Below are 101,606 nucleotides of genomic sequence, written 5' to 3' on the forward strand. Positions count from 1 at the left end.
AGTAATAGCAAATACATCCTTAGCGCTTATTTTCTGCCAGTCTCTGTTCAAAGCACATTTGGTGTGTTAATTCATCTTATTCTTACAATAACCCTAAGAGGGTGGTACTTGTCTCCTCGGTTTACAAAGGAGAAAATGAAGCCCAGGGAGATTAAGCAAATTGCCCCAGTCACAGAGGCAATGGGTTTTAGGACATTTACAGAGTGCGTCTATCAACATGGTTGATCTTGGCGCCTGGGTGGCTCAGTTGGTTAAGCGACTGCCTTTGGCTCAGGTCATGATCGTGGAGTCCCTGAATCGAGTCCCACATCGGGGGTCCCTGCTCAGCAGGGAGTCTGCTACTCCCTCTGACCCTCCCCCCCTCATGTGCTTTCTCTCTCTTTCTCTCTCTCAAATAAATAAATAAAATCTTAAAAAAAAAAAAACATGGTTGATCTTAGAATATTTTTATCACCCCAAAAAGAAGCCCCCATACCTATGGGCAGTGGCTTCCCACTCCTCTCTCCCTACCATCTTTGGCAACCATTAATCCACTTTCTCTATCATTTTGCTAGTCTGAACTTTTCATACAAGTGGAATAATACAATATATGGTCTTCTGTAACTGATTTCTTTGATGAACATTTGTGTTGTTTATACTTTTTGGCTATTATGAATAATGCTGCTATGAACATTCCTGTACAAGTTTTTGTATAGACATAGATTTTCAATTATTTTGGCTATACAGCTAGGAGTGGAATTGCTGGATCATTTGTTAACTCTACATTTAGCTTTTTGAGGAACTGCCAGATTATTTTCCCACACAACTGTACCATTTTATATTCCCACCACAGTATAGGAAGTTTCCAATTTCTCTAGATCTTCACCAACATTTATTATGTCTACCTTTTTGACTCAAGCCATCCTAAGCCTGAGCCTAGCCATACTGTGAAGTGGCTTCTCATTGTGGTTTTGATTTGCATTTGCTTTGTGGCTAATGATATGGACCATCTTTTTTTTTTTAAGATTTTATTTATTTATTTGAAAGAGAGAGACACAGTGAGAGAGGGAACACAAGCAGGGCAAGTGGGTGAGGGGGAAGCAGACTTCCCGCTGAGCAGGGAGCCCGATGTGGGGCTCCATCCCAGCACCCTGGGATCATGACCTGAGCCGAAGGCAGACGCTTAACAACTGAGCCACCCAGGCGCCCCGATATGGACCATATTTTTGTGTGTTTATTGGTCATGTGTATGTCTTCTTTGGAGAAATGTCTATTCATATCTTTTGCTCATTTTTAATTGATTTGTCTTTTATTATTGAGTTGTAAGAGTTCTTTATATATTCCAGATATAAGTTCCTTGTGAGATATATGACTTGCAGATATTTTCTCCCATTCTGTGGGTTGTCTTTTTACTTCTTGATGCTATCCTTTGAAGTCACATCTTTCTTGATACTTTATTTCTTTCTTCAACTTTATTTCTGTTAGAAAGATGCTGTTAACAATGAGTTGAATAGTGCATCGCCCCCAACCAAAATTCACATGTTGAAGTCATAACCCTCATTACCTCAGAATGTTACTTCACTGGAAATAAGGTCATTGCAGATGTAACTAGTTAAGATGAGATCATACTGGAGAAGGGTGGGCCCCTGATCCAACATGACTAGTTCCCTTATTAAAAGAGAAAATAGGGACATAAGTGTGCACACAGGGACAATGCCATCTGAAGACTGGAGTTATACTGCCACCAGCCAAGGAAGCTAGGATAGAGGCCTGGAACATACCTTTCCCTGTTGCGTCAGAGAGAACATGGCCCTGCTGACTCCTTGATCTTGGGCTTCTAGCCTCCAGAACTATGAGGCAATAAATTCCTGTTGTTTAAGCTACCTAGATTGTGGCAATTTTCATAGCAGCCTTTGCAAACTAATATAAATGCCTAATTCATTTTTCCATTTTAGTAGTTACTTCCAGATCAGAATTTGAAGTTTAATAATATACCCCATTTCTTGGTTTGGAATCCTGATTCCATTGATCAATTACATGAAAAATTACATTGAACTGGGCTCTATCTTTACTTTTCTTGTGACAAGTACCTTAGGGTTTAAAGAAATCATTATCAAAATATTATTAAAATATATCAGTGTTGGGACACCTGGGTGGCTCAGTCAGTTGATTGAGCATCTGCCTTCGGCTCAGATCATGATCCCAGGGGCCTGGGATGAATCCCACATTGGGCTCCCTGCTCAGCGGGGAGCCCGCTCCTCCCTCTGCCTGCCGCTCCCCCTGCTTGTACTTTCTCTCTCTCTGTCTCTCTCTATCATGCATGCAAATGAATAAATAAAATCTTTATATATATATTATATATTATTTATCTATCAGTGTTTATAACCTTCAGTGGACATTTAGGTTGCCTATTTGACATTTTGGTTGCTTAACCCTCTCATTTTCCCTTCTGAATAATAAAAATGATTTTACCCAAGTTCCTCCCATCTCCCCCTATGAAACAGGGAAGTGATACTGAACTCAGCATTCCTAAACTCTGCTTTAAGAAACCACTCATAGTAACCCTGTTTTTATTTCCAGTGATTGGTTTAGAAATGTACAAAATTCAGGTTTGGCAATTGAAACCAAAGAAGAATTCTAATGGGGGAATTTTTGAGAAAAGTTTCCTTGCTCTTGAGAAAGAGACACCAAAGAAAAAGTTTCTTCTTCTGTGATGCAGCCTCCTTTCTGTCCACAGGATGCTCAGTCTTTTGGAAAATTGCTCACAGAGCGGACAGAGTAAGAAGCAGGGTTCTTGGTAAGGGTGGGAGCTGTGACTAGAGACTGTCTTATCTTTGCACTTACATGAGATGATAAATTTCCTTAATATTTATACTAATTTGATTCAGCGTTTTGGTTTCTGTAGGCCAAAGCATCTGAACTACTATATAACATTTCCTTTCTAATAACCTTTCAGTTTATTTAGCTGAATCTTTTTGCTAATGTCTAAGCTCTGCAGGAATGCTGTTGGATAATTATATTGCTTTCCTTAGTGCTCTAAATGTTTCTTGATTTGTGATGGCTTCAAACATCACTAATTGATGCAGAGCATGTGTGCTGCAAATAGGTTACAGGTGTAATGAGATAGTGACTCTGGTCCTTAGGGTGACTGGGTAGAGTCTGGAGTAGCTGGAAACCTCATGGTGGTCATCTTTGTCCTGGAAGCAAGCAGCATCCTCCATTTATTCAAGAGCGCTGAATACATATCATTTTCCGATGTGTACACTGAATTAATGTATTGTTTAGCTTATTTCAAAAAAATTAGAAAAGATATTTAATAACGCTAAACTTAAAGTTCACATGGAATATCAGTAAATTAAATTGGAACATCAATTAAATAATTAATGGAACAGTCTTCTAGTAGCCTGAAGTTAGTTCTACTTCTTTTTACTCCATATCCCTTTTGTGTATTATTGCCATTGACCCTTAAATTCTCTAGGGGAATAGGGAAGCAATAACAAACTCAAGAGCACTGGTTTAGAACACAGACCACCTGAGGTCCAGTCTCTGTCTGCCACAGGACTGTGAGTGACTCTAACCTTTCCAGAATTCATCTGATCTATTGAGACTGGGATTAGTTGATCCATGGCAGACCAAGTGCTTTACTTTGATGAAAAAAAAAAGTTTCTATATTCATTGGTTGGCAAATTTGCTGCTTCTTTATAAATAAATGCTGTTTGTTACTCAGGGAGCTTATATTTTTTCTTTATTTTTTATTATTTATTTATTATTTTATTATTTATTTTTTTTAAGATTTTATGTATTTATTTGAGAGAGAGAGAATGAGAGATAGAGAGCACGAGAGGGAAGAGGGTCAGAGGGAGAAGCAAACTCCCTGCTGAGCAAGGAGCCCGATGTGGGACTCGATCCCAGGACTCCAGGATCATGACCTGAGCCAAGGCCGTCGCTTAACCAACTGAGCCACCCAGGCGCCCTAACTTCATATTACTTTAAAGTATTATATCCTTAAACTAAAGAAGAAGCTCTGCCTAGGAGGATAAGAAGAAGTTAAGGACTGAAACGTAATCAGTAGCAAATTTATGAAATTGTGTTCCCTCAAAAAGTCTTCATGAAGTCAAATGTAAAATGGTATCCAAACAAACAAAAACAAAATACCATGAAGAAATCCCCAGAATAAAGCAAAACAAAATTTATTATTATTCTTTTGAGGGTAGTTAGGATTCTAAAACATTTTGCTTGCTTACTCTTTTTACCTCCGTTACAAAACCACAAGTCCTTAAATGTCCTTAGTGTGTGTGTGTGTGTGTGTGTTTGTAGGAATGGGGGTGGGATGGGAGACAAGAGGTTGGCAGAGAGGATAAAGAAGTTATTTATCTCTTTCTCATATCTCAGAAAGACATGATGACCCACCTATATTTGCTACTGCAGCAGTGAAGCATTTTTACCACAAGTCTGCAGAATTGAAGTATTTAAGACAAAACACAAGATAACGTGTTTCACGCTTAAAAGCATGATAGACTCTAGCTTACAGGTAAGGTGAGGTGAGGAGACTTAACACTCTGGAGTTTTAAATATCTCTGAAACAGTGTTTTGGCTGCAAAAATAACTCCAAAGGAACATGACCTGACCTAAAGTATAGGGACGAGTCTCTTATCTGAGCAATATAAGGTATGGAGTCCTTTTAATAAAATCCAGCCCCGCATATACTATATAACCTCTGAACACCATGGCACCAACCCTGCGGTTCACTTCCTGTTTGGGATTCTTAAATGCCCCGGGGAAGGAGGGGGAGCCTAAGGGCTCCCACTATGCTTAACACAGTGGGGAAGGAGCAGCTTTGAGGTGTCATAGGATACAGACATCTTCTCTGGAATGATTACAAACACACTACTGTTTCTGGCAGAATTTTCAACATTGCAAATGAACTAGAATTCTACCACTGCATCTGTTCACATATGCATTCATAAATTATTTATTACATACTTACCTTGGGTTAGGATACAGCCCTTAAAAAGGTAATAACCCTGCCTTCATGGAGCTTTCATTCTTGAGAGGGAGATTGATAATACTGAAACAACAAACAGAAGCATTGTTTCAGAGAGTGATGAGTGCTGTGAAGAAAATCAAGGTCCAGTCTTTACAGAGGAGATTGTGGCTATTTTCCGTTGTGTGGTCAGGGAAAGGCTCTCTGCAGAGGTGACATTTGAGTTGAGACCTAGAGGACAAGAAGATACCAGCAGGCAAATTACCAGGCAGAAGGAATCATTCTTGCGCAAGGAACATGCAAGAGGGATGGTTAACAATGCTGGATAGAACTTGCGGACTTCCAGGAACCGCAAGAAGGCCTCTGTGGCCAAAGCTTCGTTAGCACGTGTAGAGGAGGATCCAGAATTAGACCAGGAGTTTCGCTTTTATTTTAACTGCGATTGGTATCCATTGCAGGTTTTAAAGATGGAATGGAAATGGGGTGATTTAATACAGTTGACATTTAAAAATATAATATCGCACTTCGATTTCACTTCTTTAAAACCTAATTTCTCATTCCGTACGGGTCAAACGACACCCCAGCCGTCCCTCTTTGCCCAGGCTGTATGCGGTCGCCGCCGGCTTGTTTGCACCCGACGTCCTGCTTTTGACAGTCCCAGAGGAGTGTGTGACAGTTGGCAGGCGCAGTGAGGCACAGCCAGAGCCAAGTCGCTGCAGGGGCCAGGGCTGCGGGAGGGGAGGAAGGGAAGGAGGCTGTGGCGGCACGCTGGGAGGGCCGAGGCTTTCACTGCGAGCGTAGCGGCGGCGCCCACTTCGAACAAGAATAAGGAAGCGGGCCCCTACGAACCCGGGGTCCCTGGGGCCCTGGTTGTTCCATCCCGAAGGTTCGCGGGGTAATGCCTGGATTTGACATTGAAAACAATGCTGGCTCGCGGTTGGAGGCAACGGCGCGAGTAGAGGAGGCAGGAGCAACTTAGAGACTTTCCACTTCAACTCGGTAGCTTCGCCTGGCCTGGCCACGGGCCCCTGCGGCTGCACCCACTGGAGCCGCAGGTGTTGATTTAAAGCTCGGCTCCAGCAGGCCTTCTGCTCATGTATCGCGACGCCCGCACCCCCGGCGAATCCAGCTCCAGGTTTTGTGATCCGCTTGCATGTAGAGGCCGCACCCTGAACTGCCCTCAGTAGGATTGGAACCTGGGCATCTGGGGCCCTGCGGGGGTCCCCGCCCTCCCATCAGTCTCCTGGCCTCCGACTGGTAGGGACCACCCTGGTGTGGGCGGGCAGCCCTTCCGGGATGACCCACAGCACCTGCTCCCTCTGGCCTTGGTGAAGTGAGCAATCCGGAGCCAGTCTCCGCAGGGAAACCGAAGCTTCGAATTCTGGGGAGCGACCTTCGCCCGGGGCGCCAGCTCTGCCTCCAGATCGCGGCCTCAGTGGCACCTCTCAGTGAGGCCTCCCTTCACTAAGCCGTCCGAATTAGCTATCCACTCACTCTCCATCACATCACCCTGATTTAATGCTCAGCGGGACATTTCTTTCAGTCTTGTGTGCCTTCTATGTTTGTTTATTGTCCTGTCTCTGGAATGTCCACTACACCGGGCAATGGTCATTGTTTTGGGGTGCAGTATCGGGTTCCCGGCGCCTAGGACCCGGCCGGGCCGGGACGCAGTAGGCCGTCATATTTGCTGAATGACTGAATATTGTCCCCTGGTATTGAAGAGCCTGAGCGGCAGTTCTTCCTGGAGGGGCGTGGCTCTTCCAGGCCCCGCCCACTAGCCCCCCCCTCCCCCGCTCCTCCCCTTCTTCGCCCCGGAGTCGGCCTCCGGCTGCGCGGTGTTTTTCCCTCTGGCCTCCCTCGTTCTTTCTGCAGCTGTTGCAAAAACCTGGAGCAGCGGAACCTCAGAGCGGCGGAGCGGCACCGCCCCTCTCGGCACCTCCCCGACAGCCCCTGGTGGCCGCGCTGGGCATGCTCAGTCGACAGGGCCGCTTCAGTTCTTGGAGTAGGAAGCTTGGGCGCTTCGGCTGTAAGGAACCGCGGCTGGGGGAAAATGGATCCCTTTACTAACGGTGAGTAGACAGGCAGAGGCGTCAGGTTTGGGACTCTCTGGGGCGCAGAGGGACGTTGGCCGTCGGGACACGCGGGGTCGAGCTGCAGTCGCCCCCACCGTGGGTTTCCCACGAGGGTTTGAGGGCGGTGGAAGCGGACTGGGGGAGGCAGCTGGAGCCTGGGGGCGGGGGCGGGTCGAGGCCGGCTCAGGACAGGGGGCTGGTGTGAAGGTCAGTGCCACTGTCTCCGAGGGCCTGGGGGCGTCGGGTGCCTCCAGACCCGAAGCTGCGCTGCGTGGCCAGGTGGGCGAACAGCAAAGTTTGGGCTGCTTTGCGCAGAGGAGGGGAAAGTTGGCCTTCTGGGTTTTCCTCTGGAGAAGGTGGTGTCCGCCAAGGCTCTTCTGGCAGGAAGGGTTAAGCCTCGGCCACTGCCAAACCAAACTTGTGTGGTGCGCAGGGAGCTGTCCCCCCTTGTCCTTCCTCGAGTTGCCTGCGTGACTTTTCCTAATGGGGCGGGGGGGGGGTGCTTGGCAGGTTAATTTAGTGGAAGGAAGGGAAACTTGCAGAAAGGCTTGCTTGGTCCTGCTCTGCCGAGGAGGTGCCTGCCCGCATTGTCACCCTCCTGTCTGTTGGTGAGGCACTCTGCAGGGCGTTCAAGCTTCCTTTCACGGGCCCCCGATAATACCAGTTTTTTAGTCTAAGACTCATTAACTATCAGGGGTCCGTCATGGTGATATCAAAATGTGACATGAGGCGAGAGTCAAAAGCAGGAGCCTGCAGGATGCCCTGCAAACAGCCACAGCTCTTTACAGAATGGACAGAATAAATCCCACCGTAGTTAAAACCGATGGCTTTTGTTTGGACCAGAAGTGCCAGAGTCACAATACAGGGGTGAGATGTCTTACCATTTTGTGGCATTGAGTATATGGATTTCCTTTTGGGACAGAAAGTAGGAAGAATGCCAGTAAGGGAGAATTCACACTAAAATTAGACGATTCACTCTGTAGTTGACATATGTGTTTTCTTGCGGGTGGTTGGTTACTTCAGGTAGACAGTTTGTCGCATTAATAGAAGCCAGCATCTACTCCCGTTTAGGTGGGTCACTTGCCTCAAGAGATCGAGACATTGCCCACTATATCCCAAATCCTAGCCAGACTTTGTTTTATACTGTTCATTCATAGGACTGCAAATTACTCATTATGTTCTCCCTACCCCTAATTCAGAATGCTTTATTTTACTGCTGTCTCCCTGTCTGTACTGTCTAATTAGGCTTAATGATGGCAACTTTAATTCTGAATTTTCTTTCTCATTCAGGTTCTATTTGTAATTTCTAAGGCTCTAAGAATAGTGGGGTAAAGTTACTAAGAGAATTAAGGAATACTGGAGCTGAAAGTAAACTTAGAGACCATCTAGTATTTTAAGTGTAAAATATGTTTAATACAAATCATTAAATCCTTTCAAATGAATATTCCAAGGCTTTGTCTTTGTCCTACTAGAGCTTCCATGTTTGTAGGATTTTAAATGTGAACTTTAACTTAAAAAAAATTCCTCACAAGGCTGAGTCACCGATTTGGTCAAGACTAGTGCTAGTTGATTTGGCAGACCTGTGCCTACAGAATTAAAATACATTCTCAGATCCTCCAACTGGGGTCTTTCCTCCCTTCTTAAAATATGTTCCTCTAGATGTTAATATTAATATTTGTAGATTGTCACATTTGAGAGGATGATGGACAAGTCCCAGAGAGGTAACAAAGAGGGAGGAATGCTTCAACTTCTATGCAGGAAATTGGATTTTTAATCCTTTTCCTGTCTTCCAGATTTTCAGAATCTGCTGGAAACAGTTTGACAGTGCATCATTTTAGTTAATGTGTTAATCACTTGTTGAAGGCTTATCGAAGTGTCCTTTAACAAGGAACTAGAAATACAACATCTAAAGTCAACCAAAAATTAGCTCCTAGCATCTTGAGGTGCTTTTTAGGTTTAAGGCTATTTATTTCAGACCTTTTGAAGGATAGCTGTAGAATTTTTCTAGTGTCTTTAAACGGGACTTGTTTAAGTATGTTTATCTTTGTACTTAATCCTATTGAGTACAAAGGATACGTACAGCTAATTCTTCTCCCCTAGGTCTGAGTGTTTTGATGCAGAGTATTTCATTATCCCTAGAATTTATAATTACAGGATTTATCAAGCTTGATCTCGGCTTTTGTTGCACATTCGGCCTCTTCTAGTAGAATCTTCACCACGTACACTTTCTTATATATCCCTGCTTATAGAGAGGTGTGAGAGCTTAGCAAAACCAGTTTCAGCAATTCAGAACCACTTGTCTTTCAATTAAAATGTTGTCAGTGGTTTCACGCTCTGATCTAGAAATTTGTAGAGGAGGCAAATTTAGTTTCTGTTTTGTCATTTTTGACTTTCAGTACTCATCTTTTCCAGGAGGGCTTTCTGTGCTTTCCCTGTTTTCCATCAAAACTTGCGGCTCCTATGGCTCATTTGTCTTGGGCCCTCCCTGCTCTCTGCCTGCTGATAATGGGTTCATTTGTTGAATATCCTATGTTAATCTGTCCAGGTAACATACTGCTTCAACCTATTTAATATGTGTATCTCCAGAAAGGGTTTTAAGAAGGGACCTTAGTGCCAGCAATTCACATTTGGCTCAGGAGGTATTTTTTGATCTTGCCCTTGGGAGGAGACTGCTGACTGTTACACAGCGGACTATATCCAGTCTGGCTTTGGATTCTTGGTGACTTTTTTATGGGGAGAAAGATGTGCTCACTAGTACTCAAGATTGGTTTGCCAGTAACTGTTATGTCCTGTTAGGCAGTTAGAGGTGAAACTCTTAGAAAATAGTCATTTATATATTACAAAAAAAACCCAAAAAATAAAAACCCAAAACAACCAAAACCAAAAAATTGATGGCAACTCCCTAGATGTTTTGATAGATGTACTAGTTTAGGGCAAGTAGTTATCTGATGACTTTATTTCTCTTTATTTCTTTATTTCTTCTCCTTTACATGCAGGATTAGGGTATTTGAGAATAATTTAAATTCACATTAAGGACTGTAAATGCCAAGGAAATTGGCATACACTTACAAATCTAAGACTGAGGTCTTAGAATCTGATCAAGGAGTTCTGAGGTTAGGGCTAGAAAAATGTGGGACTTCATTTTGAGGATACCAGAAGTATTCACCAGAAGGGAGCTTTTGAGAACTTTATTAGGTCAGCAAATTCAGGATTTGGAAGCATATTGATGGAGAAGGACTTTTTTTCCTGATACATACATATATTCACATATATTCATCATTTTTTTCTTATGAACAAAGTTCCCAGGAATCACTTTAGTACTACTGCCTGGTATATAACCAAACAAGGGGGATTTACCTGTCTTACAAACTATCTTTGTTTTTGTTTTCAGATTGACATCCAATTGGAAGTATTACCCAGCTTCCAAAATGGGAAGTCTGGAGAACAAATTTGATATTCATGGGTTGTAAGGCAGTATCAAGTTGTGATTTCATCTTTTGATCTTACAAATAACAGTTGTCCTATAGCTATGCATTTCTCTTTTTAAAAAAAATAGCATCATCAGTCAAAAATAATGAGCTTACCCCAGTTTGTTTATTTATATATATATATTAACATTTCTTTTGTTCTATGATAAATGACCACATTGAAAGAAAATCCTTAAAATGGAAGATCATTGTTGCTCTGTGTAATGGAATATAAGTAAAAATATGTTTTTATCCTTCTGTCTTGAGTTTTCTATTTCAGTTAAGTGAAATAGGACTGTATAGAAATCAGATGTTAACGTCATTTAATTTTCCAAGGTTGAGGCTGTAATTAGAAACTATCCAGTTTTTAAGGAAAGCAGTGCGGGGGAAAGTCCTTTGCTTTGCATAACAATTTCCAAAAAAGTGTGTCTTGAGACAAACAGCGTATTTTAGGAACGATTAAAATCAGTGATTTTTTTTTTAAAGATTTTATTTATTTATTTGAAAGAGAGAGAGAAAGAGCACGAGCAGGGGGAGGGGCAGGCAGAGGGAGAAGCAGGCTCCCCACAGAGCAGGGAGCCTGACAGGGTGCTCCATCCCAGGACTCTGGGATCCTGACCTGAGCCGAAGGCAGACGCTTAACCAACTGAGCCATCCAGGCATGCCTAAAATCAGTAATTATCACTTATCTATAGATGATCCTTGAGAGACGTAAGATACATAACCAGAAAGATTGGTTATAAGGAAATTATCATACAGAAAATAAGCCAGGGGTGATTTCCTCTTCAGTAATTCATTCAAGCACTGTCTTTTGAATGCCCACTTACAACTAGACTTTCTGCTGGACACATTTGCAGGAAACCCACAAACCTGTCAGCAGATAATGCCGACCTAAATAAGAGAAATGAAATGGAAAAATCGAGTTTTGTTTTCATGCTAATATAAAACTAAGAAATATAGTAGAAACAAAAAAAGCAATAAAACTTTAAGATAGTTTTCTAATTGTGAAATAAATGTACAATTGTCTTTATAACCTGTCTTTATAACCTGTTCATGTAACATCTGTCACCAGTAAGTTCACATTTGTAATGATTCAGTGTAATACTTCTGTTAGGAAACAACAGCATTCTGAACCCTCTCTGTGAAAGTATTAGGAAATTGAGATATGAAGGAATTTAGCCAAGGTTACTCCTGAAGTTGTGATGGAGCTGGATTAGGCCCATGGCTCTTGGCAGTTGAGGTTAGGACAGTGTCACTGTGTTCTGTCAGTTAGTTACCTCATGTCTTAAAAACTGTAGGAGGTTGGAACTAGAGCTAATAATACTAGTAGATCTTTCCATAATATTATTGGAGCAACGAGAGAAAGTCTTTTTTTTTTTTAAATTTGAATCCCTAGATATGTACATTTTCTGAGTGTTCACAAGAAACCAGGATTGGGAATCAAGGCAAATTTTGGAGCTTTTGTAGTGGTTCAGCAATTTGTATATCTAGTGGCCTTTGTAAAGAAAGCTGCTCTTTGCTGTGGTGTTTCTGCTCAGCAAATAGGACAGAAACAAAATAGTTTTTGTTCCTTAGTCTATGGAAGGATGGTCAGGATTCCCTTGTAACCTGATTCGTTGTAATCCATATGTGATTGTCTTGGGAGTACCTGTAGGACTTTGAATCCAGAGATCTTTAGGAAAAACAAAAAACCCAAAGATCTTTAGGGAAAATTGGGACTTAAGAGAATTAGTGATGAAGATGAAAGAAATGTAGAGATTTAAGTTAAAGCGGGAAGCTGATAGGCAGAGATTTCCAAAATGGTCGTTATCTTCAGCCTTCCAAATCTTTGGCTGAGAAATGAGTTTAGTTTGGACAGTAGGACACTGATGTATGAGGTCGAAAGATGGAGGAATTGGGGTTGGAAGGGGCAAGTACATGGGACTGGTTAGATAAAAGCAGTTGAAGGATGAGGGGATGCGTGAGTTAAGACTGGCATTTGAAAGCCCTGGAAGGAGAAAACATTTGCCACAAGTTAAATTATACTGTGTACTTCTCTCTCTGATAGTCAGAAAACTCCTAGTCTCTTGTAAGTTAAGACTGTTCACTTTCCTCGGGGCATCTGGCTGGCTTAGTTGGTATAAGCATGCGACTCTTGATCTCAGGGTTGTGAGTTCAAGCCCCACACTGGGCGTGGAGCCTACTTAAAAAAAAAAAAAGACTGTTCACTTTCCTGAATGTTTTAGATTTCAAGAAAAACATTAGCAAGAGGAATATAGAGCCATTGACTTTGTAGGAGCATCGTGATCACAGTTTATATTTTTTAGTGCCTGGTTTGGCTTCACTTTTCTACTGATGCTTATGATTAAACAATGAACCAATTTAATTTTTAAAAATTTCAGCCTTATCATCTAAACTAGGAAGAAACCAGTTCATTTACCAAATAAAGAAAATTTAGGCTTCTAAGGGAGTTTGAAAAAACAATGGAGAAGCAAGTTCAATAGTAAAAGACCCTCTGAAGTTCTTTTCCTTTAGTGTGTATTGCTTAATGAGGGTCTCCTGAGCATTCCTTCCACATATTTCATGAAGATGGCCACCAAAATAAAACTTAAGCTAATTGTTTGGACTTTTTGTAAATTGAGGGATTGGGTGGTCCAGAGTTTTCTCTAGACTCCTGGTGCTGTCCAAGGAGGCCAAGCCAGTGATCTGGGATGAAGGGAGGTAAAGGCTTCCTGATTCTTCTATGGGGAGAACTTCATGAGCTGGGCTAACAGGAGAATGGCAAGTGCAGTGAGAGAATGGGTACCTCTGTGGGTTGGGCGTGCTCCTTTCCTTCCTGGACCTTGCAGCAAGTAATGACCAGGACCGCGTGGTAGTGTTTCTTAGAATAACTGCCTCAGGTGTCATTCACTGGGCAAGGAGGCTTTGGGCCATGGTATTTCTCACAGCTGAAACTGTTATTTCATAAGATTTAAAAAAGTTGTTAAAACAGTCATCATCTCAGCAGCATTACACCATTCCCAGGTTCTTTTTAGAGGAAAATTGCATGGTGATTAGTGGGAGTGATTGAGGACAGCTAAATGAGCTAAATGTTTTAAAGATCTTTCTTTAACTTGGTATTGGTAGTATGATTTGAAGACAGAAGTAGTGTAATCCTTGTCTAGTTTTGTCTCATTCCGTAATTGTCAAAATGTCCTCAATGGTTAAGTAAGGGAGGCTGCTTGGAGCTTGGTGGAAGGAACTAGTATGTTCAAGATTTATCAAAATAATGTCCATGAGTTTGGGCTGATTCCCCTTTATACTTATTAGCAGTATTTTCTCTGCCCTTTAAACCAAATGCTAAGTACCTAAGCCCCTTGGGCCACTGACATTGTCCTTTTAGTATTTAGATTGGGTGGCTAGTTTAAAAAACAGCTCAGATGAGTGTAGGGTATTGAGTGTTAGTGGGACTAAGAAATGCTTTGCTCTTTAGAATAGCAGCCTCCCTTCCATCTGTATCAGTACAGGCTCCTGAGAGGCTTGATAAGTTTTTATCCGGAGGAAGTACACAGAAAAATAATTGAATGTAAAAGGAGGGTCCAGCCTGATTTGGGGATAAGATAATAGTGTTTTGAATTAGGTAGAAATAAGCAAATATTCACTAAAGTGTGGCTTATTTTGCTTCAGGGCAGTTTATTGCAGTTGGATACATAGCTCTATTTTAATTAATTGCCGATTCAGGAAACACTATTGAGATAAAGTCTTGAAGAATTCATGCATAGAAGCTTTTCTTGGCAGATAATGAAGTGATAATGACTATTGGTAGACAAAAATGTGGTTACAATCCCAGACTTTTGGATAATTATCATATATATTTAAATGAGTTAATGATAGTCAAACTGACCCTCAGCAAGTTGTAAATTGATGTCAACGTTTTTGCTATGAAGATTCAAGATTATCATCTCCCTTGTATTTTACCAGTCTGATGAGTCAGATGGAAAAGTATTTCAAAATTATCAACAAAATAGTTTTTTCAAATCTGACATCAGCTCTAGCAAATTTATTCACCGGTTGAAGTATTTTCTAACCCATAAGCTTTCTGCATATGTTGAAGAGTTCTCATACATTTTCTTTGCAGATCTCCATCAGTGTTAGACATTCTCTTTAAATCACTCACAGATATTCTTTAGACTTACATCCATTTTTCATTTTAAATAAATTATGATAGGTTAACATTCTTTTGGAAACTATATCCAAATAGTTGATGGAATTAAAATAAACCTTTAGCTTTTGCTCTTCAGAAAGTATTTGCAGTTATGTAGATTTACCCGAGAGATTAATGAGCACAAATATTTAGACATCATTAATAGTTTCAATTACTTTTTACAGCTAAGTCTTTCTCAGAGGTCCCCTGAGGATTGTCAAGGGCTGTGGGACCTATGTTATGAGGAAATTAAAAAAAAATACTATATCCGATAAAGAGTATAAATTTGATTGGAGGACGAGTTGATATAAATATAAACATTATAGTAAATGATTTAGCTTAGAAGAGGAAAATGAAATTGAAAATTAAGCTCAATAATTTTATTTTTACCCAAAGGATATTAGTTAACTTTTAAGGGAATGAAATGGCATATCTTTATGTGAATTCTGTTCATTATGACAGTATTCTGCACTGTTTGTATTCTTTAGTCTGGGATATCATGTTGCACTTGTTAACTTGATGTGTTTTAGATGTCCTCTAGCCAGAATTTTAACTCTAGAGTATTTCCTCTGTGGAATCGACAATGTTTTTGAATGGTGGTTGTTAAGTAGATTTAAATGATTATTATTAGGACTTTGTACATTATTGTAAATTTTATATTTTCTCTTGGTTCTTTATTAATTTCATTCTAACTAACAACCAGCGAAAATAGAGGAGTGTGTGCACGTGCGCACGCGCGCACACACACACACACACACACACACACACATATACAGAATTTATTGTACAAAATTTTTTTAGAAGATGAATGCTTTGGACTTACCTAAGACTATTTTATTGAAACCAAGTAATATTGGGATTCAAATGTACTTAATTGTTTTCTTTTTTGTTGTTATTTTCTTTTATTGTGAATTTCTTTTTACATCTTGCTAATAGCTTTTCTTCCTCTCTTATTTTCATCAAGACTAAAAATATTGCAAACCAAAATTGTTCCACATCTCCTTGCTCCATTCTTCTTTTGGGGAGTCAGCAGTTGGGGTCAGAGAAGAAGCATAGAGGGAATATTTTAATACAAATTCTTCTTGCATACCATTTTATACTGTGTCAATTAACAAGTATTTTTTTAAATTTGTTTTTGACAGGCCCCCACTTACCTCTTTTTAAAAAGATAATAGCTTTTATTTTTTTAAAGATTTTATTTATTTATTTGGCAGAGAGAGACACAGGGAGAGAGGGAACACAAGCAGGGGGAGTGGGAGAGGGAGAAGCAGGCTTCCTGCGGAGCAGGGAACCCCATGCGGGGCTCAATCCCAGGACCCTGGGATCATGACCTGAACTGAAGGCAGATGCTTAATGATTGAGCCACCCAGGCACCCCAAAAGATAGTAGCTTTTAAAAAGATACTCCTCTTAAATAAATATATTAAAATATACCTTCACTATATGCTAACTTGTTCCAAGCTTTGTTCTTAAAGCTGGAGTACAAGTAAGAATATGCAGTATGGTCTCTGCCTTTGGAAAACTTACAGTCCAGCAGAATAAATTTAAAAAAGATGTATATGAACACACAAATTGGTACACTCTCTTTCAAAAAACTTGGTGGACCACAGGTCCTATCCCACACTGCTTTCCTTAATTATATTTGGTTTTCATACTTTTATTTTATTTTTTTTTTCATTTTAGAGATCTACCCATGAATCTACCTCCTTTTTATAAGACTACTGCATAGTGTAGCATAATGGTGAAGAGTAATTCATATTGCCAGCATTCAAATCCTGGCTCCTCGCTCACTAACTCTGTGACTCTTACTTAAAGATATTACCAAGATGTTTTAGTAAGTTATGTAAAAAAACTAAAATGTGCATAGAAACTCAAAACCTTTTCTGATAACAGCTGAGATCTAGGACACATGGTGGTTTGGGCATATTCCTCCCACAATGAGATTTTGAAAATTGGGAAACAAATGGTATTTCATATATCTTGTTTAAAGGCTGGAGGCCAGTATAGAAGGATTCTTTCCATTTCATATTTATTAACAATTATGCAGGAAGTGTTGCCTAAGAGTAGAGGAACTGTTCATGTCTACATTCAGTTTAATTCTGGCTTACATGTGTTTTTCTGGTTCTGTCCAGCAAGTGTAAGATGCAACACCTTGCTATTTATACAAGTAGATCTTGTTTCAGTGTTAAATCAGGTATTAAATAGGTGGGGTTGAAATAGTTTGGAATTTAAGACCAAAAGGGGTAGTGTTAACATGAAGGAGTAGAATAAAGGTACTTCTTTCGTTTTTTTTTTTAAAGGTTTTTTTTATTTATTTTATTTGAGAGAGAGAGAGAGAATGAGAGAGAGAGAAAGCACATGAGATGGGGGAGGGTCAGAGGGAGAAGCAGACTCCCCGCCGAGCAGGGAGCCCGATGCAGGACTCGATCCAGGGACTCCAGGATCATGACCTGAGCCGAAGGCAGTCACTCAACCAACTGAGCCACCCAGGCGCCCTAAAGGTACTTCTTTAACTGGTAACATTGCCTATATTTCATGGGCATTGGGAATGCAAACAAACTTTAGCGTTCTCACAGAAGCTTAATAAGAAACTAGCTTTACTAGTGAATTTCAGTTTCTGCTAGTACCAGTGACACCCTTATTTTATTATTATTTTGGCTGAATGAATATAACTTGGCAGCTCCTTTTTGTCTCTGAGAATCTGTTGTGAATTTCGGCAATTTACCTTCCTACCTCCACCCTGCCAGAAGTCTCTGGGTCTGTTGTTTGTTTTTTCTCACAAAGATAATATCCTGAACTTCTGAATCATATAAGGTAGTGATTTTGACTAAAGAGCAAGGTGAGGGAGGTAAGGAATAATCCTTTAAGTGTTTGGTGGCTATATGGGTGGACTGCATGGGAATAGAGTAGAGGCATTCCTCTCCTAAGTCACAGTTGTTCCTGGGAAACCTCAGCGTTAAGAAAATCGTGTTTTCCCACAGGAGTAAGTTACTGGAGTTCACATTTCTGCCCAAGAATGTCCAAAGAGGCAGAAATGGTATATTATGAGAGCAGAAGTACCACTTGTTTAGGACTCCATTTTCTCAATGGTGAAAACCACATTTCCAGTTCTCCATATATGTACATGCTTCTTCAGCCAGGAACCATCAATTACATATGACAGAAAAAATATGGTTGTCTTATATTTGGTTCCTACTAGAGTTGGCACCCAGCATAGTACCCCATATGTTAGATGCTCATTAAATGTTACCTGAGACTAATGTTACTTCAGACAACTCCAAAACAAACTATAACAATTGTGTTTTTGTTTTTACTCTTTCAATTTTTTTTCCCCCAAGTAAAGTTGAATTTCAGGGCTCTTTTCCTTTTTCTTTATATTTCTCTCTAGCAAATAGAGTAATTCCCCCAAATCACTTTTTCTGAATATTCTTGTCAGTGTTCATTCAGCTTTCCTTGCCCCTAAAATGCCTTTTGAGTACTTGCTGTGTTTCAGACCCTGTGCTTTGTATAGGGAAGATAGTGCTAAATGAGAAATGTAGTGTTTGAGGGGAAGGAAGATGAAGGTTAGCGGGAGGGATTCTCTTACTTGGAAGCATTTTCAGAATCAAAATTAGAGAATGACCCAGTATTTTCCTTCTTCTTTCATCTTCTGTGCTTATTGCATTGCTAGAGAGCTGCTTTGCATTTGAGACCAGAGTGATGCAGTGAAATCAGTTTCTCTTCCTGCCGTGCTGTGGTCCTTCTGGCTGACCAGTTCTTGGGGTACTTAGTCTTTCATTAGAGAGCCACAAAAACAAATACCAAGCCAATTAGAAGGGACTCTTAAAAAGGAATTTCCTACTATCCCAGAATTGGTAAAAAGGCATGAATTGGCCTGCATAAGAATTCAAGTGGCCTCATGGATAAAGTAGGGGAAGCTCTGCCATTTGAAGGCAGGGTGCTCTGTTGGTTGACACAACAGAGGAACTAATGGTCTGAGTTAACTGTAGTACAGTATGAGCTGAGATATGAAAGCATGAATTTTAGACATGACACCAACCAGGAGGAAAAAATGGATGTTTCTTTCCTGATGTGAAAGGATAAAAGTTAAATGACATTTTGGGAAGAACAAAACCTTAACTCCTTAGTGGCCCAGTAACATAAATTATGATATGTAAACTGTGAAGACATTTATTCAGCATCTTTAAAATAAATCTGCATTCCCCCCCTTACTCAGTATATTTATGGAGTTATTATTTAGAAATGGTATAGGCAGTGTATTAACTCAGCCTGCCATAACAAAAAACTATACGACCAGGTAACTTAAACCAAAGGAAGTTTATTTTCTTACAGTTGTGTTTAGAAGTCCCAAGATCAAGGTGCCAGCATGGTTGGGTTCTGGTTCTTCTTGGCTCTCCTTCATGGGGAGAAGCCTTGGCCACCTTCTTGCTGCATCCTCACATGGCTTTTCCTTTGTGCACAGAGCTCCGTGTCTCTCTCTTCTTTAAGAACACCAGTCTTAGCAGCCCCACCCTGATGACCTCATTTAACCTAACTAAGGTTAAAAGCCCTGTCTCCAAGTATAGTCACATTGGGGGTTAACACTTCAGTGTGTGAATTTGGGGGGGGATAGGGAGTCATCCTTTTGGATAGTTTATCTCAAGGTAAAGAAGATTGTGTTTTTCTATAGGCACAAATTATTGGAGTCTACATTCCTTCTAACTGAGGATGCTGAAAGGAACAAACGGCTCAGTTTTTTTTCTGGACCCAGGAATCCAGGATGATTCCGAACCCCTTATCCCTTCCTACCCTCCTATAAAGTTATGCAGACCGCCTGTATATTTATTTTTCTTACTTAATGTATTTACTCTATATGCTTTTTCAAACAGTATAATGAAACTGCAGTGCTTGAATTATGATATCTGGAGAGTTGGAAATTTTTTTCTTTATCTTTGAAGGCAAGAGTTATGCTCAAATCTTTTGGTATCAGGACCCCTTTTATACTCTTAGAAATGATTGTGAACCCGTAAGTGATTTTGTTTATATGGGCTATATCTCTAAATATTTACTGCAGTGGAAATTAGCACTGAAATTTTTTAAAAAATAAAAATTTAATAGATTTCATACAATAAAAAACCTTTTATGTGTTAACATAAATGACATTTTTAAGTGAAAAAAAGCTATCCTCCGAAACAAATTAGTGAGAGCAATTATCTTATGTCGTTGCAAATCTCTGTCTGACTTAATAGAAGACAACTGGGTTTTCAGATTTGCTTCTGTGTTCAGTCTGTTGTATCATGTGTTGCGTAGCCCGTGGAAAACTCCACTGTATACTTTATGAGAGAATGGGAATGAAAATGGCAAATAACATCTCAATATGAAAACAGTTTTTGGCCTTGCGGGCCAGTAAAAGAGTATCAGGGATTCCCAGGGGTACCCATACTGCACCTTGAGAACTGTTACTTGAAACATTAAACCTGCTTTTACAGGGCCGGGAGAGGAATGCCTTCACAGTCTATAGTAGGTAGAAAGTGGAGCTGATGGCATTGGGCAGCAAGTGTCTTAAGATAGATCTAGGTCATGGGAGAAGGAAATGTTCTAGCCAGGCATATTTGATGAGCCACACCTCAGATGCCTCGGTTATTTGAGGACTCTAAGGTCATTTTATTTCAGCCCTGGATGGTTTTAAGGAGGACACGAATTTTTAAAAATGATTAAATTATCTTTTAAAAAATTGATTTTTATCTATTTTCTGTTTATACCTGCAGGATTTTTCAACAAGCTGCCCCTCTTTCTCAATACACCCTCCCTCCAACATACACTTAATATGGATACATTATTTAACTCCTCAGTCCTCGAGTGAGGTCTTAGACTTATCTTAATTATAATGAATTAAAGGCCTACAAAGTTCAATTATTTTTGTTTTCTGTTTGTCTTGAACTATGGAGTTCAGAATCAAACAAAACCCTTTGTACCATACTTGCCCCATCATAGAATCATCTAGACCTTTAAGAGAACTGAAGTCAACCCTCTTTTTTTCTCTGGGCTCTTTGGGGCCATGAGTAACTAGGACTGATCTACTTAAAATTGTCTTGCCCCCAAAATAAGACATATGGTAAACTGTGATCACATGGAAACATGGAAACCCTGGCATGTACACATAAGTTCAGCCAACTTGAGCTAGAGTTCTAGAAAAATAGGTAATAGACCGACCCATGCTAACACATCCATTCGAAGTACTTTGAAATAGTTATTAATATTAAAGAGAAAGCCTTTAACTCTGGGTGTTTATAGTAAGTGTCAGGAATACTTTTAAAAACAGGTCATGATCCCGGGGTCCCGGGATCAAGCCCCACGTCCGGCTCCCTGCTCAGCGGAGAGCCTGCTTCTCTCTCTCCCTCTGCCTGCCACTCTGCCTACTTGTGCTGTCTCTATCTCTCTGTCAAATAAATAAATCTTTAAAGTCTGGTGGGTGAATGTGTAGTTATTGTTCAAATAAACCTCTCAAATTGGCCTTTTTTATAATTAAAATCAGAGTACCAAAGTGTTGCATATTCCTGATTCATGGTGTTACATTTTTTCAACTTAAAGTCAAAGCAAAACAAAAAAGCTTTATATAATTTATGCCTCCCTCCAATCTTGTTCCTAGGCAGTTACTGACCTACTTTGTGTTACTACAGATTAGTTTATTTTCTACTTTTATAGACTTTTTAAAAAGATTTTATTTATTTGACAGACAGCGCACAAGCAGGGGGAGCAGCAGGGAGAGAGAGGCAGATGCTTAACCGACTGAGCTACCCGGATGCCCTTAACCTTTATAGAATTTTATGTAAATAGAATTATATAGATTTTGTATAGATGGAATCATGCACTATCTTTTTTGGCCTGTTTTTTTCACTCAGTATAATTTATTTTGAAACTCATCCATGTAATATCAGTAGTTCTTTTTTTCTTTTTTCTTTTTAAATTGCTGAATAGTATTCTATTGTATTGATATATCATCATTTGTCCATTCACCTCTCAATGGATGTTTGTTTCCAGTTTGAGTTATTATAAAGCTGTGTGAACACTCAAGAGTATGCAAGTTTTTGTGTAGACAATTTGTTTTTGTTTCTCTTAGTTAAGTACCTAAGAGATGATTGATAGGGTCGTTTGGTAGCTATATGTTTTAATTTTTAAAGAAACTGCCAACTGTTTTCCAAACTTGTTTTACCTGGGGTGCCTGGGTGGCTCAGTTGATTAAGCATCTGCCTTCAGCTCAGGTCATGATCTCAAGGTCCTGGGATTGAGTCCCGCGTTGGGCTCTCTAGCAGGGACGTTGCTTCTCTCTCTCTCCCTCTGCTGCTCCCCCTTTGTGCTCTTGCGCTCTCTCTGTCAAATAAAGAAATAAAATCTTTAAAAATACCCCAAGAACTGGTTTTACCATTTCACATTTCCATCAGCAGTGTATGAGAGTGCTTATTCTCCACATCCTTGCCAAAATTTGGTATGATTACTTTTTTTAATTTTAGCCAATCTAGTGTGTGCATAGTGGTATCTCAGTGTGGTTTTAATTTCATTTCCCTGATGACTACCGATGTTGAACGTATTTTCATATTTTTTTTTGGCATTAGTTCATCTGTTTTTTTGTGAAATGGCTGTTCAAATCTTTTTGCCCAGTTATTGAGTTACAAGGGCTGTTTATGTATTTTGGGTACATGTTTACACAAAGGTATTTTAAAAAAAGGTTACACAAATGTGTAGTATATATAACTCATGTATAACACATACCTTATATATATTACACAAACATATAATAATAGTTCCATATATATAAAAAAATAAAGATGTTACTCTTTCATTTTCTGGTTTCATAGTTTTCTGTTATGGTGGCGGGACGCCTAAGTGGCTCAGTTGTTAAGCATCTGCCTTTGGCTCAGGTCATGATCCCAGGGTCTTGGGATCGAGCCCTGTGTCGGGCTCCCTGCTCTGCGGGAAGCCTGCTTCTCCCTCTCCCCCTGCTTGTGTTTCCTCTCTAACTGTGTCTCTTTCTGTCAGATAAATGAATAAAATCTTTAAGAAAAAGAAAGAAACCCACGGTGGGATGGCTGGCTGGCTCAGTCCATAGAGCATGCGACTCTTGATCTCTGGGTCATGAGTTTGAGCCATGGGGCGTAGAATTTACTTTAAAACAAAAACAAAACCAAAAAAACTCATGATAATTTGAACTGGTATTACCTTATATGTAATATATCACTTTTTTTTTCTAGATGGTTTCAAGTTTTTCTTTACTTTTGGTTGTTAGCAGTTTGATTGTTTGGGTCTTGGTTTGGTTGTCTTTGGACTTTTTTTTCCTTTTTTTTTTCATTGAACTTCTTGAATTTATAAATATATGTCTTTCACCATATTTGCAAAGTTTTGGACCATTGTTTCTTTCCTTTTTTTTTTTTAAGATTTTATTTATTTATTTGACAGAGAGAGATACAGCGAGAGAGGGAACACAAGCAGGGGGAGTGGGAGAGGGAGACTTCCAGCAGAGCAGGGAGCCCCATGTGGGGCTCGGTCCCAGGACCCTGGGACCATGACCTGAGCCGAAGGCAGATGCTTAACGACTGTGTTACCCAGGCGCCCCTGGGCCATTGTTTCTTGATAATTTTTCTGTCTCAGTATTTTTTTCCTGTCATTCTGGGACTCCCAATTACATATATATTAGTCATTTTGTTACTTTCTTACAGGTTCTTGTGGCACTGTTCATTTTTTTCCCTCAATCTTCCTTTCCTTTTCTGTGGGTTCTTCGAATAGAATAATTTGATTAAAAGAAATATTTATTGTCTGATAATGTAAATCATAATCAAAATTGACTGTTAGTTGAGCTCGTAAACCCCCTGAAAAATAGCTGGAGTAGAGCTGCAGTGAAACTTGTTCAGTGAAGAAATCTAAAGTAAAACTTAAAAAAAAAATCCCACACAATATGATTTGCTGTAAACTTTTAAGTTGCTAATTGAAATGTATTTTTAAGCAAATTGGCCAGTTTGGTGTTTGGGGTATGGAGGTGTCATTTTCTATATTAGTAGTCTTTTATCAGTTAGGACAGTGAGTTCTGTGTCCCAACAAAGAGCAGTGCAGTCATTTTTTTCCCAATGATGACTGTGTTGAGACCAGTCTTTGTAAGAAGATGGGAAAGTAATAAAATATGTTAGAAATATTGCATTAAAAAACAAATTTTAAGAATTGGTGAAGTGTCCTCTCTTAGCCAGAAAACTCCCTGTGTTTATGATTATGCAGATTATACTGTTATCCCAAGTATCATGTTTTCTGCTACCAGGATTCAACTAGTACTGCAGCATGGAAGGAGACAGGAAATAGATTTTCTCAAAAAATCAGGTATAGTACAACATGAGAAATTTCCCTAAAAATATAACTTTTTCAATCATATCTAGACTCTGTTTTGTCTGAGATCAGGATGGAACCATGTTGCTCAGTCTTGAACTGTCAGCCTCTCTGTTCAATTTTAATATGTTCATTTTTCTTCTTCTGGTTTGGACTTAAAGTCTTGAGAATTCATTTTATTATGATATGTAAAAACTCATTTTTTAAAAAACATATTATAGTTCTTTGCTCTTTTTGAAGGAAAAAGAATAGAATAAAGTAATAGCTGTAGCATCTTGTAGACTTGCTCTTTAGGTTGATGAGCACTTGTACAATGTTCCAAAGTTCTATTATCTGAAAAGGACTCTTAAAAAAACAAAAAAACAAAAAAAAACTTGTCTACCATGGCACAAGAAGAAATGACTTCTCTGAGGTTGCTTAACCATTTCCTGTAAGTCTGAGAAAGTGGTTGTTTTCAAAATCATGAGCTGAATTTGGGTAGAACTAAACTTAGCTGAGCAGTTCTGTGCGTTAAATTTGCTCATTGTTTCACTTCCAATTTCCTTGTAGAAAAGTTGAAATTTAAAAATTAAAAAAAGGGGGGCACCTGGGTGGCTCAGTCATTAAGCGTCTGCCTTCGGCTAAGGTCATGATCCCAGGGTTCTGGGATCAAGCCCCGCATAGGGCTCCCTGCTCTGCGGGGAGCCTGCTTCTCCCTCTCCCACTGCCCCTGCTTGTGTTCCCTTTCTCACTGTGTCTCTCTGTCAAAAAATAAATAAATCTTTAAAAAAAATACATAAATAAAAAAAATTAAAGAAGTCTTATTTTCATTCATTTTTACTAACCAGCTGAGTAACTTTGAAGAAAAATTATCTATAAAATATAATAGGTTTAGAGGGTCTCATAAAAAACTTTTAGTTTTCTAAAGTAGTAAAGTTTAGTTTCAGTAAAGTAAAGTTTCAGTAAAATGGGTATTAGGATAATTTCATAATCCTTTTTTTTTTAAAGATTTTATTTATTTATTTAATTAACAGAGAGAGAGAGAGAGAGAGAGAGACAGAGAGAGAGACAGAGAGAGAGACAGTGAGAGTGAACACAAGCAGGGGGAGTGGGAGAGGGAGAAGCAGGCTTCCCGCCAAGCAGGGAGCCTGATGTGGGGCTCGATCCCAGGACCCCGGGATCATGACCTGAGCTGAAGGCAGTTGCTTAACCAACTGAGCCACCCAGGTGCCCCGATACTTTCATAATCCTTATGAGTGGGAGAAAGTTCAATTTACTGCCTATGATGAAGTCATAACGGGGAATGTAATTGGGCAAAATCAAATAGCACTTTTTGAATACCTACTAAATGCCTGGCAGACAGAGTTATGGAAACCATAGTGTCAGTGTCTGACACAGGGTGGTAGTTGTATCAATCTCTGGCACCATCCTAACGCTCTCTGTAGCTCTTCAGCTCTGACCTAGAGGTGGCTCTGTGACCACCCCAGATCCAGAGACTGCAAAGACATGGGACTTTTCTCTGGCACATGGGACCTGGTTTGACATTCCCCAGACTATTGCTAGTCATGGCACATGGCCTAGAAGGGATTAGCTACTACAGTCAGAAAAATGTAGGTTTGAAATTTGGCTATACCACTTACCAGCAAGTTATTTAACCTCTCTGATTCTCACTTCTTCATCTATAAAATGTTGTGGGGATTAAATTAAATGAGATGACATATGTAAAATGCTGACTAATAATACCAAAAGCTAATAATTATTTAGCACTTTACTATGTGCTAGGCTCTGTTCAAAATGCTTTACACATATCTCCTTTAATTCTCACAACTTAGTGAGATAGGTACCGTTATTATCTCCATTTTACAAATGAGCAAACTAAACTTGGGAAGATGAAATAACTTGTTCAAGATTATACAGGAAGTGACAGAACACTCCAGTTTCAGAGACATTCTTAACTACTCTGCTGTGCCCAAGCTCATTGTTAGCGCATGCTAAAGCCCTTAGTGAATGTTAGTTTTTATCATTGTCATTATTGGTGGTGGCATTAAGATGGTGGTTGTGATAATGAACTTGGTCTTACTTTTTTCATTGTCTGACATGGTCCTGTACTAAGACCCAAAGCAGAGCATCCTCACATCTATCAATGAGGGAGTAAGAAACTAGGCAGTCATATACTTCAAGGCCCTTGGGCTTTGGAGGAAAAGCCCACACAGTCGCACACAGTTTTTATATAAAGAATGCTGTGTGTTCTGCATACCAGGTGTTCTGTTCTGATGGGTCAGAGTTGAAGTCTGACCATGAGGCCCTGCTTGTGTTCCCATTTCCAAGATGCCATAGAATCATAGAACTTTTATGTACAGTGTAATCTCAGTTTTGTCTTAAGGGATAGATTAGTCTGTAAGAATTATACACCACAATATTAATAGTTTACTATGTGGGTGATGGATAAATCATTCATCTATTGCTGTGTAACAAATGACAAAACTTAATGGCTTAAAATAATAACCATTTTATTTGCTTACAATTTTGTAGGTCACCAATTTGTACTGGGCTCAGCTGGATGTTTCTTCCACTGGTCTTGCCTGAGATCACTTGTAGCAGCCGTCATTTAGCAGCTTAATTTGGAGCTGGAAGATTTAAAATAGCTTAACTGGCATATCTGGCAGTTGGTGCTGCCTGTTGGCTGGGCTTGTTTTTCCAATGTGGTTCCTCATCCACAGGGAGGCTAACTCAGATTTATGCTCATGGGCCTCTCAGGTCAGTAGAAGAGAAATAATGAAAGTGACGAGGCCTCCTAAAGCTAGGGTTGGAAATTTTATAGTGTCACTTCTGCATTCCATTGACAGAAGCAAGGTTTAAAGCCATTAGATTCAAGGGGTGGAGATAGAGACTCCACTTCTTAATTGGAAGTCTAATGGAAGGTCAGTAGCAAGTTCTGTCCTGGTATCCTGGTTACTTGATACCTTCCAGGGCCATCTCTAAAACACCCCAACAGTGTTGGTAATTTTTCATCGGTTCATTAACTTTAGATCTTGAGAAATTAAAGTATGATCTTTACATGTTTGAGGAGGTTTTCCTTTTTTTATACATATAAAAAGTAGAAGATATAGATAATAAAAACACCCAACATACCCAGAAATAACCTCCCAGAAATAACTAGTATTAACATTTTTATTTACAGTGTATCCAATGGATGAATATTTATTTACTTAAAATTCTGTAACCCGCCTCTTAATACTATACTTTGAACACCATTCCATGTTTAAAATAGAAATAAATAACTTTTATGATGTAAATAATTTTTATGTCTGCCTAGTATTTTATTAGGTATGAATATACCTATCCCCTATTGTTCCATACTTAGATTGTTTCCTTTTTCTTGCTGTGCAAACAAGACAGCTGTAAACATTCTTATACATACATCTTTCTGCAGTTACTCATGGGATGCATTTCTCTGTGGAGTTACTTGGTCAAAGAATATATTTTAAGTTTTAACATGTATTGATGAGACATGATTTTAAACATTCTGTGGTTTAATTTCATCAGTAAGTGTAACTGCAGAGCAAAGTTCTTAAGTGTTATAGTAAAATTATTCTTTAGACATTCACAAATAGATGTATATATTATGATTTGTGTTTGGGGGAACTTGGATGTGTGTGTGCTCCTGATTGTCAGGATGAACTATTAGGGTGAACCTTAGATTTAAATCACTTTTCCTTTGACATGATCTCATATATAATGAATATCTTTGAAAACCTAGTTAAGAATGGACACCATAAAGAAAAATACATTGCTTCAGCATTTCAAGTAAAAATGTGTGAACTTAGTTACCAATATTGTCTTATTGACTAAAGCCTTTATTTTGCATGTGGGTCCACTGATTAGAGTTCTTCATATTTCTTCTGTGCTACCCATGATGCATCTGTAATTTCCAGGTCTCTCTCTTTTTTTTTTTTTTTCTTCAAGTGGTTTGAGAACCTCGACACTTGGAAGCCTGGGGGCAAAAATTCTTCTGTAGGGCCCTCCTTCCCCAATCTTTTTGTTTTACTTGCTAATACTTAATTTGGCAGCGCTGTTATTTGGGGGACTCACTTTTGTCAGGTCTTTCTGCTGCATGCTCAGTTTTCACAGAAACCGTTTTCTTTCTTTTTTTCATTTAATGCAATAATTATTACATAACTACAATTATAATTTTAGCTAGCATATATTGATTGGAGAACAACCAATCCTTGGCAAGAATACAGCTGCTCTTGTGGGGACATAGTGCTTGGACCTTCTAGAGAGTAGCCCTTTTGGCACTCAGTGGGCACCTGGCATCAGAAAATGTTTTTCGAGGGGAATGGAGAACATTGGTTAATTTGGAGGTTTAAGTGGACATAAGTTAAAAGCACACCTACTTTGTCGAGGTAAAAATTTTCCTCCTTTACTGAAGGAAATTACTCTTCTCTCATTTTCTTGTTTTACAATTAAGGTTTGTATTAAACTACAGGTATTTATTTGTCCCTCTCCTTGATCCTTTACATTAAATTCTATATCCGAAGCATTTCGCGGCAGGCTTCCTTATGTACTGTAGCCCTTGTTTGTGTCTGATACTCTTTGGTCATTGGTATTTTCTAGTAGAATGCCTCCTTTTCATCTTAAATGTCCTCCTTGATATTTAAAATAATGTGCTTCATAGCTGCAACATAAAACTGGCCAGTTCATCTTTGCTGTTTTTGCCCCCTTCTTTGCTGTTCCCCTCATGCACTGCAGTGTTGACTTTTGCTTATAGGACTACAGAACTGCACAGAAAATAACAGCTGTGATTAGACTCGGGGAATATAATGTGGTGTAGAATTTGAAGATGGTGAAGAATTTGACTGAGTGTTTTAGTTTGGTAAAATAAAATTGTTGGCGACGTAATGCTGCCCTTTAGGTTATTTTAATCAGAAACTGTGAGCATTATATAAATTTAAATTGCCTTCTTACAAATTGTAGCTGTCATTGATTATCTGGGTTTTATTGTGTAAATGCAATTATAGTAAATGAACATGGCCTTTAGATACACTTAATCCCTAGAGATATTTTGGGAAGGGTTGTAGTATCTTTACAGTCAAGGCAGCCATTTGGCAAATATCTCAGAAGTCAGAGGACTTAAAATATAAAACCTGTGTATTAAAATCTCTGTGAAACAGATAGAATTATCTCAAGTTATTCTGTTCCACGCTGGCTGAAATCCTCTATGGACGTTGCTGTTGCTGATCTTAAAAGACATCAAGAGGCTGGAATTGTTGCTTATGTTATCATTTGGTATTTGTGGCACAGACGATAAAATGGGGTTTTGGGGCTTGACTTATTTTCTGAATTTATTTACTGATGTGTGCTGTGGGTGACATATAAGCATCATCTTCTATAGTAAAAGGTGTAAGGGGGAAATTGTACTGATGCATCTTAAAGAGAAATGCTAGCGTGCTTGGCTGAAAAGTAAAAGATAGGTTTATTTGTTTATGATTCTGAAGCTCCTACCATAATTATTTAATATATGAGCAATAAATTATTAATGTAGCACTTCATAGTTGGCAAAGTGTTATGACCCATTTATCTTATTTGACCCCTATGATAATCTAAGCAAACAGGGCAGTCATTATCTACATTTTACCTGTAAGAAAACTGAGATTCCCAACAACACACTAAGTGGTAGAGCCAACCAGAATCCACAGGTTCCTCAGCACTAAACTTTATGCCTCCTAAACCATAATTGATTTAAATTATACACTGGCTTTGAGGGAAGAGGAGGAAATGTAATAAGAAGTCCAAAGAGTCAGTGTCCAGAAGAAATGAAATGCAGTGACTCAAAGCCCATAATCACTGAAGTACTACTAAGCCCTGCTGATTTAGGACCCAGCACCACAGCAGGTGTTAGAAGGACCTTCTTAACCTCAAAGCTAGCGTATTAATTCTGTCTTACTCCAAGTTTCAGTAAACCTGGGTTTAGCCCTTGGAGAATCTATGAATGGACATGGAGGTAATTTTCATTAATTAATACTTACTTTTAATGTCTTGGGTGTTGCTACTTTCATTTCAGCATGTATTACAGCTATTTTCCCTGCAGGGCAGCAGGGATACCAAGATGAATGAGAGAAGAGCCCTTCCCTGGAGGAGCTGTTTAAATGTGAAGCAAAATCTATAATTACAATTTACCTATGCAGAACTTCCCTTCTTTATAGGTTAAACCAGGCCTTGAAATTTTTCTAAACCTTCTCGCCTTCAAATTATAATTCTGTAATAAACAAAAAGTTACAGAATTAAGATGAAGAAAAATTCTAGAAAAATGTATGTAGCAGGTTTTGGAACTTCATATTTCATCTTAAATGTGAAAGGCTGTACAAGCATTTTGTGTGCACAACTATCATTTTCCCCATTTGAGAGTCTGCCAGGGGTTTGTAGTGTGGAAAGAGTGAGGTGACTCATGATTTGGGAATGATTGTTTTGATCTCTCCCTGTAGGCTCTGTAGAACATTGGCAGGGCAGCCAGCATAATTAACACTGCACAGTCTAATTATAAACACAACTCTGCACAGTGGCTACCAAAGAAGAAAGCCTGTACTGGATAAACAATCAAGTTGGCAGGATTACTTGCGAATGATGACTAGATAATGCCAAGTTTACTATAAATTAAATTGCTTTCCCTAGATTGTCTCAGAAGTTACCATAGGGAAAAAAGGTATCATCTGTGAAAGTCTCACTGGGTTACTTTTTTGAGGGCCCATTTAAGCATTTCTTTATTGCAGGCCTTCTAACCTTTTCATCCTGAGACCAGTTAGGCATCTTAATTTTTATGGTGTGCTATTTTAGGGAGAGTAGGGGAATGGGTCACAGTAGGACATTTGTTCTAGTAATAGTTGAATTGATTTTAAAAAGGTGAAAGAAACTAGGGATTTGAAAAGACTGCATTGGACTACTGTAATAAAGAGCAAGAAAAGAGAGTCCTGTGGGCTGAGGAGAGTGAAGAATGTGGGCTAAGGGTAAAATGTGAAGTGGCCACAACAGCCATGCATGCTTGAAAGAAACCGAGACATATGTTACACATATATGGTCTCACATACCGGTCAGAGGCAGAGCGAACACTGTGCGTGGTTGTATGTGTTTAAGGATTTGTTGAAGCATGACTTAGAGCTGAGGAATGATCTAGTTTAAATATAGGTTTGGCCATTGACTCCCTGAGATTTAGAACAAAGGTGCTGGCTCTGGAGATTGGTTTCACAAAACTGTACCCTGAACTACTGCAGGATGGTTGTATTTCTGCAGAATGAACCTCAGAGTTGTGATTTACCCTAAATAAATTAAGCACTTTAAATCAAATGCTTAAAAATGAGGCCCTTCTTTTTTCTTTTTCTTTTTCTTATTGAGAAGTACTCAGTTAAAATTTTAAATGGACACTTAAAAAGATATTTTTCTTGTAGCCTTTGTGTTGTCCCTTCACTTTTGGAAACTAGCGAATGTGGTGTCAAAAAAGGCGGAACGCTTTGCAGCCTTTTCCTGTCCTTGAATTGGATATTGTTGGTGTAGGAGCTGCATAAGTAACAGTTTATGCTTTTACATTAATTTGTTTACACATGTGATCTTGAGTTTTCTGCTAAATGTATAGTTTCTCTTAAACCGTTTTAAAAAAGATTTCTTTTTTTAAGAAAACAATATACAAAAATCTAAATTCAGAAATAGATGAGTTAAGTACAGTTTTTTTGCATAAGAATACTTTTTTACTGTTGAAGAGATAAGAGGTTTCCTTTAAATAGCTCTCCAATTTCTTTTAAGTACTTGGATTTACAAAAAAAAAAAAATTCTAGTTTTTTATTTTAAGAGGAGGGGGAGAACATATGGATTTTCTAAATTTGGTTGTAGCCTAGCATTATCACTGGCTAAATGATTTTGTTTTTATCAGATATTCTTAGAAGAGGTACAGATGTGGGGCTTGTGAAAGAGAATCTCTGTCTCTAGCCCAGGACCCAGTTCTGATTTGTCTCTTACATGAACCTAACTAGACTTTTGAGAAGTGAAAAATTGGTCTTGGAGATCCACGAGGACCTGACATAATGTCGATTTGAAGGTCAATTTCTAGGAGAATATGATTAAGAGCCAATAATACTACTTTCCTGCCCTCCAGCACTTTTTGCTTTATTAATTTTGTTATTTCTGTTTTCTATTTCATTGATTTCTGCTTTGTTCTTTATTATTTCTTCTCTTAGGTTTAATATACTATTCTTTTTGCTTTCTTAGGGTGGAAACTTTTATCACTGATTTTAAACCTCAGCAAAGCAAGGTTAAACCTCTTTCTAATAAAGGCATTTAAGGCGGATTTCTCTCAATTTTTAAATTTTTTTTATTATTTATTTCAGATAGTTTCTAAATAATTCTTTGTGGTTTATTCTTTGACTTGTGAATTATTTAGTAGTTTGTTTTCTGTTTTCCAAATATCTAGAGACCATCTAGATAATTTATTACTATTGGTTTTTAAAATTATTTCTAGTGTGGTTAGAGATCATAGTCTCTAAAAAACACTTTCAGTCTTTTATTACTTTTTTAAAGATTTTATTTACTTGTCAGAGAGAGAATGAGAGAGAGCAAGTACAACAGGGGGAGTGTCAGGCAGAGGGAGAAGCAGACTCCCCACTGAGCAGGGAGCCCAATGTGGAACTCGATCCCAGGACCCTGGGATCATGACCTGAGCTGAAGGCAGATACTCAACAAACAGAGACACCCAGGCATCCCTCTTTCAGTCTTTTAAAGTTTATTGAGATTTATTTTATAGTCCAGTATATGGCCCATCTTGGTGACTGTTATATAAATATTCTGCAGTTGTTTGGTACAATGTTCTATAAATGTCTTTTAGGCCAAATTAGTTGATAGTATTGCTTAGATATTCCGTGGCTTGTTTGTTGTCTACTTGTTTGATTAATTATGAAGAGAAAGATGATAGAATCTCCAATTATGGTTGTGGATGTTTCTGTTTCTTGAGTTTTGCCATTTTCTGTTTTGAATTTTGAAGCTCTCTTATTAGGTACGTACATATTTAAGCTTGGTATCTTATCCTGATGAATTTCTTTTACCATTATAAAATTTTGTTCTAATTTGTTAATCTATTTGTGTCCTTAAATTTAAAAGGTATCTCTTAAAGACAGTGTGTAGTTGAGCCTTGCTTTTTTTAATCCAGTGTGATAATCTCTGTTCTTTAGTTGGAATGTTTAATCCATTTACAGTTAATGAAGTTATTTATGTGATTGTGTTTAAATCTACCATTTTGCCATTGTTTTTGTCCCTTTTGTTTTTGTTTCTGTTTCTTTTCTAATGCCCCCTTTTGGGTGAATTGGGTATTTTTTAATATTTCATTTTCTCTGTCCTTTTTTTTTAAAGATTTTATTTATTTGAGAGAGAGAGCATGGAGGGGGGGAGGATCAGAGGGAGAAGCAGACTCCCTCCTGAGCAGGGAGCTCAATGCGGAACTCAATCCTGGGACCCCAGGATCATGACCTGAGCCGAAAGAAGTCGCTTAACCAACTGAGCCATCCAGGCACCCTCATTTTGTTTTATTTACTGACTTTTTAGCTATCCATCTTTTAAGTGACATTTTTATTGATTGCTCTAGGGTTAATAATATCTATCCTTAACCTATTAAAGTCTTTTTATTGTGAATATTATGCCATTTAACATTTTACACCTGATGCTTCTCTCTTCTTACTTTATACCTCCTACTTCTCACTAGACACTTATCATTTCCCCTTCTCAATTCACAAATATAATTTAATTCTTCTTATCCACCCTCTCTAGTCTTTCTGCACTTGTTGTCATATTTTTATTTTTATATATGTTAAAAACTCACATATTATCTTGCTTTAAGCAGATAGCTTTAATATACAGTCTTTTAAGGAAATTTTAAGAAGAATAAAGAACATAAACTTTTATTTTTAACAACTTACTCATCATTTCTAGTATTCTTTTCTTCCTGCACATCTGAGTTTCTGTCTGATATCATTTCCCTCCAGTGTAAAGAACCTCCTTTATAGTATCTTAAAGTACACATCTGCCTGAGATTAGTTCTGTCCACTTTTATTTATTTGAAAAGATCTTTATCTCATTTTTGAGGGATATTTTCACCAGATATAGAATTCTGAGTTGACAGATTTTTTTCTTGCAGCCCCTTAAAAATGTTGTTCTGTCATCTTCTGGCCCCCATTGTCATGATAAAAAGTTAGTGTTCTTTGTATTATTTTTCTCCTGTATGTAACATATTGTTTTTAGGCTTTTTAAAAGACTTTGTCTTTGGTTTTCAGCAGTTTGACTGTGATATAGCTAGATATGGTTTTCTTGGTATTTGTTGTTTTTGGAGTTTGATGAGCTTTTTGGATCTGGTAAATAGTGTTTTCACCAAACTTACTAAAATTTTAACTTTTGTATCTTCAAATATTTTTTTCTACTTTATTTTCAGAGTCTTTTGGGGATCCTATTACATGTGTTAGACTGTCTTATACTGTTCGACAAATTTCTGATGCTGTATTCATTTTTCTTCAGTCCTTTTTTTCTTTGTTCCTCAAATTGGTAATTGCTAATGATCTGTCAAGTTCATGGACTCTTTGTTCTGCCATCTCTGATCTACTATTAAGTTCGTTCCGTGACTTTTTCATTTTAATTATTGAACCTTTCAGTCCTAGAATTTCCTTTTCTCCCCCCTCCCATTTGATTCTTTTTTGTAGTTTCAATTTCTCTGCTGAGAGTCTCATCTGTTCATATATTCTCCTTTGTTGTTATTGTTGTTTAAAAACATTTCCCTTTATTTAAGACATTTCAAATAGCAGCTCTGAAGTTTTTACTAAATGCAATATTTGGGCCAACTTAAAGTCAGTTTCTAATGACTTATTTTTTCTTATGGGTCACATTTCTTGTTTTGTTGAATGTCTAGTAATGTTTTTATTATGTATTCAACAGTGTTGATACATTGTAGAGAGGCTGATTTAAAAAAAAGTTTTCTTTGTAGAGTGGTGTTTGTTTTAGTAGCAGTTTATTTACTGGCTGATGGCCCTATATAGGTTTGCTGGGAAATATCTGTGGAAAGCTCAAAGTTTTTTTCAGGCTCCTCTAACTTAGCACATCTCTGCCCCCAGACTCTTTGCTGTGTGGGTTTTGTTAGGGCTTGGTTTTAAACTTTGTTAATGTGGTCTGGAGTTGGTCTTATTCTAGGGTGTGCTTTTTCCCTTAAAGTGAAGTCTTTCTAGCATTTCATAGTGATGTGCAGTGTTCATGAGTTGTCTTTATTCAGGTTGGGTTAGTCTGTCAATGTTTCCCTATGCTGCTTGACCTCTAGTATATCTACTCCATAGTAACCTTATTACAGCCATTCTTTTGTAAGCCTTATGTAGTTATGCCCAGCATTGAGTAAGGACTCTCAGGGAACCCTATACAAACTTGTGTGGTCCCCACTCTGCACAGTTCTGTCCTCTCCAGTCCTGTCTCTGCCACCAGCCCTGCTCAGCTAGGACTCTAGCTCCCCATACTACAATTAGAAAGTTGTCCCAAGACAGAGAAGCAAGCAAGTGTAAGCTCACGTTATTGCTCGTTTATCCAGTAGCTAGATATAGTTGCATCATTTTGTCCAGTTTAATAGTTGCTTACGAGAAGAAGAAGTCTGGTATCAGTTTCCATGTCACATATTGGAAGTAGAAGTCTTCCACAGCATTTTTGTATGTGTTGGAGTGAACTTTAGAGGTAACTTGAAAGGGAAAATTACATTTTAGTCTCTTCTACAACGAAATAAGGTGAGTTTATGGTGCTTATAAAATGACCACTTCTCTCTTATCTTCCTGCCTTCCACCCCTAGTCTTCCATTCACTGCTGTCTTAGAGCTCTACTCACAAGAGAGGTGGGAGAGGGGAAGAGAAGAAAGACCCTACTCAGGTCATGCATCCTAGGTTGTGACCTTGGACCTGTCAACTGGAAAATTAAATGTGGTTTTTGAAACAGCACTACGTAAAAGTAGGAATGCATACAGGACTTTCTGTATTAGTATTTTATGACACTGCTCATGCTTTGAGGTGTAAGCAAACAGTGTGTATCAGGGAAAGGGGCTGTTGAGAACATCTTTAAAACTTGTCGTCTGTTAGTGGAGGTGAGAAAATGCTGTATTCTATGTAACTTAACGGGAACACCGTGATTAATAGGAATAGGTTTTCTTTGGGTGTGTCTGTTGAGGAGGAGTGGGGTAATGTTTTGTCAGATCAGAACTGTACAGAAAAGTCACTGTTTTCTAAATTCTAGTTGTTTTCTTTCCTTTTTAAGTTTAAACTTTTAAGGGCGCCTGGGTGGCTCAGTTGGTTAAGCGACTGCCTTCGGCTCAGGTCATGATCCTGGAGTCCCGGGATCGAGTCCCACATCGGGCTCCCTGCTCAGCAGGGAGTCTGCTTCTCCCTCTGACCCTCTTCCCTCTCATGCTCTCTATCTCTCATTCTCTCTCTCTCTCAAATAAATAAATAAAATCTTAGGGAAAAAAAGATTAAACTTTTAAAAAAATAAAATCTCTTTTTGTTGGCAGAGGATTGCTTATTGGGGAAATAATTACTTTATTTGATAATTAGCCATCACTTCAGAAATTTTATGAAGTTTCTATTTGGCAGTGATCTAGAAGATATAAAAGCTGCTTCATGCTTGAAGCTTTTAGCTGTGTTTAAATATGTCTGGGAGGCCTCTGAAGAAGCCTAATTCTTTATTGTTAAGGCCCAATTTGAATATAGCAAGTTGCTATATTACCTAATTGAATATAGCAATCTTGCATCTGCCCAAAAAGCCTTGTTGAAATTAGGCCTATTTTTTTCAAGTTGTTTTGGCTTGTTGGTTTGAAAATAAACCCCATTTCATTTCATTTTCTCAGAAAAATGTAATGGTAGTTTCAAGGGATTAAAGTTGTGGGAAGTTTTCTTGTTTTAATTCGAGTTGCTAACCATGTTATTTGCCATAGCTTTACTTTTTGTTTTGTTTTCTAAATTGAATCCCTCTGTTAATCACTTTCTCTCTTGCTGGCACCTTATGCATTTTCCCCTTAGCTTTTCACCACATCCTTTCTACATATTTAACCCCGAATTAACCCAACTGCTTTCTCTACTCTTTAAAAACTCTTTGGTCTCTCTCTCTGTCAAATAAATAAATAAAATCTTTAAAAACTCTTTGGCATTTATTTTTTCATTTTTGTAATCGTGGTAAAATACACATAACCCGCTTTTTCTTCTTTTAGATTTGGGCTGGTAAACACTGCTAAAGGCATTTATGGAGACTGGTAGTATGGCCCATTCTGCTGGGTGTACTGAACTTCTCAGCCATATTCTGTCCTTGCGTCATCCTTCCCTGGTCCTCTGCCATAGCTTCTGTCCTTTATTTTTCTCCTTAAGCGCCCTATGCCTTTTCCACAAGTGCCTTTGAGCACATGGCCTTGATTCTTCCTGTCGCAGAGAACATGGAGGCTTCTCTGTGGTCACATCCTCAGCTTTTCATGGGCTTATACGTGTTTCTTCTCTGTCTTCACTTTCTGTCTCCCAGGATCAGAGAAGAAGTGCCTCCTTCCCGTCAAGGCTACTGGAGTTTTTGTGATGTCTTCCTACCCCAACATTTCCTCTCGTCTACTCCTTCACCTCCACGTTTTGGCATTCATTACTTTTCCTTCATGCTTAAGTTGTTCCCATCTTAAACACGGACAAACAAACAAAAAACAAAACAAAAGAACTTAACTCTTCTCTGTGCCATATTTTCTTTTAGTTTGACCCTGTGTTTTTTTCTTGACACATCACTATGTACCGTGAAGGAATAGTCTGCAGCTCTTGCCTTCCCATGTTAATTTTCCATTCTTTGGACTGTTGAAGTTAGGCTTTCATTCCTACTGTGCCCCTGAAGGTGCTTTATAAAAGTCCCTGGTTCTCTGGTTGCCAGATCTAGTGGCCTCTCTAGGCCGCATTTTCTGTGACCTTTCTAAGACGTTTAATGCTGACCACTTCCTTCATGAAAACTTTATTTTCTGGGATGTCGCTGTCCTAATTTTCCTACCTGTGGTACATTCCTTCTGAATTCTCCTTTTCTGTCCCTCTTCCTCTGCCCACCTTTTAAGTGCTGATGCTCTCTGACTTTTACCTCCCTTTCAGTAGCCTCACTCATCTGCATGGTTTTCATTTTGTATACCCAGGTGATTCTGAAATCTGAATCTTCCACGCAGATCCCTGTTTTGAATCCAGATCCACATGACCTAATCCTCTTAACAGTCCTATAAAATAGTTCTGTTTTCCACATTTATAGGTGAGGAAATTGAAGTGAAGGAATGTTTGGTAACCAGTTTGAGGTCAAGCAGTCAGTGGAAGAGGCATGATTTGAACTTCTTTGTAAAGTTAAGTCTTTAACTCTGTAACATGCTGTTAATCAGACATCTCCACCTGACTCTCTGAGAGATGTATTAAATATGTCGTGCCCTATAACAAATGCCATCCCCTAACTCCATTCTCATTATTGCTCCTCTTATACCCCCCCAAAAAAAAAACAAGAGAGAGAATTTGAAAACCTATATTCTCAATCTCAATGAATGGCATTCTTTCTTCCAGTTTTCCAAGCCAGAATGTATATCGGGAATTGACATAGACTTTCCTCTGTCACTCCATCTTACAGACTGTCTGGCCCAAGGGAGCCTCAGTTCCTGGGTATTCTCCCTTTTTAACACGACTTGTAATCATTCCCTCCTTTTCACTTCTGCTGTCATAGTTGAGAACTTCATATCGACCTGGATTGCCATGATAGTGACAATCCAACCCATTGCCTCCCATATTAGCTGAAGAATTGAAGTTTTTATTTTTTTTTAATTTTTAATCTGTTGCAGAAGTTTTGTAGCATTTAAAAATATGAATTATTGGAAAACTGAAATGAAAAAGACATGCAAACTATAAGCTCCATTTTTTAAATGATTAAATTTGATAGACATAAAATTATTGACAAATTGCTATAAGTTTTTAAATACTAATCATCCACATATATCCTGTCACAGACAGATAACAGTTTGTGGATTGACGCTGATCCACAGACAACATTGAGGAGCACCCGTTCATGGTATGTGATGAAAAGAAATGTCTGCAATTTTCTTAGATTATTACCACATGGGCTTATGTTATTTAAAACGGAAACATTCAGTTAGGACGTTCTTTGCTTTTGGCTTATAAATAGCATGTATATCTGGATTTAAAAGGTTTTAGAAAATTTCCTGTTTCTGTAGAATCTCTTCTTTTAATATAAATAAATCCATTAGAGCAAGGGGTAATGATGTTGCTTTACAATTTAATGCTAAGATCAAAGTGTACTGATTTAAGAGTCCAAAGAAAAATTTTCTTAAATAGGTTGGAAATACAGTCTTCATGGGTTACCAGTAACAAGAATGATTTCCCCTGGGGCGCCTGGGTGGCTCAGTTGGTTAAGCGACTGCCTTCGGCTCAGGTCATGATCCTGGAGTCGCGGGATCGAGTCCTGCATCGAGCTCCCTGCTCAGCGGGGAGTCTGCTTCTCCCTCTGACCCTCCCCCCTCTCATGTACTCTCTCTCTCTCTCATTCTCACTCTCTCAAAATAAATAAATCTTTAAAAAAAAAAAGAATGATTTCCCCTGGTTTGATATATTTAATTTGACGTTGTACACATATACAAAAATTTGCTTCTAATATGCAATAAATTATAGCAGATGAGTCAATGTATTCTATTTCTGAAAGATTAAAATTCTACATAGGTATTAATCTGAATGGGTGATAAATAATAAAATTACAGTATTTGGATTTGGCAGACATCTGACTAAACCCTTATCAAAAGATTTGAAGTAAATGAAATGCAGACAGGTGATGCCAAAATGGTCAGGTGGTAGAATACCACTTACCTTGAGTAAGGCATTGCTGAGGAGTCAAAACACACAAAACCAAAGTTCTAAGGGGATATGAATTCAAGAATGGGTGTGCTCTAAGTAAACTGAAATTATACCTAGGATTAGTTTAGAAATTCATTAAATAAAAAAAAAAAACCATACTGTGCAGACCTCCTTGTTGTCTACATCAGGTTTGACACAGAACAAAACAACATGGGCAAATGCTAAGAGAACATAATTTTCCTATATAAGGTAATAAAAAAGGTCAGAAAAAGTCTTTTAAATATTTTGAATAAACAAATTAAGCAATTAATCTTCAGCACTGTGCCACGATTAAAAACTACCACAGAAAATTTCTAACCCATTAAGAGTTCATTAAGAGTTAAAAAAATTTTTTAAGTTCAGTTACAGCAATATTTGCTCTGTTAAAGAAGTAAATGGCCCCCAAACACAGTTAACCATCAAAACAAAACAACTTTGTCATGAGAAGTGGGGGCACTATTGGATGTTTAGGAGATGAAATTCCTCAAGCAGGATGTTAAATCACTCTTCTTCCATTTGTAGGTCCTTCACAGTGGATGGGAAGATGGCAGCTTGCTAAACCCACACCTAGAATGTGATCAAAAGTTTTATTCAAAGAAAAGTGTTAAAGTAGCATGGCTTGTATGGAAGTTCAGGATAGAGAGGAGGTAGGAAAAGGTAACCTTGTTGGGGTCTCTGTGCTCCCCAAAGCAGAAAGGAGTGACATGCAGTGAAAAGTAGATTTATTTTTTAAATGTAATAATAAAAAAGAGAAACAAAAAGAAAGTAACTTTTCTTAATTTACATTGTAGCAAGTTAACCTGAGTTTTGGAATGACAGGTGTCCATCTGGTAGCCTGGGAGAAATGCTGACTTTGCAGGCAAGGGCAACAGGGAGAATAGGCATGTGAAGGATAGCTTGAAACAGCAGTGTGTTTTGTTCTCAGAAGAGTAAGTAAGCATTTTGAGGTGGCCAGAGCACACCCAGGAATGGAGTGTCTATTGCTGGCTGGGATCTGACCGTAGAGAAGGCTGAGACTGGGGCTTCTCAAGCAGATGTGTGCATAAATAACCTGAGGATTTGTTAAAATTCAAATTCAGGAAAGGAACTTGAGAGTCTGCTCTTCTAAAAAGCTGCATTGTGATGCGGATGCTCTGGTCCACAGACCACACTTGGTAGCAAGACTCAATTTTGTCCTAATATTTATTGATACTTTGTTTCATGGATTATGAGTCGCCACTGTTGAGCTTTTGTTGGATCACACAAAATACATGGCATTTCTGTTAAGGTAGAGATATTTAGTTATTAAATAATTTTATGTAAGTTTTATTCTGATGATGGTAAAATAATACTCTTAGCAACTTCATTGCCAAGTACAAAATAAATAATTTAGGTATGAACTCTTACCCTTATTGAATTAGTTGAGTAGGATGATGCAGTATAATAATGGGAATAATCTAAAATTTGGAATTAGATTTTTAGACCTGGGCTTCAGTATCAGTTTTGTGTCAAAACAACTGTGACTTAATGAAGCTAAATTAACCCATTTCTCTTTTTTGCTTTCTCGTGTCTGAAATAGTTATACTTGCCATTTTATAGAATTGTTGTGAGGGTTAGAAATGCTAATGTATGAAGTACCTTGTAGACAAAGGTTAATGGAGGTTTCAATTACCAAACTTGTGAGATCCCTTAAAAGCTAAATATCTACTATTCTTAAATAAAGAACATTGAGTGATCTTATCTTAGGAATGATTGATCTATGAGTGATTTATTTACCCTTTTTACTTTTTTTTTCTCATTGATTTTTGGCAAGTAATGTTGTTCTTTGTAGTTTATAAAAGCTCTCACTACTACCCTAACTCAAGATCCACTTATACTCATGGTATATAATATGGTTGTTACAGGGGAGAATATGTTGTATTTCTGAATGCCCTGGAAGCATGAAATAATAGGTTGGATTGTACTTGTATCTGGTTTTTAGAGTTCTTTTGCCTTATTTTTAAATGATTTTTTGATTATGGAAATTTTCTGTATAATTTGCCACGGAATAGGAACATCCCCCTTTCGGAGCTAAAAAAATAGCCCAGCCTGTTGCTTAACTATCATTCAAGCCTGTAAATGGACACACCAGTTTGTGTTCCTCTGTAGGGGAAACCTGACTCAACAAAGAGACCCACAAGTGCTTTAGAAGCAGGTTTGGGGCCTTTTAGGCAAGAATTCCCGTGGTTCTGGTGACCAGACTCCAGAAAGGATACATAGACTGTGGGTGGGCACATCTCTGATCTGTGAGGACAGGCACAGCAGTTCTAAAGCCAGGCCCTCTACGGGTCTCTAAAGCTCAAGACAAGGGCCCAGGTTGTTAAGGGAAGTGTATTAGGGAAATTAATATTTAGTCTCCACTGCCTTTTTTTGATACTAGCGCATTTATTTAGTTTTCTTGTTTCATGACTGTGGTATACTTTTATTTATGCTTGAGTTTTTAATGGATGACACAAGAAAATTATAAGCACCTTATTTAATTCAGTAGCTCTGAGATGGAAATAAGTCTTAGTGATAAAAAAAATTCTTAGATTAAATGTGGTTTTGCTAGTAGGCATTTTATTATGAAATTTTTTTTCTAACTCTGTGCCTTGTCCTTATGTTTTGGTTGTTTAGATCTGCTTCAGCTCCCCAGGAATATGATTGAAAACAGCATGTTTGAGGAAGAACCAGATGTGGTAGATTTAGCCAAAGAGCCCTGTTTACATCCTCTAGAGCCTGATGAGGTGGAATACGAGCCCCGGGGTTCAAGACTGCTGGTGCGGGGTCTTGGTGAGCATGAGATGGATGAGGATGAAGAGGATTATGAGTCATCTGCAAAACTGCTAGGCATGTCCTTCATGAACAGAAGCTCAGGCCTTCGGAACAGTGCAACCGGCTATAGGCCGAGCCCAGATGGGACTTGTTCTGTACTGTCTGTGAGGACCATGGCGGTCTGTGTTTTTCTTATTGTGGTTGCTGTTTCTATAATCATGGTGATTTATCTACTGCCCAGATGTACCTTTACCAAAGAAGGCTGCCATAAAAAAAACCAATCAATGGGACTAATTCAGCCACTTGCAACAAATGGAAAGTTGTTTCCTTGGGCACAAGTCAGGCTTCCCACTGCCATAATGCCACTACGCTATGAACTTAACCTACACCCAAACCTAACCTCGATGACATTCAAGGGTTCTGTGACCATTTCACTTCAGGCTCTTCAGGCCACGTGGAATATCATTCTTCACAGTACAGGTCATAATATTTCGAGAGTGACCTTTATGTCATCAGTTTCAAGCCAAGAAAAACAAGTTGAGGTCTTGGAATACCCATTTCATGAACAAATTGCCATTGTTGCCCCTGAAACCCTTCTTGAAGGACACAGTTATACCTTGAAGATAGAATATTCGGCGAATATATCTAGTTCTTACTATGGGTTTTATGGAATCTCCTACACAGATGAAAGTAATGTGAAAAAGTATGTAGCCTTCCTAAATGATTCTACTTCTTTGCTCTGTGATGACTTACATAATATGGATTCCTTTGCCCACACCAGAGACATCAACTAGAATTTTTTTTTTTTTAATGTAGGAGGTTATGTGCAAAATAGTAGAATGGTGATTTGGAAAGAATATACTATTTCTCTCTTAGTCAAAGCCTTTAGCAACTATCATGCTCATATATGTCATATATCATACATCGTGGTGGGAGTTAGGCATGCCGATGGAAGGACATGGATAAAGATTATATCAGTTATATTCTCTAACACAAAATCTTAAGTTATTTTGAGCTTTTCATATCCTGGTGAATCTAGTTTTCAGTCACCTCACAAGATCTCAATGGGATGCAAAGAAGAGTATGGATTATTTTTTAAGACCTATTTTCCTAATGTGCAGAACTTTTAGGAGGTGCTTAGTGAGATGGAGAAAGAGGGCAGGAAGAACTATTGTATGCTTACATATATCATTTTTAGTGTCCTTAATATTTGCTGTTCATTAAAAAAGTCACTCTGTTTTGGATTTCTGAGGGAATTTTAAAAAAAATCTAGGAGAGACTTAATTTGATTTTAAAAAATGGTGATTCAAAACATAAAAGTATTCAGCTCCCTATTTAGATTATGTATTTTGCATTTTAATCTTAGTATTCGTAGTATATAGTTCCAATTTCTGGAAAGATGCAGTGCACACTTCATACAGGTTATTCTTAAGTAGCAATAATGTCATTTCTCTTATGTATATGAAGTTCTTATTAGATCCATTTAATTTGGCCCATCCCCTCATATTACTTTGTAAGCCAGTTTGTGAATTACTGATGCCATTTGGCAAATGTATGTTGGTGTATTGAGAAAAATAGAAATGAATATTTTAAATCTATCTTAAGGAAATGGTTTGATCCTTCTTAAATGGAGAAAGACAAAGCAAGATGTTTATACCTGTTCAAATAAGTAATTTTTCTCTTTGCCTTTATCTAAAAAAAAAAAAAAGATGGCATGCTGGCACTTGTGTGAGATCTGATGTTAAAAACAAATTTATGATTGTGACATGTGGGGGTAGGCACTGCCAGAGGTGAATGTGACCCAGGACAGGCTCACACCCATTTCCTTTGTGGGTCAATGTTTCTTTCCTTTTTACTTTCACTCTGCTCTAAAACTAGAGCTTTACCTGTTCAAATGTCACTATTAACAAAGTAAAACTGCACTGTAATACAGTAGACGGGATCCAAAAAAAAAAAAAAAGGCAAATTTATAATTATGGCAGCTCATGGCTTCTTGGCTTTATTTCTCTCTTTAGAATCTTCATCATCTCTAGGAACTACAGGATATACATTAAAACAATGCAAACAGACCTTGAAGACAAATCCAGTAGTCATCTCTTCCAATCAGATTATTGCCCTTGGAGTCCCTTGGGCCTACTACTATATAATGGAAGGAATAAATGTATGGCAGAGAAAGGTGATTTTGAGTACTTGTTGACTCTTGACATGGGCTAGATCAAGTTGTGGAAAATACTATAAATATAGAGAAGGCAATTCCTTAAAAATAAGAAATAGAATATTGTTTAGTGTTTTTAAATCTATTAAAACAAGTTAGTATGTGAAATTCTGCTGTTAAAAAAGCATATAAATCTGTTAACCTGCCTGCTTCAGTAAAATGAATGCCCCACGTGGTTGTATATCTTGATGGAAGATAAAAGTTGAGAAGATTATTTATACCTTTCAAGGTATCTGAAAACTGTAATTCAAAGCAATTTTTTTGGTCTCTCTCCAACTTTTAATTTTGCATAGTTCTATTAGAGAAATGTTTTGTATCTCCCCTCCAAAATGTAATAACTATTTAAACAAGTAGATAAAATAATTAAGGGATATGTTCCTTATTGATAGGAAAATCAGAGTATATGTAAATGTCAAACATGTATTTGTGGTCAGGGAACTTTACTGATGTCATCTAAGATGTGGAGATGGTCACTGAACCTGGAGATCAGTCTAGAAGGTGTTGATGATATGCTTAAGGTTCTAGATAATAAACTGATACTAAAAGAACCAGTTAACAAATTTAGGTTGGGGATGTATTTTATTTCTTTGTCCTTCAGTTTTTCAGTCTCTTTATCTTGAACTCCTCAAGCATCTTCTTAACTGGTCTGGCTCCAGTCTTGCCACTGTTTTTCCCTCCTCTTGCCACCATCTTCCACACAGTTGCCAGAGGCATATTTCTAGAAGTACACATCTAACCACGTTGGTCTTTGGTTTAAGATCCTTCAGCACTTTCTCTTTTCTAACAGGATTTAGTTCAAGATTCTTCCAGATCTGGCCTTTGTTTTATCTCCTATCCCTCACCTGCCATAATGAACTTCCTGTGCACTCTCCTGAATTCCAGTGATAATAATAACCCATATTTACTGAGAACTGAAGTGCTAGAAGCTCTTCCAAGCACTTTCTGTGTTTAGTCTTTCATCCTGTCAAACCCATTAAGGAGTGGATATTAATATTTTATTCATTTTACAAGTAAGGAAGCAGGCACATAAAGCAACTCATCTAACATCTTATGGCTAGCAAGTAGCAGAGGGTGACCTCAGAGTCCTTTTAACTAGAGGCTCCATGCTCAACCACTAAGATGTACTGCTTCCGCAGTTCACACCACTTTTTCATTTACCCATTGTTACTCCCAGTGGTTAGAATTCTCTTACATGACCCCGGGGTAATTCATAATTGTCTTCAGCTCTATTGGAGGTAGTGCTCAAAGTGCAGCTAGTATTTCTGAAAGCAAAGGAAGTCACTAATGAACATAACAAAATAAAATAAAAAAAAATAAGTTTCAGTGTGTTCAGCACAGATAGGATGGATTATAAGTATCCTCAAGCAGCAACCTTCTCAAAAAGACTTTTATGTAAGATAGTTATTATTGCATCCCTTTGAACAGTAATTTAAAATTTTCTTTGTCTCAGAACATTATGATCCAATTTTTATTTATTAAAGTGGTGGTCTAAGTAGACTATATGCATATTACAGATATCATTAAACTTTATCCCCTGGCCCCTGTGGCCCTCTTCCATAATTTTCTGTTAACTAGGTAAGAATTTGAGAGTGGAGTGAAGAAATTGAGTATTAGCAACATAATATGTTTCAATTGTTTCATGTATGTTGATAGCTATCTTTTGTGCAGTTTCCTCAGTAGAAACAATTATTTGGGCAGACCCTTATCAGGACAAAAGCACAATAACTTTAAGTGTGAATGAAGAGTTATGACTATCTAGCACTGATAATAAACATCTATGTTGGACTTTGTGGCATACAAGCAGTTTTTATTTTGAATAGCCATATTTGATTCTAACAAAAACCCCAATTTTTTGGCAGGGGATCCTACCTCAGTCCTAATTCAATGAATAAGGAAACGGAGGTGTATATTACTGATTTGCCTGAAGTCACGTGGCTGGTAAAGTGCAGGATTTGGGTCTTCTTACTCGAAGTCCCACACTCTTTTCTGTGTATCTTTTTAAAAGTGGAAACTAAGCTGTAAGCAAGCAAGGCCATCATGTCCAGAGGGGTGATTGTAGATGTGCCATATTGACTAGTACCTGAAATATGCACAACAGGGCCACACGGGCCCTGATTATTCTGTGGCCATTTTTGGATGATTTCCTAAATGCAGATCTGTTTTATTCCTCTGCTTTAATTGAAAATCGGATTTTCTCCTCTTTTTCTTTTTATGCTTTTCTCCCAACCTTTAATTGAGGACTTTCGTATGAGTTAAAGTCTCACGTGTTGTTGCTGTGCTGTAGGAGAGGGAGGAAATTTTTTATTTATTTCTGAAGATTGTAAAGGAAACCATCATACTACAGAGCGCCTAGTTTTTTTTTTTGTTTGTTTGTTTTTTAGTCTTCATGAAAGTCTAAGTAGTAAGTTTAAGGTTTAGTGTTGTGAAGCCAGAGTCTGTGTAAATGTTTAATGGCAATTAATGACCACCCTTCATACTGATCTCCATCTGAAACCTTAAGACTTCAGTGGCCTGCCGTAGGCTACCTTTGTGGCTTCAACTCCAGCCATCTTGGACAGCCACCTCCAGTCCCTGAGTATCACATTGCTCTGTCTTTCCTTGTGCTTCCCACTCTTTCTACAGTGTACTTCCTACCTCCTCTACCTTTTTAAATATTCCTCATTTTTTAAGACTCTTCAAATTTTGTCACCAGTTTCCATACAGCATCTCAACTACCACTCAGAATTTGTTTCCTGCTCTTTGTTTCCACTGCTTTATTTTCAATATTAATGACATGGTTTGCAGCCCGACAGGTTTCTGTTCATCATATAACCTATGCCTCTCCCAGTTGACTGCAGATCCTTTAATGACTGGGATTGTACCAGGTTTCTCTTAGTATCCCTAGTACTTGGCAAGGTGCCTTCAATAGTAGGTGCTCAATAACTGTTGGATGAATTTGCATTTGTTTTAGGTACTTTGCAGCAACTCAGTTTGAACCCCTGGCAGCAAGATCTGCTTTTCCTTGTTTTGATGAACCAGGATTTAAAGCCACATTTATCATCAGGATCATAAGGGATGAGCAATATACTGCTTTATCAAATATGCCTAAGGTACTGTTCTGTTCCTTAATGTAAAATCTTTGAGTGGATCTCTTTCTTTGTAATGAATACTTGAATTCCTCTTTGTGATACTGTTGACAATGATTAAAATCATATACATTCTTATTCTTTCTTAAAATACTTAAATAAAAGTTAAAATATATGTTGGAATTAATTGAGAAGTCAGCCCAAGGAGCAGCTGAAGAAAGAGGAAGACCTGCTGGATGTGGAATGTGTGGGCGGGAAATGTGAAGTATGTGCTATATATTAAAGTTGTACAAGTAATAATACTATGTGAACTAGTACTAAAGATCACAGTGGTATTTTCCGAGATGTGGCGAATTTGCTATTCTAAATAGTGATACATGATAGTGTTGAATCATGATTGACCTTGGTGTTTTATTGGTTATTGAAAAATCTGTATTGTAATGTGGAGGTTTAACAAGAGCATGTACCTCTTTCTTGGATGTAAATTTGGTGTGGGAGGCAGTGGGGATGAAACCAAGCAGAGGAGAGGAGCAGCCACATCTAACAGACTATGGAGTCCACCTTTGTAGGTAGGAGAGGATGTGATCTGTCCTTCAAGGGGACATCACTTCAGCAGCTCCACTCCTAGCCATACTCTTCATCTTCCTTTAAAAGAGGTGAGATGCCTACTTGCCTAGTCTCCCAAAACATATCTTAATTCACGGTCAGAAAATCTTGCAAGGTTGCCTGCATTCTCTCATCTTGTCTCTACTGCATACTTCTCTAGTGACTTGTCACCTTTGATTCCGCTAAGCCTTCTTAAGTTCATCAACCTGGCACTTTAAAAAGCTCTTTCAGATCTTTCAGAGGGATATCCCAACTGTAGCTCCCTCTTCTGAAATTGTAGCAGTAGAGTGGAGCACTCCTATGTCATAAGGAAGGATTTTGGTTTTGGTGGTATTTTAAAGGGGAAAAACAGAACCACTGATATTCACTATTTCTAAGTTACATTTATTTAAAATGGATCTTTTGAAACTAAAAATTCCTTAAAGATTTTCACTGTACTCAGCATATTTGCATGATGAGGCACGATGGAATAGGTTGAGAGTAAGGGCCATGCTCTGTTGAGAGTAAGGGTCATGCTCTCTTGTGCTGAGAGATTAAAATATGCCAAAATCTTCACTACTTGTTTCCTGTTTGAATTTTCAATTTCTTAGTTTGTTACTGTCATTTATTCCCATAGTTACGTAGTTATCTTTTCCCCTTTGCTTGTAGAATTCATCAGTCATCATGGAAGATGGACTTGTTCAGGATGAGTTTTCCGAGAGTGTGAAAATGAGCACTTACCTTGTTGCATTCATTGTTGGGGAGATGAAGAACCTGAGTCAGGATGTAAATGGAACCCTGGTATGTTGTTGTAGTAATTGTCTTGAAAGCCTGTTTCATAAGAGGTTAAGAGGAATTCTTTAATGATTTCTGATAACTTCTTTATGAAGGAAAATAAGCTTTTTAAAAAAATTTTTAAATTTAAATTCAGTTAATTAACATATAATGTATTATTTGTTTCAGGGTACAGGTCTGTGATTCATCAGTCTTACATATTACCCAGTGCTCATTACAACACATACCCTCCCCAGTGTCCATCACCCAGTTACCCCATCCCTCCCCGGCCCTCCCCTCCAGCAACCCTCGGTTTGTTTCCTATGATTTAAAGTCTCTTAGGGTTTGTCTCCCTGGTTTCATCTTGTTTCATTTTTTCCTCCCTTACCCTATGATCCTCTGCCTTGTTTCTTAAATTCCACATAGGAAAGTAAGCTTTAGATCACAACTCTGACTAGTGGTTACCATATTGGATATCATGGATATCAGTGAGATATCACCTCACAACTGTTAGAATGACTGCCATTAAAAAGGTGAGAGTTAGCAAATGCTGGCGAAGACGTGGAGAAAAGGGGAACCCTTGTGCACTGTTGGTGGAATGTAAATTGATAAAGCCACTATGGAAAGCAGTGAGGAGGTTCCTCAAAAAATTAAAAATAGAACTACCATATGATCCAGCAATCCCACTTCTGGGTATACATCCAAAGGGAATGTAATCAGGATCTCAAAGAGATATCTGCACCCTGTCTATTGTAGGATTATTCACAATAGCCAAGATATGGAAACAACCAAAATGTCTGTCTGCAGATGAATGGATAAAAAAGGTGTGGTAAACGTACTATGGATTATTATTTAGCCATGAGAAAGAAGGAAATCCTTCCATTTGCAACAACATGGATGGACCTAGACGGCATTACGTTAACTGACATAAATAACATAAATTAAAAGACAAAGACTGTATATATTATCTCACTTATATGAGGAATCTAAGAAAGCTGAAACTCTTAGAGACTAGAATGGTGGTTTCCAGGGTCTGAGTGGTGGGGGGAAATAGGAAAATGTTGGTCCAAGAGTACAAACTTCCAGTTATAAGTTTGGGATCTAATGTACAGCGTGGTGATTGTAGTTAGGAATACTGCGTTATATGCTTGAAAGCTGCTGAGAGACTAGATCTTAAAAGTTCTTATCACAAAAAAGAATTGGTAATTATGTGAGGTGATGGAGATGTCTTAACTAATACTACTGTGGTAATCATTTCATGATATAAAAGTGTATCAAAGCAACACATTACACACCTTAAACTTTCACAATGTTATATGTTAATTATATTGGTAAAGTTGTAAAAAAATTAAATTTAAAATTCACTTCCTCAAGTCTCAGTAGCTACATTTCTAGTGTTCTTGTGATTAGTGGTTACCATATTGGATATCATGGATATTGAACATTCCCATCAATGCAGAAAATTTTATGAGACCACACTAAATCTTAAACATTGGTGCAGACTTGAGATAGTGTACAAATGTAGTTAGAAGAGACACTCCAGGTTATAAAAGTTAATTTAATCTTCCTTTTTTAAAAAGCAAGTCCGGATTGAGTTTTCTTAGAATAATGAGTAAGATTGTCTTGTGTTCTATAATTTGTAAAAATTGATAATTTGTTCTAATTAGACTCTTCTGTTTTTCTTTGTCATTAGTCTCTGTAAATGATTATTTGTTTAGATTTTATGCTTTAATTTCACAGTAGAGACCTAGTTAATATTTTCATACACTGACAATATAGGAGAAAGGGTCTTAACTAAAAATGATTATTCTTCATGATAGAAATATGATAATTAAAAATTTTTTTTTCATATTTTTGTTCATCCCAGGGAATATTTTCTACCCATTGAACACATTCAGTTGGATCTGGCTTTCCTTTCTAGATTAAGAGCTTTATTTTAATCACATTATATTTAAATTTTGCAAATTAAAAAGATATACTCATTCTGTTAGAAAAGCTTATGATGTCTACGCATAACTCTTAGAGGTAAGGGCAGAGGTGAGGATTATGTGGCTTATCATCAGTAGTGATACCCTATGCTATTACGCTCAGCAGTAAAGGATGAGAACTACTCACGAAGTTTCAGTGTTCAAGGGTAAGTGTAGACTACGTAGTGACCAAGTGCTCAAGTGATTTACAAACCTTTGGCCTGAAAGAGTTTTTGTCAAGTCTAAACCAACGAATTTTTCAGAATTCTTTGGAAAGGATATTGAGATTGGTTTAAATCTGATAAAATTAATTTAATTTTTCTTCAAGTGTCACACCACAGATTTAGCTCTTGATTCAGATGTTGCGGCCTGGACAAAATCCAAAAGGCTAAATCAAGGAGAGTCAGGTTTGCTTCTTCAAAACACAGCTGAATACCATCCTCTCCTTGAAGCCGTTCATTCTTTCCCCAGCTGGGATTAATCATTCCCTCTGCGATTTTTCATAGCACTTTAGTTACATCTCTGTTGTAATTATCACACTCTTTGATATAAAACCCCCAGCACTTTTTATTGTATCCCAAAATATATGCAGGCTTGGCTTTTTCTTTCCTCTCTGTCCTCCCTCCCTTCCTCCTTCCTTCTTACTGCCTCTAGGATTACGTTCAAACTCATCATTCTGATCTTCAAGGCTCTCTTATAAATCCGCCTGTATTTCTTATTGCTCCAGTATGGATTCTTCAATCTAGCCAAGCTGAAGTATTCACTGCTCAGATATATACCTTATTCTCATATATATAGAGAGGGGCAGGGGAAATGGAGAAAAAGGGAAAGGGATTGAGAGAGGGGAATTTGGGGTGGCTTTTTTTTCCCTTTAATTTATGTGTATTATGAAGCAACATGATTAAACATGGACTCTGGAGTCCCTCCTTTACAGCTTACTGGAATGTGCTCCTGGGCAGATTCCTCTGTAATCCTGTCTAAACCTCACCTTCTACAAATCTAGTACTGTATTGCCTATACCTCCCAAGGATTAAACGGTAAAAATATTTTGTAAAATATTTAGTGCTTGGGAGATAGTAGTACACACACACACATATACACTTTTTTTATCCATATGCAAACATTCTGAACTTCCTTGTATGTCTGTAAAGTCATAACTTTTAATGCTACCCAGCATATATTTCAAAATGTGTTTTGGATAAAAGTTGTTATACAAATGAACAATTGTTTCATTAATTTATTAGGATGAGGGAAGACTCTAACATGCATGGAGCTCTCTCTGTGCTGGCTCCTGTCTTAGGCACTCATTCATAAATACCTTTTCATTTTGTAAACCACAGGGGAGGGAAGCATGAATCCCATATTGCTGATGAAGAAACAGTATCTCAGGGGGGTTACGTAATCAACCCAAGATTACATCGTAAGTGACGGTCAGGATTGTACTGTCCCCCACAATATGCTGCTGCTTCCACCCAGTGACAGAAATAACTTCTGTATGTATGGTGACCAGAAATTTGGACTTGAAGTCTAACAAAGGATTTTTCTTACACTAAAATGTTGTAATCTATAGGATGGATTCTATTTTGTAGTATTTGACATTAGGCCTATTTCACAAGATTCAGGAATAAGGCAGTAGGGCTTTACTTACCAATGTCAGTCTTACCAAACAACTAGAAATGTCAGTAATTAAACATGCTCTCTTTAGTGATAAGGATTACGACATTGTCAAAGTTTTAAAGAAAGAAGAACATTTTTTTTTTTATCATTTCTCTGTGTTCTTCAGTGTTCGTTACACCTCTTTTTGTGTTCAAGAATGCCAGAATTACCTAGAACATTCCAGGCCAGTTTGGAAATACACTGCTTTGTCTTGAGGTTTTTGTTTTGTTTTTGCCATTGCCTGATTTTGTTTTTACCACAGACAGGTCTAACTTGTAGAATCAGAATGCAGTGGTGGTTAGTAAGATGTGGACACCATGTTTTAAGTTGTAAGTCTTAAGGTCTGAGTGCTAGTTGACTTCCATTTGATGGTGTTCAGAGTGCTCTTATCAAGCCCAGAATACTGGTCAAGACTTTTTGTTTTTGTTGAATTAGTTTGTTCTGTTTCTTACTGCTTCTGTTGCTCTTAAAACAAGCTTGATAATAATTATAATGACCAGATGATTTATCTCTAGTGAGAACTCATAGCACATCTTCTTTTAAGGAAAAAAAAAAAGTAGAAGGGAAGAGAAAATACCAAACTGCCTTTTTTCCTAATCATTGTATTTCAGAAATGGAACTAAGTGGATCCCTGGGTCAGATTTTAGTTTCATGTGTTCTTCTTTTTCCTCCTTTACTTTTCCTCTAAGGAAAGGTGCTTTCAAACCTAGAGAGAGGGGTGGCCAAATGGTATGTGTGGCAGAAGGATGTTGGAGGAGGAATCTGGGGGATTATGGGTGGAATTTCCATTGGGATAACATCTTCAAGGTTAATGTGTTGACTGTAATATAAAATGTGTGTTTCTGGAAAGAATAGGCAGAGATAATGAAGATTTGTCTCAAAATTCCTAGTGATCTTGGTATAGTCATTTACAGTGGAAGTTAGAGACTGTAAAAGAATATGTCAGGCTTTCCCCACTGTCCACGAACATTGACGTTAGAGGGGAAAGATGCACACAGATGTGTCAGAGGGGAAGTACACACATCAATGGAATGAGCTTATAGTTCCTTTGGCAGGTAGTTACTGCATTCAATAAACTGGTCACAGCTCTTTAGCAAGGGCTGCAGATGGTAGAGTGCTGGGCTGGTCAAGTTCTCTTGGCCACATGAGGTGGGAGATTAAATTTCTTCCATAGTTCCCTTAGAAAGCTAACATAGTTTTAACTGATTAACTCCAGTCCTAGATAGGTTATTTTTCCAGTAACTGTTGGCACAAATGCTCTACTCACACATATTTTGCCCCATTTCTGTTGGGACTGTATTTTTAATAATGATAATAATTACCATTTATTGAACACTTACATCATGTCATGCACTAGTCTAAGTTCTATATATGTATTAGCCCATTTAATCTTCCCAGCAACCCAGTGAGGGTAGGAGTTACTTTTATCACCTTTTTGCCGATAAGGAGACTGAGGTTAACCAACCTGCTCAAGGTCACACAACTAGCAGAGATTTGTTTTTTGTTTACTTAAATTTTTTTTTAACTTTAATTTCTAGGCCATGTTACCTCCATGTTTTTTGTGATTAACTCTAGACTAAAGCCCCACCTAAGGACAACTATGACTGAAATCTGTTTGACCTTTTAGAAATTGTCGACAGTTTTTTCATCCTTTAATGAGAGAATTAAATTAGAGTTCACCAGTGCATTTTGTCCAAGTGATGTAAGTCTCTATTTCCCACCAGTTGAGTTTTTTTTTTTTTAAGTTTTTATTTTCTGCTATGTCTTGGCCATATCTCACATTCCCAGGTGAGTATAGAGGGCTTTTTTTTTTAGTCAACTGAAAAACAATAAATAATGCTTTTTAAAACCCATTGTTTTTAACATAATTGCTTAAAATTTGCCTTTTAATACTTATTGAATAAGATGTTTATAGTTAGTCACAGCTTAGGTGTTTAACTTATACACTTAGTCAGAAAAAGAGAGAAAGAATAGCAATTTAAATGACTTGGGTGATTGGATCTGCCTCCCCTCTTTGTGAGCATATATCCTGAAGGGAATGGGCAATGGGAATATGAATTTACATCTCCTTAGTTGGTTTTAGTTACTGTGTGCCACTCATTGAGCATTGGATTCTGTTTGGTATGATTATTTCTTCTACAACATGATCCATGAAGACAAGCCAACAACTGGAAAAAAGTAAGCTATCCTGAGGCTGGAAGAAAAACAATCTGTGCCGTACTTACTGACAGAGCATGCATTGGTCTGTAATAGGCTTTTCCAGGGTAATTTCAACAAATGTGCAATTTCTGCCTTATATGTTTGCTTTAGAACTAACTCCCTGATGTGACTCCTCTGTATTGGGTGCCTATTTGATGCCAGGTACTGTAATAGGTGCTTAAAAGATGAAAATTTGTTTTGTCCTTCAAATATTTCAGTCTTGATAGCTCATAGGTAAGGAAAGGCAACTTTAGGTAATGGAAAAGACAAGTATCATAAAATTGATAGGCAAATGCTTGTGTGTTGCTATAATACGACCCAAAATAGTTTATTTGGGATGTTCTGTTAACTTAAATCAATACGTTTTTAAACATTGTGGTATGTGTGGAAGTGACTTGCTAAATTCTCCAGGGGCTAAAAGAATTGGAAGCAAGAGTTTCTGTCCTGTTAAAATCTCATAAAACTCTTCTCAGTTCTCACATATGCTTCACAGTATTCACCTGATATCATGCCATTTTGGTTTTCCCTGTCTTTATATATATATATATATATATATATATATATATGTTTTCTTTTAGGTATCTATATATGCTGTACCAGAAAAGATTGGTCAAGTTCACCATGCCTTGGAAACAACTGTGAAGCTTCTTGAATTCTATCAAAATTACTTTGAAATTCAATACCCACTTAAGAAATTGGGTAAGAATCAGGCAGTGCCTCTGATTTTCATTACCATTATAACCTAGATTCATTTTACAAATATTTTGTAGAAAACTTTTGCCAAAGTTATTTTAAAAGAAAACTAAGAAACACTTAAATCTTTAAAAATTGTCTATATTTAAGATTATTCAGATTCCATGAAAGCATCTGAATGTGGAGCTTGAAACATTTAGTTTATGGGGCTATAACAAGGGCTTATACAGGTGCTGTGTAAGTGGGAATTTGCTTAGGGCTTAGTCTGGAGTTTGACTAATTCTAACCTCCTAAGAAATTCCTGATGCAAATAACAAAAACTGAGTATTGGGAGCTCAGGAAAGCAAGAGCAGGTCAGAGCTGTTTAACCTGGAGCTAGATAGAGGTATGTTGGATCTGCACTTTATCCTCCTTGCTCTAGAAAGTTGATTCATTGTGAAGGAATTAGGTTTCTCTTCCTTTGCTAAGTGACAGAGGAACAGTGATTCTATAGGGATGGTTCAGGTCTTTCTCAACTGACTGACAGGTGGGGAGCATACAAGACAAGAGTAGGGTTCCATTTGCTGAGTATAGAAGGACCTCACCGCCTCTTGATACACAGTGATAAACCAATGGGTAAAATATTTTTATTTAGGGAGTGCCCTAGATGAAGGAAAGTTGATGACTTCTTTCTTCTTATGTCCAGATTTGGTGGCTATTCCTGACTTTGAAGCAGGAGCAATGGAAAATTGGGGTTTGCTCACCTTCCGAGAAGAAACACTTCTGTATGACAATAATACTTCTTCAGTAGCGGACAGAAAACTGGTTACTAAAATCATTGCTCATGAGCTATCCCATCAGGTATTAGTAGCCAAGGATATTATATTTCATACCTCTGTTTTATATCCTAGAGTTTTAGAGTAGAATTAGATGCTAATAAGAAATTCAGCTTTTTATTGTAGTATTGCCTTCTTCATAATAAAATGGTGTTTTCTAACACAAACTTGATTTTCAAATGAAAATGCTATCTAATGTTTATATAGGATTTTACAGTATATAAAGCATTTGCACTTCCATTATCTCACTTTTCATAACTGCTCTGAGGTAGGTGATAATCCCATTTTACAAATGTGGAAACTGAGATTCAGTTTAAGTAAATGACTTACCCAAAGTCACATAGTTAATACTTGGCAGCGGTGGGCTTGAAAAGCCACTGTCTACTCAAGACCTGCCTCTCCTTTCTTGCCCTGTAATGACGGAGAGCTGTTTCACCCCGACAGATGTCGGCTGCTCAGTATAGCTTTGTGGTGGAGAGACACTTCCCCTAAATTTCGCTGTTCTCACAACTCTTGGACTATAGTAGTCAGGACTAGATTTATGTTTCCTTCTGCTCAAACTGTGTTCTTTGTTAAGTTGGGAGAGGGAGGGTACTCTTTGTATGACAAGGAGAAAAAGAAAGAAAATTAACGTGGGTATGTGAACATCGTGTTTTCTTCCCCAACACCTTGTCTTTGTTTTGTCCCTTGCTGAGGGACTTAACAGTGTTGGGTATAGTTTGGGGGTGTCATGATGGAAGGGGGGCGTGGAAGAAGAGTAGCACATGCTCTGGTCAGTTTGCTCCCTGTCTCAAACACCATATGTGTGCAACTCTAGAGCCCTTGTGAACACTTCATAACTAGCTGACATCTGAAACACATCCTTATTGACAGTTATGGTTTTGGGCATGTAGCCAAGTTGTCCTTTAGGGGATGTCCTCTAGGTCTGTTATGCCTGGGGCCACCCATCACCACTTCTGTTACTTCTACTTTAAGACTTAGAAATCATATTCCTCTGAAACAGGTTTAAAGATAATATCTTTGAAAAGCATGTTATTGCAATTCTCAAAAGTGTTTCATTTCAATACCTAGTAACATTATTTTGCTGCTGGTTTGAGATGAGCCCTAGGCCACACTAAATGGTGTACCTACCTGTTACCTACCACTCTCAATTTCGGGGATTTTTGAGATACATTTTTTTTAGGAGAGCCTCCTATCATTGTTTTCCTTCTTATTGTTCTATCATAGAAGAAGACATTTGAAGATCTTTCTGATTTCCTTTATTTATATGCATGCCACCTATCTTAAGGAACATTACTTCTGTTTTGAATCCTGTAAATACTGTCCTCTGCTCAGGTGACTGAGGACAAACATGAAGCATGGGCTCTGTAGGAAAATCTGTCACATACAAGTTTATTTCTTAGTTGTCATGGATGGTTGTAGATAGAATGGAAATAATCTTACTAACTTGACATTAGAAGGTATAAGAATTCCATTATCTAGGAAATAACACCTTTAATGAAGTGGCTAAAAACTGTTTTTATTTACCTAGTAAATACACAGTGTGTGTGTTAATTTGATAAATATGCTAATTGTGTTTCTTGCTTGTTTTCCCATTCAACAGAGTAAAATAATAAAATTTTTATTTTCATTTTAGAGTGAATGTATACAAATTTTCTTGTAAATCTTTAATTTGAACATAGTTTCTTTTTACTAATACCTATATTTTTAAGTAATTATAATCTGGGTATAGGTGATTAATCTGACAATTAATCTAACATTTTTAAGAGTGTAAATATTGTGTTGGTTAGTAGTTTCTTTTTTCCCCACAGTGGTTTGGTAATCTGGTCACAATGGAGTGGTGGAACGATCTGTGGCTAAATGAAGGGTTTGCTACTTTCATGGAGTATTTCTCTTTGGAAAAAATATTCAAAGAGCTCTCCAGTGTAAGTACACCATTTGTTACACGTACTAGCATATTTGCCATTTGGAGAAATGAAAGTATTTCTAGAAAGATAAAATTGATCCTTGTTACTGATAAATCTTCTACCTCTTGAGATTTGACAGTGAAAATTAAGCTTTTATTTATACATTTCATTGAAAGCTGAAGTTATGCGAAATTATTTTATACTTTGTTAAGATGAACATTTTAAATCACTTTGCTACATTTTATTTTTAAGACATGTGGCCCTACTCCCTGAAGGAATTTAGATAAAGTTGAAAAGTCTTTTTTGCAAAACAAAACTTTTTATCGTTTGTATAAAGAGAGAAAAAAATTAAGACATTTGATAGCAATGCTATCTCTCTGTTATTACTGTGATCCTTCTTGTCACAGTGATACATAGATTGATACAGACAAATAATTTGCCCTGTTAAGGTACAAAAGCATATTTTGTGCCCTTTTCAAAGACTTGGGACATCATTCTGTCATAGAGTACATAATAATGATACTGTGTTATTAGACCCTGGAGATGTTTCCTATCCTTATAGATATTTGAACACACCAGGCCATGGTACAATAGGTATTGCCAAATAATCCAAACAATAGGTGGGAGAGTATAAATAAAGATCCCATTCAACCCTAAAATTTTATGACTTTGTATTAAACCTCCTGGATATATGATCCAAGACTGCTTCAAAAAGGGGTATTCTTAAGCACTTTTAATTTGAAATTTTTGTGTAAGGCCTGTTCAAAAACTTCAGGGGGATAGAAGGAACTCCTTTTTAACTAGAATACTAAGCAAAGTATTCTAAATTTATGTATGTTAATTAAGCAGTGAGATATACAGTTTCACCACTTGGTGGTGCCGAGAATGTTTAAAACATTCTAATGTATATTCTAGGGGAGCTTCTCTGCTGAGCTATCAGTGAATTCTATTTAAGTGTTATGCTTTATTTCAAATGAACCTCGGTTAAGGGAAATGTATATTATCTTAATAGAAACCTGGACCATACATGAGAAGTCGGCTTAATGACCAGTTTTTATTTTTGTTTTTTAATTTCAGATGTTATTTTAAAAATATACACTAACCATTTTAGAATATTTACTTTGATTTTCTATCTGGATTTGACACATTTGGTTGCTTTAGTAATCGAGTCTTAATTTATCCTTATGGTGTGGTTTAAGAAACAATGTTTTTCATGTGGCTAGGGGGCTATAATTTTATTTTTAAATTTAAGGAATATCAATGAAATTTGCTCTATTCCTACATTTTCAAAAGCTTATTTTCTGAAGTTTAGTGAAGATGGTTTCTTTTATAATGACCTTAAACAGTAATTAGTCTAATTCATATAAATAATTACTATACTTGCCTTTGCCTTTGATACTTTTCATAGTTTCCTAATCTATTTGATGTTTTTGCTAGTATGAAGATTTCTTAGATGCTCGATTTAAAACCATGAAGAAAGATTCGCTGAATTCATCTCATCCAATATCATCATCATCTGTTGAGTCTTCAGAACAGATTGAAGAAATGTTTGATTCTCTTTCCTATTTTAAGGTACTGCTCTCCACACTAAATACCTGGAGTGGGTTTCAAATTAATTTCATATGTGAGCAAGCTGCATGATTTAGATTACTTTAAAGAGTAAAGATTATTTTAAAATTATTTTCACGTGTGCTTTTAAACTCTAAGATGTTTGCCTATATTTAAATCTTGGTTTTAACTTTTCTGGGTTTTTCTCTATTTCTCTGTTCTCATTTAAGTTCTCTGACTGCTCTTCTGGGCAGTGAATCAGATCATACAGCAATATATCTTTTAAAGTTGGTTCAGTCTCCAGATCTACAGGTAGAATATACCCAGGGAGCATTCTAAGCAAGCCCTTGGCTGGGTTATTGAGAATTGAGGCAAGTTCCAAAGTCAAATTGCCAAAACGTGTAAATAAAAAGAGATTGTAAGAACTGAAAACTAGATTGTAGGATCAGAAACACAGACTCCAGGTTTGGGAGTGAAGCAAAAACAGAAAACTAGAAACCTGATTAGGATCACCATAGGTCAGGGACACCTGGGTGGCTCAGATGGCTGAGCGTCTGCCTTTGGCTCAGGTCATGATCTTTGAGTCCTGGGATTGAGCCTTGGTTGGTCGGGCTTCCTGCTCAGCAGGGAGTGTGCTTCTCCCTCTCCTGCTGCAGCTTCCGCCCACCCCTGCTCTCTCTCTCTCTCTCTCAAATGAGTAAATAAAATCTTAAAAAAAAAAAAAAAAAGGATCACCGTAGGTCAGAGAACAGAACAGTGCCACTCACAGTTTTGGTGGGAGTCATGAATGTTTGGACTTATTTGCCTCCTTGCTGTGGCTGTCAGATTAATTGATTAATAAATGAATTCCTGTAGTGGACAGAGAAATACATGAAACATGTGAGATGCAGTCCATATCATCAAGAAACTTGAAGTTTAGGTAGTGGGTACTTGTGAAGCAATAAGAGATGATGTGTGTGGAATAAATGGTATAGACTTTTTTTACCTAGGATTATGAAGAGAACTTTTTTGGAGGAAAATGGAGATTGAAGGGAATTAAAAAATAAAAATGCAGATAAAAAGGAATGGGAAGCACTGAGTAGGGCAGGAATGAGGCAGTGAAGTCTACAAAGAAAAAGTCAGGAATACTAATGGGCAAGACATTTTTGTTTAGGGAGTAAATGCTTGACTGCGGTGTAAGCCATATGTGGAGTAGGGGAAAGATGAGAAAGGTAGGTTGGGGCAGGAATCTGGACTTTTTTCTGTAAGCAATGGGAAGCTTTAGAAGATTTTCAAACAGAGGAATTCCTTGATTAAAGTTACTGTTTAGGAAAACTAATTTGTTCCAGCTTACAAAGTAGATTTAAGTGGAGGGAGACCTGAAGTCAGGAAGTTGCTGCTAAAGTCCAAGCATGGTGTGGTCAAAGTGTGAAATTAGGAGTGGTAGTGAAAGTGGAAGGAAAATGATGAATGTAAAAACACTGGGTGGAGGGAAGTTCTGGAAGGATTTAGTGACAGGGTAAGGCAGGTAAACAAAGAGGGAGCCGTGTTTTCCAGGTTAACACCCGAATGGCATGGAAAATGGTAGTACTGTTAACAAATAAGGAATCAGGAGTTTAATTAGCTATATTAAATACCTTCCAATCAGAGCTGCTGCTGTGATTTTTAAAGCCCGTATTGGATCTGTTGATAAAATGTTTAAACTTGTGGTTCTGTTCTTCTATAGAACTGTCACTTCAGGATTTGTTTTGACAGAGCTCTGTCATCCTCTGACCCCCACCCGCTAAGCCCCGAATTCAGTGTCTTCTGATCATGTGGTCTCCACAGCATATCTAACTCCTGTCAGTATGGTAACTACTTATTTCAGGATTTGGGAATCTGGCAAATATCCCACATAACTGGGAAAGTAGGATGCTGAGTAATTTACCAATATTGTATGCAAGAACAAGTAAGCGTCACTAGGGAAATGTGTTGCACAGACATACTCTTTCTGGGTTTTTTAATCTCCAAGCCTAACTCTGATGTAGGTTGTCTGCTGAGATCAACTAGGAAGTAAATTTCTAAAGAAAAGAAAAAAGGTCTCAAATTTAAATGCAGGGGCCACCAAAATGAGGTGGTTCCATGGAGATGAGGATCCAGCAAGAGACTGAGAACGATGGCCAGTGAATAGGGGGAGAATCAAGAGGGGTGACCCAAGGCCAAGTGCAGAAAGACTCTAAAGGGGGAGTGAGTGATCAGTCATATCAAATGCTGCTAGCAGGTTGATAAGATGAGTGTGGGAATTGCTATTGGTTTGACACCATGAAGTTCTCCAGTGACCTTGATAAAAACACTTCCAGTGGAGTGGTGGTTTGATGATGGCTCTAGAGAAGGTGGTAAGAGAGCAAATGGAGATGGCAGATGTAGACAGCTCTTTCGAGGAGTTTACTACAAAGGGCAAATAAGAAATAGGGTGATAACTGAAAGAGGCATGGGGTTAAAGAAAGGAAGGACATCTTTTATTTGTTTTTAAATGAGGAATGTTGCATAGTTTTGTTAATGGGAATGTAACAGTAGTTACATTCGCTCCAGGGGCGAAAGGGATCTGTTGGGAACAAGAATGAGTATGTATTAAATTGATAGAACAAGTAACACCCTGAAGCGTGATATAGAAAAAAGGGAGTAATCGGTGTTAACTTCCATTGTCTGTATCTGATCATCCTGATGGCTTAATACTGCTACATTTTTACCAGAAGTGAAATTCAAAGACTATTTGAGTTCCTTCGGTTATTAGGTGTTGTGTTAGTCACTGGAATTGAGCTTTTTGGATTTCCCCTCAATTAGCATACAGTCTAGAAGAGGAAATAAATACATATCTATATCTATAAATACATGTTTAAATGTGTATCTATCTAATTGCTCTTGAAGATGGAGAACTGCTTCTATCTCGAAGCAGGGAAGGCTTCACAAAGATGTTTTTTGGAAATGATGACATATTGTTCAGCAACGGTCCGGTGTCACTGAAGAGCCTTAACAGTTGCATGCCGGGTTCGGAATTATTAGTGTATGCTTCCTACCCCGTACATTCATTAGTTCCAAGCATATTTGAAGTGACTTTGCAGGAAGAAGAGAGATCTTGGTTATTTTAGCAACATGATATACTAAAACTTGAAATTAACATACTCCCCAGCAGAATGGCTTTTGGAGTTCTATTTGTTTATTATCTCTGGCAGTGAACCCATGAATTCAGCTGGTATTGTGAGCACTGAGATAGGAATGGGGATTCCCCAGAAAATGTGGCAAGCTTTTCTATTAAAGATATATTTATAAACACTTAGCTTTTTATCATAACACTGAGACAGGAACTGATCTTTTAATAGAATGAGTACACATGGGAATCTGCTCCCATTATTCTTTTGTCAAATCCCTTAAAATAATTTTTCAGACAATTTGAACACAATTCTGATTATATGACAGTAAAAAACTGTATTATAACTGGGTTCTCTATATGTAAGAATATACTTAGAATAATTATATTTTGAATTTTAGGTTTTCAATTCTATAAACTTATTATAATCTATTGTTTCCCCCCTTTTCTCACTTTTTTTTTAATAGGGAGCTTCCCTCTTGTTGATGCTGAAAACTTATCTTAGTGAAGATGTATTTCAACATGCTATTGCTTTTTACCTGCATAATCATAGCTATGCATCCATTCAAAGTGATGATCTGTGGGATAGTTTCAATGAGGTAAGTGACCTGAATACTTTATTTAGTTCTTAGAGAAGAGTTCTTCTATTTATATTTTTATCAAGTATATAACTAAGCTATGGTACCAAGGGTAGTTATTTGAGAGAGAGGGGGATGGAGCACAGAATTAAGGGTCAAGAAATTGAAGTACTCCTCTTAAGTGTTGAGATTATCGTGTGTGGCCTTGTATAACTACTTTTGTTCTATACCTTAGTCTCAATTCCTACTTTGTAGGAAAGTTGCCCTTCCTGAATTAAGATTTCTTTACTGTATTTTCATTATTTGATTTTTTTCAAAAATCTGTTTTCCTTTTCTTATTCTTTTGTATCTTTATCTACCTCTGATTCATGATTTTTTTCTTACACTCTGCCCTGTGAATCCTCCTGTCTTCTGTGGCCCTGTTCTACAAGGCCATCCTTACAGACGATATATCACAGGCTGACTGCCATGGGCTACATATTGCCCTTGGATCATTTTGCTGTTTGGATTTTGTTGTGTCTGCAAATGTCCTAACAAGCAGCGCAGTTAGGTTTGAGTTAGGCTTCAGAGCAGTGCACGAACCCAGCCTGCATCATGCATGTATGCATAACCCTTATGAGCATTTCAGTATGTTAACCCTGATCCAGATCAATGGTTCTTATGTTTTAGAAGATCACAGACATATTTGAAACTTTGATGACAATTTGGGACATATTCCCAAGAAAAATCACATATATACACAAAGTTTCAAAGTTTTAGGGCCCTGAATTAAGAACTCCTATTCTGGGGGCACCTGGGTGGCACAGTCAGTTCAGCTTCTGACTCTTGGTTTCGGCGCAGGGTCATGGATCTCAGGATCATGAGATTGAGCCCCATGTCAGGCTCCACACTCAGCTCAGAGTCTGCTTAAGACTCTCTCCCTCTGCCCCTCCCCTCTGGGCATGCTTGCTTGCTCTCTCAAATAAGTAAATAAATCTTAAAAAAAAAAAAAAAAAGAAAGAAAACTCCTTCTCTGAATGTTTTCCGTATACTGTCTCTGCTTACTTGTCTTATCTGAAACCTTGCGTTTTCTATCTCTTAACCCTGTGCCCAGAAGATATACCTTCCCTTCTCTCTGAGTTCTCTTTGAGAAGATGGATTAGTCCCTATTACTTAAGAGTTGCTTCCAAATCACTGTTTTTTCTCTTATCATACGGTAATATTTCAATTGAAAGCCACATTATTTACTTTATACTTATTGATTGTCTGCTGACATTTAGAATATATTTCTGCCTTTCTGACTGACTTCAGCTTTTGCATCATAGTGTTTTCCTACCCCAACCTCGTTCCTAACATCATCCTCAGGTCTTTCAGCATCCACATCAGATTATGCACTGGCCTTTTCATTTCTGTCCTGTGTTAAAGGCCCAAAAGTGCCTTTGGCAAAGTTTTTTTTCTTTCCAATCCCTTATCTAGAAATGAATAGATCAGAGCCATGAGAAATGTAATATTAATATTGCAATGAATTTGGATAGATTTGATTCATCTTTTCTGCTTTAAATAAATGGGCATATGGAGGCTGAGGTGAGGCCTACCATCATGGAACAATACTGTTACCAAACACTTAAAGTACTTAATGATTTTAGGTGCTTGAAGTTCAAATCCTTATGCAACCTAGAAAAATGGTTGGAATTGGGAGGTTAACTCGCCTGCTTTAAAGAGATAGTTGTTCCAGAATTTCTTCTTAATCATTGATACCAGTGTTGTAGGGATGGTGGGCTTTAGAGGGTCTGTGAACCTCTGACACTGGATTCTAGATTGTGTGGATACATGGATGCAGTTTCTGAGAGAGAGCGTCTGTGACTATCAAAACAGGTAACTACTGTTCTCTGGAGAACATCACCTCATGGCACCCGGCCCATTGACATCTTACTCTGCTGCTGTTTTCTGGTACTCCCACAGTATTAGTTCTTTCCAAGATGGACGCTAATATGTATGGAAAGCAGAGGGTCTGGGGAATAAAGAGAGATCTGGATGCAGGCTGACTCACAGGAGAAAGTAGCTGTGCTTCTTACTCTAGAATATTTGTCATGATTCATACCTTCTAAATGGTGGTATTGCGAGCTGAAAGAGTGCTTGTCCCTACTTAGAGATTTAGACAAACACTCAATGTATTTCTTTTTCAATGCAGGGTTTCTCTCACTTTGTCTAGTTATCACTTAGTTCTGTTCCAGGTGACTTTCCTTTTAGCAGCTGCTCATTCACTTAGATTAGAAGTGTAAATTTGACTCCGTATTCATGCTTCTGGTTTTCTATTAACAGAACGGGTAGTCTTCATAGAATGTGGTAGGCAGAGAGGGAAAGGTACAAACTGTAAAGTTTTTAAACTGTTCATTTTTAAGCAAAAATAATTTATTCTTTTTTTTTATAGATCACAAACAAAACATTAGATGTAAAGAAAATGATGAAAACCTGGACCCTGCAAAAAGGATTTCCTTTAGTGACTGTTCAAAGAAAAGGAAAGGAACTCCATGTACAACAAGAAAGATACTTTTTAAATATGAAGCCTGAAATTCAGCCTTCAGATGCAAGGTACATTCCGGCTTTCTCTTCCTGCTATCTCTTTTGCACCCTTGGGTTAAAGTATTTGTAATCACAAGTTCCTATGAAACCTAACAAGATTATCTTTTTTGGAATAGCTTGAAAAATTTCTCCTTCCTGCCAAAAGGGAAAAAAAAGAAAAGACCGAATAAATTATGTGTAACTGACTGAAATACTGGAAAGAGTAATAATCTTCCAATATTTTCCTTTTACAGCTATATCTGGCATATTCCACTATCCTGTGTCACTGAGGGAAGAAATTACTCAAAATATCCATTGGTATTTTTACTGGACAAGAAATCAGGTTTGACTCTAATTAACTCTTTTCTGATAAATTTTAAACAGCATATTTTTTTAAAACTCTGACCTAGCAGCAGGAAGGAGACTATACTTTCCAAAGTGTACACTCTCTGAGCTGGTTTTATGAGTCACCTATACAAGATGCGACTAAAGTGAGATTGGTCCGTATATCATGTATGAAGTTAGTCTTTCTTGTTCATGGGAAATAAGGTATAAAAAGTTGTGCTGAGTGTGCTAGCAGCCTTGGTAGAAAAGAGCAAATGCTGTGTTTTTTTATGTCCTAGATAAATATTATATGTTACCAAGTATAAAGTAGTAGAAGCAGAGCAGTCTCTTAAAGTATGCTCTGCTATCTACTTTCTAGAGGTGAGCTTGGGCAACTGCATTTCAACAAGCACCTTAGGTGATTCTTAGGCATATGATAAAGGTTGATTCATGATCTAGATTTAGAGTAAATAATCATTACAAAATGTCCTATGAACATAGTATACATATTTTGTTTATAAGAAAATGGGGCAAGAAATTATGACTGCAAAGAGGGGGATAAGAAAATGTGAAGATTGTATATGTTGTTGGACCCATAGGAGTCTTTGAAAAACAAAATTAAAATGTTGTTTCTGACCATTTGTTAAATACCACTGTGAATGCCACACCATGCACCCTCTTAATTTGCATCCTGAAAAAACATGAAGATCCTGGGTCCTGCAGGAACCATTAGTGATACTGTAGGTTTATGGAAAGGGAAAATTTCTTGTTTGAATTTGTATGTGGTGTTCAGGCCTATATTTTTGAGAGGGGAGTGTAGCCTCGTGGTTAATGGAATGACTTTGGAGCCAGATTGTTTGGTTCGCTTGTATGACTGTAGGTAGTTCTGTGACTCTCTGAGCCTCATTCCCTCAGCTATAGAGTGGAGATAGTGATCATATTTTATAGTGTTATGGTAAGGATTGAGTTCATTTATGTGAAGCACCTACAATAATGTCTGGCATGTGTTATGTGCTATATAAATGTTACCTGTTGTTATTCATGTTATTATTAAAAAAGAAATCTTTAAACCTAGTATATCCACATTACTTAAAATCTAGAAAATGGAGAACAGATCACATCATCACAACTATTCTCATGATTATTTCCTTCTAATAATTTTAAAAATATTTTTACTTAGTTGATACCGTTGATTTTTATATCTTGCCTTTTAAAAAAAAACATATACAATATTTGATTTCATCTTTCCTTACTGTTGGACACTTGATTCACCATTTGTCTCTATTAAAAAAAAAAGTCTCAGTAAAAATTTAGGGTCTTAAATGTTTTGTCATTATATGAACTTCTTCATAGGAATGCTTCTCAGAAATGGAGACTGTGGTATCTTTTGTGATTGAATATACATTTCTAAGTTGCCTTTCTGTGATGTGGCCATAATTTAAAATGCTGGTTGAGGTATGTGAGCATGCCAGTTGCATTGCAGTTTAAATAGAGTGGAGTGTTAAATCAATCTCATTATTTGAAACGCTAAGAACACTTGATAATGTTATATCTTTGATTAATATAACATAAGCAGAGGTGCAAGGAAGGGCTGCCTTCTTTGATGAAGACAAAACCCCTTACTTTTAAGTGGCCTTGGAAGGACAGCCCCTGCCTAAAGAAAGGATGCTTAATCCCATCTCCCTTTTTGGACCGATAAGGAAATTCTCCAAACCTCCCAATAGTATATAAGTTTTGGGTGGTGTTAGAAATAATTGGACAATAAGAAATCTGCTTTTATTTACCCTTAACTTTTTTAGCTCAATTTGTATGTGAGCTTTTAAAACTCTTTTTAAGATCCACATCCCAAAGTCTAGCTCCTATTTTCCTGGTGTAGCCTTTTCTCCCTCCGCCCTTCCCTGGCCCTCTGTGCTTCTGCTGTACAGAAACCGTTTACACACCTCAGCCGTGCTCTCCTGCCCTCACACATGCTGTTTGCCCTCTTGGAAGAACACTTTTGCCTCCCCACTCCCTCGATTTACTGCTCTTCGTTCTTCAGATCTCAGCATGCCCATTGCTGGGTCCAGGCCACCTTCCCTCCCTCCAGGACAGGTTAGGTGCCTACTTTTGTGTTCTCATACCGCCCTCTACTTTTCTTCTTTTGATACACTGTAAGTGCTGTTTCACTTATGTCTGTCCCCACATTAGATGTGTTCCCTATTTAAGGGAGAGGTCATGGCTATATGAGTCACCTTTGCGACCTTAGCACCTAGTAGGCGCACAGACATTTTTTAAAATGAATAAATTTTAGTTTGTCATGAGGTGACTCAATTTCAGATCTCACTGTAAAAAGGTTTAGGAAAAGAGCATCCAAAGCCTGATGAAGTGATAACTTCTATTTTCCTTCCTTTGAAAGTATTCTTGATAAAGGGGAATATGCAAAATATATTGTAATATAATTGGTAGAATCTGGAACTGAGGCAACAGATGATGAAAGCAGCGTTGGTTACTTCCTCTTCCCAACTGTCACTCCCCCCCGCTGCCGCTGCTGTCGTTTTAATTCCTGGCAGTTCAGGTTTTGAGAGTCCACACTGAAAATGTTCTGTCCTCACAAAACAATGATTGGGTCTTCTTGGTTCCTAATGCTCCGGTGAGAAGCACTCTTATTTTAATTGCATTTTAATTTTTTTCTAGTCTCAAAAGAAATGTAGCAGAGACAACAGAGGCTTATTTTTTGCCAGATGACTTTAGTACAGTGTGTTCTCTTGGCGATGTGTTAAATCTATAGTATATTTCCATGTGTTCTAATGCCAGGGTTGCTGGGTTAGTCCATTTGTTCAATCAAATAGGAGTTATATTTGATCAATATCTTTGTCACTTTCCCCCACATACATGAATTTTGAGTGATTAATAGTTAGGCATAGATGGTGTGAAAGGGGCCATTTTTTCAAGCTATGTATTGAGGAAATTACACTCAAATGGCGAGTGTTTCCCTCCCCCTTCTCTTCCTTTTCACCCCTTTTCCCTCCCCATCCCCTCTCTCATCCACATCTTACTCACACCTAAGCTCCTAAGCTCTTTAACTATAGGAAATCTTTATATTAAGTTGAATGTGAAACGTTCATGATATCACTGTGCCAGAAGGATGTATCTGAAATTAGACCTGTCATTGTCTTTGAATGAAGGGCATATTTGGAAAAAAAGAATAAGGAAGGGCATATAATTAAGATATTTATCATGTACCATCCTTTGCTCTTGCCTTTTCCCCCCTAATAAAATAAAGGAGAATAAAGGGTATTGGAGAAAGGAATGCTTTTGAACAAGAGGGGATGTAGTTCAGCTGTGTATATCGTTCTAGGCCTCCAGAGCAAGATGTGCAGGTGATTTTTCAACTTTGTTGTAAGAACTTGTTTTTTGTTTCTGTGCTTTAATGTTTCTGTATAAAACAGTAGTTGATTTTCATAACTCATTGACAAATGGTTTTTAAAATCACTACTAAATTACTTCATCTGGGCTTCTGCCATACAAGATTGGAGTTATTCTTTTTTAATATTCAATGAACTGTGAAAATTGAACTCTTAATCTCCTAATGATTAAGATAAATTAAAAACATATGAGGGTAGCCTCATCCACATTTGAGCTGTAGGATGTAGTTACCTCCCTTGTGTGCAAAACTATTATTTTTTGATACCTGTGGTTTTAAGGTCTTTCATTCTGGATCATTCAGAAGACCTGAAGGAGACTAATAATGTTGATTCTTTAAATGATAACTCCCCTCTCTCTGCTGTTGGCTGCACTGCTTTGTATTCTGTCATCCAGAGGACAGTAATAATTTCAAGTACACTCCCAGCTGCCTTCCTCCTTTTTACCGTCTGGACTTGGCCAAGGTAACAACACGGCAAATTGCTTATCAGCCAAAATACACTGTATTTCAGTATTTTCCTGCATCCATCCAGTGGAAGAATTGCCATACTTCCATTTCTTGCCTCTTTTTTTGGCAAAGGGAGATTTGGAGCTCCTTAGTCCTCATTCCCAAGGTTCTTTCTTGATAAAAGCTCTGCAGGAAATTGTGTTGGCTGACCTGGAGAACATCGATATTTTTGCCATAGCTAATAATAAAGTTAATTTCATTAGTCATTGTTTTTTAAAACATCACCAGCCTAGAGCACCTACTTTGTCCTCACAATAATTCCTTAGAACCGTATTCTGCTCTATGAAAAGGAATAAATCCTATTAATATAGTTGATCTTTCCCATCTGCTGCTGTATCAGCCATAAAACACAAATTAGTATGGAATTTTTTAGTGAAAAAGACTGATTATCTGGTATGTCATGTTAAGACATGAGCAGAATGTAAGTCTTTTCCATATTAAACATCCTTTGTAGTTTCAGTAGAATTGGAGTAACTAAGGTATTAAGAGAATCTGATAAATTTTAATAATTCATGCTTTTGAAGTTTATAGACGCTGCAACTTCAGATACCAAATTTAAATGTGTTCCTAAAGCATTTTATGTGCAAAAACCATCATACAGAGTTATTATGATAGTGAAAAGTTTAAAACAGCCTAAATATTTCCAAATAAGAGATAGGTTAAACTGTGGTAGGTTTTTAAGTGGAATTTATGAAGATATTTAAATATTGCATATGAAGACAGTAGAAAAATGGCTTGGTGTAGAATCTGATGGGTAAAAAAGCAGCATAAAAATAAATGCATATCTATCCACTGTGTGAAATATTACATCAATTAAAAAGTGTATGGGAAAACTCTTGGCATGAAATACACCCTACAAAGCTATTATTGTCTGAATTTAGATTATTTTCCTTGTCTCTGTTCCTCTTCAATAATTTTTAAAACTTAGTACTCCTTACTTTAAAATTGGAATGAAAACTTACTTTGTAAACATCTATAAACCTTATTTAGGTTTGTTTTGGAAACATTTACTTTGACATAGTTATTTTGTTCATTCATTTATTAATTCACCAAGGAGTTTTTGAGTATCTGCTAGGAACATTGTTCTGGGCACTGAGGGATTAGCCATAAACAAAATAGTAAGCTCATGGAACTGTATTCTAATAGTAAATCTGGAGATGCTTAGAGGCATACCCTTAACTATTATATTAAATCCGCGTCTTTGTTGCCAACTTACTTAAAGGACTTTTCTCGATAGTAATTTAAAGGATTTTAAAAATTCCTACATATATTTTGTAGTCAGATTTTGTAGTAATATATTTTTGTAGTCATATATTTTATAACTCCTTATTAATTGAAATCATTTTATATAAATTTCCAACAATTCTTTTAGCATTTATATATGTAATGGTAGGGACCCAAAAAGTGCATATCACTTTCTTATTATTTTAACTGAGTTATTTGTTTGTGCTGAATGAGATCTTAATCCTCCCCTAATGTTTATTTTTGCTAGCTTTGAATTATGTGACTTTTCTAAATGGCTTCATTTATTCTTCCTCTGGTGTAATAAAAGACAAAGGCTGAGATGGAACACATTTTACATAGTTCTTTCACTATCTTCCCTGCTTCACCCTACACACCCTTACCCTTTCTCCCTGTTTCTCTCCTCCAGCCACAATGAACTCGGGAGTCAGTTCAGTGCACGGACAACATGTACACTTTATCTCTGGGCCTTGAACACTTAGGGTCCCTCATCACCTGCTTAAAACACCTGTATATCTTGAACTCTCAACTTGGATGTCATTTCCTCCCAGAAATCTCTCCTAACCTCCACTAGGTGGTGAAGCATTTCTTCTGTGTTCTTCCATAGAATGCTATGTTTTCTTTTTCCATCAATAACATTTAGATGATACTCTCTTTGCCTGGCTACATTAGAGTAAGATCTGTGGAAGAAGGGGCATTTCTACCTTGTTCACCATTAAATAAATAATTGTTAAATGAATGAGTGATAAATGGTAGGTATTCATCCTTCTGATGGTTGAGTAATATTCCTCTGTATATATGTACCATATCTTCTTTATCCATTCAGGAGGGCACGTGTTGCGATGAGCATTGGGTGTTATACGCAACTAATGAATAGTTGAATACTACATCAAAAACTAATGATGTACAATATGTTTGCTAATTGAATTTAAGTAAAAAAAATTTTTTTTAAATGAATGAGTGGTGATCTTTGCTAACATTAAAATAACTGCACTAGAAGGCAAACATTTAGGTTCTTAGTAGAATAATTAAATGTAACAATATACTATATTAACTTTGAAACAAACAAAACGTCCACTCAATACTTTTTCTTCCCCTGTTATCTCTCCTCTCTCTCATTTTTTGGTCTGTATTAGATGTCATCAATCTTACGGAGGAAGTGCAGTGGGTCAAAGTCAATACAAACATGAATGGCTATTATATTGTACATTATGAGGATGATGATTGGGAAGCACTAATCAAACAGCTGAAAGCAAATCCTTATGTCCTGAGTGACAAAGACCGAGCCAGTCTCATCAACAACATCTTTGAACTTGCAGGGTACGTGTGCTTGGTTTGGGTTTGTTTGTTTGTTTTTAAACAAATGTTTTGCTGAAAAGAACACTTTAGAAAAGAAATTCAAAAGAACTAGCACATGTATTGCCTGTTAGGTGTTATTTGTTTTGGATGATTGGGAAGATATAAGATATAATCCTTGCCTTCAGGGGTGTTATAATCTATATAGAAACATCCACTACAAACATAGTGAACAGTTAAATAACAAGATTTAAGTCATATCTTAAGACTTGTCCAAACCAACAAGTAGGACACATGTTTGCTGAATAAATTAAGGTAGGAGTTCAGGCTTTATTTCATGAGAGAATTCCTTTCAAATAGCATTTAGTTTAGGCATGAAGCTTAGTGCCCACCGCTGGTTTGAGTGATGGGTCTGAGAGTTGGGGCCTTCTTACTTCTGTACAGCTTGCCTCCTAACCACTCCGTGCATTACAGAGTCCCAAAACCGTGTACGGCAGTGATGTGTATAGATATCCTCTGCGTAGTAAGATTACCAACTTAGGCTGTTAATGGGTCTAGAGACACATGGAATATTCAAAAGTGTTCTTTCTGACTGTGCTTAACCTTCTTATTTTGGTTCATTTTTTATGAAGTGACCTTACATCATCTGAGACATCATTGTTTTGATTTCTCCTAAGTGGTTAATTTTTAAAATATACTCACCATAAATTCACAGTGGACGTTGCTGTAACAAGTTTGACAAATTCCCGTACAAATAATGGAATATTTTCTTTTTGATTCAAATCCTCTTTATGCCACTTGTCCTCACTTGGTAAATATAAATAATAAATAAATAAATAAATAAATAAATTAGTACTCTTCATCTTTTCCTACTTAAGACAGTGTAATACTTTTCATGAGTCGGTAGCAATTTACAGGTGACTTAGGCAATAAAATTTGAGCTCTTGTGTATCTTTCTCATGAAATGTATCTTTAACCTTGGGTCATACACATGAACTTAATCAAAGATAATAATATTTAGTCTAACTTTGCAGAATTCCACTCTAAGCTTAAATTTTAGTTCTTCAAGACTCACCATCTATTCATAAAGTTTTTCTGCATGCCTATAGAGTTCCTCTCCCTCAGCATATTGACTTTCCTGTTCTATTACCCTTTAGCCTAGGCAAGGTATCTCTTCAGAGGGCCTTTGATTTGATTGATTACCTTGGAAATGAGACCTGTACCGCACCCATCAGTGAAGCCCTGTTCCAGACCGGCCTCATCTATAACCTCCTTGAAAAGCTGGGATACATGGATCTGGCCTCAAGAGTAGTGGTAAGTCTCCCTTACTGCCAGTGTGTCTTTGTTGCTTGCCTTTAATGTTGTCATTCACAGTTCTGTTCAGCAGAGTAATAGGCTGAACAAGCAACCAGCCATGGTCCCTTTTCTTCGTTTTCCTAGTTGTGAAATCTTTACTTTGAATCATAATGACATTGCTTACCAGGAAGAGTTGATAAAAGGCTTAGCATAACATGGTCTTGTTTGAATATCAAACTAAAGACTTCTGACCCTGACATCAAAATGAGGTCACATGAAAAGAAATCTTCTCTATTCAAATCCTGGTTCATTTTATATAGTAAATGCTTGAAGTAAGTCCTTTTGCAATGTGGTGTTCCCCATTGGCTTCCAGGTGGTCATTGTGAAATGACAGTGATGTTTGTACTGAGAATATTCTGTTTTAGGAGTCCTTACTGTGACCTCTTACGGAGGGTGATGCTGGTGGATATATTTCTCTGCAAAGCACTAAAGGAATCTTGGCATTGGTGACTGCTTTACCTTTTTTAAAACCAGTTGCCTAATTAGTATTAAATTAAATACTAATCTTTCAGTTTTAAACTGTTGACAGGGTAAAGCTTGGGAGGAAGAGATGAATTCTTTGTTTCATCTTCCTCTCTGAGTCAGCACATTCTGACAATAGGTTTTGCTTTAGGGACCAGTCAGGTTTTCCAGAGACAAGGCAAAAGGCAGCTTTCAGAAAAAGGAAGAAAGTATTGAACCAAAAATTAGAATGTCTGTTAGGGTTTCGGTGTCCTCACTGGTGAAAGGAAGAGGTTGGATTACATCTTTTTTTTTTTTTTTTCTTTTAAACAACCTCCTTTCTGCTTCTTACCAGGCTGCTGCACATCTTCTGTGATGAGTTCTCCCATCACACACTATTCACAGTGGGGGGAGGCAAGGACAGCTGGTGGGCCGTATAGGGCTTGAGAAGCACCCTTCCCCCCAGGTCTCTGATCTGACCCCAAAGGAGCCACCCATAAGTGTGATGAAGTTAGATGATTTCTTTTTTTTTTTTAAGATTTATTTATTTATTTGAGAGAGTGAGAATGAGAGAGAGAGAGAGAGAGAGAGTACATGAGAGGGGGGAGGGCCAGAGGGAGAAGCAGGCTCCTCGCTGAGCAGGGAGCGCAATGCGGGACTCGATCCCGGGACTCCAGGATCATGACCTGAGCCGAAGGCAGTCTCTTAACCAACTGAGCCACCCAGGCGCCCCAAGTTAGATGATTTCTGAGGTCTTTTCTAATTGTTAAGATTTTTATCATTCTTCTGTATCAGAGGCTCTCTCTTACCATCCTTAATAAAAACCAGTGTCTTCAGAATGTGACTCAGCCCATTGTAAATACTGAGCAAACAAATGAGTGAAACACACCAGAAACATTCATTTTCAGTGCTTGTTATATTCTGAACACCATGCTTAAGTGCTTAATGTAGATTATCTCGTTTAATCCTCACACAATGCCAGACAGATATTTCTACCCCCATTGGATAAGTGGGGGGACTAAATAACTTCCACATCAGTTACATAGTAAATTACGAAGCTGAGCTTCAAACCCAGATTAGTTCCACTCTGAAGCCCAGTTTGTATTATGTTGCTGTATTTTAAATTAATTTGTATTCTAGCAATGTCATCTTTCAAAGGATACCTTTTGGTTAGAAAAATCAAGGCTGTTTCTTTGCTGCTATCATTTTTTAAAACTGAGATTATAAATTAAAACCATTTGAAAAACTTGTAGACCATGTGTTTAAGGTTTAAGATGACAGACCTACATCTAGTGCCCTTGAAAATAAAGTTGTCAACTTAATATTTGAGATTTCTTTTATATCCAAAATGTTAATAAAATTTTTTATAGTGTTTGTGTGCATTTCCAAGAAGTATGCAAATAACTTATTGGTCTCTTTAGGAGACACTTAGAATCCAACACCGACTTTGTACTGTTAGTATATGAGATTGGCCTTTTGGTAGCCACTTCAGCTACTATAGATGGACATTTGAGTTGTTTACAGTTTGGAGCTATTACAAATAGCATTTCTATGAATATTCTTATATATATCTTTGTTGCATATATGTATGCATTTCTATGGGGTATGTGTCTGGAAGTGGAATTGCTGAGTCATAACATATTTATAGTTAATACTGTACTATCAAATCGTTGTTCAACGGTGTATCAGTTTGTGCTCCATCAGCAGTGCATGAGAATTTGAGTTCTATTTTGGCTCTATATCCTTGTCAACACTTTGTATTAATAGTAATCTTTTTCCTTTTAGCCAGCCAGATGGATGCATAGTGATATTGCAATTTTGGCTTTAATTTGTATTTCCCGGGTGCCTGGGTGGTTCAGTTGGTTAAGCATCTGCCTTCTGCTCAGGTCACGATCCTGGAGTCCCAGGATCGAGTCCCACATCGGGCTCCCTGCTCAGTGGGGAGTCTGTTTTTCCCTCTGCCCCTCACCCCACTCTCTTGCTCTCTGTCTCAAATAAATAAATAAATAAAATCTTTAAAAAAACTTTGTATTTCCCTAATGACTAGGGAAGATGAATTCCTTTTGATTTGTTTATTGACCATTGGAGGTACACTTTGGTTAAGTGCCCAGGTCTTTAACGTTTTTTCTATTGGATTTTCTGCCTTTTTCTGATTGATTTGTAGAGCTCTTTATATATTCAAGATAGGAGTCCTTTGTTGCTCATGTACATTTGCAAGTATCTTCTCCCCCTCAGGCTTGCTTTTTCAGTCTCTTAATGATGTTTTTTGATTAGTGTAAATTCTTAATTTTTGTGTATGAAATCTGCCAACCCACAGGTATTCTCCTTTGTTCTCTTCTGAAAACTTTATGATTTTACCTTACACATTTAGAACTATGATCCATCTGGAATTGATTTTTGTGTATGGTATGAGTTAGACACAAAGATTCTTTTTTTTTGATATGGCCATCCAGTTGATCCAGCACCAGTGTGCTTCATTGTATACATAGATTTTTTTTACTATTGAATTTTATGATTACTTTGGAGGTTATTAGTGCTATATCAAATCAACACCATTTGGGGTAGTAATTTAGTTTCCTTTGGCTGCCATAATAAGTTAGTACAAACTTACTGTCTTAAAACAACAGAAACATATTCTCTCACAGTTCTGGAAGCTAGAAGGCCAAAATTAAGGTGTTGGCAGGGCAGATGGATTCCTTCTGAGGGAGAATCTCTTCTTGCTTTTCTCCTAGCTTCGGGTGGTTGCCAGCAGTACTTAGCATTCCTTAGCTTCTAGATGCATCACTACAATTTCTGCCTCTGTCTTGACATAACATTCTCTCTTTGTTTCTGTGTCCAAATTTCCCTGTTCTTATATATGCACCAGTCAGTAGATTTGGGCCCACCATAATTCAGTATGACCTTATCTTAAATCGATTACATCTGCAAAAACCTATTCCCAAAGAAGTTTACATTCACAGATTCTAAGCAGACATGAATGTTGGGGGGACAGTATTCAACCTAGTATAGGTAGCAATAAATAACTTTAGTACATTTCACTCATTTTTTTTTCTTTTTTTTACTATTGAAGGATCATGCTGGTAGTGAATATACTTTTAAGAGTTAGCAGAATGCTCTTGAAGCTGCCCAGCTATTTAAATTTCATGGTGGCAGAAGCCATTCTTCCCCCTGCCTCTCTCCAATAACTTTTGAGAGCCTAATGTCAGAAAGCACTTGATACTTACCTCAGGCTGTCTCTATGCTGTGAACACAGATGCTACATTTCAATCTAAGGATTTAGATCTTTTGAATATTTTCTTTCTTTGACACTCAAGTAACTCTGCGTCATCATCCCAGATGATGATTTCCAGTTTGCTGGGCAGGCATGTATTTATTAAGAACATACGTCAGGCTGGGGCCCAGGGGACGGATGCGTAGAGGACAAGGGCAGGCTTAGTTTGTGTTTGTGAGCCTACGGGCCCTTGTATTGCTGGAGGTTTTGTACACTTGATTGTTAGTTAAAAGTCAGGTTAGCGTTAGGTCATCAAGAGGGAGAAACTGTCTCTAAAATTCAGAGGGCGTTCTGGTACCATCAAAGCTCTCAAAATATAAAATCTGATACTATAGTTAGAGATGGAATGGCAGACATTTCTGAGTCCTTGGATCCAATCTTCAAATAGTATTTGTGATTAAGACTGGTGTCTAATTAATTTTTTATATTGTTGTCACCAGGACAATATATTGGTCATTTTGTTATCTAGGCTGCACATACCTATATAACACATACATCTATATCCCATTTTGTGATGTATGCTGTGGTGTTGGGGTGGATAGGGTCTGGAGGCACTTTTGAATTTTGTCAAATCGTTCACATCTGATGTTAACATCTGATCCCAGCCATATTCCTGTTTCATCACTTGCAAGTCTGTCATTCTTTTACATATGAGGGATTGGTGGGGTAAACCTTTTGCAATAAAAGCTGACACTTCACTTTTAAGAAGCTGAGTTGACCCAAGAAAGAACTCCCTGGGCATATCAGTGTAAAATTAAAGCAATAAATCAAAATGTAATACATAATATAAGTGCCACCATCTTTCCTGTCTGTTTTATTTTAAAAATCATTTTGTGTAACTGTTCTTGCATTTTATTGCATACCCAATGTTTGTAGCTTGTATAACCCATCCATTTATTTTCTCTCCCCACTTGCCGTTTTCATTTTATGAAATCAGAGGATCGGATTCTATTGTTTAATGAGTTTAAATTTAAAAAAAAAAATAGAACCATGGAAAAACAGGTTCTCTGAAGCACTTGCTTCAATAAAGAAGCACTTGTTATATGATTTATTAATATTAAAAACATAACCTGGATTACTTAATAAAAATGATAAAGTGGGAATTTTCTAAAAACAGAATTATTTTTAAAATAAAATCTTTTGCTCTGTTATCATTTGAAATATATGTAAAATCAACTCCTTGGGGATTTCATCTTAAATATTTGGTACCAGAAATAACTAGTAAAATTGCACCCTGTAACTCCAGCGGAGTAACTGCTCAGGAACTAGCCTTAGCACCTTCACGTGTCAGGCTTCCCTTGCTTCCAGTACTTTAATGGGCCATTTTTTTTTCCTGCTTGTGTCTGTATGTTTTAGTAAACTCTCACTGACATTTTTCTTCACTGAGTTTTTTTTTTTTTTAGTAGTATCTCAAGCATGTAACTCTTTTTCCTCTCATTCTCCTTTTGTTTCTACTTGACAGTTATGAGTAGCTTTGAATTTTCTTTTATCCTGTGTTCATTTGGGATGGTTCGCTATCGTGCCGCTGAGAATGTCAGGCCAGCGGCAGACAGCACGTCCAGTGCAGCCGTGTGTGTCTGTAGGATCACCTGCGTTGCTTTCATGTCCCTTGGCTTATCAGTCAGCATGGCAAGTGTTTTTCCACCTCATGTCCTCTCAATAACTCGCAGGCTTTGTTACACATTCCACAAGGTGTCTGTTCTCTATCCCATTGCTTTTGAAGCAAACAAAAGCGAGTTGACATGTTATCACAAACTCTGAGTCCTTCTCCTTGCACGGATTCCTTTTTTTCCTTCTCATAGCTCCACAGGAGACTTACTTAGAGAAGGGCTGCTGAGAAAATGGCGTCAGCAGTTTAAAACGCTCCAGCTAGGGTTCATATTAGGTATTGACAGTGGTGCTCTGGAAGAACAAGATGCTCTGTAAAGAACTTGAACTAATTTTCTGGGGCGTAGGAGTGTTACAAACCAATGAATCTAGCATATGGGTATTCACTGTGCTCTTCTTGTTGCTTTACTACGGGTCTGAAAATTTTGTAAATACATAGTTGAGGGTGGGGAAATAACTATAAACAACTCTTCTTGCCTGCACGCCCCATTTTCTTGCTAATTCGATTGGATTAACTTGTTAGATCATCACACTAGTTGATATTTTAAGTATACCTTTAATATTGCATTCAGAAACATTAAAACATCTACCTGTCAGTAAAGAAGTATATTCTTCTCTCATTGTTTTATGGATTTATGGAGTCTAAAGTCAGAAAGTCCCAACTCGCTTCTGGCAGTGGCAATAGGTGATACTTTTTGGCAGGAAAATATCTTCTCACTGAGTACACACAGAAGACAGGCTCACTACTGCAGTGCAGTCGTCAGTTCTTTCTGTGTCATGTAACTAAGAGACACCCCCTGCTCCCCGGCAATAGCAGCCGATGTGTAGTTACTGAATGGTTTCACCCAGCTGTACATGGGCCTCCTCTGTCAGTCGATATTTACTGAGTAATACCTAGGCCCTCCTATTTTCTCCTTGGGTAAACGCTGGGGGATAAAGATCTAGCCATCCTGAGTTTTCTGTGATTGTCCTAATTATTGTTAACAATTTGTCTCTGTAGACCAGGGTATCTAAATTACTTCGAAGCCAAATCCAGCAGCAGACTTGGACTGATGAAGGCTCCCCATGTGCCCGGGAGCTTCGGTCAGTCTTGCTGGAGTTTGCTTGCGTCCACGGCCTTGAGAACTGCAGTGCCACAGCCATGACGCTGTTTGATGACTGGGTGGCCTCCAACGGAACTCAAAGGTGACATGCACTTCTACTCAAATGAGCTCTCTGCCTCTTCCTTACCTTGATACCATATACTGAAACCAGGATCTTGTCATCCTGAGTGTTAACGTAGGTGATGTGTGTACTTGCATTGTCAAACAAGACTGTTTTTTCGAATTGTAGTAAAATATATAAAACATGAAGTTTATTATCTTAACATGTTTTAAGTGTACAGTTCAGTAGTGTAAGTATATTCACATTGTTGAGCAACGAATCTCCAGCACTTTTTGTCTTGCAAAACTAGAACTCCTTACCCAGACAACTCTCCGTTTTCTCCAGTCCCCAGCCCCTGGCAGCCACTGTTCTCTTTTCTGCTCTGAATACCTTATGTGAGTGAAATGTACAGTATTTGTCTTTGTCTGACTGACTTGTTTCACATGTCCTCAAGGCTCATCCATGTTGTAGCACGTGTTAGAATGTCCTTCCTCTTTAAGGCTGAATTTGTTCGTTATATACACCGTATTTTGTTTATTGCTTCATCCATTGATAGACATTTGAGTTGCTTCCACCTTTTGGCTTTTACAAATAATGCTGCTGTGAACATAGGTACACAAATACCTCTTCAAGACTCTGCTTCCGATTCTTTCGGATCTATACCTAGAAGTGATATTGCTACATCATATGGTAGATCTATTTTTAATTTTTTAAGGTACCACCATATTGTTTTCCATAGTGGTAGCACCATTTTACATTCCCACCAGTAGGGCAGAGGAGTTCCAGTTTCGTCACATCCTCACCAAGGCTTCTTGTTTTCTGCTTTTTTATAGCAGCCATCGGAATGGTTGAGAGCTGTCAAACAAGTCTCTTATAATTTAGGGCTATAACATAGCAAGTGGAGTTAGCAGTTAGTAGACGTTGTTTTTTTTTTTTTTAATTTTTATTTATTTATTTGACAGAGAGACACAGCGAGAGAGGGAACACAAGCAGGGGGAGGGGGAGGACTCTGGGACCCAGGACCCTGGGATCATGACCTGAGCTGAAGGCAGATGCTTAATGACTGAGCCACCCAGGTGCCCCAAGTAGACATGTTTTTGATGATGACTGGTTCTCTCCATGTTCCTTACTGGGCATTATGGAAATAGATTTAAGCATCAGATGAGAGTTGGGGTGGGGGATTGGGATAACCTTCTGAGGTCTTTTCCAGCTCTGAGATCTTAATAAGGCCAGAAAACTGGGCTTCTTCCCCTCTTATGACCGCTCCCCTCACACCTGCTGCTATATTTCCACCATGGAACTTTCTACACTACGTGGCAATACACTGATTTATTCTGTACATTGTGATAGCCTCTGAGTTCCTAGAGGGCAGAGACTGCTCAGTGAAGAATTACTGCATTAAGTTGAATTGATATTCTTTATAGTCACACCACCAGGGAAGTAGCAACCCACTGAATTAAATGTTTTCTTGACAATGAGTTGTAAAGACTCTTTTGTTACCTGCTCTGACTCCGCAAGCACCACTAGTCAATTCCTTGCCTTTGTATTCAGGATTTCTTTTCCTTGTTTTTCTCATATTTGTACCTTTCTTACAGCCTACCTACTGATGTCATGAGTACTGTGTTCAAGGTTGGAGCAAAAACAGAGAAAGGCTGGTCATTCCTGTTAAGCAAGTATGTCTCTATAGACTCTGAAGCAGAGAAGAATAAAATACTTGAAGCTCTTGCCAGCTCAGAGGATGTACGGAAACTTTACTGGTATGAAACCACCCAAGCAATATGATATATAGAAACCAAAAGCATAAAAACATGGTGCTCCTAGGTTTGAGGAGCTCATTTTCTCTGGGATCTCCCTCTTTCTGCCTTTCCTTGTGGGCTGGCCTTGACTTGGACGGTGTGGGGAGGAGCCCGCATGTGTTCAGCTTCGTCTCAGGGACTGGACCTGTACAGATGGGCAGGAGGTGCTTTGCCTAAAAGAGATTGGGAGATGCCAAAAATCACAGTCCCCTTCTACTTTGTGCTTAAAAACTTCTTGGTCATTTGGCATGTTGTTTTTGATTCCACAGTTCGTGCTTCATTTTCTTTTTTGGTCAAGGCATTGCTCTCTCCAAGCTATCATTTTGAAAATGCAGAGACTTCGGTACAAGATAACACGTAAAAGCCATAGGTTATACATTCATGTGAATTTGTTAGACCTTTCCTTTTTTTTTTTTCTTAAAGATTTTATTTATTTAATAGAGAGAGAGCACAAGCAGGGGGAGCAGCAGCGGGACAGGGAGAAGCAGGCTCCCAGCTGAGCAGGGAGCCCGATGTGGGGCTCGATCCCAGGACCCTGGGATCATGACCTGAGCCGAAGGCAGACGCTTGACCAACTGAGCCACCCAGGTGCCCCAGACCTTTCCTTTTTAATATCCAGCGGATGAAGAGCTAGAGATTGTAGGGTCACATGGGGTAAGAAGGGCAGTAGGTAGGGCTTCCTGGCAGGAAGAACAATCAGGGTCAGGGTAGAGGAGCTCTAAGTAACCAGGAGAAATGCGCAAGTATCTTGACAGTCAGCAGCGGGAAGGAAAGGAGAGGCACTTGGCTCTCATTGCTTCTCTTGCATAACTTTGCTCAGGTAAATCATTCTGTTCCAGAGATGTTCTTAGCACCTGCCCAGACCCACTTTCCAGAGGACGCACTGTAAATAGTCATTTTCTTTAAAGTAGTAGCCAGACTCTGACCCAAGCAAAGAGAGAAAAGTTTTTGTTGTTAAATCAATAATAATTTTGTTTTGAACTAGTAGTACACCGATAAATTCCCCGTTATGAAGTACTTAAACAGTACCTGAGGAAACGGAATGAAATGTGAAAGTCCCTCTCATATGACCCTTCACTTCCAATCTTATTCTCTTCTCTCTATTAACAGTGTCTGTCCAGGTGTGTATTTTATATATTGAACATAGGTTTCTACTCTAGCTGGTGTTCTGTAACATTCTTTGTAGTGAATGACCAGTCTTTGAGATTTGCCCTGTTCATTCATAAAGCGTATTTGCATTTGTTTCTGTGGCTACACAGTATCGCACAGTATGGCTCTATCAGAATTTATCTAATCCATCACATCTCATTGGGCATTTGGGTTTTTCCTCCCCGTAAAACTCATTCTGCATTCTTTTGGGGATATGTGTTTTCCCGCTCAAAACAGATATTGTAGCACGATAGATGAAAATTGCATTTGTTTCCATACCAGGCTTTAGTATTCATCAGCTGTGTTAACTCTGTCAATTTTACATAACCTCAGTTTCTTAAATGGTAACATGGAGATAGGTAATGATTCCCTATTTCAAGCTTTGTTGTGTCAAGAATTTAGAACATAATCTAGTACATATAAAGCCCAGTTTTTTACGAGTAGCAATATACCTATCTACTCATATCAAATAAGGTTTTTAACAACAACAACAAATCCAATCTTCAGAGTTATAATAAACTCTACCTGAATTTATTTCCTAAGTGTCCTTATTGCATCAAGAACTACTGATTATTATGTGACAGTATATTTAAGTCCTTATCTTGTTGGTGAGTTCTCCCTTCATTTAAAAAAATGACAGGTGTTCAATCTGTTGATCAATCTTAGACCAACCCAAAACTTACATGCTGTGAATTGCTTCAGAACCTTAATTAGGAGACCAGCACTGATTTTAAGTTCAGTGATCACTTCATGACAAATACTAATTTTGGAAACTAAATCTGCTTTGCTTTTCAGGTTAATGAAAAATAGCCTCAGTGGAGATATCATCCGAACACAAAAGCTGTCATTCATCATTAGAACAGTTGGCCGACATTTTCCTGGACACTTGTTGGCATGGGATTTTGTCAAAGAGAACTGGAACAAGCTTGTACAGAAGTGAGTTTCTCAGATAACTACTAATTTTTAGTATTCTCCCGTTCTTCATTTGAAACTGTTTCCAATGTTGTGTTGATTCACAGGATTTAAGATCTGCTATGAGAGGAAAAATGTTTCAGTGACAGTTTAACTGAAACACCCAGAAATTTTCACCCTTGTAAATGTAATCCCATAACATGAGTCGTTTGACCGTGGTGCTCCATTCGGGTACTCATTACGCCCAGCCATGCTTGACACTTAGGTCACTTCACTTCACCTGGCCATGGACTGTTTCAGAATAGCTGTTCAGTTATGTGTGTTGAAAAATACCTCGTCATTGCCAAGGGATTGGAGAGGAACTCACACCCGCCCAGACAGCACACGGAGGACTTTTTTGCTTTCAAAACAGTAATGGCATTTCTGGGGGTAAGGTGTGATTTTTGAATTGATTAAATGAATTCATAATTTATCTGGGTATCCATAACTCCTGCTTCTTTCTGCCACCTTTCCTTCCCACTGGTAGTGAGAGGGCATGTGCGGTTATTTCTGATTTACTGAGCTTCATTACCCAGGAGCAGGACTCCCAGTCCGCCTTTGGCCTGTGTAATGTACAGTCAAGTAATTCCTTTGCATTCAGGACATTTGCTTCTCAAAAACTGCCTCATGTTTTTGCTCTTTTTGCTCTTAAATTTTTGTTTCTTCAGGTTTCATCTGGGGTCCTATACCATACAAAGTATTGTTGCTGGGTCGACACACCTGTTTTCAACAAAGGCGCATTTGTCTGAGGTTGGTTGTATAAAATGTTAGCAGGGAGGTTGGGTCACCCTTTCCCCGTAGGCTGCTCAGTCTAAGTCAGACAGTGCCTTGTCATGCCAGTTTCTGCCCCTTCTCTCTGTCGGCTGTGGTCAGTGCCAGCGATTCTGCCCTGGGATTATTGCTTAAGGGGGGATACTCAGCAATGAAGACAAATTCTGATGAGGAAGAATTCTGATTCCATTCTCAACAGTATTCCCTCGTCTGCCTGATACAAATCAGTTTTTGAATTGAGACCAGCATATGCCAACTCTCTTTTTAAGTGGTAATAAAATGGTTTTGAAGAATTCCATTCCAAGGGTAGAACTGGGCATTAATTCTAACTTTAGACTACTTCATTTACTGTTATTTGGCTTTTTTTTTTTCCATTCTAAACTGGAAAAATTCATCCTTGTGGGCATAAGGGGAATTCATTGTTAAAATTACTTCAGATTTCACCATGTGTGATCAGGAACTTGATGTAAATACTTTGAATATTAAAGTACTTGGGGGCGCCTGGGTGGCTCAGTGGGTTAAGCGTCTGCCTTTGGCTCAGGTCATGATCCTGGGGTCCTGGGATTGAGTCCCATGTCAGGCTTCCTGCTCAGCGGGGAGCCTGCTTCTCCCTCTCCCTGCTCCCCCGCTTTGCTCTTACTCTCTCTTGCTATCTCTCTTTCTCAAATAAATAAATAAAATCTTAAAAAAAAATTAAAAATAAATAAATAAAGTCCTTCTTGTCTGTACTTCTTCTAAGACCTCAGCATAGCCATGACTCAGTTAAAGCTTATCTGAAAAGGATACCCAGAGTTACCTGTGATTTACTGTTCTTCTTTTGAAATACTTCTGTGTGCAACTTACAGGTCCAGGCGTTCTTTGAAAATCAGTCAGAGGCAACCTTTCGCCTTCGCTGTGTCCAGGAGGCTTTGGAAGTCATCCAGTTGAATATCCGATGGATGGAGAAGAACCTCAAAACTCTGACGTGGTGGCTCTAGCATGCACAGCTGCGCCCCATTTTGTCGCCCATTCAGAGAGCTAGTTAACATGGGCTCTGCTGCTTTAGCAAAAAGCCAAGGTGAAGCCAGAATCGCTGCCGAGTTGTTGGCGCTCTTAGGAGTTCTAGTTCGCTCAGGGCCCGTCTGTATTTTTCATCTGTCTTTCTCGAATTGTCTTTGGGCAGTATGTAGTTATTTATTACAAAATTATATTCACCTGTATGCCAACATCTACAAAAACAGTAATTTTTCTACTTTGAAGATACGCAAATGGGGGAAAAACATCTGTTTTGGCATTCTGTTCTGTTTCTCAGTATCCGGAAAGTACTGGCACAGTGCAACAAGGAAGGATCTACCGTGGGAGCCGTCATCCTTGCAGGCGCTGCTTTGTCAGCCATTTGTTGCTTCTTAGTGGTAGACGATAGATGTTACTTGAATGTAGTACAAAACTTAGCTTCAAAAGCTATGACAATGAAGTCGACGAATCCTACAGCTGTTAGAAAACCGATCTCAGGTGTGCAGATCTACTTTGGTTTGAGGTTTTGATTAATCCTTTATTTTCTGAAACAAAGTTTAAGTAAGATCTATAACTTATATTTTTTTTCTGCAGGGCAGCCAGGTGCTACAGAATTTTTAAATTTTTGTTGTACTGAAAAGCTAAGTAACAAGGACAAAAGATTAAATTTTCCAAATAGGTAATACTTATTTTTTCATCTTTTAGGAAACTGTTTCAAACTGAGTTAGCTTTAATTATAATTATTTTATTTATGAATTCCAGTATTCTCCAAATCTATACACCTTTATCACTCCCTGCCATAGGTACATCTTACGTTATAGAGGAATATGTCTACACTTATGGCAAGCATTTTGTTAATACTGTTGTCTTTTATCATGACTATCACTGTTACTAGAATTAGTTTAGGTTGCCTTTGACATTACCTGATCATAGACACTTTCTCTGTGAGTCATACTCGTGTAGATTTTCATGTTATATGGTAGCATATATTAGAAGCATATTTTAAAATAGGGTCTTTGAGAAATTGAACATTTTTATTTGAAGTTCACCATAGTACCTTAAAGGAATAAAGAGAATGTGGGATAGGAGTAACTTGATTCAGATTTAATATGGTGGGCTTTGAATTTTTTCTACTATCAAAATAGTACTTTTCTTTAGTTGAAAAATCAGTGGGTTTTGTTTGTTTTATTTTGTTTTTATCATGGCCAAAGTAACTGATTAAAAGGAATGGCCAAGGAAAGAAAGAAAGAAAAGGGAAGATTTCTAAAACTGTATTGCATTTTCACTCCTTGTAAAGGAGAAATACTGTACTTGAATTTTTTGAGCTATGCAGACTTAATATCTAGATTGTTGAGTTTCTTTGATTCTTAGGGGAAAAGCTTTCTTCCTAATAACTGAGTACTTTATATTTTCTTTGAAAACATCTTCTGTGTACATAAAAAGGGTAGATACCCATTTGTGAGCACTTAAAACACTCCAGAGAATCAATTGGAAAGGTCACCTTTTTTAAGTTAGCAGGTATACAGTGAAAATATGTGAGATGGTGTATAAAATTATATTTTACTTTATGAAAGTATTTTTATATAACAAAATTTAAAATGCTGGCAAGCTAAAAGGTGGCTTTCTTTAATCCTAGTGTGTTTTCCCCCAATTTAGTCTTTTCTAAACATTTACCTCTGGTTCAGAGTACAAACTATTATATCCTGAGACTCACAGAATCCGCTAAAGACGTCTTATTGAAACTGGGGTGATTGTAAGTCTTTATTCCTCTTGTGCTTTAGCAGATGAATGATACTTTAGTTGATATTGGAAGTTAGTGTGTTTTTATATTTTTAGAGTGGGGAAAAATACTAAACTTTTGAGGGGTTTTTTGGTTGCTGGTTTTTTACCATGTTATATTACTGAATTCCACTTTGATACGGAGTTTAAATTTTGCTACTTCTCAACATCCGTTAAGATTTTTCAGTTATACCTGCCCATCTTTACATTGCTCCTGTAATGTATGTTAACTCTGCATATGGCAAATCTTGTCTTGAATTATATCATTTTTCCTGAGTGTGTGTGTGTGTGTGTGTGTGTGTGTGTGTATGTGTGTGTGGGGGCAGAGGGTAATGTTTAAGTAAATCCTTATCAAATCATGGGCTAAAAATAGAGGTAACTTGGAATTCATTGCTTTCTTTGTACTCACAACCTGTTCATTCCCATGATACCGGATCCCTGCTGGTTATCGTTCTATTTGTAGGCCTCACCTCAAGTATTTGTAGTTTTAGTAGCCCTCACATCACATTTTCCCACAGAGTTCCGTAATTTTCAAGTCAAGCTAACCCATCTCTATGGCACTTCCAAAAACGAACTCTTGAGTCAGGAAGATAAGTCTATGTAATAGATAGGACATGTGACATGAGGCATAACTGTAGCTTTTGAAGTTTTACCACCCCCCCCCACTTTGTCTTAGCCACGGTGTCTCTGAGAACTCCCATGTATATTCCTGCAGTCATAGCGCTTGGTCATGTGCGCCCACAGATCCGTGACGCCGCCAAGTATTAACGTTCATGGCAGAGACATGAGCTGCTTGAACGTAGTAGAAGAGGCACATTATGCTGGATGATTAAGAAAGGTAAAATTGGAAATTTAGAATTGTAGAAGAAAGACTTGTGCTTTGGAGGTCTGGAAGTAGAAATCTAAGGCGTTTGGTTTGTTAACAGCAAGAGATTGGGTACATTAAACTGCAGGTAATGTCGGGTCCCACCCCAAGCTTGGGCCTTCCTCCAGGGCATTGTTTGCTATAAATCCCTGTGAGTGAAACTGTGTTGCCATTGTGTGAGTGCTCCTGAACTTTCCTACCATTTTACCATCCCAGGTTCTGCTTAATTCTAATACTCTTTGCCTTTCAGGTTTTCCTTTTATCGTACGTTAGCCTCTGTAGGAACAAAAGAGCTGTCAGAAGAGTTCTGGGTATGTAGAGGCTCGGGGGCTGCGTCAGTCTCCCTGGGACCAGAACAGAGTCCTTTCTGAATATTGGAAAGTAAGGAATGAAAGTTCAGTGCTGAGTTTGTCGGATTACTGGTAGCCCGTTACTGAGTTGCATTTTAAGAGGCTACGCAAACTAAATCACCTGGAACAGTAATGTGTGGTTGGATTGCCGAGTATTCAGGTAACCCCCGTTCATTTCATGGGACTGCAGAGAAGGTGTATGAGCTCAGGACACGTATCATCACCGAGGTCAGCATCTCCTGGGCGGAGTTTGCAAAATGAGATCTGAATTTCGTAGGTATGATAGAGCTCTTTTTCTCCCCTTTGCCTTTGTCGTTTGGTTTTTATTGGAATGATTTCTCTTTCTAAAGAGCTTCTTCTCTTCCCCCTCTGACACTCCCATTTGTACTTAAAAAAACAAACAAACAAACAAACTAATGTGTGTATTTTTGCTATTTTTTTGCATTCTTTTATTTTGTGCTTTTTTCTCTGCGCCGGCAGGAAGTCCTGAATGAAAAGTGGGAGTCCACATGTAGGATCAATCTCCTGACCGCCCTTTCCCTTCTGGCCTGCGCGTGCGATACATTGTAGAATAGTTGATTGATGTCTTTGAGTGGCTCTTGGCGGGGGAGGGGCTATATACTTTTTAAATGTACATGTGTGGTTTTGATCTATTTTTATTTTCTTTCATTTTGTATACTTGCTTCTGATAAAGAGTGAGACACCGTCCTGTGGAAATCTCTTCTGCCCTTCCCGTTATTGCCTGTGTGGGCAACAGCTGCAGAGTAGTTATTTGATGTCTCTCTTTTGGAAGTTGACGGTGATACTGGGGGGAGAGCAGAGTATGTTCTTTTTAAAATGTGTACAAAATGGTTTTGCTGCTATTTTGTGGGTGTTATTTCACTTTGCACTTCATTCATCTTTCTCATGGGTGCGTAGATATCTAATGAACTGTGGCGGTCCAGAAGTATGACAGATGTCCCGTGCACCCCTCCCCTTGTTGCTAACAACTAATAGAGTGGTTGTAGTTGCTCTTGTCGGGATCTCGTCTTGTGGGGTGGGAACAGATGTGTGCATATATGTGTTATGCTCCTTTTTTAATGTTTCCATTTTATATGTGTTCCTTTGCATGTGTGCATACATACTTAGTGAAAATTGAGGTTCAGAGTATGACAGATTTCCTGTTTGCCCTATTCCTTATTGCCTCCTTGGGTTTTGTGTTGTGGGGTGGGAGAAAGTAGGGTATGTACTTAGTGTATATGAATAGACTTCCTACTACTTTGTATTCCTTATTCATTTCGTACTGTATCCTCCTCAGAGGACGTCAGAGTACCCGATGGGACGTGGAGGTCCGGGTGTATGACAATCTCTTCTCGTCCCCTCCCCTTACTGCCCGTGTGGGCAATGGCTAGTAGAGTAGTTGTTGGAGTGGGCTTGTGGCGGGGGGGGATGCGGGGTTGGGGGAAGGGATGTGTACATGCTGTATATACCTGTTTTTACTACCAAGATGTGTTATTTCATTGGGTCCCCTGACTGGAAGTTACCCAGTGAGCCGTGGAGGTCCGGATGTATGACAATCTCCTCTGGTCCCCTCCCCTTACTGCCCGTGTGGGCAGTGACTAGTAGAGTAGATACTTAGTTTCGGGGTTCTTTTGTAGGTTTGGGGTTAACGATTTTTAAATATATATATATATATATATATATATATATCTCCATGTTTTTACTTCCTTATTATAGTATTTCACCGGATAGCCAGTCCTTCACTTGGACACGTAGGTTCGTAATGAACCATGGAGTTCCAGATGTATAGCAATCTCCTCTTCTCCCTTTCCCTTTTTATCTATGTATGGCAATAATTTTCAAGTGGTTTGGGTTTTTTGAAGTCTTGGGGGGTGGGAAAGGACTAAGGGCAGGATATATACTTTTGAAAACCGTATGTACAGTGTTTGTTACTATATTGTGTTACTCCATTTTGTACCCCATCCCTTCCTTGGACATGGAGGTACCCGATGAGACGTGGAGGTCCGGATGTATGACCATCTCCTCCGGTCCCCTCCCCTTACTGCCCAAGTGGGCAATAGTTTTAGAGTAGTTCTAGATTAATTTTTTTACTCCACCCCTCCCTCCCCTGGGAGGATGGGGGATATGTACTTTTTAAAATGTATATAAATATTTTTGTTCCTTTTTTCTGTTACTACATTTTGTACCTAGATCTTTCCATGGATATTTAGGTACATGATGAAAATTAAGGTTCATTCTATGAAAAAAATCTCCTCTTCTCCCCTTCCCTTATTGCCTGACTGGGCAATGACTAGCGGCGCAGTTGTTTAGAGGGGGTTTTTTGGCAGGGTGGTGGGGGGATTTCTGGGTTTACATTTTTAAAAATGTATATAAATGTCTGCTGTGGTGTTGTTGTTGTTCTGCGCTTTTCCTTTGAACTGATTTTTTTTTGTTTGGATTTGTAGATGTGCAGTGTAGTGCAGAGGCCCAGCTCCAGAGGCGTGATAAACCGTTTCTCTCTTCCCCTGTAGCCTGTGCACGATTGTATGAGAGTACTGTAGGACTTGGTGTTTGTTGTGTTTGAAGTTCTTAATGCGGAATGGGCTTATTAGGTAAGTTAGGTGATTTTTTAAATGTATATAAATGTTTCTGCCTCTTTTTGGCATTCGCTTCATTTTGAATCTAGTCCTTTGCATGACTGTTAAGGTACTTACTGAAAGTTGAGATTGATTCTATGAAAAATCTCCCCTATTCCCTTCCCTCATTGCCTGGCGGGCAGTGGTAGAAGAATAGATGTTTAGTTTCTTTTTTTGGAGGGGTGGGGGTGGGAGAATTCTGAGTGAGTGAGGGACAGAGTGTGTGTGTGTGTGTGTGTGTGTGTGTGTGTGTGTGTGTGTGTGTGTGCGCGTGCGCGTGCACGCGTGCGTGTAAAATTTTTTTTAATGTATATAAATGTTTGCTACGTTTTGTGTGTTATTTCACTTAGTACTCAGTCCTTTGCGGGGACTTGTAGGTACATAATGAAACATGGAGGTCCATACGTATGATAAATCTCCTCTGCGTCCCTTCCCTCACTGCCTGCATGGGCAATAGTTTTATAATTTGGGGTAGTTTTTTTAAGGGGGAGAGATGATTTGGGTGGGTCATGGGGAGGGGAAAAGGGCAGGGTATGAACTTTTAAAAACTGTGTATCAGTGTTTTCCTATTATTGATTTTGTGCCTAGTCTTGGCATGATGTATAGGTACCAGAGGAAAATGGAGGATCAGTGTATGACAAATCTCCCCTTCTCCCCTTTCCCTTATTGCCTGTGTTGGCAATAGTGAGTAGAAGAGTTGTGTGTTGTTTATTTACTTGGGTTTTTTTGGAGGGGTTTATGTTTGTGGCAGGGGAATATTCTTAATACATATGAATATGGGTGGGGCTTTTTTTGTTTCATTTTGTATTTAGTTCCTTGCATGGCTATCTATATTGGAACCTAATGAAAATTGAGTTGCATAAATTGACAGATCGCTTCTTCCTGTCCCACATATTTCCTCATTTAGCAGTGCCTAGTATAGTTGTTGTTTTGTGGTTATTTTGTTTTATTCCTAGAATATATGCCTTTAAAAATGTAAATATATATAAGCACGTAACTAATCTGCTTCTTCTTTTTTTTCATTATTTCTCATTAATACGTAGTCCCTTTCAGGGCTCTGCATGGATCTAACAAAAATCAGGTCCCATCAAATCCCTGCCATCTGACTTGAAAGGCATTGGGGTGGTGTAACTCATGGCAACAGGTATATAGAAAATAAGTTGGGAGAAGACACTTGGATCTGGTTGACTTATGAAAGCTAATCAGATTCAGCATTTCTTATGCTGATTCAAACAGAAGGAAATGGTGAAAAGGGGCCTGTGCTTTGGAGATTCCAGACAGGCAAGAGGACAGTACTAAGGAAAAAGTAGTTTTAAAGATCATTGCTGATTAATCTTTCCATAACTGGTAAGCCAGTGAAAGTGCTGCCTAGATCTTACATGAAGACCCTTGAGAGTAGCTTCTTTTGGGGGCCTGGAATTCTGACTTATCTCCAGAAGGCTCCTGCAGTTCCATCGATAGCATATTCTTATATAACTGATAGAACTTATTTTGATTTTTGGAATGAATGTTTTGAGTTATTGCCATAGGTTCTAGTGAATAAGAACATGGGCCCCAAAATCATTCCATAAAGAATTGGGAGGCAGGCCCTCTTTCAGCGCCCGTCTGTGATCGGGCAAGTTGGCCCTTCCCTACCCAGAGCTCTTCTGAGTGGCTGCTTCACTCTCCTCAGTTCTCCATTAGCTGGACCATTCCTGTTTTTTTTTTCTTTTTTCTTTTTGTCTTCGGTGCCTGCAATATTAGATGTTATCCTCACGTACACTTAAAAATGTAAGCTAGTGTTGCCTCATCAGCTGTATGTTTTTGCATGCATTTCATACATCCAGACTTGCATGTTCATGTTCAGCATTCTTGAATCGTACTGACTTTTCATTCACCACATGGTAAATGTTAGGACTCCACGTTTGTCTGTATCAAAGAAAATGCATGTGTAAAATCCCTCACTCCCTCCCTGCCTCTCTTCCTCCCTTCCTTTTTTCCTTCAAGCTTCTGAGCAATCTTTGTTTGTTCTGCAGTTTATAATGAATATAATGCTGAAGATTTGCCATATTATTTTATTATATGTGTATTTTTAGAAACATTGATAGGATTCCTAGAACACTGGCAGAGATGTCATTTACCATATCAAACTGTCAGATTCTAGTGTTCAAAAATTAGCCTATACTTGGCTGTTACTTATACCTGCTGCTGTAGAAAAAATAAAAATTTGTTCATGACACATATAACTTTGATCATAAATAAGCGAGAAAGGGGCACCTTTTTGGAATTAGTCATGGTAGTCATTAGTGATATTTCTGAACAGTTCTTAATTTGAAATATTTCAAAGAAGTAAAGGTCATGGCTTTGCTGAATGAAATGCTCCAGAAGTTGAAATGTATAAACCATCAGTACAATAATACACTTGTGTGTGTGTGTGTGTGTGTGTGTGTATACAGATATATATATAAAATGAGAATTACCACATAATTGGAGCATTTGCATTATCAGCAAACTCACACTGAGACAAACCTTAGTCTTATAGCCGTCTTGATTAAAGCCAAGTGTTCCACGTTGCTATGAAGAGTAATCTCTTTCAAACACTTTGAAAAGTAATTACTTGGAAGCTTGTAGAGATACTACATTTTTGTATTTAAACACCTATGCAGATCTCCAATTCTTTGAATCTGAGCTTGTGGGTGGAATTCTAAATTTGTATCATAATCTGTCTTTTGTGGAAAATTTTGAAAATGGTATGTATAATATATATATGCAAATTGTGTTGTGTCACTTGGAAAGGGAAAAGGCTTATTTTTCTTTATATTTCTGATAACTTGTTTTGCATATGACCAGCACTGACTGAAAGGCATGTGTAATTGCAAACACTGTTGCTTTTTTTTTTGTGAAATGAAAATAAAATTATTTAAATATAAATATTGTGTGGCCTATTTGGATGAAAGAAAAATTACGTATGTAAAATGAATGACCATACTCATTGTCTTGCATGATTTTTTTTCTGCCCCACTAGTACCCCAGTATCTATACTGCCTGTAACTCAAGGTTTCTCAAATTCACAGTTGCTAGGAGCATCCTCAGCCTCTAATGCAAATAGCAAATACAAACTAATGGCAATTCCACTGTGACAATGAAAAATGCCTCTGGACATGGCCATTGCCAAATTTCTCCTGTGATGGGGTGGGGATTAAAACTTTCAGTGGGTGCTTGGAGCAGGGGGCTCAGTAACAGTTACAGGACTCTGTCTAGGGCAATTATTTACTTTTTAGACTGAATTGCTTATAAATGCTCAGTACCAGTTGATACCGTAATAGTTAAGTACCTAAATCCATATGAGACGTGTAGCTACTTATGCCAGTGAAACCAAAGAACACTCACTATCTGAATTTGAAGGTGAAAGGACACTGAATGTTATCAAGGCTCCCCCCGCCCCCAGCTTTGATTCACATGTAATTGGAGTGCGGGTGCACAGCTTTTTTCAAGGGATACTGCCACAGTTACATTCCTGGTCAGGTCGACAAAAGGAGTTTCTCTGTTCTGGCCCCATGAGTGGTCTTGAGGGACAATTGAGAATTTCTTAGGCTTCCAGATAGGGGAACTAGAACCAGTATTCTCTTAGAGTAATTGTTAAGGCTTAAAGTTGGGCATTTTAGGGCAAATACAGTGTCTCGTTATCCCCTTACCCAAAACACTATTTCCAGGGACACAAAACAACCTTGAAGCCATACCTTTTAAAAATCTCTTATGATATAGGAGAATCAACAAAGTGAAGGCAACCTACTGAATGAGGAAGATATTTGCAAATGATCTGTTAAGAGGTTAATATCCAAAATATATAAATGACTTCTACCACTCAACACTGGAAGACCAAATAATCTGATTATAATGGGCAGAAGACCTGAATAGACGTTTTTCAAAAGAAGACATATAGATGGCCAACAGACACATGAAAAGATGATCAACATCACTGATTATCAGAGAAATGCAAATCAAAACCACAATGATAAATCACCTTACGTCTGTCAGGATGGCTAATATCAAAATGACAGAAAATATCAAGTGTTGACAAGGATGTGGAGAAAAAGGAACCCTCATGCACTGCTGGTGGGAATGTAAATTGATGCAGCCACTTTGGAAGATAGTATGGAGGATCCTCACAAAATTAGAATTACCATATGATCCAGTGATTCCACTACTAGTCATTTATCCAAAGGAAAAACAAAACAAAACAAAACACTAAGTTGAAAAGCTATATGCACCTCTATGTTGTTGCAGCATTATTTACAATAGCCAAGACATGGAAGGAACCTAAGTGTCCCATCGATAGATGAATGGATTTTATATATATATTTTTATATATATATATATATATATATATATATATATTCTTAGGAGTTGCCAAGATTTTGATCAAAAGCTACTGGTTACAGTTTTTATACTTTTTTATTCATGGATATGTGCAATAAAAAATTGAACTAAAATCCTTTATAAATGTAGAGAAGAACACTTTGATTTCAATGGATTTTTTGATGAGAGTAATAGAACTTTATTTTTGAAAGTCATTTTTAGGATTCATGACACAGAAGAGTTTGATGTGGTTATATTTTCTTTTTGCTTTACTTCAGTCCTTACCGTAAAGCCCTACCTGCCCCCACCACCGCAACACACAAACACACGTGCATGCGCGCACACACCCACAGACGCACATACACACATGCACACGCACACGCGCACACATACACACACAAGCATCCAGTGCTTTCTAAAACTTGTGTGTGAGGTGAACAGTTAACATGCTCTACAGGCCTGTTATTACCAGAGAGCAAAAACATACTTTTAAATCATTACAGCCCACCTTCACTAATTAGCGATATGTTTCCAGTGCTTTCTGCTTGGTCATTTTTATTATTTCCCTAGTATATTATTATTATTTATTGAAGTATAGTTGACAACACAATGTTACATTAGTTTCAGATGTACAACATGATTGAACAGCTCTTTGCTAAGCTCACCACAAGTGTAGCTACCATCTGTCACCATACAACATTATTACAATACCATTTACCATGTTCCCCATGCTGTGCCTTTCATCCGAGTGACTTATTCCTTCCATAACTGGAAGCGTGTACCTCCCATTCCCCTACCCATCTCCACTCTGGCAACCACCAGTTTGTTCTCTGGACTTATGGGTTTGTTTCCGCTTTGTTTTGTTTTTTAGATTCCACATATGAGCAAAATCATATGGTATTTCGCAGCCTCATTTCACTTAGCATAATAACCTCTAGATTCATCATGTTGTTGCAAATGGCAAGATCTCATTCTTCTTTATGCCTGAATTATAATCAGAAGTTTTGCTTATATGTGTAACTTTTTTTCCTAATATCCCTCTCATTTTTTTGAAGGAAGAACATAATGTAATTAACAAAATAAAATAATCCAAAACTTGGGTTAAAGTAGATGATGTTGCCAAAGTTGAATGTCGAGCAGGTTGCACCGGGAGGCAATAGACTGAAAGGAAGTCAGGGGCAAACAGGAAGCCAGGTTAGCTCAGGAAAGGCTAGTTAGCTGAGCCAGGGTGTTGCTTATTCACAGGCTGTTTGTCTAGAAGCAGGTGTGGCAAGCAGCGAGGCATCTGTTGGGTGGCTGTTGATGTGGTCCTTCTCTGTGAGTGCAGCCCAAGTGTCGGGGGCTTCGTGCAGGGTGGCGCACTGGCTGTCCGGGGGTGGGTGGTGGTTGCTTCTATCCTCATTTACGTCGCCTCCCAGCCCTTTGTGATTTTTAATTTAAGCAGAATTCTTGGAATATCAGTATTAGGACACAATAGCAAAAGGTAATGATTCTTAGAAATTTAAAACATTTGAAAGGCTGTGGAACATAGGCATCGATCGGGACTGGAATCGATTCCTGGTTCGGTCATTTGCCACTTGTTACTAAATTCCTATTAGCCTCAGTTTCCTCCAGGAATAAAACAGGGATCCTACCTACCTTGGGAGGTTGTTCACGTCGCATTAAATAAAATCTCTATGAATTACCTATCGCCATGCCTGCAAATAAGTAGTAAATGTCCGCTGCTATTGTTACAACTTCTTGCTGCTTTCTGGGGCACACAGAGGTTAATACCCTCAGGTCCAGATGGAAATAAGGTTTTTTTAATTGAATAGGTTATATAACTTACCAGTTAGGAAATTAGAGAAATAATTTCAATCTAATCCTCTTTGTAAATTTAAGCCTTAGATATGCAGATTTAATTTGAGAGTTATTGTAGTATATTAGAAAAAGCATGGAGTTATATAGGTTTCACAACTGAAATAATGTGTCCTGTCACTGAATTTGGTTAATTATAATTATGAAATAAAATCCTGATAATCTGCAGTGGTGGTAATAATATCTACTTTGCAGCAATAACATCAGGCAGGCACCAGGTATATGGGAAATAAATCTCGTATTTCATAGGTGCACAGTAAATACTCCTTTTTTCCCTTTCAATTATTTATTTGCCTTAAATATGCAAAAGAATCAAGCATACACAAGTCTCAGTTCTAGCTAGAAAATCTGTGTACAACCTAGCACGTGGCAGAGAAATTGGCCAAATGTGTTAAGATCTCTCTTCATGCTAGAGAAAACCTTACATATGACAGTCTAATTCCCTCATTTTACTGATAAAGTAAGGGTTCCAAAGACTATGCCCTAGCTAAGACCCCCAGAATATAACATTATATGTTAAACTTGTATATGTGTTTGTATTAGAAAAACTTTGTGTTGCCTTTGAGACAAATTATGTGCAGTTGCCTGCAGGATACTGTTTCCTTGGAAACAAGAGTAGTAGATCTATTGAAAGAGGTGTTTGAGTATTTTAATGTAGAGTGTGGAGCTAAAAACTATCCTAATATTTTAACTTTTAAACTCAACAGTGTGGGGACGCCTGGATAGCTCAGTTGGTTAAGCATCTGCCTTCGGCTCAGGTCATGATCCCAGGGTCCTGGGATCGAGTCCCGCGTCAAGCTCCCTGCTCAGGGGGAAGCCTGCTTCTCCCTCTGCTGCTCTCCCCTGCTTGTGCTCTCTCTCTCAAATAAATAAATAAAATCTTTTAAAAACAATAAACTCAACAATGTGAACAATCTAAATACTACAATCTCAAAAGCGTCGGTATACAGATGTTAACATCCATATACCTCATCCATATACCCTTTTTTGTATGTTTGAACTAAGTGGGTTGCGATGAAGTAACCTCTCTGAGGTTGAAGATGCTAAGGGCAGGGAGGTTCAGACAGACTTCTCTCAGCCCCAAGGGAGACACCAGGGAGGGGAAAGGGGTGGTTAACAATGGTAAGGGCCAGTGCTGTCATTGTCGATGAACTGGTTGGAAGGAACATAGATAGTAGCTTCACCACCTGCAGGTAGAAGATGAGGAAGGTCACAGGAAGTTGACAGTCATGGGAAAAGACACAATATTAACACATAATTTTAGGATCGTCGTTTTCACATATTTAATCTTTATTGAGAGTTGGGGGGCGTACTGGATGTCAGTTGACTTTCCTCTGCCCTGTATCCATGCCCATTGTCTCTTTTCTGTCTGAAGCAAACCTGAACTTAGAGCCTTCTGCCTCTTTACGATTCCTTCTCACAAACCCACTGCAGCCAAAGCATTACTGAGCAAAGCAAATTTTCCCCAGGATTACATAGGGGAGAATCTCTCTCACGCCACAACAAACAGCTTCATCCTCACTTAATATTTCTCTTCTCCAGAGCCTCTCCTTCACCTTTTTGTTTTGTGAGATCTTTTCACTTACTGTACACCTCCAAAGTACACACACACACACACACACACACACACACAACACACGCGTGCGCGCCTTCCTGACTGCTTTCTTACTCCTAGACATCTTGAACTTGAAATGTCTCTCCTCTGTGGCATTGCACCTCAGCAGTACTCCCAGATGCACATGGCCAAGTGCGTGGGGAGCTCGGGGCAGCTAATGGCCTGCAGTGAGCAGCTAGCCCCCTGATTTACAGGACCCTTCTGTGGCCTTTTGCTATTTATTTTGCTATACTCCTTGGACTCTTACTCCAAGCAGCTTATCAACTATATATTTCAAACAAGCACATTGTTCTCATAAAAGGAAACTTTATCCACTTCTTTTGATTGGCAACCAATTTCTTCCTGGTTTTTTCTAGGCTAATAGGAAAGTTAGCTTATAATATCTGAACACGTCCTGACTCTGGGTGAGAGAAAGCAGCCCTACATTGAGCTGCTAGAAGACAGAAACCAGGCCATAGTTTGCAAATGTTCAGGGCTCATTCATTGAGTCAGCATTTGTAGTCCTCTACTCCGCACTGGGCCTGGGGCGAGGTGGGCACGTGACGCCCGACCGTAACGTGAGCCACTGGCTCCGCCTGGGACAGTGCCACCGGGGTTTTACAAACAGCGCCTGCGTGGTGGGGCTTAAAGAGGGGAGGGCGTTTGGGTTCAGGAGGAACAGAAGTGAAGGGCATCCCCGTGGGAGGTTCTAACTCTGAGGCCGGTAGTGCTTGCGGCCACCTCGGCAACAGCGCGCCCTGAGTGGGGCTGGCTGGCGGGGGGGCGGGGGGGGGGCCCTCGTGCCCCCGCCCAAATTTCCCTCTGCTCATTTGGACGCTCAGCGCAACGGGAAGAACGGGGACCTCTCCCCCGGGGCCGTGGAAGTGGCCACATTTAACGCCTTGTGTCACTGACGGGGAACCAAAGGCACTTTTGCTCCGCTCTGAGTAACCATGCAGGGATCCGTTCCTGAGGCTGTTCCAAGTGAATGCCAAGAGGCTGGAAGTTAATTGCCTGTTGCGGTTTCACTCCAGGTTCCCCCTAAGTTCTAATTAGCCATAAATGAGCTTGGCTCCCCTCGACCTAGGTTGTAAGAGTGCTTTCTTGGCTAAGTTGTTCCATGTTGCCAAGCAAGAATAAGGAGAGTGTTTCAAGGTAGACTTATAAATCAGGGAGTCTTGATTTACCCCAAAGTTCAATAAAAGGTAGAGGGCTTGTAGCTGCCTGTTGTGGAAAACCTACAGGTGAAGTCCCAGAGTATGATGAATTAAATGCGCCATACAGGAAACACACTGTTTGTCTGAGAGGCTTCTAGACTTGACAAGCACCGTGCCTCCTTTGTGTCATTTACTGCTCTTGAGCCTCAGCAATCAGAGCAGCAGTTCTGGCCTTTGACCTCTCCAAGGTCCCTGCCTTAAATTAAGAGCAGTCTGCAGAAATCTTTTAGAACGAACTTGGGATGCATCAGCAGCAGCCAGTAGGTAAAAAAACAAAAAACAAAACAAAACAAAAAACCCAAACCTCTGATGGTTTCTATCCTTGCCCAGCGCTCACCCGTGCTCACCAGGAGTGACCAAGAGCAGGTGGGAAGACTTGTTTGTCCTGAGA

The 101,606-nt window shown here is 38.3% G+C and overlaps 1 protein-coding gene and 1 non-coding gene across 4 annotated transcripts; both read left to right on the forward strand.

Annotated features, from left to right (window-relative positions):
• The first annotated feature begins 6,194 nt into the window (after positions 1 to 6,194).
• Positions 6,195 to 95,112, forward strand: LOC113929649 (leucyl and cystinyl aminopeptidase). 3 transcript variants are annotated; one of them, XM_027606698.2, is made up of 19 exons: positions 6,195 to 7,032; positions 39,031 to 39,092; positions 42,563 to 43,403; positions 47,866 to 48,004; positions 49,235 to 49,366; positions 55,740 to 55,860; positions 56,540 to 56,694; positions 58,481 to 58,594; positions 60,014 to 60,148; positions 63,698 to 63,829; positions 66,219 to 66,379; positions 66,604 to 66,692; positions 72,962 to 73,145; positions 74,279 to 74,435; positions 80,798 to 80,982; positions 82,536 to 82,697; positions 84,681 to 84,821; positions 85,505 to 85,586; positions 86,453 to 95,112. In XM_027606698.2, exons 3-19 carry the CDS (start codon positions 42,586 to 42,588, stop codon positions 86,582 to 86,584), a joined length of 3,039 nt encoding a protein of 1,012 aa, XP_027462499.2. In that variant the 5' UTR covers positions 6,195 to 7,032; positions 39,031 to 39,092; positions 42,563 to 42,585; the 3' UTR covers positions 86,585 to 95,112. The 3 variants fall into 3 exon arrangements, with proteins under 3 accessions (XP_027462499.2, XP_027462498.2, XP_027462497.2); XM_027606696.2 differs by lacking the exon at positions 39,031 to 39,092 and having other exon boundaries at positions 6,843 to 7,032; positions 86,453 to 87,098; positions 87,195 to 95,112; XM_027606697.2 differs by lacking the exon at positions 39,031 to 39,092.
• Positions 31,431 to 31,558, forward strand: LOC113930074. The gene has a single exon (XR_003522444.1). It is a non-coding gene; the product is annotated as a small nucleolar RNA SNORA13 (small nucleolar RNA).
• Positions 95,113 to 101,606: the final 6,494 nt, after the last annotated feature.

Source organism: Zalophus californianus, chromosome 5 (genome assembly GCF_009762305.2).
Source record: "Zalophus californianus isolate mZalCal1 chromosome 5, mZalCal1.pri.v2, whole genome shotgun sequence".
NCBI lineage: Eukaryota > Metazoa > Chordata > Mammalia > Carnivora > Otariidae > Zalophus > Zalophus californianus.

Bases quoted from the DNA above. Each gene is read 5' to 3' on its own strand.
- LOC113929649 (XM_027606697.2), top strand. The intron at 43,404-47,865 runs GTATGTAGCCTT...CATTTGTTTTAG, and splicing joins GATGAAAGTAATGTGAAAAA to GTACTTTGCAGCAACTCAGT. The intron at 58,595-60,013 runs GTAAGTACACCA...TGTTTTTGCTAG, and splicing joins TATTCAAAGAGCTCTCCAGT to TATGAAGATTTCTTAGATGC.